The sequence below is a fragment of the Caretta caretta genome, chromosome 1 (assembly GCF_965140235.1).
Source record: "Caretta caretta isolate rCarCar2 chromosome 1, rCarCar1.hap1, whole genome shotgun sequence".
Taxonomy (NCBI): domain Eukaryota; kingdom Metazoa; phylum Chordata; order Testudines; family Cheloniidae; genus Caretta; species Caretta caretta.
In genome coordinates this window covers 35,711,294-35,855,472 of record NC_134206.1, presented here as the reverse complement: position 1 = coordinate 35,855,472, position 144,179 = coordinate 35,711,294, and positions in this window count along the sequence as shown.

Below are 144,179 nucleotides of genomic sequence, written 5' to 3'. Positions count from 1 at the left end.
ATTTTGCAGCTGGTTTTTAATACGATGTTGTCCCCCTCCCATTTGCAATATAAAGCTCCACCCCTTGTTTCTCTAAACATAGTTTAAGTATACCCCTTTTTTAATATGGTGCAGTTTTTCTTGCTGTCTGGCTATTTTATCACAACATCATTTATCTTTCAAAACACATTTGTGCTTTCACACTGCCTGCATAACTACCAGTAATGGATGTAAAAGTCACAGTGATAGTTCTTAGAACAGAAGAGATAGGAATGACAATGGTGTCTTATTCTCATCTGTGTAGAGGGCTAGCATTAGTCCTATGTACCACTTGCTAAAAATCTCCCCAGATATAAAGAGGAAAAGCAATATAATTGCCTTTAACAACAATACATGAATATCTGAAATAAGACAGGAGTAACCAACAATCCCTCAAACGTAGCCTCAGAGGTATCAGCTCGTATGTATTCATGGAATTCAAAAAATAGACACATCAGGATTGTCCTTTTCATGCAGGGGAAGAGATGAGGCAGTCCCTAGAACATATGTTCAGCCAGAATCTTATGACCTGATCCTGCAGAAACTGTGGGGGCTTTAGCTTACCTTCGCACAGACCCTCATCATGGTTCCAGTTGGGCATAGGGGTCTGGCTATGCAATTCTTTTAGCAGGATCAAGACCTTGAAATTTTCTACTATGAAATGATGACAAGTTATGCACTCTGTTTCTATTTGTTTCTCTCTAACCCACTGTGTTGATGCAGATGTCATTTGGGCATTACAATTCTTGAGTCCAATTTCTTTCTTACCAACAAATATACATATAAGCAAAGTGAAAATAATTTTCAAAATGGCACTCAAATGTAAACCAATGCAGTGATTTTTGCCTGAATCTGCAGACAGCCTGAAACATTAGCTCTAGGAAAAATGGGAACTGTTCCCCTTCATTTCAATGGTATGTTAACTCAGAAACCTCTAAGGATCACAATTTAAATGTAAAAAACAACCCCTAAATATTTCAGTGCTGGTCATTTTAGTAGTAACATCCAGATAAAGAGATGACCATTGTGGTGGGTATAATGGCACATATTTGAGAGTGCAGCATGGCAGCTAGTTGCTGACAAATATTGCTGGGGTGCGAAACAAGGAATTCATATTTCACCATCCCCCAATTTCAAGTCAGCATCACCTCTGCTCCCTGTCCAAAATGGGGTGGGGGAGAAGATGTGGTGTATGACCTTCCCAATTGCCAGAAATGTCATCTGCCTCACAAGCCTTTGCAGATGCCAAAATACTTGGTTGTCTTCTACCCAGTCCTTTCAATTTCCAGTTTTTCCTCCCCAGCTTCTAAGTTTTCATTAACAAAATCTACAGAACACTGAAAATTGGGAGCAACATCAAATGAATCTAATATTAAAATATTGCAAGCAATTGTCCTAGACCTACATGGGGCGGGGGGTGGGGAGGAAGGGGTGCGTGGGTTTGTGTTTAGGGAACAGGATTCCCAGCTACATAATTCTGGCCATATAATTTAAAACTAGTGTATCACCTAGAGAGAACTCATAGTTTTCCTGCAGAGGATCTATCAAAGTGCTTCTGACTTTCATCTTCATAATGCCTCACAATCATTAATGGATTTTAGCCTCACATCACTCCGGTGAGGGGGAGAATGGGTATCCCCATTTTATGGTCATGAAACTGAGACACAAGGGTAGATAAAGCAACTTATGCAGGTATAGGAAGCATCTGGTGGAACCACAAAGCAAACCGAGGTCTTTTCAGTTCCAGTCAAATGCCACAGCCATTAGACCATCCTTCCTGCCCAATAGATGACAGATCACATATTTTGCTCTTTTCACTGAAAATCATGTTCATATACTACATGGTCCACTCTCTAAAATTTCATCATCCTAATTAGTTTAGGGAAAAAATGTTCCAATTTTTGTTCTGGGTCTATTGGATTCAGCTCAGCCTAACTCCAGATACGCCCCTTGATAGTCTGTTCTTTTCTAAATTATTTCACACAAAAAGTAGTTAACATGTATTTGTACAATCCATTAGGGACCCATTACCTTGACAAAATCCACCAGTTTTAAATGAACCTAAATATAGAATTCCATATGGGAAAATTAATATATACTTAATGTCACTGAATGCTGTAAAGCACTTAAAACTAAAATTCAGATGTAACATGGTCAGTGTAGGTACAAAGGGTTTGATTCTCCCCCTCCTCTATGATCCATTTTTGCTGCATACAGTTTAAGATCTGCCCAATGCTTGAAAACAATGCTATTTTCACATGGTATATCACAGTGTAGTGGTGGGGGATCTAAAGGGATGGTTTGATGCTAAGTTGGTTGAAAGTCTGTTTTGTTTAGAGAAGTGGGAGATCATGTTCTCTCTACTAGTGGACAACAAGGGGAAAACTGAACCTTGCTTTGTTTCTGTGTATACAGAAAACATACATAACAGTGTAGCTCTAGATGCATGGTTTTCAGCACACACAGAGAATGGACTAGAAATCCATAGGGCTTTGCCCACACTGGTTGGTATCCCATTGACTATGCATATCTTCTTTCTAATTAGATTGTAAACTCATCAGGTAATAGTATGTGTCTGTTTTGTAAGGTGCTGAGCAGTTTTCTTGCTGTTCTAAAAATAATAACCAGGTGCATAGAATTTTAGAGAACTAAGTGGATGCATAGACTGATTTAAAATTATCCAGCTCTGAGATCAGCTAGGATGTGGGTGTTCAAATTTTGCATGGTACCATATGACTGGGATTTCCAAAAGAGACTTTGTGTGATATTTCAGGTAGACAGCCCACTTAATGTCCTTAGTCCCTGAGGCCTCTGCACCTCAGAATAACATTTTTTTATATGTTACATTTTTTTACATATGTTAGAAAGAATTCTGAAACAATGTCCAGCCAGCACTGCTGGTGAAAGAAATCTGGGATTCCATGCTGGTTTGAATGTTACAAGTTTTAAAATCTGCATAACATAATCTGGGTGGCCAGGTCAATGTGCCTACACTGCATCTTGACATGAATTCATTCCATTTCCTTTGGAAATGACACTCATACCTGGCTTTCACCACATATGTCTGGCCAGGGAGCTGAGAAATAAAAATTAAATATATGTTTTTGAATCTTTTGTTAAGATTTGGCATGGGTATCTGTGGGCTGGGGAATGCACTTAGAACAGGGAAAAGGCTTCCATAGATTATTTTTGATTCCTGGCAAGCTATATGAACTCTTCACTGAATGGGAATACTGTGCCAGACCCTACTGGCATTGACCTTCCTAAAGTCGATGCAGAAGTGAAGGGTCCAGTCTGGCTTTGGGACTAGCACTATGGGGCTGCTACATTTGCTCTGGGACCTCTCGATGACCCCCAGGTCTGCCATCATCTGGATCTTCTTCTCTAGCACCTCCTGCATTTGTCGTGGGAGAGGTCATGTCACCTTGCAGATTATCTCCCCTGGATTCATCAGGATGGTGTGCTGGACCAGGGTGGTTTGTCCTGATAAGGCTGTGAAGGTCCTGGAAGAGGCCTTCAATGGGTTTCTGGTCTGCTCCCACCACTCCTCTGTGAGGGTGTCTCTGAGTAGGGGGCTTTTCAGAGGCAGCGGCCACGGGGACCCAGGGACCCAGGTCTGGCTCAGAAAGGTAGAAGGCCACCAGCAGCCCCTTCTGCTTGTGCCATGGCTTCAGGAGGTTCACATGGTACAGCTGCTGCTTCCTCCATCAATCGAGTTGTTGGATCTCCTAGGTGACAGGCCTTACCCAGAAGATCACCTCATATGGGCCCTGCCTTCGGGCTAGGAATTTAGACTCCTCTAAGGGGAGTGAGAGAGGGACCTGGTCACTGGGTTCGAAAGTCTGTGTCCAGGCTCCCTGGTTGTGTGTTCTCACCTGTGCCTCCTCGGTGGCCCACAAGTTCTCCCTTGCCAGGTCTCTGGAGCATGGCAAACACCCTTGCAGCCATTGCACATATTTCAGGAGACCTGCAATGCTGTTTGTTCCTAGGTTTCCCATATTAGGTCAAGCACCCCCGGGTCTGGCAACTGTACAGCAGTTCGAAATGCAAGCACTTTGCGGAGGATTGTCGCATGTCCCTGATAGCCAGCAGCAGCAGGATTATTTGGTCCCACTGACATAAGTGCTTGCGCTGAAACTTGTGGAGCACGTCCTTCAGCATTCAGTTGAATCGCTCAACCAGCTTGTTGGTTTGCGGGTGATAGACTGATGTCTGCAGCTTCTTAATTCCCAGGAGACCACAGACCTGGTGGAGTAACTGGGATGTAAGATTTGTTCCCTGGTCTGTAAGGATCTCTTGGGGCAGGCCCACCTGGGTGAAGATCTTCTAAAGTTCCACTGCAATGGTTTGAACAGTGGCATTCCTTAGTGGGATGGCCTCAGAGAAGTGGGTGGCACAATCCATAATCACCAGGATACAGCAGAACCTGGAGACACTCTTGATGAGAAGCCCCACCAGGTCCATTGCAACCCTCTTAAAGGGGGTCCTGATCAACAGTGGAGGACCAGTGGGGCCTTCTGCACCCTCTGCAGTACCAGAAGCTGACAAAATGTGCAGTAGTCCTTGACCTCTTGATGCATCCCCAGCCAGAAGAATCAGGCTAAGATCCGAACCGTGGTCTTTTCCTGCCCTAGATGACCGGCTACAGGGAAGTCCGTGGGCCAGTTTCAGAACAGCCCACCCGTGACACTGGGGCACGACCAGTTGGGATTGGGGGTCTTTGGTTCGAGGGTCTCGGTCGACTCAATGCAATCTCTGGTCAGTTCAAACCATGGCCACTGGATTGCTCAATGAAGTTCTCTCACCTCCCGCATTGACATAGGCCAGCTGTTCGTAGGCACAGTTGAGAGTGGGGTCCTCTCTCTGGTTCTGACTGAAATCAGCAGCTATGTCTGGGGGTGCTTCTTCCATGGGCAGTGTGTGCAGAGCATCTTTCCCTCGGGCATCTGGGCCACAGGATTGGGCTGGTTGGCCCTCTCAGATCCCTCATCCTTGTCTTCGAGGGGGGGTCTCCCTCGAGGGCTGTCTGGGTATGTGGGCCTCAGAGGCTTGCGGCCTGCAGGATTTTGGTGAACCCCGGCAAGATCTGTCCAGAAATGATTGGGTAGGGCAACTTTGGGGTTAGTCCCACTGTCATTACCCTGGTCACTCCATCCATGGTTATGGGGAGCTGGGCACTGGGGTAGGACTTCACGTCACTGTGGATACATAGGAGTTGGATCTTGTCTGGCCAAAAGTCAGTTGGAGGGGAGAGTTTCGGGTGCACAAGGGTCTGACTGCAGCCTGAGTCTACCAGGGCAGGGACCTGTTTCCCACTTAAGGCCATCAGGACAGTCACCTTAGTGACAGGCCATTGGTGGTCATGGGACTCCCCCGTGCAATACTGGCTAAAGGTGCAGCCATGGCCAGGCATTGTTTCTGGAGGTGGACGAAGCAGCTGCAGGTGAAAAAGGACCCAACCTCCAAGGGGCTGGGCTGGGTTTCAGGGTTCTGCAGCTGATCCAGTGGGCTCAGATTTATAGACAGCAGGGGCTCCCCAGGATGCTGGGGCAGTCTGTGGAATGTGTTTGCTGGTGCAGCCCTTGTGACCGCTTGGATCAGGTCATGCATCAGCTAGAGGTCTTCTCTGAGCCTAGGAGGTTCCTGGCTGGCAGACACTCTGTCGCCAGCCTCCATGGCCAGAAAGTCTTCCATCAAGCCCAGTGCCGCCTCACGGTAGTGGGTCGGTGTTGAGGAACCCAGGCCCTCCAGCAAGGTGGAAGTCTGTGGACAAACTGCTCGACAATGACCTGCTCAGCCATACTGGTCACGGAGTATAGCTTGGACTGGAGCTACCACCAGCAGCGTCCTTAAGTGGCAGACGAGGCAAGGCCTTAGAAACACGCTTGAAGTTTGGCTTCCCCAGGAAGATTCTAATAGACAGACAAATAAGGATTTTACTTATTGCAAGTAAACACCAACAAATCTCATTTATAAGTACAGGTAGAACAAAGATAAAAGGAACCAAAGCCAATATTTTAAAACCCAGCTGCCTAAAGTTAGTCATCTAAATCCATAAATAGACATCTAAATCGCTGGCCTGATTTTCAAAGGTGCCGAGCACCAAGAGGTCCCATTGACTTGAAAATTTTGACAGCAACTTCTTTGTGTCCCAGTTGCTCCATTTCTAAAATGGGGGTAATAACACAGGTCTTGGTAGGATTCATTAATATAAGTTGATACTGTACTTTGAAACTTTATAATAATATGTATACCTAGTAAAAATGGCAAGTATTTTTATAGAAGATTTTTAAAAAGTTAGATTTTGAAATTGTGGGCAAAATATTGTGGATTTTCAATAAACATGGGAAAATCAAAACCAATTTATTTTCATTTTGTTGCTGTTCTTTCTCTCCGCCCCCCTCATCCCCCCCCTCCCCTATCCTTTTTAGCTTTTGCCACTAAAAAGGCTGAAAAAAATGAAAGAAACTGGAAAGAACAGGGGGGACAAATAACCCACCCCCCCAAATCTATACATGTTTAGAATGAAAAACTTTTACCATCTGTACTAGTAAGTTATGTTACACCAAACTGCACACAGTATGGAGACACTGAGCACCTCACAGGATTAGGCCTTACTGGGTGCATTCATCAAGCCTTTTGTCATAATATAAATGGCAAAACTAAATGCTATACTAAATATGAAGTTTGCCATCACTAATGGATTTATCCACTTATAAAAGGTTGCTGTAGTACTCATCAGTTGGGGGGGGGGGGGAAGATGCTATGAAAAGCTAATGTAACATTAGGGAAAATGAGTGTAAAAACATTAATTTACTATAAGCAAATCACATACATTCTTTTTTAGAACTTTAAACATTTTTTAAAAATCCTGGTAGCAGTGTTTGAATTATATCTGACCTCGTTTAAATGATTAAAACTTCACTACTCTAGTGTCCCCAAGAGTTATAAGTTCCTTGCACATTATTATACAAGGAGGTACTTAAGGATGCATTTATCTTTCTATGTAATAAAGATTTAATTAATGCACTCTGTATTCTTACAGGTTATACTTGGACTGTGGGGGAGTAGAAGCTTCCTAAAAGAACTGAAGAAGAGTGAAGAATAGAATCATCTATTTACATCTGCCTTGATCAATGGGCAGACTTAATTTGCCTGTTCACCACTTACCAGTGGGGTGAATTTCACTCTCACCCAGAGGGAATTATAAAGTCCTTGCACCACTTAAATCCCTCTTATGTCCTCAAATTTTGATTAATGAAGTCCAAACAATCAGTGAAATTTCCTTATACCTAAAAAATGGATACAATTAAGTCTTCCCACATACAAAATGAATTTGATATTCAAATAGCTAAATCTTTCCTCCTCAAAGAATACAGTCCAGTTACAGTTTGGATATGAATTTTAAAGGGCTCTTCTACTTCATATATTCTGGTTGCTGTGCACAGTTTGGATTTGCTAATTCTTAATCACATCATTTTTCTGGTCAAAAATCATTGAGGCCTGGGCCCTGTCTAAAATGAAAACTTTTGGTTTCCTTTGTAATGAGAGAGTGAGTGAGGGATTGTTCGAAAGATCGATGGTCTGTCCACCATAAAGATGAGAACATTGCAGAAATATATCTGAACAATGCCTTTTCAGTGAAAAACTTTTTGTTTCTTTCTTGAGAGGGGAAATAATAGGTTCAACCTCCAAAGGGCAGAGCACATTGGCCCCAATCTAGCCAATCACTTAAGCACATACTTCATGTAAGCACTAGAAAGATTTGACTTTTTGGAGTTCCGCATTCTCATTTGTTTACCTGTCAGAGAGAGAACTGGTCTTAGATGGTAAATGTTGAATAGCCATTTTCTTCCTTTCATTTCTCTTCTCATGTGCTTTGCATGTCCTTTTGACAAATGGTTTTATATAAAAAACCAAGTTCCGTTACATTTATACTCGCTGGTTCTTATCTTATTACAGAGAGTAGATTCTTTAAGATTTGACTGAGGTGGTTTAATGGGAAAGGCTGAAGTCAGTGGTAGAATTTCCATTGATTTCAACAGATCCGAAATCTAGACCATACTGTGCAAGTTCTGAAACTGATTTTTCCCTTATGACACCAATTTTGCCTAAAGGTAAATCCATTTACTTTGATGGAGCTTTACACCTGTATAAGTGATGGGACAGAGAGCATGTCCTCTTTTAGGCCCTGATTGTGCAAACATTTACACATGTGAGTAACCATAGATACTTATGAATTTTTTAAAGAAACACAAAGGGGTTATGTAATTATAGGTGGCTAAGAGCCAAGCAAAGGCCCACTTCTGTGTTTATGTGTGTGAGTATCCTTATCCAACTGAGCAATCCCATTCGCTGAAATACATTCATAGATATTTTTTTAAGAGCTCCATTCATCTGATATATTATTTTCTATGAACAGTTCATTCCATTCCACCCAGGACAGCATGAAAAAACTCATTGGATGAAATCTTGGCCTTCCTGAAGTCAGTGAGAGTTTTGCCAATGACTTCAATGGGACTAGGACTTCATCCTTGGTCTTCCAAAAAGGGACAGTGGATCTTAATGGGTATGAGAGCAGGGAGATTTTAAAGATGTTATGCTTAACAAACAGGCAGATCTTCATCAGTCACTCTGTGTGCATTACGCCCTTAAAAAAATCCAACCTCAATTTGGTCACGCAAAGTTGCACAACTGAAATACATACCTGTCAGGCACAGTGACTTGTCTGCAGTGTCTAGACCATAGCGTTATAACTATCCATGAAAAGATCTTTACCTTAACCTCGTCACTAGCCTCCATTCTATTTCAAGCTGCATGCAATTTTCCTCAGATACTTTATTCTTGAGCTGAGCATGTTTTTTAAAAAATTGCTTTATTCCTTTTTGAGAAAGAGCATTGCTACCACTCTGATGTAGGAATGTATTTGTACAGAGATTGAGCACATATACAGTGTATGTGAGGGGAATCAAGAATACTTGCTCTGAGCCTCTCTTTTCTGCTGAACATTCTCCTATTTGTAGCAGGATCAATGTCATTATGCATTTCAAATGTAATGCATCACTGTCTTTGGGGAAAAGCAGATTTTACTTCAGAGTTATGGACAATGAAATAACTGCAATGTGAAATTCTGTTTGAAATATTTTCCAGGATCAGAACAGAAGTAATATGATGAAATATTACTAAACAAATTGACTATTAATATAGGGTTGTATTCAGATGATATGAAATGCATTCAGATAACATCCCTTCCCTCTACCCACAACACACAAATTATACCTAAGGACTTGTCTACATGGCAAGTTACTGCATGTCAAGCCAGTGTGCGGTGCTGCAACATCCCAAGTGGACACTGCTACGGTGCAGTGAATGTCCCAGAGGACTTTACACCAAGCTGCACTCCAGGTCTCTTGCTGCACTGTGGCAGTGTTCACATGGGCTGTTTCTCTGCCGCAAGCTGCTGCACTGTAGATTCACTCGCTGGCTTGCAACACAGTAAATCGCTGTGTAGACAGGCCCTCAGTGATGTAAAGTATAGAAAGTGAATCAGATTTAATAAATGACTATAAAGATATTAAAATACATACATAGTCAAGGACAGAGTCAATCCCATGAACGTGACTGTTATGTTCCCTGGGTTGGTCATACCAACAAGTGGGAATGTGCCTGAAGTTGCCCTCTAAGGCTTGGGGAAGCCATATTCTGCTGCTTCTGTCTGACTCAGCCATCAGAGGAAGACGGTAGCAGAATACTAGGAACAGAGAGGGACTGAGGGTGAATTGATTTGATTGGGGGAGTGAATGTATTAGTTGGGTGGAAGGGTTTGAATTGATTTGATGGTGTGAAATAGTTTATTTGGTCTGTATTGATTAATAACTAACAATTATTTCAAAATATTAAATTTAATACAACTTATTAAATTAAAATATCACTTTAAGGGTCTCTGATAATTTCAGATTCAATAGTGAAAGATAGTTCTATGGAGGTGAATTAATGTGATGATGGAAGATAGGGGAAACTTGATTGATTTATTGAGTTGATTGAAGTAGATAATTTATTGGGAGATAAGGTTAGAATGTGTGATGGATGGAGAGAGAATATGGCCTTGCCTACACTACACAGTTTTGTCAACTAAATAGTGGAGGTGTACACACTACAATGCTACTTATGCCAACAAAACTCTCCTTTTTTGCTGGGAAAATAAAACCATCTCAATGTGAGGTGTAGAACTTTTTGCAGCAAAGTCAGATCGACACAGTGTCAGTGTAGACATTGCCCTTGGTTATGTCACTGTAAATGGACTCCAGGAGGTGTCCCACAATCCCATCCTGACCGCTCTGGTCAGCAGTTCGAACTTCACTGGCTTGCACTCAGGTATACACGCTTCTGCCCCTCCCCCTTCAAAGGCCCAGGAATTTTTTAAATTATACTTCTTGTTTGCTTGTGGTGGAGAACTCACATCGTATCTTCCCAGCTGACCATGCCAGCTCCATGCAGCAAACACTCTCCTGCCTAGAGCACACCGGAGCTGTTGGATCTGCTGAATATAGGGGGTGAAAAAGCTGTGTAGTCCCAGCTCCATCTGTAGGAACTTCAGTACTTACAGGCAGATTTATCGTGGCTCCTGTGATAAGGGCTATGAATGGGACACACAACAATGCCATGTGAAGTTAAAGGAGCTGAGGCAGGTGTACTGGGAGGCAAGCTGGCGCTCTGGTGCTATGCCAAAGACCTGCCACTTCTATAAAGAGCTGGGTGCCATCCGTGGTGGCAACCCCCACCTCTACCACCAAGAGCCCCATGGATACTTCGTTGGGGCTGGAGGCGGTGGACAGTGGACCTAACTCTTGGGACGAAGTCGTGGATGAGGCGGTCGAGTTGGAGGATGATGTGGAGCACACAGCAGGGTCATCCGGCGGCGTGGTGAGTTAGGACCTCTTTTCCACTCCAGAGGGATCTAGCCAGTTCCAGCAGTCCACCTCTCGTGCGCATGATGCAGGAGAGGAGAGCTCTGGTAAGTGACCTTTTTGAGTTGATGCTGCTCAGCTAGATGCGGTAGTGCTGTCCTTGGCTCTGAATATTCTAGAAGTGGATGAAGGGATAGACATGTACCAGACTAGCTGTGTTTGAGTGTGCGCCACATTCCCCTGTGCAGCTAAGCGTAATAGTGTGTTAATGCTATTCCTCAGATTTCACAGGAATCCTCCAGAGAGATCTCTAGGAAACTTTCGTGGAGGTATTTGCCAATCCCCTTTTGTGAAGGTTCCTTGGCAAAGCTGCTTTGTTTCTTCTCCCATTGTAGGAAACTTTCCCCCACCACTTGGCAATCACTTATGCAGGGACCAAAGCGGCACACAGGTGAGCAGTATCGGGACCACAGTTGCCAACTTTCACACAGTAAATAAGCACCTCAACTTTCACAATAAGCCAAAAAATCAAGCTAACCCCACTTCAAAACAAGGCCAAAACAAGCCAGTCCCTAAGAACCTCTACACTCTATGTGACTAGATCCCCCGACATGCAGTCTGGGACTGTGGTTGGCCCACTGTGCACCCCTGACTCTCTACCTCCCTTGCTCCTGCTTGCCCCTTCCCCCTGCTTGCTCCCCCTTGCCCCTGCTTGCCGGGAGCCAATAAAAGAAGAAGCAACAAGATGCAAGCCAAAAACTAGCCAACAAGCAACTCACAAGCCAATGAAGCCAAAAACAAGCCCACTTTTTGTTTTTTTTCACAGGTTTGGCATGTCTTATAGGGACCGGGTCTGAAGTTGGATGCACACAGGAGATGCACCCTTGCATCCTTGCTTATCCTCAGGAGTGAAATATTGGCTTCAATGAGCCCCACCTGTGGAAAATGGTGGCAGAATTTACAATATTGTCCCTAGTTGCCTGCACTGATCCCCTTAAAAAACCCACCTAGACCCTTTCCCCATCTTGAATGCCCAACCCCCACTCGGGCCGATAACATGTGTGCTTACCAAGGAACAGTAATAAAGTGACTGGCATGTTAAAAGAGATGTATTTTACTATAATGATTCAGTGCTGCGCATGAACTAACAATCATGCTTTTTTGTATTGTTTCTTGTGTTTATGAAGATGTGGCCTTTAGGGGAACCCCCTACACACTGGCTCTGCCAGATAAATAAGGGACCAAGGTCCAGTGTTCCTGAAGATGCGTGCTTCATGCACCTTCCCATCCCACCCTGTGTTGATGTCAGTGAAACGCTCATGATGATCCACAAGCACCTGCAATACCATAGAGAAGTACACCTTTCTATTGATGTACTCCATCGCAAGATGGTCCAGGACAAAATTGGAATATGAATGCCATCTATTGTCTCTCCACAGTTAGGGAATCCCATTGCCACAAAGTCGTCCATTATTTCACACACATTGCTAAAAATCACAGTCCTTCGTAGCAGGATAAGATTAATGGCCCTGAACACTTGTGTTACAACACAAGTTGTACACAGCCCCAACGGTTGACTTCCCAACTCAAAACTGATTCACAACCAACTGGTAGCAGTCTGGAGTCACCAGCTTCCACACAGTGACCGCCATGTACCTCTCCATAAAGAGGGCAGCTCTCATTTTGGTTTCAGAGTGGTAGCCATGTTAGTCTGTATCAGCAAAAAGAACAAGGACTACTTGTGGTCTCTAAGGTGCCATAAGTACTCCTTGTTCTCATTTTGGTGTCACTGTGCTTGCAATGCTGGGACAAACTCCTCACACAGTTCCAGGAGAATGGCTTTTCACATCCAAAAGTTTTGCATCCACTTCTTGTCATCCTAGACCTGCATAATGATACAATCCCACCACCTAGTGCTTGTTTCCTGAGCCCAAAAGCGATGGTCCACCAAGGTTAGCTGCTCCATGAATGCCAAAAGTAATTTGGTGTTGTTTCTTTCCATGGAACACAACAGGTCAGGCAGCTCTGGTTCCTGTTCAGACTGGGAGCTCATGACATACTGCATGACTATCCACAATGTGTTCATAACAGTGACCACAACAGGAGAGATCAGTGCAGCATCCATCCTTTCAGACAGAGGTGGCGGGTGCACTGTAAATGGGGGCCAATGAAAAATGCTGTGAAATGCAGTTGGAAGCTGATGGAATGCTGGGACAGAAAGAACTGCATCATGGAACACTTGGATACATGGAACATGGAACAATGAGTCCGCACCCAGGATGCACTGCAATCCACTCCACCTTCCCACAACTCCTAGCTGCAAAAGGTAGCAAGTAACACTGTGGGATAGCTTACCCACAGTGCAGTACTCTCACAGTCGATGCTAGAGCACCAAGTGTGGACGCGCTCTGCCGACAGAAGAAGCATACCGTGAACATGCACAAGTGATGTAATTATTTGATTTTTGATTGTCAGCTTATCTTTTGTCCACAAAACTAAGACTTTAGGGAAGTGGGGGAGATGAAAGGAAAAAAAACTGAGGACAAGAAAAGGGAGAAGGCAAAATGGAACCAAACTGTGTGGTGGTGAAGCAGGTGATGTGTGTGTGGAGAGGAAAAGGAAGGAGGTAAGAAAGGAGGGATGAGAGTCTGAGTGAGGAGGGGGAGAGTTGGAATGAGAGAGAGGGAAGGAGTGAGAGACAAGAGTCTGACTGATTGAGGTTGGTGGGGAAGTGAATGCAGAGTAGGTGTCAGGGACAAGACCTACTAGGACCAGCTGCTGGCCTGCTCCCGGACTAACTTGGCTGCTAGGCAACCAGTGAGCCCAACTGCACTGCCTTGGAACTGACCGAAGCCACAACCCCTGAATGACTTTGGGGTTAGCTGCCCTGTTGAAGCCTTGCCCCCACAGCAGATCAGTGCCTGCTCAATGTGTGCCGTGCCTACAGCTGTGCTTGTCCTTGTTCCAGACCTTGCTCCTGCTTTGTTCCAATGTGTTCCCGTCTCTGTTCCCCCTCCCTGCTACCCTATCGATTCAGATTCCTGATTTTGATCGCTGCTCTGCCTCTGGGTTATGACTCTGGTTGACCCTCTGGTTCCAGCATTTGGCTTCTTTCTCTCTGGTACTGGTCATAAGAATTATCATACTGGGTCAGACCAGTCACCCATCTAGCCAGTATCCTGTCTTCTGACAGTGGCCAATGCAAGATGCTTCAGAGGGAATACACAGAACAGGGCAATTATCAAGTGATCCATCCCCTGGCATCCAGTCAGACCATCTGGCAGTCAGAGGCTTAAGGATACCCAGAGCATGGGATTGCATTCCTGACCATCTTGGCTGATACCCATTGATACCCTGACCTATCCACCATGAGTTTATCTAATTCTTTGTTGAACCCAGTTATACTTTTGGTGTTCACAACATCCCTTGGCAACTAGTTCCATGGGTTGACTGTGCGTTATGTGAAGAAGAACTTCCCTTTTGTTTGTTTTAACCTGCTGCCTGTTAATTTTATTGGGGGACCCCGTTTCCTGTGTTCTGTGAGAGGGGTAAATAACACTTCCTTATTAACTTTCTCCACACCATTCATGATTCTATAGACCTCTATCATATCCCCAAAAATCATCTCTTTTCAAGTTGAACAGTCCCAGCCTTCTTAATCTGTCCTAATAAGGAAGCTGTTCCATACCCCTAATCAGTTTTGTTGCCCTTCTCTGTACCTTTTCCATTTCTAATATACCTTTTTTGAGACATGGCAACTAGAACTGCATGCAGTATTCCAGGTGTGAGCCTATCATGGATTTATATAGTGGCATTGTGATATTTACTATTTTATTATCTATCCCTTTCCTAAGGGTTCCGAACATTGTTAGCTTTTTTGACTGCCCTGTACATTGAATGGATGTTTTCAGAGAAATATCCTTAATGACTCCAAGAGCTCTTTCTTGAGTCGTAACAGCTAATTTAAACCCCTCATTTTGTATGTATAGCTGGGATTATGTTTTCCAATATGCATTACTTTGCATTTATCCACATTGAATTTCCTCTATTTTGTGGCCCAGTCACCCAGTTTTGTTAAATTCCTTTGTAAGAATTTGGACTTAACTGTCTTGAGTAATTTTGTATCATTGGCAAACTTTGCTACCTTAATGTTTACCCCTTTTTCCAGATCATTTATGAATATGTTGAACAGCACTGGTTCCAGTACAGATCTTTGGAGCACAGTGCTATTTACCTCTTTCCATTCTGAAAACTGATAATTTATTCCTACACGTTGTTACTGACCCATGAGAGGACCTTCCCTCTTATCCCATGACTGCTTAGTTTCCTTTAAGATATATTGGAATTGGAAAAGGTACAGAAGAGACCAACACAAATGATTAGGAGTATGGAACAGCTTCCATGTGAGGGAAGGTTAATAAGATTGGGACTTTTCAGCTTGGAAAAGCAATGACTAAGGGGGATATGATAGAAGTCTATAAAATCATGACTGGTGTGAAGAAGGTAAATAAGGAAGTGTTATTTACTCCTTCTCATAACACAAGAACTAGGGGTCTCCAAATGAAATTAATAGGCAGCCGGTTTAAAACAAACAAAAAGAAGTATTTCATCACACAGTGCACAGTCAACCTGTGGAACTCTTTGCCAGAGGATGTTTTGAAGGCCAAGACTATAACAGGTTTAAAAAAAGAATTAGATAAGTTCATGGAGGATAGGTCCATTAATGGCTATTAGCCAGGATGGGCAGGGATGATGTCCCTAGAGCCTCTGTTTGCCAGAAGCTGGGAATGGGCGACAGGGGATGGATCACTTCATCATTACCTGTTCTCTTCATTCCCTCTGGGGTACCTGGCATTGGCCACAGTTGGAAGACAGGACATTGGGCTAGATGGACCGTTGGTCTGACCCAGTATGGCCGTTCTTATGTTCTTATGTTTAAGATCCTTTGGCGAGGGACCTTGTCAAGGGCTTTCTGAAAGTCCAAGTACACTATTTCCACTGGATCAGCTTTTTGTCCACCCCTTAGAGAATTGTAATAGATTTACAAAAGTCATGTTGACTCTTCCCCAACAAACAGTGTTCATCTATGTATCTGATACATCTGATCCCAGGCTCTGGCTCTATATTATGACTCCAGTTTACCCTCCAGCTCTGGCATTTGTCTTCTGTCCCTTTGGCATTGACCTTCGGCTTGCTCCTGGACTCTGCCCAACCTGGACCAGCTCTAACTGGTAGGCTGAACTCTTGTTTCCACCATCAGGTTTGACCATCCAGGGCCAGTTGGTGACAATGGGGCCCTGATTCAGGTCCTAATGACTTCAAAGTTAAACTTGAGCCTTTTAAATGCTTCACTGCAAATTAAATGCTTCTGAATCAGGACCCATATGAGGAAAGGCAAGTGGGAGTGAATGAATGGGGAATTGAGAGAAGGGGAAGTGAATGAGTGAAAGAAAGAGCAAGAGGGTGTTAGATAGGAGAAAGGTTGGAATTTATTGTCCTGAAACAGATTAGACAGCATATGAAATTGCAGCCATTCACCCAAGAAGAATGATGCTCTGGTTTCACTTACATACAGCTTTCTTCTAGCTCAGTGGTTCTCAACCATGGGTCCGGGGCACACTGGGGGGGCGTGAGCAGGTTTTAGGGAGTCCAAGCATGGCCAGCATTAGACTTGCTGGGGCCCAGGGGAGAAAGCTGAAACCCCACTGCCTAGGGCTGAAGCCGAAGCCTGAGCAACTTAACGTCACAGGGCCCCCTGTGGCATGGGGTCCTGGGCAATTGCCTTGCTTGTTACCCCCTAACACTGACCCTGGCTTTTATATGCAAAAAACAGTTTTTGTGGCACAGGTGGGCCATGGAATTTTTATAGCATGTTGTGTGGGCCTCAGAAAGATAAAGGTTGAGAACCCCTGCTCTAGCTGACACTTTGTATGCAAGAGGAAACATTTTAAAAATTGCTGTGATGTCACTCTTTGCTGCTTTAGTGGAAAGAAGGGAGAGGAAAAGGTTGCTGTGGTTACAACTTCTGTGAAATGTGAGAGACTAGTCTTAGCTCTGAATTGTCAAATGCATCCTGTGGATTAATGTGTGGTATTTGTGTTATTGAGAGTGTCATGACTTTAGAACGGTATATAAAGCTACAGTGGTAAATTGTCAAAGATTTGTCATAGCAAGGAAAGCCAGATGCAACAATGAAATGCTTTCCAAAATGTGTGCAAGTATTCCTTTATGTATATATTTAAAATATACGCATATATAGCTTCCCATTACTTTAGTGCTGTGTATGGTGTCTGTGGGCATGCCCAGTACCGGCCCCACCCTTTGGTGCCCACTTCAATTTAAAATTGGAAGGCTCAGCAGTGGTCACGAGCTATACCTTTTGAAAGTTCTAAATTACATATTCTACTCTGTGGTTAAATATGCAATGATACATAGTCACTAAGCTTCAGATGAATTGCAGTTGTGCATTAAGCACGGAAATAAAGATGAAATTTATACTTTTTCCCTAATTCATATTGACATGTAACCTAATTTACAAGGACTGCTGCTTAGTCCAGGTGGATACTAATTTGCAACTGTTCTTAAAACATTAATCTGGGTTATCCTCTGAAGTCATTTTTAATTCGTTTCACTTCTTTTACAGAGTCTGAGCTTCTTAGTTAAAAAAAAATCCTTTGCAATAGTTAACCAGGTAATTAATTTAAGACTGCTAGGAATATTGTCACATTAATGATATTATTCACTCAGTTTTGGTTACCTACTTACTACCTGATGCAATAGAGCAATAATTTTTGGTGCTGGAAAATACAATTCTACAGAGCTATTTCCTATCATCTCCCTCCCATGTTTTAGAAGATTGATAAATAATAGCATAATAATTTCTGCTCAGTTTTTCCATAATAACCTTTATAACTTCCCAACATATGCTATTTTTGCATGTTTAGTGAGATCTTCATGGGAGCACAGTATTTAAGAATTGTTTCCAACAGTGGTGTGCTGAACGTTGATATGAAAGGTCATTGTAAAACTGGCCAGCTCCCACCTGCTTTCAGAGTGCAATATTAAGGTACAATATTAAGGTACAATGATCCAAAGCCCATTAATGCATAGATGCTGGAACTAGGGGTCCTGGGTGAGCTGCTGCACCCCCTGGCTTGACATAGTTTCCATCATATACAGGCTTTTCAGCTTCATTCCGTGGCTCTCAGCACCTCCACTATAAAAATTGTTCCAGTACCCCTGCATTAATGTCAGTGGAAAGAGTCCCATTAATTTCATTAGGTTTTGGGTCAATTCCATACTGAGTGGTCATAGGGCTCAAAGAAGTACTCACCATTTCCTTTCCTTTAAATTTGTATTTTTATTTATTTTTCCTGCTAGTGCAACATTATTTGCCTCAGGAATTAGAATTTAATATTTTATAGTTAGAAAATGTTAAGAAAGGAAGACTGGAGCTGAAGGGAGACAATATACTGTACAATTTCACATTCCTATAGCACTTTTCCCTGAAGGTATTCTTTTCATCAGTATTTTAGTGCACTGACTATCAGAAGGAAGTGATGTCCTATTCAAACAGCTGGCTGTCACAAACTAAACTCTGTAAGAAATGTAGCCTTTACTTTGAAAGTACTATGCATATAAGCATATATAACATCAGATGGTATAAACTGTCAGTAGTTACAATTTACACTAGTTGAGAATTTGGCCAATTGTATATAAAATATTTACAAATACACACACACAGAGCATAACAAGAGTACAGAAGCTACTCATGGTGAGGGAGCTAGATCTCCCTTCCTTGATAGGACAGAATACTGCCAAATGTTAGGTAAACAATATAGAAAAGGTATGGAAAAGTCAGCTGTGCATTATATATTATTAATAATATTATTTGCATAGCTGGGAAAGGAATGGTGGATTCTGAAAAGGAGAGTTCTCCAGAAAAGAGGAGGTCTCAGGAACCAGCTCATGGGCCAAGTAGTTGAGTTGGGCATAAAACAAAAGCCCTCACCAGGTTTGAGCTGGTTCTACTACAGCAGCCACTGCAAAATTACATTGGATGCCAGTTTATACCAGCTGAGGATCTTAGGCTTCTGCAGATGGATGACTCCTTAGTTTGTCTGGTCTGATGGAAACTTTCCTGTAGCCAGGGGCTTGCAGAGGAATTTAAATTTCACTGCTTTTGGAGGGGCACATTAAACACACACAAATGAAAGGTTTGCATGACCCCCCCCTCCAGATTTCTCAGGATGCCTGTGGCGGGGATGCCCAGCAGTGAAGAGGCTTTGGCTCCCCCTGGCAAAGGCACTCCCCGTGTCCCTATAGATTGGGGAGGGAGGGAGCAGCAGGGTGACTGGCTGATGAATAAGCTCCTCCCCCCTCCCCGCCCCAACAGCTGCTGCTTCTCCTTCTCTGCTGCTGGAGCCCCAGTGCTGCTGCCTGCTTTGCAGACGGCCCACTGAAGTGAGTCACGGGGTGGAGACAGAGGCCATGCACTGGGACTCCAGCAGCAGGGAACGAGAAGCAGCAGTCTGCAGCTGTAGGAGTCAGGGGAGGAGGAGCTCAGCCAGCAGCCTTGCTGCTTCTTCACTCCCCCATCTGCAGGGACACACAGACTTTTGGGGTACCCCTGCTTCCCCCCCCCCTTGTGCACACCCCTGCCTGTAGCCAAAATGTTATAGGTTTTGAGGCCCAGTCGTGACAGCCCCAATGTACCTCTGGCAGTTTATCTTCTGTTGTTCAGTTAATGGGTTTGCCCATCATCTCCTCTGTAGGTAATGCCTCCTCCCCCTAATCCCTCTGACTGGCTCAACTAGTGGGGTTGAAATGTGTTGAGACATGTAAAACTGTCCTTGGTGACTTTCACATGGCGTTAAACAATTAGTGAGCCTGTCAGTCACTTTCATCACACCTCAGCCTTTCCTGGGATTTTGTTTGTTTGCTTGTTTTTTAGCCACTTGTAGCTGTGCTTCCTATGCATGTGCATAAACACAGATGATTCTAATAATGCCCCTCTACCTCCACTCCACTGGTGCTCTCCCTTTCTTTGGACTTTAAAAAAATAAAATGCTTTACTATAAAAGCATGTAGATTACACAAGCAGGAATTCTCGAAGAACATTCCCGTCCACTGAGTTCACTGACTGCCAAGACTGTCTTTCCATCCATTTAGTCTTTTAACTTTTTGGTTAAATTAATAACATGTCCAACATTTTCAAAATCAGCTTCTGATTTTGAGTGCCACAATTTCGGGCTGCCCAACTTGAAACACCCAACCTCAGAAGCCAGTGCTGAGCTAAATGTATAGTGATGAAATTCTGAGCGTTATTGGGAAGCAAGAACAAGACTAAGATTACATCCTTGTGTTTGCCTACAGGAAACTGCCTGGTGCTCAGTGCTTAGATCTGATGGAAGTACCGTTCTGGCTTCAACACCTCTTTTTAAAGTATGCATCATATAGACTGAACAAGGTTAACCACTTTATATGGTCTACCTTGTCAAACATTACATTGCTTCTGCATTTAACTCAGTATTGCCAGAGGATTGAATAACATTCTGTGTGTGGTGGAGATGGTGGAGATGATGGGGGGCTAAATTTAAAAAAAAAAGCTTTTTGGCACTATGTGGCTTGAAATCTCCTTCCTTAGAAGTTTTTAAGGTCAAGCTTGACAAAGCCCTGGCTGGGATGATTTAATTGGGCATGGGTCCTGCTTTTGAGCAGGGGGTTGGACTAGATGACCTCCTGAGGTCCCTTCCAACCCTGATATTCTATGATTCTATGATTCTATAAATAGCTAAAACTAGAAATACATTAATATGAGGTGGTCATTGCAGATGACTAGAGAAAGGCAAACAAATGTTATTTTGATGTAAAGAGAGGCTGTGTTCCAGTGACTTCCCCCTCCCCCCCAAGACTGAATAATAAGAGACTATTTTAAAAGGTTGTTAGATGAATGATTCAAGAACTTTCTGGGTTTGTACAGGGGAATACTGAAATTGTCAACTTGTTGTGTGGAAAAATGTTAATGACATATCCTCGGTACGTCAAAAAAAAAAAGCCCCACAAGATCTTGCATTTAATTTTAGAGGATAAAAAATAAAGAGAAATCGACTTGGGTGGGTCATCCAGTTGAGTACCAACATTCCTAATAATTATGTCAAGTATAGAAGTCATGACGTGAAGACAAGAAATACATAGAAATAAAGGTTAATGGATGGCTCTGCAGATATGCTCAACATCCTATTACTATTCACTTCTAGGTTAGTTGTTCTAATGTGATTCAGAATAGTAGTGCCCAGCACGACTATAATCAGATGGCTTTTTTTTTGTGTGTTTCCTTGAGGAACAAACCAGATCTTTTAGTCATTTTGTATTAAGGATATAAGCAATCCACAGTACAAGCAATCAACGGTACATCTTATCTCAGCTCCAGAGACATGCTTATAATAGGAGCCATTTCACTGACTACAGGCTCTCTGTAAGCCATAGTGAGGAGAGGGACCTCCTTCCTCCTGTTCATGGATCTGACTACAAGCACCTCGATGCAGTGTGGGGCTCTGTCCTTATTGCCCATTTGAAGGGAAATCTGGCTTAACTTCCAGGTATTGATGTTTTTCTTACCTGGAAAATGTTGTCTTTCTCTCCCAATACTTTGGTTTTCATTTGGATTTATGACTGACATTTTTTTAAAATGGGTGCCTAAAGTGAGGCGCCTAAAGTCAGATTTTGGTACCTAAATAAATGGGCTGATCTTCAAAATGCTGAGGCCCCAGTAGCTTTAAACTCCATTGCATCATCCACACATATATATCACCCTTCAAGTGAGCAACCATACTTGGAGTTCAGACTTGGGTCTCCCCTAGGAGAGCTCATAGCTACTCAAATGCAAGTTGGGAATAACTATTAGATGGCCATGCTGGGAATGGCAATTTACTAAAAAATGGCCACCAGTTGCTGAACTGCCCAGTGAATGTTAGGAGAAGAGACAGGAAAGTATAGAGTCACAGAAGCCAAGGGAGGACAAAATTTCAAGAATAGGAGCATGTCAGAGGTGACTGATGGGTCAAGGAGGATGAGGACAGAGTACAGCTTCAGAGTTTTGACTGGGAAGAGGCCATTAGAGAGCTGGAAAGACAGTAGAGTGAAAGGACAGCAGTCAGATTGGAGGTCTAGGATGGAATTGGAGTAGAAGAACTCCTCCAGCCGGCAACTGTGACAACATGTTCAATTAGCGTAAAGGTAAAACAGAGATGGGGCAGTAGCTAGAGAGGCCAGTGGGGTCACGGGTGTTTGTTGGTTGGTATTTTGGTGTGTTTTTTTTAATGGGACAGACTAAAGCATACTTATATTGTGAGAAGAAAGAGCCAGAGGACAGCAAGAGTTTAAGGAGAAGAGTAAGGGAGTTGATGAGATTGGGTGCAAGGGAGATCAGGAGATGGAATGACCAGCAGATAGCATGCATTGCTCCAGGAAGCAGATTTAATTTTCTGGCAAAATAAGTTTTCACTCCTTTGTCTTTCTATGAGCAGCACAAAACCACTTCCATTTTGGTAAACTGAGCTGGATTCTCTTCTGGCTCATTCAGCATCAAAAGAACCATCAACTATTCCACCTTGGGTTGTCTGGTGATGCTGCGCAAGCCAGAAACAGCACACATAATTTCAAGATTGAGTTTGTAGTTTGACTTTTCAGGGCTGGCAATTAGGAAAACCATTTTAGTACTTGAAGAAGGACCTGATTCTGATTGATCCCTAAATGCATGGCTGAGGTCACACCATGGCTTGCATATGAGCTGAATAGAATTCAGTCTCTGGAGTGCAAGGACTGCTTTGCTCTTACTCCACTAAGGCACCAAAGGGAGAAGGGCAAGGAGGAAGAGGAATATAGCCCTGATCCTTCTTACACATTGGCCCCTGGAGCACAAATGACTCACAGGGAGGAGCAGGCTGTAACCCTTGAAGTGTAGTAGTGTGCATCCCTCCCTGAGATAGAATGCCTCCTTGTTCTCTCCCTGTAAGTACCCCTTACAATGGGCAGAGCTTAACAGTGCTTAGCCCAAAGTGAGCAAATTAGATATGGAGCTCACTGTGACATGGAATAATTCCAAAAAGGGTGAAATGGGGCCATTTTCATATAGTCACTTTTCAGGCTACAAATGCACTTTCAATTATATGTCTGGCTTTTGAGACTCAAGTAGTTTACCTTATGATGAGTGTATCAAAAATGTACTGTCTGAAATTGGCCTAATCCTGAAAATAATACAAAGTATTTATATAACACCAAGAATGTGCTAGGCACTTCATACATAAATATTCAGACAAGTACGCACTCAAGAGCTCTTATCATCTGAATAGATAATTAAGAAATTGGGTATTGGGAAAGGGACTAAACAAAAATGCAAATTGATATAGCAGGTATAGTCAGCATGTGTCCTGTAGTGCTACTTGTTTGTTTGAAGACATGATGCCATCTATTGTTCTTGTGGTTGTGTGATATGCAGTGGGATTTATAGGCCTTTTGGAAGGGAATTATAAAGAGATATTCAGAAGGTGCGCACATGGAGGCTTCATATGGGTCAGCAGCAAGCAGGTTATAGGTAGGGCTGGTTGAAAATTTTCCATCAAAACTTATTTTTTCTAAATTTAAAACTGAGTTTTTGACTCAACAAAAATCTTGATGGAATGTGTCTGCTTTCCTCAGATGGAGTTTTAATTGGAAAACCAAAAACCCAGTTTGAGGGTCCAATGAAAAGTTGAAATTTTTGGCAGTAAATGTCGATTAAAAGTATTTTTCCTGTTTTCCTCAGTTTACGATGGTGGTGGTGGGGAAGCCCCATATTTCAACTAGCTCTAGTTACAGGCACAGAGGGCTGCATGGAAGAAGATACAAAGATAAAAGTGGGATAAGGGTGTCACGCTGTCTGGAGTGATTCACAACTGTGAGTGCCTGTCACGGGGTCACCAGGTGATGCTCTGGAACTACTCCATATGAAGCCAGTCAGGACTCTGGGGGAGCCTCCTCTCTGTGACCATACTGTCTCCAGGGCAAGACGCTGACACAGCTTTGACCTTCCTGGGTCTGACCTCGGAGCATAAACAGAAGGTTTATTAGACGACAGGAACACAGTCCAAAACAGAGCTTGTAGGTACAGAGAACAGGACGCCTCAGTCAGGTCCATTTTGAGGCCAGGGTGGCCAGACCCCGGGTCTGGGCCTCCCTCGCTTTCCCCAGCCAGCTCCAAACTGAAACCCCCTCCAGCTGTCTCACACCCCCTCCCCCTGGTTCCTCATCCAACCTTTGTCCAGTTTCCCAAGCAGAAGGTGTCACCTGGCCCCAACCCCACTCCTGGGCTTTCATGTTACATTCTCAGGTATCTTCCCTCAAGGAAAGTCTCCCATCCCCAATGCAGACAGTCCCAGTAAAACTCCCCTGCAACATTCCCAGGTCAATACTCCCCACTCCCTGCTGTGTCACATCTCTCCCCGCTTCTAGACTGAACTGAGCGGGGTCATTCTGACCAGTGACCTGGGGAAGTTCAGGGCCCCCTCTCCGGGACAACGCATCTGCTATCATGTTGGCACTTTCCTTCACATGGACCACATCCGTATCATAATCCTGCAGGAGCAGGCTTCACCTCAGGAGCTTGGCATTGGCTCCTTTCATCTGGTGTAGCCAGGTCAGAGGAGAGTGGTCGGTGTACACGGTGAAGTGTCGACCAAATAGATATGGCTCTAGTTTCTTAAGGGCCCACACCGTGGCCAGGCATTCCTTCTCGATGGCCGCATAGTTTTGCTCCAGGGTAGTAGCTTCTTGCTCAAGTATATGATGGGGTGTCTCTCCCCCTTTTCATTCTCCTGCGTTGACACTGCCCCCAGTCCCGTGTCTGAGGCATCGGTGAACACCATAAAGGGCTTGTCAAAGTCTGGGTTTGCCAGAACTGGGCCACTGACCAGAGCCTCCTTCAGCGCCCACACAGTTCAGTCCAGACCACCTTGTCTGGTTTCCCTTTCTGATATACTCAGTGATGGGGGTGGCTATGGCGCTAAAGTGGGGCACAAATCGTCAATAATACCCCGCCATCCCAATAAAGGCTTGGACCTGCTTTTTCGTTTGGGGAGCGGGCCAGTCTCTGATCACCTCCACTTTGGCTGGTTCTGGCTTTAGGCAGCCGCTCCCCACCCGGTGGCCAGCACTTGTCTAACCTGGGACACATGGTTCTCCCAGATCTGGCTAAAGACACAGATGTCATCAATAAACGCCATGACAAAACTCTCCACCCCCCTCAGTAGCTGATCCACCAGGCACTGGAAGGTGGCTGGTGCTCCCTTGAGGCCGAAAGGCAGGGTCAGGAACTCATAGAGCCCCAGAAGGGTGATAAAGGCCGATTTCAGCCTGGCACCTGCATCCAGTGGCACTTGCCAGTAGCCCTTTGTAAGATCCACGGTTGTAAGGAAGCAAGCTCCTCCCAGCTTGTCTAGGAGCTTGTCAGCCCTGGGCATGGGGTAGGCATCAGATACAGTGATGGCATTGAGCTTCTGATAGTCCACACAGAACCGGATCAACCTGTCCTTTTTGAGGGCCAGCACCTCCAGAGAGGCCCAAGGGCTGGAAGATGGCTGGATCACCCCCAAAGCCAGCATGTCATTGACCTCTCTTTCCAGGTCCTGAGCAGTTTTCCCTGTGACTCTGAAGGGGGAGCATCTTATTGGTGGGTGCGATCCTGTTTGCACCCGGTGGACAGTCAGATTAGTGAGTCCAGGCTGGGTGGAAAACAGCTTTTGGTAGAGATGCAGCACTGCTCTGATCTCAGCTTGCTGGGCAGAGGTTAGCTGATCAGAGAAAGGAATTGTTTCCTGGGAGGAGCAGGCTCCTGTCTCAGGGAATAGATCTACTACAGGGTCATCTCCCTGCTCCTCCCAATGTCCACACACGGCCAACACCACATTCCCACTGTTGTAATATGGCTTCATCATATTCACATGGTACACTCGGCGGTGATGCGCCCAGTTAGACAGCTCCACCACATAGTTTACCTAATTTAATTGCTTGACCACCTTAAAAGGGCCTTCCCAAGTGGCCTGTAGTTTCTTTTTTCTCATGGGGGTGAGAACCATCATCTGATCCCCGGTGGTGTAGGCGCAAACCCATGCCGTGTGGTCATACCAGACTTTCTGCTTCCTCTGGGCTCTGACCAGATTCTCCTTGGCCAGGCCCATGAGCTCAACAAGTCTTTCTCGGAAGGCTAAGACATACTCTACCACTGCTTCTCCATTGGGAGTGGCCTTCCCCTTCCATTCATCTCTCATCAGGTCCAGGGGCCCCCTTACCCTCCTTCTGTATAACAGGTTCAAAAGGCAAAAACCCGGTAGACTCCTGGGGTACTTCCCTGTACGCGAACAGCAGGAGAGGTAAGTACTTGTCCCAATCCTGCAGGTGCTGGTTCATAAAGGTTTTCAGCATCATGGCTAATATCCTAACTGTAGAAGGCACTCAGCTATTATCTATCTCAGAGTATGTCCTAGCTCAACCAGAAGCTATGGGCTTGATCCAAGCCCACCCACTCCACCAGGGCCCTAGGTCAGCCGTGTTTGACCTCCAGGGTAGGACCCTCTGAGCTACCCTCCCCAACTCACTTCCCACCACTGCTTCCCTGACTTTTAGTCGCAGATAAGGAAAAAGAAAAAGGAAAAGAAAACCAAACCGTCAGCCACAACCAGGCTCAGCATACACTCCAAGTACTTCAGAGCGGTGTCTCTAGCCCCTTTTGGCAGGAGCCTACAGTGTAGGGTGTGTCTGAGCGGGGTTGCTCCCTTTTCAACTTTCTCTGCAGTTGGAGCATGCTCTGCAGGATTGCAGGAGTGTGGCTAGCTGGTCCCAGTACTGTCTTTTAACCCCTTCTGTCCCAGTGTGGGGTTTGTATACTCCATGACAGACCCTTCCCCTTAGAACCTGAGTTGTGGTGTCCTGGGGTCAGTTTGGGTCCTCCCTTCCCATGAAAAGAAACATCCATTTTTGTTTTCTGTGCCTGCATGATGCACCACTTGGAAGTTATATGGCTGTAGGGTGAAATACCACTGCAGAATGCATGAGTTAAGCTCCTTCATTGAGTTCAGCCAGCAGAGTGGTGCGTGATCAGTTACCAGGAGGAAGGGCTACCCCCACAATTGGTATCATAGGCCACTACACAGCCAGGGATTCCTTCTTGGTGAATTGGAAAACATAATCCTAACTATACATATACAATGATGGGGTCCAAATTAGCTGTTATCACTCAAGAAAGAGATCTTGGAGTCATTGTGGATAGTTTTCTGAAATCATCCACTCAATGTGCAGCGGCAGTCAAAAAAGCAAACAGAATGTTGGGAATCATCAAGGAAGAGATAATAAGACAGAAAATATCATATTGCCTCAATATAAATCCATGGTACACCCACACCTTGAATACTGCGTGAAAATGTGGTTGTCCCATCTCAAAAAAGATAATTGGAAAAGGTTCAGAAAAGGGCAACAAAAATTATGAGGGGTATAGAACGGCTTCTGTATGAGGAGAGATTAATAAGATGGGAATATTCAGCTTGGAAAAGATGTGAGTAAGGGGAGATATGAGAGAGGTCTATAAAATCATGAGTGGTATAGAGAAAGTAAATAAGGAAGTGCTATTTACTCCTTCTCATAATACAAGAACTAGGGGCCACCAAATGAAATTAAGAGGTAGCAGGTTTAAAACAAACACAAGGAAGTATTTTTTCATGCAACGCACTGTCAACCCCTACAACTCCTTGCCAGAGGGTGTTGTGAAGGCTAACACTATAACTAATACTAAGAGAGCTAGATAGATTCATGGAAGTTAGGTCCATCAATGGCTATTAGCCAGGATGGGTAGGAATGTTGTCCCTAGCCTCTGTTTGCCAGAAGCTGGGATTGGGTGACAGGACATGGATCACTTGATGATAACCTGTCTGTTCATTCCCTTTGGGGCACCTGCCTTGGGGCACCTGCCATTGGCCACTGTCAGAGGACAGGATACTGGGCTTGATGGACCTTTGGTCTGCCCCAGTATGGCCATTCTTATGTTCTTATGACTGAGTAGGCTACTTCCTGCAGAAACAACTTCCTGCTAAGATAGAGAACAGGGTGTTTTACTCTTCCAAATTCTTTAGACAACAGTGCTCCAAGTCCAACATTGGAGGCATATGTTTAAAGAAAAAAGGCTTTTAGAAGTCTGGGTGGAATAGTACTGATTCCTGGGATAGCTGATCTTGTAGTGCCCTGAACACCTCATCACATCTTTTGGTCCGCCGGATCTTTTTTGCTGAAGTGTCTTTTACCAGGTCCATCAAAGGGACATCAAGGGTGGAGAAGTTTGGGATAAACCCACTAATCCCCAAAACCACTGAACTTGCCTCTTTGTGGAAGAGAGAGGGCAGCTAGCTAGGGCTTGGACCTTGTCCCAGAGGTGATAGCCAGCCTCCCCCTGCATACCCCATGTAGAAGACTTCTTGGGCAGCCAGTCACCACTTGGCCAGGTTGGCCATCAAACCTTCCTCCCTGAGAGACCATATTACTTCCACCACAGGCTTCATGTGTTCTGTCCAGCTCTCACCATAGATTAGTATATGATCAATGTAGGCAGCTGCGTATGCTCCATGTGGCCATAACACTCAGTCCATCAGCCACTGGAATGTGGAGGCAGCCCCATGAAGTCCAAAGGGCATTGTTCTAAACTGGTACAGCTCCCACAGTGTGAAGAAGGTGTTTTTTTCTTTAGATTTGGTTGTCCAGGGGATTTGACAGTATCCCTTCATCATGTTGAGGGGAGATATGTACTTAGCAGCCCACCCCAGTCTTTCCAGCAGTTCATGACCTGATGCATGGGGTACGTGTCTAATTTTGAAATGGTGTGTATTCTCTGGAAGTCAATACAGGACTGTGTCATGGTATCCAGTTTGGGCACAAGCATGATGGGGCTCCTCCACTTGCTATGTGACTCTTCGGTGACTCCTAATTCTGGCCTGGAGTTCCTGGTGAACCATCTCCCACAACTTCCTCAGGAGTGGCCGTATGCTCTTGAATATCTTGCTCCCTTGTGTGGTGTCTATGTGGTGGATCATCAGATGGGTCCACTGGGGTATTGCTGAAAACACCTTTGGGAACGATTTGACCAGCTGGAGCATTTGTCACTCTTGTGTGGGCTGCACACCCTTTCCTACAGGTACTGTCATGTAGCCTTGTGATGTTGAGGTCTGAGGTCCAAGCTCTGGGTCAGGGGGAATGAGGTGACAAGGAGGTCCTTTTGCCCTTTTCAGGCCTTCAATAGGTTGACATGATACACCTGGATAGACTTCCTTTTCCTGGGTTGCCAGATCTCATAATCAACCTCCCCTACTTGTTTCACCACTTCGAAGGGGCCTTGCCGGTGATCCAACAACTTGGGCTCTGAGGTTCTTAGCGGGAGTAACACTTGGCTTGAAGTTAGGCATGTCCTTAAGTGCCTTACTGAATTGGAGTGAAGTCAATGGCAAAATTCCTATAGGGACAAGGAATGGAACCAATATACTTTATATGGCACATTTTATACTAAAAGAAGGAAAGATTTCTAAGGCAAAAGGAAAGAATATTTACATTTTATCAAGAGATGGGATGATGGATTTTTACTTACTTGTAGTAATTTATGAATATGGTATTTTGACTGTGTTATTGTGATGTTTATTATATGAATGCATTGACTTAACTGATAGCAGGGTTGTGATGAAATACATCCCAGGAGGGGTGTTTATGGATCTAGACATTCATTTCTCAGCAAAGATTAAAGACAAGTGTCTCCAACCAGCTGAGTTTGGCAAGTTGGAGGAGGAGTCAGAGGCAAGCTTATAAACAGAGAACAAAGATCTTGCCAATTATAAGACACACACTGACTTGAGGCGGGAAAGAGGTTCTGAGTTAAGGAAACCCCAGAGGCTGTTGGGCAGGCTTTGGGGGACGCTTAGACCTACCAGGGTCCTCTTGTAGAGGGATAGATATACTCTAGGTAAGATATACATATATGAGGGCCTTTCATTGTTGTAATTCTTTTCTCAAAAATGCCTTGTTCCTCTGGACAAATAAACATTTTTTGTTTGTTTTAAGAAGCCTGTGCTGGTGACTGATATACACTGATCACAAGCTCATGGAGGGAGAGAGTAGTTGTACACACAGTACTGCAACCTAGGACCAGGTCTGAGTGTGGAAGAAAAGTGTGATTTCACCCTGAGAGGTGAAGCCCAAGACCTAATGGGAGAGTGTAGGGGTTCTCTTAGAGAAACAGGGAACAATAGTGCAGTTAGGCACCTGCACTGTGACAGAGGTCCTCATGGGGCACATTCTGAGCTTTCCTACACCTGTGCAACCCCACTGACCCCTGAGGTCTTATCATAGCTACATAAGTTATAGGTGTAACGTGTCAGTGAAGAATTTTCCAACAAGGGTGCCTAAATCCATATTTAAACATAAATAAAAGTGTTCTGATTTTCTACAAAGCTGAACGCATACCGCTACCATTGACTTCAATGCAATGGGTTCAGGTTCTGGGAATACGGGGTCACTTATATTTGGATTTAGGATCCTAATTTTCAGTACCTAGGTTTGACATTTTTTGGCCAGCATCTATAGCAACAAGGCAAAAAGGTATCAACCATGCAGCACAACACACTGAGTAAATCCAAGAGGCAGCCATGCTAGGACAAACCTAATCTATACTGAATGCAGACTTCAGGTTCAATTTAAGGTCACAAAAAGATAAGATGTGAAAACATGTAGCACAGGCACAGACTGCTGCCCTTACCCTTTCAGTTAATATTCTGATGTTTTGGGGATAATGCCTTGCCGGTATGTCTTGATGCATGATTCTTGGATTTTGATTTGAAGGAAGTGCCCTTGAGGGCTCTGCAGAATAGGAGGCTAAAAAGGGGAAGATAGCTGGAGAGATTAAATCATTCCATGTAGTGCTTTTTGGAAGTTACAGTTTAAAGGGGTGAATCTTTACTTTCAAAAGTCAGAAACTCAATTTTTGTATACCGTTCCCATTTTTATCCCATTGGGAGAACATGTACTTTGCTGCAAAGCCATTTATCATCTAATAAGAATCTGTCGAGCATAATTTTTAAACTATTTAAAACCCTTTGATTTCCTTTTTCTTAGACTAGTCAATGTACCGTACTGCAAATAGCTGGTGAAGCCACAAGGATAATTTCTCCTGGTAAGTCTGGACATGGTGTATTTTAACATATCACAACAAATATATCTGTGTGCTAGAGCTCAGCTAATTTTGCAGCAAAATATTTGCCAGCACTCTTTCAAGTGAATTTGTGCATTCTACATGAATCATACTTGCAAATCTTTTAACCGAAATTTCTGCCAACATTCATACCAGTGATTTTGTTTGTGAGAATGTTAGTATCACAAGTGCTTGTGCAAATGGTTTTGTGAAAATTTTGGTGCCAAAGAGTTCATGTGTCCGTCTTCATATCTCCTTGATTTCCCCATCCCTGCTTTGTAATAGTTCATTGTCAAATCAGGGCATAGAAATAGCTACCCTGTGGCTTTGCTAAGCAGTCACATGACAAATAACAAATAGTCACAGGTATATTTGAAACAACCCCCTCTGAAATGTATTCAGGCGGTGGGATGGATCTCAAACCTGCTAAGGCCACTCAGTACCACATAAAACCTTATACCAATGGGATAAGTTCTTCCTGCCTAACTTGTGATAGGACTGAGTGGTTCTTCTGAGTCAAGGAACTGCAACCAGTTCCCTCCTGCAGCTGCCACTCTCCTAAATCCTAGTGTACGTACAGTTTTTCTATCGGTTTAACTATTTCGGTGAGGGGTATCATGGTTGTACCAAAACAGCTAAAGTGGCACAAGCCACCTTGTGTGAACACAGTTATATCAGTAGAAAGGTGCCTGGTACCAATATAACTTGTTCACCTTCCCCAGTATGAGCACCTTTATATCAGTATAGCTCCATCCATACTCGGGAACAACAACGGGTTTTACTATAACCCTAATGCTATACTTGTAGAGTTAAAACAGTACTTTTTCTTAATGTTGGCAAGGCCTGAGTACAGCTTGGATTTAGTGGAAAATAAGGGCTTTAAAGAGTTTTTTCACAATTGTTCAACAACATAGGTATAAAAAAAATGACAGAAAAAGGGAAAATGCATCAAATAAATTGGCCCTGCTTTAGTGTGCACAGAATTCCTCGTTCTTAGAGCTGTTGACTGTAAATTCTTCTTGCTTTAAGATGAAGTCATGCGAACCTTGCAGAAGCTGAGGGGTGCATTTTCAGCCAGTGTGTAGAGAATTAATGCATAGCTCTCTATTATTAACAGTTGTATACCTAATTTTGTGCACAATCCACCAAAATTGTATACCAAAGTGGCTGTGACACTATAACAAAAGCTGTAATTTATGAAATTTCACAACTGTTCATGTATCTGAAATTTTTTTGGTCATTTTTCTCTTCAGTAATAGAATACAATCGATGAGTAAAAATAAATATTTCCTTCAAACGCAGGAACTCAGCTGTGTCCTGAAACTCACATTCTCATTATTTTGCAGCATAATCAGTGTTTTATAGTATTAATCCCCATCAAATTAGTTATTAACAATGAATATGAGGCTTGTGAAAGCATCCACTGCCTTGTGCTTCGTCGCAAGCCTAAGCAGCAACCTAACTCCTAACTGCTGATAGTGACCAATTCTGCAGGTATTTAGAAGCATGATATAAATAAAGCTCAGTGTTTGAGCTACTAATTGTGGAAACAAATGGGCTTCCTGCTGTAAATTATTTTTATTGTTCAGTTGACATATCTTGTTGGCCCATGTGATGCCTGGTTGAGACAATCATAATTAGTAACTTTTTTATATAGCAACCTATCATAACTTTAGTACAAATGCTCATTTCTTCTCTTTATTTATATTGTGTAATGTCATGGACTTCTGCTAGGCACTATACAAACATAGAACAAATAGAAGGTCCTTGCCCCAAAGAGCTAACAATCTTACTGAAGTTGCTAGTATACACAGATAAAATCCACAGCTACAATTTTCAAATATACATGCATATTAACCTTGGGCTCTAAAATAGGGTTCACCTATCTTGAAGTAGAAGGGAATGGTCAGGAAGAAAAGAGCTGTTTAATCTAAATGGATAATGTTGGCACAAGAACAAATGGGTATAAACAGGCCATGAATAAATTTAAGCTACAAATTAAAGGTTTCTAACCATCAGAGGAGTGAGATTCTGGAATTGCCTCACAGTAGGAGTTGTTGAGGGAAGCAACTTAATTAGTTTTAAGACACAGCTTCTCAAATTTACGGTGGAATTGTGTCCGAGTTTTTGGTTGTGGTGGGAGTCCCTTCCAGTTCATGTCTCACATTCCTAAAATCTCATGGTTCCTGGCTTCAGCGAGTCATCTGTAGGAATCAGGAAGCGAATTTTTATTCTCCAATGTGTTCCTGGTGTTGTGGGGTTGGTTGTTTTTTTCTCCTCCCTCTGGAACATCAGAGATGGCCTCAGTTCAAGTTGGCACATTATATGGGATGGGATGGTGCTCTCAGATTGTACCGAAGGTTCTCTTTATCAAGTGCTTGGCTGGCTGGTTCTTGTTCAGATGCTCAAGGTCTGACTGATGGCCATATGTGGAAGGAAGGAATTTTTCACCAGGTCAGTTTGGCAGTGACTTTGGGTTTTTTGCATTCCCTTACAGTGTGGGATACAGGCCACTTGCTAGGATTTTCTGGGTATATCTCATTTGATTAATTCCCTGCCATTGCAGGGGCCTTGGGCATTGGACCTCAGTCCCTCCTGCTCTCTGTCTGTGGCATACAATTGTTTAGTCTCTTGAGGGCTGCAATACTTTGGTCTAATTCTGGTAGTTGGGTGTAGTGTGCAGGTCCCTGGTTTTGTTTGTACCTTGTGCTATACAGGGGGTCAGGCTAGATCATCTAATGGTCCTTTCTGGCCTTAAACTCTCTGGCACCCTAAGAAAAAATTAAGAACCAAATCCCAAAGTGTGGGAGGGAAGCATAGATGGGTTCATAAATCCTTTCAGCCCCCACCCCATCCACTCTAACTAGCAGAAGGTAGATAATGGTTTCCAAAGAACTGCTCCAATTGCTTAGCTCAACCTCTGGGCTTCTCAGACCTTCTCCCTGCCACTGGCTGAGACTAGAACACCCTGTTTTCCAGGGGACCAGGAACAGGTATGCCAAACTAGGATTCCCTTACACTAGAGGAAACTCTTCATTATTATCTTAAGGCTACTTCAAGTCCCCCTTGTGCTGCTTGAGTGTCAAAGAGGAGACTATAATCTTGAGGGTCTGGCTATGTGTGTATCAAAGAACAGTAGACTCAAAGATCCTAGTGCTTTCATTGGGAGTTTTGAGTTGGGCTAGAGGAAGTGTTAGTCCTGTTATCTTCAAATCATAATGACACTTTTTCTGGTACGCACTAGTACAGAATAATTGACGTTGCATTATGTTATGCTGCTTATAAAATTTTATACATAGAAATGTCTGATTGTTATTGCCTTGGTCTTTAAAATAAGGCAAGAGACCTGATCTTTTATGTATGTGAATTAAGAACAAATAAAACACACCCTCAGCTGATGGAGGATCAGAAATATATAGCGTTTTTCCATTGTTGCATCCTCCATTCTGTCATTCCAGCTATATACAAGCCTAGTCACATGACAAGAGTGACTATGTTAGGCACCCTCAAACTAATCATGATGAATGTGACCCACATGGAAAGCTGCTGAAATATTTCTTGTAGTATGTATTTTGCAAAGCAGTACACTTCAAAGACTTTAAAACTCTACTCCCTGCAGTTGTACGGAACTTGACATAAAATGTTTTCAGTGTTTTATTTCATTTGCCAGTCTAATCCATTTAACCAGTGATTCATATGCAACTGTCCCTAGCTATGCTAATGCAATGCTGATGCGTATTTCTCAGGATGCTGTCTTCTCTCCCCTGCCCTCCTTCTGCTTACCACTATCTTTCTCTAAGTGGTTCTTGTCATTCCTTATTGTAGCCCTGTAGTTAATAATATAGGGCTTGATCTTGCAATCTGCTGGACACTCCTGCATGGTGCAAAGGACATCAAGAGAGATGCAGTGCATCTTCAATACAATGAGAGTAGAAGATTCTTAGCATCTCTCATGTACCTTTAGGGCTGCACCCTTTCAATGTCTAAAGGGTCCGTAAAGCCCCATCAAGATCTATAATGCATGACAGACTTTACAGAGCTCTCTGTGAAGCCAGTGGACTTTCGCAGACATGACAGAAATGTAATTAATTCATCCCATATGCAATAATTGAGCATTTACTGTTGTAGGGACAAATCTGGTCCCATCCTCCACACCTGCAGTTATGCAGCTAAAATATTAGGGATGGATGTGGTGGGATCCTCATAAGTGCTCAATATAGGCTACTTCAGCCATTGGGCCACCATAGTCTCCAGGGAGCAGCTCAGCAGCAGTTCCATGGACCAAAGGTAAGATGTGGACCGTAAACATCTCCTCAGCACCTTAACCAACTATTATGGGACATTGGGATGTGGATTTTAAACTTAATGCACATAGTGGGAAAGATGCATACATGAATCCAGCACTGCACAGTCTCTTTGCTAGACCCTGAATTTCAGTATGATCTCTGAAGGGCACTGACAGGCCTGGCATCACAGATCAGTTCTTTCCCAGGTAAAAGAGTTGGTTAAGCTGGACATAGTGATGTAAATTCTCAGGATGTCTAGTTAAAAATCAACTAGCAAATAACAGTTGTTAGGAACCCCCAGGGCCTCTGCCAATCTTCCCTGGAGGAAAATTCTTTCCCAACCCCAAATATGGCAATCAGCTAAACCCTGAGCATGTGGGCAAGACTCACCAGCCAGACACCCAGGAAAGAATTCTCTGTAGTAACTCAGATCCCACTGCATCTAACATCGCATCACAGGCCATTGGGCATATCTACCACCAATAGTTGAAGATCAATTAATTGCCAAAATTAGGCTATTCCATCATATCATCCCTTCCATAAACTTATCAAGCTTAGTCTTAAAGTCAGATATGTCCTTTGCCGCCACTGCTTCCCTTGGAAGGCTGTTCCAGAACTTCACTTCTCTGATGGTTAAAAATCTTCATCTAATTTCAAATCTAAACTTCCTGATGGCCAGTTTATATCCATTTGTTCTTGTGTCCACATTGATACTGAGCTTACATAATTGTTCTCCCTCCATGGTATTTATCCCTCTGGTTTATTTATAGAGAGCAAACATACCTCCCCTCAGCCTTCTTCTGGTTAGGCTAAACAAGCCAAGCTCCTTGACTCTCCTTTCATAAGACAGGTTTTCCATTCCTCAGATCATCCCAGTAGCCCTTCTCTGTACCTGTTCCAGTTTGAATTCATCTTTCTTAAACATGGGAGACCAGAACTGCACACAATATTCCAGATGAGGTCTCACCAGTGCCTTGTATAATGGTACTAACACTGCCTTATCTCTACTGGAAATACCTCACCTGATGCATCTCAAGACCTCATAGCTTTTTTCACGGCCATATCACATTTGCTGCTCATAGTCATCCTGTGATCAATCAATACTCCAAGGTCCTTCTCCTCCTCTGTTACTTCCAATTGATGCGTCCCCAGTTTATAACAAAAATTCTTGTTATTAATCCCTAAATGAATGACCTTGCACTTTTCACAATTAAATTTCATCCTATTACTATTACTCCAGTTTACAAGGTCATCCAGATCTTCCTGTAGGATATCTCGGTCCTTCTCAATGTTGGCAATACCTCCAGCTTTGGGTCATCTTCAAACTTTATTAGCACATTCACGCTTTTTGTGCCTAGGTCAATAATAAAAAGATTAAATAAGATTGGTCCAAAAACTGATCCCTGAGGAACTCCACTAGTAACCTCCTTCCAGCCTGACAGTTCCCCTTTCAGTTTGACCTATTGTAGTCTCCCCTTTAACCAGTTCCTTATTCACCTTTCAATTTTCATATTGATCCGCATCTTTTCCAATTTAGCTAATAATTCCCCATGTGGAACTGTATCAAATGCCTTACTGAAATCGAGGTAAATTAGATCCACTGCGTTTCCTTTGTCTACAAAATCTGTTACTTTCTCAAAGAAGGAGATCAAGTTGGTTTGACACGATCTACCTTTTGTAAAACCATGTTGTATTTTGTCCCAGTTACCACTGACCTCAATGTTAACTACTTTCTCCTTCAAAATTTTTTCCAAGAACTTGCATACTACAGATGTCAAACTAACAGGCCTGTAGTTACCCGGATCACTTTTTTTCCCCTTTCTTAAAATTAGGAACTATGTTAGCAATTCTCCAGTCATACGGTACAACTTCTGAGTTTACAGATTCATTAAAATTTTTTGCTAACAGACTTGTAATTTCATGTGCCAGCTCCTTTAATATTCTTGGATGAAGATTATCTGGGCCCCCTGATTTAGTCCCATTAAGCTGTTCAAGTTTGGCTTCTACCTTGGATGTGGTAATATTTACCTCCATATCCTCCTTCCCATTTGTCATCCTACCATTATTCCTAAGCTCCTCATTAAAGACTGAGGCAAAGTATTTGTTTAGATATTGGGCCATGCCTAGATTATCCTTAACCTCCATTCCATCCTCAGTGTTTAGCAGTCCCACTTCTTCTTTCTTTGTTTTCTTCTTATTTATATGGCTATAGAATCTTTTACTATTGGTTTTAATTCCCTTTGCAAGGTCCAACTCTACATGGCTTTTGGCCTTTCTCACTTTATCCCTACATATTCTGACCTCAATAAGGTAGCTTTCCTTGCTAATCCCTCCCATCTTTCACTCCTTGTAGGCTTTATGCTTTTTCTTAATCACCTCTCTAAGGTGCTTGCTCATCCAGCTTGGTCTACAACTCCTGCCTATGATTTTTTTCCCCTTTCTTAGGATGCAGGCTTCTGATAGTTTCTGCAACTTTGATTTGAAGTAATTCCAGGCCTCCTCCACCTTTAGATCCACAAGTTTTTCAGTCCAATCCACTTCCCTAACTAATTTCCTTAGTTTTTTAAAGTTAGCCCTTTTGAAATAAAAAACCCTAGTCACAGATCTATTTTTGTTTATCCTTCCATTTAGTTTGAATTGAATTAGCTCACGATCACTTGAACCAAGGTTTTCCCCTACAACTATTTCTTCTATGATGTCCTCACTACTCACTAAAACCAAATCTAAAATGGCATCCCTTCTTATTGGTTCAGCAACTACTTGGTGAAGGAATCCATCAGCTATTACACCCAGGAAAATCTGAGCCCTATTATTATTACTAGCACTTGTCCTCCAGTCTATATCTGGGAAGTTAAAAGTCTCCCATGATCACACAATTCCCATTCGTATTTATTTCATTAAAAACATTAAAGAGGTCTCTATCCATATCCAAATTGGATCCCGGAGGTCTATAGCACACCCCAAGCACTATCCCAGGGGAGGCTCTATTAGCTTTCTTCCCCAATGTGATTTTTGCCCAGACCATTCCATCACTTCTTATTTCTTTACAGTCTACATCATCATTGATATACAATGCTACTCCACCACCTTTGCCTTTATTTCTGTCTTTCCTAAACAGCACATACCCTTCAATGCCCGTACTCCAGTCATGACTTCTATTCCACCATGTTTCTGTTATCCCTATAATATCTGGTTCCACTTCCTGCACCAGTAGCTCTAGTTCCTCCATTTTTTTACCTAGGCTCCTTGCATTGGTGTACAAACATCTTAATGTTTTGCTGTTTGGCCGTGCTCACATTTTTTACCCAATTAGGCACAAACATTCTACCACCAGTATCACCTATTAGACTGAAATGTACACTACCCTTCTTCCTTATGTCCCCTCTCCTACCCACGGCTGTATCCTTTCTTACTTCGTTTTCTTCCTTCTCAATGTTAAAATCCTGCATGGAGATTACCTGGACATCTCCCAACCATCTCCCCCAGATTCCTAATTTAAAGCTCTCTTGATCAGTTGTGACAGCTTCCATCCTAGAAGTCTATTTCTCTCCTTACTCAGGTGAAGTCCATCCCGAGAGAACAGTCCTCTCTCTATGAATGCTTCCCAGTGGCCATACATCCCAAAGCCCTCCTTATAGCACCAGTGCCTGAGCCATCTAAGCATCGTAATCTTATCACACCTTTGTTGCCCTTCTCTAGGAACAAGCAGAATCCCACTGAAGATCACCTGAGCCTCAATTTCCTTAAGCATCTTCCCCAGCCTGGCATAGTCTCCCTTGATATGTTCCAGTGAGAATCTAGCCATATCATTTATTCCCACATGAAGGACAATCAGTGGATTCTTTGCCGCTCCCATTAGGATCCTCTTCAGCCACAGGTACACATACCGTATCTTAGCACCTGGCAGACAGCACACCCTTCTGTTCTCTGGATCAGCTCTTGTTACAGGCCTGTCTATTCTTCTCAGTAAGGAGTCCCCAATCATGTAGACCTGTCTTTTCCTGGTGATGGTGCGATTCTCCAGTCTATCCCCTGTTCCTTCTGGCTGCAAGTTCTCTCAATTTCCATTGTCCCTTGCAATCCTCTGCAACCCATCCCGCATCCTCCTGGGGCTCATATTTGGTGTTATTTCCATTGACTCTTGCCCTCTTCCTATGGGACTAGCTCTTCTCTTCTTCCTTGCCCTCTAACCTTCAGTGACCACCTGCTGTGCCCCTTTTTCATTTTCCAACTCCGCAAACCTGTTCCTGAGCTTTGTTTCTCCTTCATTAGCCCATCTTTTCCTCTGTCTGGTTCTCTTTGTCACTGTCTCTTTGCCACTGTCCACTTTCCTCAGTGAGCAGTATCCCCTCAGAGTTCTTTGGCCCTGCTTCCATTTGCAAGTCTGAGCTTTTCTCTTCAGCCTCCTCATGTCTTTGCTCCATCATCCACTCGAACCCCCTTCTAAACTTGACCAGAGTTTCCACCTGCATCTCCAATCCTTGGATCTTTTCTTCCATAAACTCTATCTGGAGGCACTTCATGCAGACAAAACTCTTTTCAGGTACCCCCTCCAGGATCATGTACATGCTGCAGCTTCTACATCCAGTCATCTTCATTGTGTCTTCCACTGCTTGGGTCACTACCAGTGCTGCCTCTGTATCTGTCATCACCTTCTCACCTAAGTCCTGTTAGTCTTCTCCTCCAACAGAATACCTTCTCCTCCAACAGAACTCCTACTCAAACTCCCCTGTTTACAGCTCTGTTTGCTGGCTCCTGTGGATTAGTTGAAAAATTTCTGTCAAAACTGTTTTTCAGCAGAAATGTGGGTTTTCAACAAAACATTTTAGTGTGAAAAGTGTGTAAATTTGCCTCAGAAAGCAAAATTTTTATATTAAAAAAACAAAAACAAACAAAATCCCCAAATCAAAAATAGTTTTTGACATTAAGCCAATTTTTTTGGACAAAACCGGTCTCATGTGAGTTGTAGTTCGGGTGTCTCATGCCTCTATTCTCTTCTATGGACTGGGTTCTCCAGGTGGACTTCATCAACCATGATGCACCACAGCTAGGAACTCCCATGATGCACTGATGTGGCTCAGCAAAAGGGAAGACCATAGTGCATTATGGGAAATGTAGTGCAGCCAGGACAATGGGGGCATGAGGCATGTTAATTACAACTCCCATGAAACACTGCAAGATATTTTGAAATATAAATTTTTAATTTTCAGACAAGTTCTTGGTTTTTGATGTTGTCTCTGAAAAGTCAACATTTTCCATTGGGCATGGAGGACATGGTGAGACACTTTCCAAACAGTTTTGCTCACTGCTGTTGGATTTACTCATTACATGTCTACCAGAAATTTTATATTACTCTACCGTTGTATAAGTTATGCATTCATTTCTATTTTGAGAGAATTTCTTCCACTTCGTTTTTCTGAATTCATTTCCACATGCAATAGAACAGAATCTTGCCATAGCTTCAAAACCCATGAAAAAAAATATGCTAAATACTGTGGAAACCAAAGAAGTGTTTTCCCTAGAAATGATAATCATAGAATCATAGAATCATAGAATATCAGGGTTGGAAGGGACCTCAGGAGGTCATCTAGTCTAACACCCTGCTCAAAGCAGGACCAATCCCCAATTAAATCATCCCAGCCAGGGCTTTGTCAAGCCTGACCTTAAAAACTTCTAAGGAAGGAGATTCCACCACCTCCCTGGGTAATGCATTCCAGTGTTTCACCACCCTCTGAGTGAAAAAGTTTTTCCTAATATCCAACCTAAATCTCCCCCACTGCAACTTGAGACCATTACTCCTTGTTCTGTCATCTGCTACCACTGAGAATAGTCTAGATCCATCCTCTTTGGAACCCCCTTTCAGGTAGTTGAAAGCAGCTATCAAATCCCCCCTCATTCTTCTCTTCTGTAGAATAAACAATCCCAGTTCCCTCAGCCTCTCCTCGTAAGTCATGTGTTCCAGTCCCCTAATCATTTTTGTTGCCCTCCGCTGGACTCTCTCCAATTTTTCCACATGCTTCTTGTAGTGTGGGGCCCAAAACTGGACACAGTACTCCAGATGAGGCCTCACCAATGTCGAATAGAGGGGAACGATCACGTCTCTCGATCTGCTGGCAATGCCCCTACTTATACATCCCAAAATGCCATTGGCCTTCTTGGCAACAAGGGCACACTGCTGACTCATATCCAGCTTCTCGTCCACTGTAACCCCTAGATCTTTTTCTGTAGAACTGCTGCCTAGCCATTCGGTCCCTAGTCTGCAGCGGTGCATTGGATTCTTCCATCCTAAGTGCAGGACTCTGCACTTGTCCTTGTTGAACCTCATCAGATTTCTTTTGGCCCAATCCTCCAATTTGTCTAGGTCCCTCTGTATCCTATCCCTCCCCTCCAGCGTATCTACCACTCCTCCCAGTTTAGTGTCATCTGCAAACTTGCTGAGGGTGCAATCCACACCATCCTCCAGATCATTTATGAAGATATTGAACAAAACCGGCCCCAGGACCGACCCTTGGGGCACTCCGCTTGATACTGGCTGCCAACTAGACATGGAGCCATTGATCACCACCCGTTGAGCCCGACAATCTAGCCAACTTTCTACCCACCTTATAGTGCATTCATCCAGCCCATACTTCTTTAACTTGCTGACAAGAATACTGTGGGAGACAGTGTCAAAAGCTTTGCTAAAGTCAAGGAACAACATGTCCACTGCTTTCCCTTCATCCACAGAACCAGTTTTCTCATCATAGGAGGCAATTAGATTAGTTGAGCATGACTTTCCCTTGGTGAATCCATGCTGACTGTTCCTGATCACTTTCCTCTCCTCTAAGTGCTTCAGAATTGATTCCTTGAGGACCTCCTCCATGATTTTTCTGGGGACTGAGGTGAGGCTGACTGGCCTGTAGTTCCCAGGATCCTCCTTCTTCCCTTTTTTAAAGATGGGCACTACATTAGCCTTTTTCCAGTCGTCCGGGATTTCCCCGGATCGCCATGAGTCCATGATAATCATGGAAAACATCCTGAAGAACTCCAGTCAAGTGACATTCATAGGATGATACAGGGAGATATTAATTACTAGGGCTGATGATATTGCCTTAGACAGATACTGCGGGAATAAATTCATTAGACTCTTTGTAAGGCAATAACAGCTGCAGTTTAGGGCAAGGGCTGAAATAAGAGATTAGTATAATTCCAAATTAGCTGGACAAAATTATACATCTAGGTCTTGATTCTCATGTACACTAAGACCCCTTTAACACTGCCAAAACTCTGTAAAGGAATCCTAATGTAACAGAATCAGGATCAGGATCTTTTCTGCATGTGTGTTAAAATGTAGCAATGAACAATGTATTTCTTGAGGAATTTGTTCAGATGTTTATTGTGCAACCATTACACACTCCCATTAACTTCACAATTTTTTACACAAACTTTTAATGTAGATATAAGGGCCTGATTCTCAGAGATGCTGAGTGTAGCCACTACTAGTCAGAATTGTGGTTGTTTGGTAACACTGAACAATCAGTCCCTTATGATGCAATAAGGAAAAAGGGGGGGAACAGGAATAAAATAAAGAAGCTTCAAGAGAATGGTCAAGTTTTTTCAAATTTAGGCTTTTGTCCTATGAAAAAACCTGCATGGGCCCATGCAAACCCCCATAATCATTGGGACTCTGCGTAGAGGGAGGAGGTCAATAGCAGAAGTAGGCCCCTTTAGACATATTAATTGCAAGTATTATGATACAGTGAAATGAAATGTCAGCTGTGGCTGAATTATACGTATTAGTAAGAGACTAGCTGATACTATTATACTATAACATTAACAGAAAATCTTTCCAATTTCCTTTTTGTAGTGCTGCTCTTGGTGTTTTATGACTGTGTGCAGAAGTGATCAAGTTAAGATAGGATTCTCTACCTTCTCCATAAACCCAACTTTATCATACTTTTCAAAGGCCTTTTAAACCTCTGTGCCAATGCTTCAGAGCAACAGTACATAAGAATCTTTTGTATGTTCTTCTGCATAGTCCTATTTGAAAAGGTTTAATGAATTCATATTATCTAACCCTGAATTTCTATCACACAGTTTTTCAGAACTATAGATACACTGAACCACATATTTCACGAGCATACTGAGGCCTAAAATAAGCCTTTTTTTTAAACATAGGAATCATAAAATTATAACATTTACTGGTTGCTCAATCTGATCTCTAACAGCAATCATATTCATTTTCATTTTCATGGTCTTTAAGGTCAGATCTCACCGAATAATTACTTAGGTAACTTGATGTGTTGCTTTTCTCTTAATAAAAAATCGAGCAAAATATTCTCCAAAACACAATACAGCAACATTGGACAGCTTCAAATGGTTACTATATACATTGAAAATGACAGTCAGGGTTTAAAAAGCGACTAGGTTTACTTTTATAAAAAAATCCGTATTTCTTCCCTTTAAAGTTTATTCGACATATGAAACAAAATAATCAGATTCTCAAGTTTATCTAGAAATAAAATTGCTCTTGTGCCAAGTAGTGAATAGTTAGAGGGTAGGATTGCTTTAAATAATTTGTGAGCCCCCTAGTAGTGCTCACTGTGTTTTATGTTTTAGAAACAGGCAGAAACCACCCAGAGCAGCAGTACATATGTAGCTAGGTTTTGCATGTTTGTGTATATTCAGTTAGTCCCAAATAACCATGTTATGCCTGTGTGGTTTCTTAATATTAATTTGGTGGATCAAAAGCAAAAGACACAACATACCACAAGACCAAGAAGGAGGGACTAGACAGTATCCCTGTTTTCTATGAACTAATGCCCATGTCCTTGCACGATAGAGTTTGGGGAAGAAGAGCATGCTCATATCTTGTCCACTGCACTTGGACCAAACTCCTGTCCCAGAACACTAGATCAGACCACCCCAGATTCCAGTACCTTCATAATCACTTTACACATGCCTACACAAAATGGTCCACATCTGTATGATTTTAGGTTTGGATTTAGGACAGAGCCAGCACAAGGTGGTGCAAATGAAATGTTCATGCTGTTAGTCAATGATCTTCTGGTGATGGATGGATATAAAACCTCCATATTAAGTCTCAGCACTGATCATGTGGCGTTGTTGACACATCTGTCTCTTCAAGGGGTGATGGCCAGGGGCACAGCCGGGGTGCAGAAGCAGGCTTCCCACCTGTCCTGGCACCGCGGACTGTGCTGTGTGCCTGAAGTGGCCAGCAGCAGGTCCAGCTCCTAAGTGGAGGTACACAAGCGGCTCCACGTGGCTCTCACCTGCAAACACCACCCCTCCCAGCTCCCATTCATGAGGAACAGGCAAATGGGAGTGCAGAGCCAGTGCTTGGGGCAGGGGCAGAACACGGAGCCCCGTGGCTCCCCTGCCTAGGAGCCGGACCCTCTGCTGGCTGCTTCCGGAGCATAGCGTGGTGTCGAAACAGATAGGCACTAGTCTGTCTTAGCTGGGCAGCACCACCAATGGGATTTTTAATGTTCCAGTCAGCAGTGCTGACCAAAGCGACCCAGTGCCTTACATGCTGTGACCAAGTACTGGGTCGTGACCCAAACTTTGAAAAACACTGCCCTAGTCTGAAATGGGATGTAGATGAAGAGAGAGAGTGGTCACTTTGAGCACTGTGTGTGAAAAGGGTTCCAGGCTCAGGGTCCATACTTTGTTCCTAAACAAATACATAGAGCAAAATCTCTTTTCTGCACCTATAAGATTCAGACCATTACTCAAGACTCGCTTCTTCACTGAGGTGCAGGACAGAAGAGGCAAAGAAAAATAATAAAAAACACATATTTTTTTAAATAGCAGAACCATCAAGAACTGTGTAATCACAAGTCAACATGTAATCTTATTGCTGCAACCTTCATCCTCCCTGTTCTATATTCCTACTCATCAGTCCCACTGTTGAATGCTCTGACACATTACATCATGTCTTAAATTAGATTGTAAGGTTCTTGGGCCAGGGGCTTTATCCTTTATATTTCATGCATGTATAATAAGCCTGATGGGCAGAATAAGAACACTAAAGAGAGTCAGAGGCAACCTAGAGGCCAAATTATGTTTTATCTCAATCAGTGGGGGTAAAGTAGAAATCAATTAAGTGGGGAATAATCACAAGTCAATCAGTTTTAGTAGGAACTACTGTTAGGCTTACACCATAAACTACTGTCATCTATTACTGCTATCTACTGTATTTTAACTATTATCTTAATTAAACTCACTTTATAGGTAACAACTTACACTTATGAAATAACAGAATTTTGAATTAGAAACCACATTACACTAGAATGTGAATCCCACAGTTACGCTTTCCCTTTTCAGTTATTCAGCTTTTAGCTTCTGAGAGCCCCGAGTTTGGAGGGCTTATAGCAATCGAGTCGTGAGCAATCATTTTGTTCAATCTCTGTTCACTGTTTTGAGTTCCGGCTTAAATAAAGCCATGATGCTATGTGTTGGCTTCTTGATTAAACAATTATCCCTCTGCTCCTTTCTGGCTTACAGGCCGTTTGCTCTCTGACAGTTTTCCTGTTCTTGTCACTTCACCTTGTATAGCTTAAGATGCTGTCTAGATGTTTTGTTTTACAAGCCTTACTATTTTCTTTCTTTTGCTACAGCTCACTTCTCCTTATTTCTTAAGTCTGTTTCTCTTGAATTACAATTTTTCACTTATTACAGCTTATTTCATTCTTGTTTTACTTTTCTCAGTTTTCTAACAATGTTTTTCTAATAATTTTCTTAGATTACAGGCTCTTTAGTTATTTTGCCTCTTGTTTAACTGTACTGTTCTTCCTTTACCTTTTCCTCTTTCCAGATATGGATCCTTTTGTTGCTGTCTCTGTGTTCCTACTATCTCTTCCCTGTCCCTCATGAACTGACTATCTTGAGCAGTTTAGTATCATCTGCAAATTTTGCCACCTCACTGTTTACCCCTTTCTCCAAATCATTTATGAATAAGTTGAATAGGATTGGTCCTAGGACTGACCCTTGGGGAACACCACTAGTTACCCCTCTCCATTTTGAAAATTTACCATTTATTCTTACCCTTTGTTCCCTGTCTTTTAACCAGTTCTCAATCCGTGAAAGGATCTTTTCTCGTATCCCATGACAACTTAATTTATGTAAGAGCCTTTGGTGAGGGATCTTGTCAAAGGCTTTCTGGAAATCTAAGTACACTCTGTCCACTGGATCCCCCTTGTCCACATGTTTGTTGACCCCCTCAAAGAACTCTAATAGATTAGTAAGACATGATCTCCCTTTACAGAAACCATGTTGACTTTTGTGCAACAATTTATGTTCTTCTATTTGTCTGACTATTTTATTCCTCTCTATTTTTTCAACTAATTTGCCCGGTACTGACTTTGGACTTACCAGTCTGTAATTGCCAGGATCACCTCTAGAGCCCTTCTTAAATATTGGCATTATATTAGTTATCTTCCAGTCATTGGGTACAGTAGCTGATTTGAAGGACAGGTTACAAACCCTAGTTCATAGTTCCGCAATTTTACATTTGAGTTTTCAGAACTCTTGGGTGAACGCCATCTGGTCCCGGTGACTTGTTACTGTTAAGTTTCTCAATTAATTCCAAAACCTCCTCTAGTGACACTTCAATCTGTGACAATTCGTCAGATTTGTCACCTACAAAAGACGGCTCAGGGTTTGGGAATCTTCCTAACATCCTCAGCCGGGAAGACTGAAGCAAAGAATTCATTTAGTTTCTCTGCAATGACTTTATCATCTTTAAATGCTCCTTTTGTATCTCAATCATCCAGGGGAATCACTGGTTGTTTATCAGGCTTCCTGCTTCTGATGTACTTAAAAAACATTTTGTTATTACCTTTTGAGTTTTTGGCTAGCTGTTCTTCAGACTCCTTTTTGGCTTTTCTTATTACATTTTTACATTTAATTTGGCAGTGTTTGTGCTCCTTTCTATTTACCTCACTAGGATTTGACTTCCACCTTTTAAAAGATGCCTTTTTATCTCTCACTGCTCCTTTTACATGGTTGTTAAGCCACAATGGCTCTTTAGTTCTTTTACTGTGTTTTTCATTTGGGGTATACATTTCAGTTGAGCGTCTATTATGGTGTCTTTGAAAAGTGTCCATGCAGCTTGCAGGGATTTCACTCTCGTCACTGTACCTTTTAATTTCTGTTGAACTAAACTCCTCCTTTTTTTCATTGTTCCCCTTTCTGAAATTAAATGCCACAGTGTTGGGCTGTTGAGGTGTTCTTCCCACCGCAGGAATGTTAACTGTTATTATATTATGGTCACTATTTCCAAGTGGCCCTGTTATAGTTACCTCTTGGACCAGATCCTGCGCTCTACTCAGGACTAGATCAAGAGTTGCCTCGGAACCCTGTACCAGCTGCTCCAAGAAGCAGTCATTTAAAATATCGAGAAATTTTGTCTCTACATTTCGTCCTGAGGTAACATGTACCAGTCAATATGGGGATAATTGAAATCCCCCACTATTATTGAGGTTTTTTTTTGATAGCCTCTCTAATCTCCCTTAGCATTTCATCGTCACTATCACTGTCCTGGTCAGGTGGTCAGTAATAGATCCCTACTATTATATTCTTATTAGAACATGGAATTACTATCCATAGAGATTCTATGGAGCATGTGGATTCATTTAAGATTTTATTTCATTTGATTCTACATTTTCTTTCACATATAGTGCCACTCCCCCACCCCCCAGCCAGCACAACCTGTTCTGTCCTTCCGATATATTTTGTACCCCAGAATGATTGTGTCCCATTGATTGTCCTTACTCCACCAGGTTTCTGTGATGCCTATTATATCAATATCCTCCTTTAACATGAGGCACTCTAGTTCACCTATCTTATTATTTAGACTTCAAGCATTTGTGTACAAGCACTTTAAAAACTTGTCACTGTTTATTTGTCTATCCTTTTCTGATGTGTCAGATTCTTTATGTGAATGTTTCTCATCTGATCTGGCCCATACTTTATCCTCTTCCATCCCCTCCTCCTGACTAGAACCTAGAGAATCTCTATCAATAAACTCTCCTCTAACAGAAGAGTCTATTGATCCACGTGCGCCTCTGCAGCAATCGGCTTCCCCCATCTCTTAGTTTAAAAACTGCTCCGCAACCTTTTTAATGACAGGTTTCAGAGTAACAGCCGTGTTAGTCTGTATTCGCAAAAAGAAAAGGAGTACTTGTGGCACCTTAGAGACTAACCAATTTATTTGAGCATAAGCTTTCGTGAGCTGTAACGAAAGCTTATGCTCAAATAAATTGGTTAGTCTCTAAGGTGCCACAAGTACTCCCAAACTTTTTAATGTTAAGTGCCAGCAGTCTGGATCCACTTTGGTTTACGTGGAGCCCATCCTTCCTGTATAGGCTCCCCCATCCCAAAAGTTTCCCCAGTTCCTAATAAAACTAAACCCCTCCTCTCTACACCATCATCTCATCCACGTATTGTGACTCTGAAGCTCTGCCTGCCTACCTGGCCCTGCGCGTGGAACTGGAAGCATTTCTGGGAATGCCACCACAGAGGTCCTGGATTTCTGTCTCTTTCATTTTTGCTTGGAAGACATGGAGGAACTACAGTGATAAGGGGGTGACAGATAAATATCTAGACAGATAGAAATTACAGCTCAGCTGAAAAGTCAGGCTGAATTAAAGTAGAAATACCAATCAGAATGAAATCATTAATCGTTATCCTTTGACTCAGGAAAGCCTCATACCCTCACTGTCAGCATTTATTTCTATTTCCAAAGCTTTGCAAATGGATTAACCATAGTAAGTTTGTTCTTCAGCAGCTTGACCAAGGGCATCCTTGACTGCATCAGAGTCATGGCTTATTTAGCACAGTTTATCGTCTATGTTCTCACGGATTTTTCTGTTCACACTATAAATGCTGCCCCTACCCAGTATCACACAGTTATTGCAATCTCTTGTCACAGGACCAGGGTGAGTAAGATTATTTATAAAAATGAATACCGAATCTATTTGGCACAGCTCCAGCTGATTGTCCTGGCTCTAATAAACATCTGAACTTGTGCTATTAAATAGACAGCTATACTGAACAAGTTTTTACATTGTGACAGCACCATGGAGACAGTAATGACAACATCTAGCTGTTTTATCATTCTTTTATCATTCTTTTTCAATGCATAACAGCCCTCAGGGATGTAAAAAAGGACACTGCTATCCATTGTTTTTCTTTAAAGGTCATGCTGACCACCGAATTGGCAAAATCCACTTGTGCCATTTAAGTAAGAATATGGCCAGATAATGCTAGATACTTGCAATGCCTCATTACTTGCTAATAAAATACTGAGTTATTCTTGATGGAAATCATGACCATATGTACAAACTGTACTCCTGACTGCGTTTCTTTTTATGATAGTTTCTTGGTCCTGCACTATGCTAAGCACTCTGGCCCAGATTTAGCAAAGCATTTAAGCATGTGCTAAACTTTAAGCATGCGAATAGTCCTAGAGCACTCAGTACCTTTCAGGATTGAACCTCAAGAGCACAATTCTCTTTCTGGGCCCAATTCTGGAGCAAATAGGTGGAACACCACTGAAGTCTTACTTTGTGCCAATTGTGAATTTGTCCCTCTCTTTCCATATGGGAGGTAATGGTGTATTCCAAGGTATAAAGACATCTGTGTGTTTTGCTTGGTGCTTAAATAGTGTGCAGTGATTGGGGTAATGGAAATATATATACAGATATAACAACAAAGCAAATATATTACCTTTATTTACGTGCACACTTTTTAAAAATGTACTTAGAAAGTTAAAGGGTTTATAAATCATTGCCATGAAGATATCAGAGACAAAATGATAAACATTAGGGAAAAGTTATACAGTAATATAGCCATCAGACCTCTCTGTTTAAGAGGATATTACTGTACTGCAGAGTGAGCCTCTTCACACTACCCAGGATGATGGTTTCTGGTTATCTTATTACATTGATGAAACTTCTGATATCTCCATACCTAAATACACAGACACACACACACACACACACACACAAACTATATTCAAATAAATACATTTAGTAATCTAAACAATACCATTAATATGTAAACTGCGATATGTATCCAAATACTGCAATAATTAGCTGATGTTCATAAATACCTTCACTTCATTGCAAGACAAAAGTGCGACCATTGAACTACCAAAGGAATTTACAATAGGGTATCATAGCCATGTACAATCTGTAAATATCTGAAGTTTATTTCTCCATTGTTCTTGATCACAGCCCTTGATGCACTCAGCTATTCATTCTGCCACCAGAGCACATCTTTTGTCTTTCCTGCCTGCAACACCACTTGTTCACAGCTTTCATGATGTCTTTCACCTCCTTTTGCTCTCTTATCTGTTTGTTTTGCCTCTCCCTGCTTTATTGTGCAGCTTTTAGCTTGTGTTCTGTCTTCTTGGTGAGTGTCAATTTTTCTGTTCTGTAACAGAAATTACAGCTGTCCATAAAGCACTATCTAAAACACCTTGGCTGAAACCCTGGCCCCATCAAAGCCATTGGCAAAACTCCCGTTTGCTTCAGTGGAACCAGGATTTCACCCTTTATGGGTAAACGGTTCCTGCTCCTCATGGCACTATTCAGTCTTCTACAAGTTGCTCATTCATCCTACGTTCCAATCTTCAAACCCTTCTTCCTGATACGCAATAAGAGAGCCAAGACTTTTAACAAGAGTACCATGTAAGGGTTGTGACTATTTTGGTGTTAGGATGAAGTGAAGGGATGTAACACTATGTCCTTTGAGGAAGGAATGTAAATATTTCCTAATGCGTAATAATAAACAACACAATATGCTCTCCTGAGCCATTTCCCAAACGCCACTTTCACAAAGTAACCAAACTTGTAACAACCTATACAGCTATCAGGCCCAGATACTCAAAGGTATTTAAACTCCTAACTCACATTAATTTCAATTAACTTCCCATTGAGCTGGGCCTCAAACTCCACAATGGGGTTGATGGTCTTTATTGGTGGGCCAGGAGCAGTCCTAATGCAGGGGAGAACGGAACACAGTGTGTCTTAGAGCATTCAGAACATCACACTCAGTTGTCGAATGTACCCTGGGTAGTTTTTGCTCTTCCATCATCTCACTTCAAGCATGCCAAAGTAAAGCATTTTACAATCCTGTCTGCTGTCTTTTTTTAACAAAGTCCATTATCAACAAAATCTATTACAGATTCTAGTAAGAGTGCATATGGTTTGTTTCCTAACTTATCGGTGAGTTTTATAATATTAGACATTGGGTCAAATATAGAGAAGAATCTCAATAATAAAAATTCCCCATATTTCATGATTTGGAAGTTTGTCTTCATTCATCATTTCCTTTTTCCTGTGCCATTCTTAAGGTTGGATAGGTTCTGAGCAGATTCCATCCACATCTATTTTGAGCCACCACTGGAAATTCTTAGGCATTGCCTGTATGGTTTTATGTACCTATGATACCATTATCTCCATGGAAGTCCCTGGCCTTTCACCAGCTATTCTTCCATAAAGAACAATTTTAGGCAGTCAGTATGGGGTCATTCTAGCAACATGGCCAAACCACTGTAATTGGCTCCTTTTGATGATCATAGTCATGCACTGCACTTTCAATCTTCCATGGATGTCATCATTTCTTAATCTATCTAGACTTGTCATGCTTAAGATATGACACAGGCAACTCATTTAAAATGTTAGCAGCTTTTGCTCTAGATATGTTGTCGTTACACTGGTTTCACAACCCCAAAGGAATATGAGTACAAGGAGCAATGTATATCATCTGGATTTAATTTTTGGGGACACCGATTTAAGGTTCTAAAAGTTTTTGTTCAGGCATACAAATGTTCTGCTGGCAGCAGCTACCTGCTTGTCAACGTCACGTTCATAGCAGTTATAATGAAACCCAAGTAGCAGAAGCTGTCTACTTGCTCAGTGTCTACACTGTTAATGACTTCTTTAGCCTGTTTCCTGATTTTTGATGTTACCTTTAGTTTGGTCTTTTGATCATTCAATTTTAATCTCCATTTTCTGACTGTTGTACACAGGCTAATTGCTGTTTCTTGGTTGTATTCCTCCATAGGCATTATCATTATGATTATTGTCTGTGAAGTCAAGGTGATTGATCATTTATCCTAATATCATGCAGCCTACTTCACTGGTACTAAAGGAGTTGGACAAGATGTTTTCTAAATACAAAGCAAAATGTATTAGACTGAGTATGAACACCTATTTGACTGTTTTCACTTAAACCACACTGTCAGCTCTCCATTGACTCCTACTGCATGTAAAGCTGTGCTATACAGACTCTGCAGTATTTGGATTAGCTTGCTGCTAAAACCATACCACCTGAGTACTTTCCACACCGACTATCTGTTAATGTATTCAGGTGCTTTCTTAAAGTCAATGAATGTGCAAAATGGGTTTGTTGAACTTTTGTCTCTCTGAGATTTAACAAAAAGCAAATATCTGATTGGCAGTGGAACATCCAGATCTGATGCCAGCTTATGACTGAAAGGATTTCCTCTGCTCTTCCTTTCAAGCAGCCAGGAACGAGAATACCTTGCTAGGAATGCTCATAGGATTTATTCCTCTGTAGTTGTTGCAATTTGTCAGGTCACCTTGCTTAAAAGTGGTACAATGATTGAGCATTGCCAGTCTTCAGGGACTTCACCCTTCATCCAAATAAGGTTAAATAGTTTGCAAAGGAGCATGACCAAGCCTCTTCCACCATGTTTTAACACTTCTAGTGATATACCATGTGGACCACGTACCTTGCTGTTTTTCAGGGACCTGATTGTGGCTTCAATTTTCAATTCCAGTATGTGTTCTTCTTCATGGCTGCTTTTGCAGTTGGTGGCCTCAAGGACTATTGACATTCAATAACTGAGGAAAATATTCTTTTCCTCTTTTGATCTTTATCTACTAGCAGACATGTTACAGGTGTTAGCTTCTTTGATAGTAGTCTAATTTTCTGAAAAAGCCCCCTTGCATTGATTTTTGAAGTGTTTTTTCAATGTCTTCACCTGTTCTCTCTAGCCATTCCTTTTAGTTTCTTGTTGAGATGTCTGTATTTGTTTTTCTCCTCAGGGGGCAATCTTCAGCTTCCCGGTGTTTTTTATGTGCTGCTTTTATTTTTCTTTTCAATACATTTCCGATCTCTGGTGTCACCCAGGCTTTCCTTTTTGGATACAACCTCATCCCTACAACCTTCTCACTCATGGCATGAATGATTTTGCCTCTGCCCAGAGCTGTTTCACTGTTGTGTCCTCTAAGTCTAAGAAAGGGGCAAAGCAGCCACCGATTGCATTCTGAAAGGTAAATATAAGGTCTATTTTTCAAAGCTTCAACACTGTAAATTCTCTTGTCATTTGCAAATTTTGAAGTATTCTGTGTGATTCTGACTGTAGTGATCACTACACAGTGATCTGAGACTGTGTCTAGGCTTCTATAGACCTTTAGCATAGAATGCTTGGAACCTGGATACTGTCCTCCCTGAAAACCAGAAAATTTGTTCAGTAATTAATAGGGCTGTCGATTAATCGCAGTTAACTCATGTGATTAACTGAAAAAAATTAATGGTGATTAAAATAATGTATCACGATTAATTGCACTGTTAAACAACAGAATACCAATTGAAATTTATTAAATATATTTGGATGTTTTTCTACATTTTCAAATGTATTGATTTCTCTTACAACACAGAATACAAAGTGTACTGTGCTCAATTTATATTATTATTTTTTATTACAAATATTTGCACTGTAAAATAATAAACAAAAGAAATAGTATTTTTCAATTCACCTCATACAAGTACTGTAGTGCAATCTCTTTATCCTGAAAGTGGTACTTACAAATGTAGATTTTTTTGTTACATAACTGCACTCAAAAACAAAACAATGTAAAAGTTTAGAGCCTACAAGTCCACTCAATCCTACTTCTTGTTCAGCCAAGTTTCTTTACATTTACAGGAGATAATGCTGCCTGCTTCTTATTTACAAAGTGACCTGACAGTGAGAACAGGCACTTTTGTAGCCAGTGTTGCAAGGAATTTATGAGCCAGATATGCTAAACATTCGTATGCCCCTTCACGCTGTGGCCACCATTCCAGAGGACATGCTTCCATGCTGATGATGTTCATTAAAAAAATAATGCATTAATTACATTTGTGACTGAACTCCTTGGGGGAGAATTGTATGTATCCTGTTCTGTTTTACCTGCATTCTGCCATATATTTCATGTTATAGCAGTCTCGGATGTTCATTTTAAGAACAATTTCACAGCAGTTTTGACAAAATGCAAAGAAGGTACCAATGTGAGATTTCCAAAAATAGCTACAGCACTTGACCCAAGGTTTAAGAATCTGAAGTTCTGTCCAAAATTTGAGAGGGATGAGGTGTGGAGCGTATTTTCAGAAGCTTTAAAAGAGCAACACTCAGATGCGAAACCATCAAAAAAGAAAATCAACCTTCTGCTGGTGGCATCTTACTCAGATGACAAAAATGAACATGTGTCAGTCTGCTCTGCTTTGGATCGTTATTGAGAAGAACCCGTCATCAGCATGGACACATGTCCTCTGGAATGGTGGTTGAAGCATGAAGGGACATATGAATCTTTAGTACATCTGGCACATAAAAATCTTGCAATGCTGACTACACCCATGCCATGCAAATGCCTTTTCTGACTTTCAGGTGACACTGTAAACAAGAAGTGGGCAGCATTATCTCCTGCAAATTGTCACCAAACTTGTATGTCTGAGTGATTGGCTGAAATAGGACTGAGTGAACTTGTAGGCTCTAAAGTTTTACATTGTTTTATTTTTGAATGCAGGTTTTTTTTGTAAATAATGCTACATTTTTAAGTTCATCATGATAAAGATATTGCACTACAGTACTTCCAATAGGGGAATCAAAAAATACAATTTCTTTTGTTTTTTACAGTACAAATATTTGTAATAAAAATGAATATAAAGTGAGCATTGTATTTTGTGTTGTAAATGAAATCAATATATTTGAAAATGTAGAAAACATCCAAAAACATTTAAATGAATGGTATTCTATTATTGTTTAACAGCGCGATTAACTGCACAATTAATTGTTCAATCACTTGACAGCCCTAGTAATTAAGATTATAACTAACTGCTATTGTAGGCCAATTTAGTAACTTCTCACAGTCACATGGTAATTTGGCCAAACTTTAGGTTCCTCAATGGTTTCCTTTATGATCCTCTGTGGTAGATCCCCACACTTTCTTTGTGCTATAGCACAGGTCAGCATTAGTTGTCCTACAGTCAGAGATGGTGTCATAATAGCCAGTATAGCATTGTATGGCTTGATATGTACATGGAACTCATAGGCCATGTCTCTATTTTTTAAGCAATGGGATTTCTAATCAGATTATATGACACAAGAGACTGATATCCTGAATTGGGGAATTGTGTACTTGGGATTTCCAACTTTTCACATCTGGACAATTTAACAGATAGGAGACCATGTTTCCTCTACTCATGCTTTGAATTCTCAGGCCAGACCTGTCCCAGAGATATGAGTACATATAATAAGAGGGCATAAGGGCTTCCTATTGCCAAAATGAACCCTTTGCTATTCACGTCACACATTCAAAAGTGGTGAGAAGAGATGGTGACTTATGAAAGGAGAGTGGATTATAAAAAGATCTACACATGACGGAGGCTAGTCACGTTGCATCATGCATCGCTTATAGGTCCTCAGATACCAACATGATGGCTGTGACATAGGAATTTGAATTGGCTACATAGAATAGAATAGAAAAACTTTACCAGTCCAGTTGCCTCAAAAAATGTATAACCAAAATGTATAACCAAGAGGGTTTTGAAACAAGAATTTGAATTTGCAACAAGACCTTTCTTCACAAAACAAACCTGATTCAAAGCCTAAACATTTCAAGGTTAAGGTAACCCTCAACAACTGTTTACTGATCCATGAGGCATAAGTTACTAAAACACTAAATCACATTTGGGACAACTCATTTACTTTTTTTAAACCATGAAATCAAGTGAGTTAATCACATTAGTGATGCCTGACCATTCCATTTCATTTCCAGCACTGTCTGTCAAGCTGATGAACTGTCTTGTATTTCTGTGATGCCAAGCCAGGCTTTTGCAGTCCATTTGTGACTTATGAACGTATTTCCCCTCATTTCCCATAAATCTTTTCAAGTTTTATTATCCTGCTCGCTCTAAGCACCTAAATCTACATGCAGGGCTGAATAGTGCAATGAATTTTGGTGATTCAAAAGATCAACTGTGTGGGCCATTTCTGTGCAAAAATAATATGAATTAGCAGTACAAGTCCTACCTTAATTTTAGAGGACCAGGCCTTTAGTGATGTCAGGTTTAATAAGTGTCAGAGACTTTTTTCCAAGCTGTGTTACAAGCACTGCACAAATTGTGTTATATCTGTGCAAAATATATTGTTAAGCTTGCTCAATATAGACATTGTGGTAACATTGTGAAACAGGGTCAGCTGTCTCCTACACACTCTGTCATGATCAGAATTGATTCTGCAGCTTCCTGCCTCAGTTTCCCTTTTGGGTTTCTCAATAAACTCCCAGAAAGGCTTACACAATTCCAATAACATCCCTTCTTAGGGTCCAGTTTAGTAACATACATTTCAAAACATAAACACAAAAAGCCTTCCACCCCAGCCTCAAGATCAGCACAGCTCCTTCTCCCTGAGGTACTTCTTCTTACTGCTCTCTGAACCTCTGGAGAAGAGAGTGTGGCCTGGTTTGGCCTGGCCTGTCTCATTTGCCTTCTCCCCAAAAGGGAAACAAAACCTCCAGCTAGAGCTTTCCATCAAGCCATGATGTTCTTCAGCAGAAACCACTGCAGGAGATTCATAGAATATTAGGGTTGGAAGAGACCTCAGGAGGTCATCTAGTCCAACCCTCTGCTCAAATCAGGACCAACCCCAACTAAATCATCCCAGCCAAGGCTTTGTCAAGCCAGGCCTTAAAAACCTCTAAGGATGGAGATTCCACCACCTCCCTAGGTAACCCATTCCAGTGCTTCACCACCCTTCTAGTGAAATAGTGTTTCCTAATAGCAAACCTCAACCTCCCCCACTGCAACTTGAGACCATTGCTTCTTGTTCTGTCATTCTCTCATCCTGCAACTTCATTCTGCAGTCCTAACTTTGAACATCCATAGGCCTCTGTTTTTATGCACCCAGAGGCCTGGTTTAGTCACATGCACCCAGAGGCCTGGTCCAGTCACACTCTTTGACTGGGGAAGCAAATCAGCTGAGTCACAGGTGAGTTGAGGCTGATCTCCCTTTAGAATGGCCAGCCACCTTTTGATGCATTGTTTTTGAGATGCTTAAGTGTCTCTGCATATTCTTTTCAGATTCCTCTTTAGTTCAGATTCACACTCCATTTGGTTCTGAGCTGAATTAGGGCTAGCTGACCTGACCAGGTGCTGGTAAGCAATCCCAAAATGCTTTTTAGCAGTTGGAGCTCACACTTTGCTAGGATGTTCCTACATGAGTAGCCTTCAAAAGATGATGTAGGACATGGAGGAGGACAGTGTATTTGACTTATTATGGTAGTGACAAGGGGCCAACCAAGAACAGGGACCCATTGTGTTGGCACTGTATGAAGACTGAATAGGAGACAATTCCTGCCCCAAAAAGCATATAGTCTGAACAGACAAGGCAGACACACACTCAGGGAAAGAGATAGTGAGATGGGTTGCAAACATACTATTGCTGCAATTTTTCTTTAATATTGGGGTTTTGTTAGAAGGGGGTTATCTCAACAAATGAAGGGAGAGGAAACAAGAAAGGAAAGGAATAAAGAGGTCGGGGCAAGGGGAAGAAGGAGTGAAAGGAGGCAGAAGAGGTAGATCATGGAAGGAAGGTGGAGTGAGGCTGAAGTGAAGAGACTCTGAGGGGTGGGAAGAGGTTTGGAGCGAATGCCCAATCTGCACAGGGAAACATCCAGAGTGAAAATTGTGCACAGGTATTTGATGACATCATTGCTTTCCAAGAGTCCCTGCTAGGACAGTTCTTGTGCCCCCTTCTGTTCCTGAAGAGTTTCTCTGGGTCCTGGTGCTGTCTCCACCATGGAATTTCTTCCCCAAGCCCACATGGCTTTGAGGTAGAGGGTGTATGCATGGGTCCTACTGCCTCCAAAGGGCTGGGGGGTCTCCCATGGAGAGTTCTGGGTCCACAAGGAACTTGGGGGGATGGGTGGTCGTGGCTGGGCCACATCTTCCTATCCTTTCCTAGAATGTTGCAAACTTGTTTGAGCTGCTTCTGTTGGCTCCAGTTTCTTTGGGCCCTAGGCTTGGCTTTTCTCTGGATGATGTAATCTCTTCATTTTATCTATCAGTAATGACAATATTCTTGGAAGAGCTGGGAATAATAACAATGCCTCCATTGTGCAATGGGAAGCTGCAATGAAGACCTACCCTAGGTGGGGGAAGCATTTTCAGTCACAGAGGGAATAAGGTGACTACACCTAACTGACTACAGTATGAGTGAGTAAATGACTTGACAACACTTCAGGGTGTATAGGCTAGGCAAGGAAAGAAGAGAAAGCTGTTGGGATTGTTGAATTATTAAGAATGAATGTGGTGAACATGAGTTTGGTATGGCTTGATACGTCTGAATTTCCTACAAGAGTCTGGGAGCAAGATTTTCTTGCCATCAGACGGTAGGTATGGAAATTTACTGAGAGTGATTAGAAAAGGAGTACTTGTGGCACCTTAGAGACGAACAAATTTATTTGAGCATAAGCTTTCGTGAGCTACAGCTCACTTCATTGCATGCATGCAGTGGAAAATACAGTGGGGAAATTTATATACACAGAGAACATGAAACAGTGGGTGTTACCATACACACTGTAACGAGAGTGATCAGGTAAGGTAAGCTAGTACCAGCAGGAGAGTGGGGTGGGGTGGGGTGCGGTGGGGAAACCTTTTGTGATAATCAGCGGTTGACAAGAACGTGTGCGGAACAGGGTGTGTGTGTTGGGGGGGGGGAATAAACATGGGGAAATAGTTTTACTTTGTGTAATGACACATCCACTCCCAGTCTTTATTCAAGCCTAAATTAATTGTATCCAGTTTGCCAATTAATTCCAATTCAGCAGTCTCTCCTTGGAGTCTGTTTTTGAAGTTTTTTTGTTGAAGAATTGCAACTTTTAGGTCTGTAATCGAGTGACCAAAGAGATTGAAGTGCTCTCCGACTGGTTTTTGAAAGTTATAATTCCTGACATCTGATTTGTGTCCATTTATTCTTTTACGTAGAGACTGTCCAAGTTTGGCCAGTGTACACGACAGAGGGGCATTGCTGGCACATGATGGCATATATCACTTTGGTAGATGTGCAGGTAAATGAGTCTCTGATAGTGTGGCTGATGTGATTAGGCTCTATGATGGTGTCCCCTGAATAGATATGTGGACACAGTTGGCAACGGGCTTTGTTGCAAGGATAGGTTCCTGGGTTAGTGTTTTTGTTGTGTGGTGTGTGGTTGCTGGTGAGTATTTGCTTCAGGTTGGGGGGCTGTCTGTAAGCAAGGACTGGCCTGTCTCCCAAGATCTGTGAGAGTGATGGGTTGTCCTTCAGGATAGGTTGTAGATCCTTGATGATGTGTTGGAGAGGTTTTAGTTGGGGGCTGAAGGTGATGGCTAGTGGCGTTCTGTTATTTTCTTTGTTAGGCCTGTCCTGTAGTAGGTAACTTCTGGGTACTCTTCTGGCTCTGTCAATCTGTTTCATGTGACTCCTTTGAGAACAAGAGGTATAAATGCTAAGCAGAGTTAGTCAGTTAGTTCCCAATTAAGATCTGAAGAGGTCCATGACACTGTAAGACAAAATGTCTCAGGGTAACCAAAACCCTGCTACGAGGGACTTTTGTAGGACTTTTGAACCAGAGGGTCTCGGGATAACCAAGACCCTGCTTCTGGGAACATTTGACAGACCAAGTACTTGAGAAGAGAAGAAAAAAAGTCTCCATCTAGGACTGGTAGCTATACCTGCTTTGTTTGCCAATCAGAATACAGTGTATAGCCAGCATAGTTACTGAGGGTTTATGCTTGGGGAATTGAGGCTTATTAGGGAGACATATTATATAAGCTCTTACTGCTTATGTGATTCTTTCTCAAATAAACTGCTGTGCATTGAGCAAATTGAATCCAAATCTTCAGTGGTACTGATAACATTATGCCCAGCTGTGGGCCAGTATAGATCCGTTTCAACAAAAGCGATATATTGGTTACATTTCAGGAGCACATTTGCGAGAAGGATCTAGTTTAATCATATTTACTGCTTGCTTACTGCAGTGGAAATGCAGTATGGAGTTAGCACTCATTTAGGACCTGATCCAGTGCCCACTGAACTCATTTGAAAGACTCCTATTAATTTTAATGGACTTTGGATCAGGACCTCAACCAGTAGCAATTTGAGTGCATTTGTTCCTAGGTATAGACATTAAGTTCTAATGTGGGAAGAACGGACACAAAAACACAACACAAACCTCCAGAAACATCCAGCTGAGCCTTTACATTTCATCCCTTCTTCCATGAGGAGTCGATCATCTGGTGAAATTCTGCCTTTCTTAATGAATAAAAAAAATCATTAATATGGAAACATTGTGTGACATAAGGAGCTCTCACTTGATCCCAGTTGATTCAAGCAGGCACATTTAAACCAGCTTTGCTCTTGCAAAACACACCATCTACAGAAAACATGCTTCACAAATTTCAGAGTGGTAGCAGTGTTAGTCTGTATCAGCAAAAAAACTGAGGAGTACTTGTGGTACCTTAGAGACTAACAAATTTATTTGGGCATAAGCTTTCGTGAGCTAAAACCCCCTTCATCGGATGCATGCAGTGGAAAATACAGTAGGAAGATATATATACACAGAGAACATGAAAAAATGAGTGTTGCCATACTAACTGTAACGAGACCAATTAATTAAGGTGGGCTATTATAAGCAGGAGAAAAAAAAAACCTTTTGTATTGATAATCAGGATGGCCCATTTCCAACAGTTGACAAGAAGGTGTGAGTAACAGTGTGTGTGTGTGTGTGTGAGGGGGGGGGGGATTAGCATGGGGAAATAGTTTTTACTTTGTGTAATGACTCTTCCACTCCCAGTCTTTATTCAAGACTAATTGAATGGTGTCCAGTTTGCAAATTAATTCCAATTCTGCAGTTTCTCACTGGTGTCTGTTTTTGAAGTTTTTTTGTTGGAGAATTGTGACTTTTAGGCCTGAAATTGAGTGACCAGGGAGGTTGAAGCGTTCTCCGACTGGTTTTTGAATGTTATAGTTCTTGATGTCTGATTTGTGTCCATTTATTCTTTTGCATAGAGATTGTCCGGTTTAGACAAAAATACCCCCCAAAACAACAAAAAAACCTTCAAAAACAGACTCCAAAGAGAAACTGCAGAATTGGAATTAATTTGCAAACTGGACACCATTCAATTAGGCTTGAATAAAGACTGGGAGTGGATGGGTCATTACACAAAGTAAAATTATTTCCCCATGCTAATTTTTCCCCCTACTGTTACTCACACCTTCTTGTCAACTGTTTGAAATGGGCCATCCTGATTATCAATACAAAAGGTTTTTTTTCTCCTGCTTAATAGTAGCCCACAATAATTAATTGGTCTCCTTACAATTGGCATGGCAACACCCATTTTTTCATGTTCTCTGTGTATATATATCTTCCTACTGTATGTTCCACTGCATGCATCTGATGAAGTGGGTTTTAGCCCACGAAAGCTTATGCTCAAATAAATTTGTTAGTCTCTAAGGTGCCACAAGTACTCCTCGTTCTTTTTGTACTTCTGTGACAGGTTTCAGTCGGTCCTCCAAGCCCCTAGGGGGTGATGGAGAGCTACTGTCCCACTGGCAGGCCTTATTCACACCTTTCAGGCGCTGGGGAATTAGCGGGAAAGGTATGCTGGCCAGAGTCTGCAGCGCGCCCCTCAGGCCGGGGAGCGCTGGCACGAGTCTGCAGCGCGCCCCTCAGGCAGGGGAGCGCCGGGTCGAGTCGGCAGCGCACCCCTCAGGCAGGGGAGCGCCGGGTCGAGTCGGCAGCGCACCCCTCAGGCAGGGGAGCGCCAGGTCGAGTCGGCAGCGCACCCCTCAGGCAGGGGAGCGCCGGGTCGAGTCTGCAGCGCACCCCTCAGGCAGGGGAGCGCCGGGTCGAGTCTGCAGCGCACCCCTCAGGCAGGGGAGAGCCGGGTCGAGTTGGCAGCGCACCCCTCAGGCAGGGGAGTGCCGGCACGAGTCTGCAGCGCACCCCTCAGGCAGGGGAGTGCCGGGTCGAGTCTGCAGCGCACCCCTCAGGCAGGGGAGAGCCAGGTCGAGTTGGCAGCGCACCCCTCAGGCAGGGGAGCGCCAGGTCGAGTCTGCAGCGTGCCCCTCAGGCAGGGGAGCTCCGGCACGAGTCTGCAGCGCACCCCTCAGGCAGGGGAGCACCGGGTCGAGTCTGCAGTGCACCCCTCAGGCAGGGGAGCACCGGGTCGAGTCTGCAGCGCACCCCTCAGGCAGGGGAGCGCCGGGTCGAGTCGGCAGCGCACCCCTCAGGCAGGGGAGCGCCGGGTCGAGTCGGCAGCGCACCCCTCAGGCAGGGGAGCGCCGGGTCGAGTCGGCAGCGCACCCCTCAGGCAGGGGAGCGCCGGGTCGAGTCGGCAGCGCACCCCTCAGGCAGGGGAGCGCCGGGTCGAGTCGGCAGCGCACCCCTCAGGCAGGGGAGAGCCGGGTCGAGTCTGCAGCGCACCCCTCAGGCAGGGGAGAGCCGGGTCGAGTCGGCAGCGCACCCCTCAGGCAGGGGAGCTCCAGGTCGAGTCGGCAGCGCGTCCCTCAGGCAGGGGAGCACCGGGTCGAGTCTGCAGCGCGCCCCTCAGGCAGGGGAGCTCCGGCACGAGTCTGCAGCGCACCCCTCAGGCAGGGGAGCGTTGGCACGAGTCTGCAGCGCGTCCCTCAGGCCGGGGAGTGCCGGGTCGAGTTCGCAGCGCACCCCTCAGGCAGGGGAGCGCCGGGTCGAGTCTGCAGCGCACCCCTCAGGCAGGGGAGCGCCGGGTCGAGTCGGCAGCGCATCCCTCAGGCAGGGGAGCGTCGGGTCAAGTCGGCAGCGCACCCCTCAGGCAGGGGAGCGCCGGGTCGAGTCGGCAGCGCACCCCTCAGGCAGGGGAGAGCCGGGTCGAGTCTGCAGCGCACCCCTCAGGCAGGGGAGAGCCGGGTCGAGTCGGCAGCGCACCCCTCAGGCAGGGGAGCTCCAGGTCGAGTCGGCAGCGCGTCCCTCAGGCAGGGGAGCAGCGGGTCGAGTCTGCAGCGCGCCCCTCAGGCAGGGGAGCTCCGGCACGAGTCTGCAGCGCACCCCTCAGGCAGGGGAGCGTTGGCACGAGTCTGCAGCGCGCTCCTCAGGCCGGGGAGTGCCGGGTCGAGTTCGCAGCGCACCCCTCAGGCAGGGGAGCGCCGGGTCGAGTCTGCAGCGCACCCCTCAGGCAGGGGAGCGCCGGGTCGAGTCTGCAGCGCACCCCTCAGGCAGGGGAGCGCCGGGTCGAGTCGGCAGCGCACCCCTCAGGCAGGGGAGCGCCGGGTCGAGTCTGCAGCGCACCCCTCAGGCAGGGGAGCGCCGGGTCGAGTCTGCAGCGCACCCCTCAGGCAGGGGAGCGCCGGGTCGAGTCGGCAGCGCACCCCTCAGGCAGGGGAGCGCCGGGTCGAGTCGGCAGCGCACCCCTCAGGCAGGGGAGCGCCGGGTCGAGTCTGCAGCGCGCCCCTCAGGCAGGGGAGCTCCGGGTCGAGTCTGCAGCGCACCCTTCAGGCAGGGGAGCGCCGGGTCGAGTCTGCAGCGTGCCCCTCAGGCAGGGGAGCGTTGGCACGAGTCTGCAGCGCATCCCTCAGGCAGGGGAGAGCCGGCACAAGTCAGCAGCGTGCCCCTCAGGCAGGGGAGCACCAGCACGAGTCTGCAGTGCGCTCCTCAGGCAGGGGGTCCGTAGGAGTGTGGAGACTTGATTGTAGTTGCTGCCTTTATTTTGCTAGTGCTATTTTTGTTCTGTTTGAACTCTTTATATGTTCCCATAAAGACATTCCTGGAGAAAAGGGACCGCAACTGACTGACGTCTGTCTGACTGTTTTATTTTTGGCCTGGGAAATCAGTGCAGCAACCTATGCATGGTGCAGAAATTGGGCAAGCTGATCTGGCCTGAGCCTGAGAACCAGCTCTGACAGGATGCAAAAGGAATCCCTTTTGAAATGATCTGGAGAGCAGCAGCAGAAGTTTATGGAGCAACAAAAGCAGATCCTCCTCTTGCCTAGTGAACAGGAGTCTGAGAAACAGACTTGTGACCCTGGGTGGGGAAGGAGTTCTAACCAAGATGGGACCAGAAAATGATTAAAAGACATATGGAAAAAGCTGAAATACGCAACATTTTTTTAGTCTCGGTCTTCACAGACAAGTTCAGCTCCCAGACTGCTGCACTGGGCAGCATATTATGGGGAGAAAATGAGCAGCCCTCAGTTGTGAAAGATCAGGTTAAGGACTATTTAGAAAAGCTGGACATGCACAAGTCCATATGGCCAGATCTACTGCATCCCAGGGTGCTGAGGGAGTTGGCTGATGTGATTGCAGAGCATTATCTTTGAAAACTCGTGGCAATCAGGGGAGGCCCCGGATGACTAGAAAAAGGCAAATATAGTGCCCATCTTTAAAAAAGGGAAGAAGGAGAATCCAGGGAACTCCATACCGGTCAGCCTCACTTCAGTCCCTGGAAAAATCATGGAGCAGGTCCTCAAGGAATCCATTTTGAAGCACTTGGGGGAGAGGAAGGTGATCAGGAACACTCAACATGGATCCACCCAGGGCAAGTCATGCCTGACCAACCTGATTGCCTTCTTTGATGAGATAACTGGCTCTGTGAATATGGGGAAAGCAGTGGACGTGATATATCTTGACTTTAGCAAAGCTTTTGATACGATCTCCCACAGTATTCTTGCCAGCCAGTTAAAAAAGTATGAATTGAATGAATGGACTATAAGGTGGATTGCCTGGCTAGATCGTCTGGATCAACGGGTAGTGATCAACAGTTCTATGTCTAGTTGGCAGCCGGTATCAAGCAGAGTGCCCCAGAGGTCAGTCCTGGGGCTGGTTTTGTTCAACATCTTCATTAATGATCTGAATGATGGGATGGATTGCACCCTCAGCAAGTTCCTGGATGACACTAAGCTGCGGGGAGAGGTAGATACGCTGGAGGGTAGGGATAGGGTCTAGAGTGACCTAGACAAATTGGAGGATTGGGTCAAAAGAAATCTGATGGGGTTCAACAAGGACAAGTGCAGAGTCCTGCATTTAGGATGGAAGAATCCCATGTACTGCTACAGGCTGGGGACTGACTGGCTTAGCAGCAGTGCTGCAGAAAAGGACCTGGAGATTACAGGGGACGAGAAGCTGGATATAAGTCAACAGTGTGCCCTTGTTGCCAAGAAGGCCTATGGCATATTGGGCTGCATTAGTAGGAGCATTGCCAGCAGATTGAGGGAAGTGATTATTCTCCACTCTTCGGCACTGGTGAGGCCAAATCTGGAGTATTGCATCCAGTTTTGGGCCCCACACTACAGAAAGGATGTGGACAAATTGAAGAGGGTCCAGCGGAAGGAAACAAAAATGATTAGGGGGCTGGGGCACATGACTTACGAGGAGAGGCTGATGGAACAGGGATTATTTAGTCTGCAGAAGAACATAAGAACATAAAAATGGCCATACTTGGTCAGACCAAAGGTCCATCCAGCCCAGTATCCTGTCTACCGACAGTGGCCAATGCCAGGTGTCCCAGAGGGAGTGAACCTAACAGGTAATGATCTAGTGATCTCTCTCGTGCCATCCATCTCCACCCTCTGACAAACAGAGGCTCGGGACACCATTCCTTACCCATCCTGGTTAATAGCCATTAATGGACTCAACCTCCATGAATTTATCCAGTTCTCTTTTAAACCCTGTTATAGTCCTAGCCTTCACAACTTCCTCAGGCAAGGAGTTCCACAGGTTGACTGTGCGCTGTGTGAAGAAGAACTTCCTTTTATTTGTTTTAAACCCGCTGCCTGTTAATTTCATTTGGTGGCCCCTAGTTCTTATATTATGGGAACAAGTAAATAACTTTTCCTTATTCACTTTCTCCACACCACTCATGATTTTACAGACCTCTATCATATCCCCCCTTAGTCCCCTCTTTTCCAAGCCAAAAAGTCCTAGCCTTTTTAATCTCGCCTCATATGGGACCCGTTCCAACCCCCTAATCATTTTATTTGCCCTTTCCTGAACCTTTTCTAATGTCAGTATATCTTTTTTGAGATGAGGAGACCACATCTGTAGGCACTATTCAAGATGTGGGCGTACCATGGATTTATATAAGGGCAATAAGATATTCTCCATCTTATTCTCTATCCCTTTTTTAATGATTCCTAACATCCCATTTGCTTTTTTGACTACTGCTGCACACTGCGTGGATGTCTTCAGAGAACTATCCACGATGACTCCAAGATCTTTCTCCTGATTAGTTATAGCTAAATTAGTCCCCATCATATTGTATGTATAGTTGGGGTTATTTTTTCCAATGTGCATGACTTTACATTTATCCACATTAAATTTCATTTGCCATTTTGATGCCCAATCACTTAGTTTTGTGAGATCTTTTTGAAGTTCTTCACAGTCTGCTTTGGTCTTAACTATCTTGAGCAGTTTAGTGTCATCTGAAAACTTTGCCATCTCACAGTTTACCCCTTTCTCCAGATCATTTATGAATAAGTTGAATAGGATTGGTCCTAGGACTGACCCTTGGGGAACACCACTAGTTACCTCTCTCCATTGTGAAAATTTACCATTTATTCCTACCCTTTGTTCCCTGTCTTTTAACCAGTTCTCAATCCGTGAAAGGATCTTCCCTCTTATCCCATGACAACTTAATTTACATAAGAGCCTTTGGTGAGGGACCTTGTCAAAGGCTTTCTGGAAATCTAAGTACACTCTGTCCACTGGATCCCCCTTGTCCACATGTTTGTTGACCCCCATAAAGAACTCTAATAGATTAGTAAGACATGATCTCCCTTTACAGAAACCATGTTGACTTTTGTGCAACAATTTTTGTTCTTCTATGTGTCTGACAATTTTATTCTTTACTATTGTTTCAACTAATTTGCCCGGTACTGACTTTGGACTTACCAGTCTGTAATTGCCAGGATTACCTCTAGAGCCCTTCTTAATATTGGCATTATATTAGCTATCTTCCAGTCATTGGGTACAGTAGCTGATTTGAAGGACAGGTTACAAACCCTAGTTAATAGTTCCGCAATTTCACATTTGAGCTCTTTCAGATCTCTTGGGTGAATGCCATCTGGTCCCGGTGACTTGTTACTCTTAAGTTTCTCAACTAATTCTAAAACCTCCTCTAGTGACACTTCAATCTGTGACAATTCGTCAGATTTGTCACCTACAAAAGATGCTCAATTTGGGAATCTCCCTAACATCCTCAGCCGGGAAGACTGAAGCAAAGAATTCATTTAGTTTCTCTGCAATGGCTTTATCATCTTTAAGTGCTCCTTTTGTATCTCGATCGTCCAGAGGAATCACTGATTGTTAAGCAGGCTTCCTGCTTCTGATGTACTTAAAAACATTTTGTTATTACCTTTTGAGTTTTTGGCTAGCTGTTCTTCAAACTCCTTTTTGGCTTTTCTTATTTCATTTTTACATTTAATTTGGCAGTGTTTATGCTCCTTTCTATTTACCTCACTAGGATTTGACTTCCACTTTTTAAAAGATGCCTTTTTATCTCTCACTGCTTCTTTTACATGGTTTTTAAGCCATGGTGGCTCTTTTTTAGTTCTTTTACTGTGTTTTTTAATTTGGGGTATAAATTTAAGTTGAGCCTCTATTACGCTGTCTTTGAAAAGTGTCCATGCAGCTTGCAGGGATTTCACTCTAGTCTCGGTACCTTTTAATTTCTGTTTAACTAACTTCCTCATTTTTGCAAGAGAAGAGTGAGGGGGGATTTGACAGCAGCCTTCAACTACCTTAAGGGGGGTTCCAAAGTGGATGGAGGTAGGCTGTTCTCAGCGGTGGCAGATGACAGAACAAGAAGCAATGGTCTCAAGTTGCAGTGGGGGAGGTCTAGGTTGGATATTAGGAAACACTGTTTCACTAGGAGGATGTTAAAGCACTGGAATACGTTACCTAGGGCAGTGGTGGAATCTCCATGGAATTCTGGACCTCATGCAGGAAGCTTGATGGGACCACAGCTAAAAATGGTGTGCAGTATGTCCTAAGATTGCAGGATCTTGATCAGGGCCTTTGCCAGACAGATTTTACAGGCTGTGCAACACTCACAGGAACTATATTATAATAGGAATGCATAGCTGATGGTTTACCAACCAGTTGGCTGTATCCTGTTATTATTACCTTGCTTTGAGAGCAAACTGCTAGCTAAATGTCAGAGACCCTATGAGATAGTGTGCTGGATAGGGGAGATAGATTATAAGATGCAGTTAACTGGGAAGAGACAGGGCATCCAGCTCTACCTGTGAATTTACTAAAGGCCTGGAACAGTCGAGAGTTCATCTTTCTCTAGCCATGTTAGTTGGAGTTTCGCTGAACCCAAAACTCTTGGTAACTTTACTCTTTAGTCTCCAGCACTTACACATGTTTGCAACAGGTTAGTAGAGCACCCCAGACTCATTTCATAGAACACCACATACAAATCATCCCAGGTGCCAGTGTAAAGGCAGGAAGCTTCCAGATCCTTGAATGAATGTGGGAGATGGTCAAGAGGGAGCTAGAAAGTATGTTGGAACTAGAGGCAGTCAAGGAGTAGCAAAGTAAATGGTGCAGTCCAATTATTCTACTAACCAAACCAACAGAAGTGTTCACTTTTATGCTGATTTTAGAAACGCTAATGCTGTATTGAAGTTTGACTCATATACCATGCCCCAAATAGATGAGATACTGGAGAGGTCAGGTAGGGCTTGGTTCACTACCACGCAAGACCTTACAAAGACTAATGGCAAATTCCTTTCATGCCAAAGTCCAAAGATAAGATGGCCTTTACCACCCCTTTTGTCCTACTTCTGTTTCAAACCCTCTCGTTTAGACTCTGGATAGGATATTACAGCCATATCAGCAGTACACTGCAATCTATCTTTGAGATGTTGTTGTCTATTCTAGCACCTAGGAACAGCATCTCAAGAGGGTTGCCACCATCCTGCAGTCTCTAAGGGAAGCCTAATGGCCAATCCTGGAAAGTGCAGGGTGGGTTGTACCAAGACGAAATTCTTAGGATTTACCATGGAAATGGGCAAATCTGACCCTTAGCCAGCAAGGTAAAAGCCCTGGTAGAGTGCCCAATCCCTACCACCCAGGCAGGCAAAGTCATTCCTGAGGTTAGTAAGAACTACTGGCACTTTGTCCCTGGATAGTCCATTGTAACTCAGCCCAATATCTAGGCTTGCAGCCATTCTCTTCTGCAGAGCACCACAGGCCTGAACCAGGACATGGAAATGCAAATGCAGATCCCACCCCGCCCCCCCACCACCCTAGGAAGGGGTCAGCATAGATTCCAGAGTGTTTCCCCTGCCCAACTCTCAGAAGCGGTGGGGGAGAGGGGTGTGACAGTACCAGTGCACTCCCTAGCCTCGATCCTAAAGACCTAATGCAGAAGTCAGTTAACCCTGAGAAATATAAAGGGCTGCCTGAGAGGCAGCAGCGGGGGAAACAGCTAAGGATGAGTGGAGCCAAAAAGAGACAAAGCAGGCTGCTTGCTAAAACAGAGAGCAACAGCTCACCCCACCTAGCTCTAGGCTGGCTTTCTGTAGACTAACTCAGATTGCATGTTGCCCTACAGAGCTTCCTAGCCTGCAAACATGGCCAGGAAACCCATTACAGTGATAGCTCGTAAAAACATGAATAAGAACCAAACAAAAATAATTTTCCGATGATTTGAAGGCATGAAATAGTGCACTGGCTCACGGTGTATGTGAGAGTGTATGATCATATCCTTGTCTTCCCCGCTCCTGTGCCTCCTAGGGTTTGTCATGCTCACTCATTGTGCCTTGTTTAAAAATTAGATTACGAAGTCTTCGGGGAGGGAACATGTCTTCCTGTGTATTGGTACAGTGGCTTACCAAATGGAGCCCTGATATTGATTTGGGCCTCTAGGTGCTATGCTACCATAATATAAATAACACCTTATGTTCTCATTTGCAGTTAGATGCACTGGGAAAAAAATAAAGTCATAGATTCAAAGGCTAGAAGGGACCGTTGGAATCATCTAGTCTGACCTTCTGTATAACATAGGTCATAGAACTTCTCCAAAATTATTCCTAGAGCATACCTTTTAGGGGAAAAAAAATTGAATCTTGATTTTAAAACTATCAGTGTGGTGGAGAATCCACCACTAAATGTATTCACAAATAATTATTCAAGGAAAAATTGCCAAAATTCTCAGCTAATATTATTCACAGTGAATTATTGGCCTCCTCTAGTATGCAGCTTTATGACAACTTTGAAGTTCTTAGCTGTTCATAGATTTCTTGCACTTCCTATGGTAAATAGTCATTTTTTTCTAACGATAATTCAATTTCCTTAGTGCTCATATATGTCATCTGTTAAACTGATGTATCACTCCATATAAAAAAAAGAGTATAAGATTGGGTTGCAATAATCCTAAACCTGACTTTGAAAGGATTCATTGTGTGTGGCTTTTCAGTCATGTAACCTCTCAGCGAAAAGGGGATAATGATACTCACCTATGTCACAGGGGCTTTTGTGAGTATTAGTTAATGTTTGCAAAGTACTTTGAAGATAAGCAAGTGGTAAGTATTATTACTAAGAATAAATCAGCCAGGGATTTCTTGAGTGAGGAGATGGTCCTTTTATTTCATCCATCTGTTCAGAAATGCTGAGATTGCCTTTTAAAATTTATTTTAGGATCCTGCACATTGTTCGAGAAGTTCTCATTGTCTGAGCTCATTCACACAGCAGGTGGTTGAGCATATTGAGTGTTGTCCAAGCAAATAGCTGGTCTGACAGTGTTTCAGCCCACTCTTATGGATGTACAGGTGGGTTGTTTTCTCTTCTGCTGCTTGATATTTTTAGGTGAGTTTCTGAGTCAAAAAGTGTCTTTTCAGAGAATGTAAAAATGCTGGAACAGTGAAGTATTTAGGAGATCCTAACAGCCTTGGGAAGGAAATGAAAAAAAGCCAGTGCTGTATGGCACTGCATTTGCTTAATTGCATCATGTGACAGCTTCACCAGCATTATTATATAACTATGGTTCAACCTGGAATTTGCAGACTTGTTAAGGAAGGGGAATGTGATGGGATTCCCAGGGTACAACCTAGAACTGGGGTACCACTCTGTCCCCTGAATTCTCCAGCCTGGGCTGTATCTCACAAGTCTTTGCTAGTGACAAGCAGCAAATCCCTCTGGGCACTGTTATCACTCAGTACAACAGCATGTGGAGCCCCACGCCCAGCTAAATTACATGAATGCACCCTGAGCCACTCACAAATCACACAAAGACAGGCACCAGCAAATCTCTCAAACCCCCAACCTTGGAATATACCATCTTGCCCTGACAGAAGCATGATCAGTATAAATTTATTATCCAGTCCACCCCTCCCGTGATGTGGAGAGGACACACACTAGCCTTTGTAAACTGAGCTGAGATTTCCCAACCAAAACACTGTTTTAGGTAAAATATAAAATAGGTTTATTAACTATAGAAAGGTAGATTTTAAGTGATTATAAATGATAGGCACAAAAGGTCAGAGATAGTTACCAAAGAAAATAAAAGGTAAGCACACAGTCTAAATCTTAAACCTTATTAGACTAGACAGTATTTGGATCAAGCAGTTTTTTTCACCCCACTGGATGTTGCAGGTAGGTTACAGTTCTTAATGCACAGGCTTCCCCTTTAACCCTGGTACCAGTCTCCTCAGTTCAAGTCTTTGTCTTTCCAGTGTTCTTGTTGCTTCTAGCACGGATGGGAGAGGAGAAAGTCAAAGGCATAATGCCACTGTCCCCTCTTTTATATCCTCTGTCCATGTGCCTGGTGGACACTAGCCCAGATGTGTCCTGGTTGGCTTTGCTGAGTCACAGGTTTGAACAATCCCCATTGTGTGGTGCCTCTCTTACAGCCCTGTAAATCCCTTGTTTACAATTCCCCTGCTGATTAATGGTCATGTAGCACCCTCCTGGGAGTGGATCACCTCCTTTGTTGTGACTGGAGAACTAGCAGTGGACAACTCTCAAACTTACAACATATTGCAATTACAACCATACAGCAAAATCTCATAACTTCATAATGATATAGATATTTTGACAGAACAATTGGTTTCAGCAGATTATGACCTTTCATATGATATCTACATGGCATGCTTTGTATGACATATATCATAATTATATGACAGTGGTGAATGTGGGGGTTCCAGTGTGCTGCTTTGAGGTACAGAATGCCACAAGGAATAATCCAAAATACTGACACTGTATTCAAACAGGAAGGACATACATGGAAAAATACTATTGCAAAATGAGGAAGTGACTCGGCTACAAGTTTGCACTGTAATATGATAGGTTTCAGAGGAACAGCCGTGTTAGTCTGTATTCGCAAAAAGAAAAGGAGTACTTGTGGCACCTTAGAGACTAACCAATTTATTTGAGCATGAGCTTTCGTGAGCTACAGCTCACTTCATCAGATGTATACCGTGGAAACTGTCTCTAAGGTGCCACAAGTACTCCTTTTCTTTTTGTAATATGATAGTGTATTTAATAAAAATGCAGCACATCTCAGATCATGAAAGTGAAGGTCCCTCAGAAATGAAGAATCTAGTAAGTCATGTCAGCTTCTTTAGCTCTATATATTTCCCAGGAAGACATTTCTTCCTGGGTCAGATCTTCAGCTGATGTAAATCAGCATAGCTCCTTGGGGTAAGGAGGACTAAGTGTACAGCAGTAGGATTTTGTAGTTATTCAGCAAAGGCCAGCACAGTGTATAGTGAAGCAATTTCTTTTCCAGTATAAATAAAACTGTCATTAAATAACAATGTATTTGATTACTCATTTCTTGGAAATGAGTTTCATTTAGATTTGAGCATGCTCAGTACCTCACAGTTGTTGGGCAGCTCCTTGTGGAATCAGATCCCATATTTTAAATGAAGATACTTCACCTTATGACAAGAATGGATCTTCAGGATACTTGGAAGTGTTTACTGTTCTGCAGTCCTCCAATGGACCATAGGCTAAAGTTTAAGAATCACTGATTTACAAAATTATAAATGCTAAACAGAGGGCCGGATATTCTGCTGGTATAAATAAGCCAAATTCCTTCAGTGTTAGGCTGCAGAACACTCCTGTAGTCTTTGCTAAATAAATACAATAATATTTCTTGTCTTGTCTTTCTTCCCTCAGTCCTTTCCTACTGTGTTAGTGACTCCCTTTTATCACATCATGTCTGAAATTAACTTGTACACGCTTCGGAGTCTCATATTTACTATTATGGGTATTGCCCACTCCTGAGAGCTATAAAACAGTACAGCCATAATAAGAGCACTACACCTCTAAGGAATCAAGGGCATTTTGCAGGATCAAGCCATATATACATATTACATGCTCAGGAAATAACAGCGAGGTGGGATTTAATTTTTATTCACATGTGGCAGAGTTTACTACTACACACAAGAAGGAAGAAATGACCCCTACATCACAACTAATTTTGTACACACATACTGCAATACATATGGATTATATATGAGCCACATCCTGTTTACCTTATGCATGATAAATTTCATTACCTTCACTAGGAACTACTCCCCTCAGCAAGGTGAATGCAATATGACTATTTGTACAATCATATTTTAATCCTTTGGAGAAATGAGGGTCAGATGATAGAAAGGGATTGGTGATCAGATTTCTCCAACCAATCTCACAGCAGGTTGCTCACAATTGTAGCTAAAATCAATGTACACTAAAATGTGAATAGAGGAGTGCTGAGAAATTACTGAACTTAAAGGTAAAAGTGCACGTGAAAAGAGCTGTATTTTTGTCTGAAGCCTAGTCTACATTACCGCAGTAAATCGATCTAAGCTACGCTACTTCAGTTATGTGAATAACGTAACTGAAGTCGACGTAGCTAGATCCACTTCGTGCAGTGTCTACCCTGTGCTGTGTCAAAGGGAGATGCTCTCCTGCCAACTTATCTTCTCAGGGAGGTGGAGTACAGAAATCGATGGGAGAGTGCTTTCCCATTGACTTAGCATGCCTTCACCAGACCCGCTAAATTGATGCTTCAATTGCAGCTGCGCTGATTTTACTCCGTAGTGAAGATGTGACCTGAGAATCACACTGTATTTAATCCAAAGTAAAATGGTGAATTCCCACCTGCTGACACAGCTTTGTATGTTTTTATGTGAAAATTCTAGCCACGGGGAAAAATCTAGAATTTTCCTTAGTAGCCCAGGGTGGAAATTAACCTTGGAAACAGCTTGACAAAAATGGCAGTTTTCTGCATGCAAAAACCACCATGTACAACCATTAACCTCAAGGTTTTGCTTTTTTGTCATTCTCACTTCTTTTTGGTTTTTAGAAGAGATGGGTTTTATTATTTTTTTGGCTCTGTACTAGATTATAAAAGTTTTGTGGCAGGGACTGTCTCTTACTATGTGTTTGTACAGTGCCTAGCACCAAGGTTAAATTAAGGCAAGCTGGGGCACTAGGCATAACACATATAGGGCATCCTGGTGTCATGACCCTGCCCCTGTGATGTGACTCTACACCTCAGGGAGGCAGCTGATTTTAGAGGTAAGACTGAATAGAGCATTTTGCAGCTCTTGGTGCTATTGCTTAAGGCTGGCTGCAGAGCCAGGCAGGCATCAATTATGCTAGAGTCACATTTTGAAACTTTTCTTTGCATCCAGGAGGTCTAGAAGCTGTAGCTCACGAAAGCTTATGCTCAAATAAATTGGTCAGCCTCTAAGGTGCCACAAGTCCTCCTTTTCTTTTTTAGAAATATATTGTTGTTGTTTTTAAAGGGAAGCTTAGATTCTGATCTCATCATGCAACTCTAGGAGCTGGGACCCCAGGCATGGGCCTTTACTGCCAATGCTGTAGTCCATCTCTGCCTTGCATAAAGGGTCCCTGATCTGGGTTGAGGCTTTTAGGTGCTACTGCAATATAAATAACGAATAAGATTAGCTCATGGTGAGAAAGAGCTGATAAATGCTTGGCAACATTTGTGCCATTTATCTCCAAACCCCCGTCAGGATATAACAATGTGGTTACTCCTCTGCAAGAGTTTAAAAGAGAAGAGGTTGTACATCCTCACATCAGCCTCAGGAACGTGCACAGCCGCAGGAGGGTCACAATAATTGTATTGTCTGGACGAGTTATGTCAATAAATATCTAATCTCTCTTTTTATCCCTATGTTCCTAGAATAGGATAAACACATTCCCCTAGATCCGTTTGGCAGTAATACACTCCAGCCCTGCTGAAGAAAGATATGATTTCAATTATTAGAAAGATTCAATTATTTTTCCTAATCTATTAGTTTTTGTCTTTGCAAAAAGGGTATTGTGTTTGCATATTTCAGAAATGCAATACAAATGCAATGTGAATGCAATGACCCATTAAAGTAGAAGACTAGTAAAGCAAGTATGTGTTCGTCTGCATGAGGAAATTATACTGAGTCAGATCTCCAGAGCTGAAGGAAACATGCAGCAGCGGCGAGCATGGCATTGAAACATTGTAAGGTACATATGGCTCTAGAGTCAAAACTCCAATGCAGCATTAATTAGATGACATTTTTTGTTGGTGCATAAAATTTACTAGGGGATCTCCTTAGCAAAATTCACAGCACTCAGGATAAGCAAGTTCCAGACACCTACACCTGCTGATATTTGAATAAATTAAATGCTGTTTAACTGTGGATCTCTCATATCTGCCTGCCTCAAATGAATAAAAAGTATTAACTAATATGAACACATACCATACCAGTATGTTGGCAAGGCTTTAGAATGCAAGGAGTTGCAGGACATCTTTGGGAGTAATGGCTAGATTCACCATGGCATTTATGCCCCTACTTACTGGAGTCTGTTTTCCCTATGTATGGCTTGAGAACACATGCTACCAAATGCTATGTTACTACATCTAACTTTGACTTTCTGGGACAACTTACAGAATGTCACTAAACTGGGTGACTGGGCAACAAAATGGCAGAGGAAATTCAGTATTGATAAGTACAAAGCAATACACATTGGGAAAACATAATCCCAGCTATACATACAAAATGATGTACATAAAAATGATGTAAATTAGCTGTTGCCACTCAAGAAAGAGATCTTGGAGTCTTCTTGGATAGTTCTCTGAAAACATCTGCTCAATGTGGAGTGGCAGTCAAAAAATCCCTAACAGAATGTTACGAATCATTAGGAAAGGGATAGGTAATAAAACAGAAAATATCACATGCCACTATATAAATCCTTGGTACGCACACAACTGACTACTGAATGTAATTCTTGTCACCCCATGTTAAAAATCATATATTAGAATTGGAAAAGGTACAGAGAAGGACAGCAAAAGTGATTAGGGGTATGGAACAGTTTCCATATGAAGAGAGGTTAAGAAGACTGGGACTGTTCAGCTTGGAAAAGAGAAAACTGAGGGGGGATATGATAAGGACTGGCTCTAGGCACCAGCAATGCAAGCAAATGCTTGGGGCAGCATTCTAGGGGCGGCATTCTGACCACCCTTTTTTTTTTGTTTTTGTTTTGCTTGGGCAGTTGCACTCTCAGAGCTTGGGGCTGCACATTTTTTGCTTGGGTGGCAAAAAGCCTAGAGCCGGCCCTGGATATGATAGAGGTCTATCAAATCATGAATGGTCTGGAGAAAGTGAATAGGGAAGTGTTACCTACCCCTTCACAAAACACAAGAATCAGGGGTTGTCTGATTAAATTAATAGGCAGCAGGTTTAAAAGAGACAAAAGGAAGTACTTTTTCACACAGTGCAGTCAACTTGTGGAACTCATTGCCAAGGAATGTTGTTGTGATAAATGAAGGGGTGGGGGGAGCTCCCTTTTATGGACACCCAGCCAGCCAGTAGCTATAAAATCCCTCTTAGTAGCTGATCTCTAATTGCTCTACCTGTAAAGGGTTAAAAAGTCTCACTGCAATGCATAGGTAAACGGAAGTGAGTGGGCACCTGACCAAAAGAGCCAATGGGAAGGCTAGAACTTTTTAAAATTAAGAAAAGACTTCCCTTTTGTCTGTCTGTTGTTGTTCTCCCAGGCAGAGGATGACAGGGCAGTGATGGTGTAAGAAGCTTGGGCCAGGTATGGAAAAATCATCAGTATCATACCTAGAAACTACTCATTTAAAACCCCAGATACGTAAGTAGATTAGGAAATGTCAAGGAAGACGTGATTAGGTTTATCTCTTTTATTTCTTTATGGCTTGTGGATTCCTCTGTGCTAACCCATGTGCTTTTGTTTTGCTTGTAACCTTTAAGCTGGACCTCAAGAAAAGTATTCTTGGTGCTTAGTCCTTGTAGTTGCTCATTTAAAATCTAGCAGTAGCCTGAGTTCCCAGATGTATTTTCTTCCTTTTTTAAAAACAAAATTTACCTTTTTTAAGAATAGAATTGGATTTTTGTGTCTTAAGAGGTTTGTGCACGTTGGTTAATTAGCTGGTGGCAACAGCTGATTTCCCTTTTTTTCTTTCTCAGCTCTTCCCCGGATGGGGGTGAAGGAATTCCGAAGCGTGCCTTCCTTGGCTCTAAAAGGGGGTCTGCACTTGGGTGGTGGCAGCATCTACCAATCGAAGGTCAGAAAAAAAGCTGTAACCTTGGGAATTTAATACAAGCCTGGAGTGGCCAGTATTAATTTTTAGAATCCTTGCGGGCCCCCACCTTCTGCACTTGAAGTGTCAGAGTGGGGAATTAGCCTTGACAGTTGTGAAGGCCAAAAGTTAAAAAAAACAATTTGATAAGTTCATGGCAGATTGGTTCATCCATAGCTATTTGCCAACATGGTCAAGGATGCATTTCCATGCTCTGAGAGTCCCTAAACCTCCAACTGCCAGAAGTTGGGTCTGGATGACAGTGGATGGATCACTTGAAATTGTTCTATCCATTCCCTCTGAAGCATCCCGCACTGGCCACTGTCAGAAGATAGGACTCTCGGCTAGATGGACCTTTGGTCTGAACCAGTATGGCCGTTCTTATGCTCTTAAATTCTAACTAAAGTGACCACGGCTAAATTGTGACTTAAAGCTTCATCCTATTGTAAGCGACACTATGGAGATACACTTGGAGGTAGTGCGGTGGCCCGGATGGCCCTCAGAGCATGTTGTCTTCTTACAGGATTGGTCCAGATTCTCTTAGGTAGGTTAGAAACTGCAGATTTTTGTCTGTTTCACAGTCTCCAGGAAGGAAGCAATTCAAGTTTGAAGAAAATTGGCATAGTAGCCAAGAATTTTCTCGTGCCAAGATTCATTCAGTGCAGAACAGGGCTCCAACAGGGAGTCAGTTTTAGCTCCCTGATTCTTGGAGTCGATGTGATTTTCTTCTTTCTTCTCCACTGGGTCCCATTGTCACTGCTGAGCTGACAGACAGGAATCAAAGAAGTCTTTCCAGCACTTTCCGTCTTGTACCAGCTTCCCAGCTTTGTTCATCTTTAAACCTTTCTGTTCTATGTCTTTCTTAACAGTGTCATAGAATATAGAATATCAGGATTGGAAGGGACCTCAGGAGGTCATCTAGTCCAACCTCCTGCTCAAAGCAGGACCAATCCCCAACTAAATCATCTCAGCCAGGGCTTTGTCAAGCCTGACCTTAGAAACCTCGAAGGAAGGAGATTCCACCACCTCCTTAGGAAACCCATTCTAGTGCTTCACCACCCTCCTAGTGAAAAAGTTTTTCCTAATATCCAACCTAAACCTCCCCCACTTCAACTTGAGACCATTCTGTCATCCGGTACCACTGAGAACAGTCTAGATCCATCCTCTTTGGAACCCCCTTTTAGGTAGTTGACAGCAGCTATCAAATCCCCCCTCATTCTTCTCTTCTGAAAACTAAATAATCCCATCTCTTCAGCCTCTCCTCATAAATCATATGCTCCAGCCCCGCAAGTGTCCTTAGTCTTCCTCTATTTCTAGTTCTTTGTGCTTGGGTTTGTATCTCCATGTATGGTATCCTTTCCTGATCCATTCTTGGCATACATCCAAACCATCACAATTGTCTTTCTTGATTTTTTCTATAACAGTGTCATCTCTTGCCCTAGCCATTTTCATATCACTTCATTTTTCATGATCTGCAGTATTAAAACTCTTAGTGTTCCCCTCAGCCAGTTAATTTCTGCAGTAATATATTGTGTGCACAGCTTTCCTTGTACTACAACATGTCGAGGTGAGTTTAGGATGCTCTGACTTACAACAGCTGATAATGGTTCTCAATCATGCTTCTCTCTTCCTCCGATATCAGAGCCAGATAGTGTAGGGACTGCAAGGGTCAGCTACATTGGGTCTGCTTCAGCTGAGGACTGTCCCAGCTGAGCAGATCCAGCTGTTTAATGGCCCAGAGCAGTGCAGTGGGGCCGGAATGCAGGAATGAATCTGTCTTTGTATTTCTAAAGTTATGAACTTTTAAAGACAACATTTTCACTTATGCCTATTAGATTGCCTTAAATAAACATCAAAACTGCCATTTAGTCTAGAGTGATTTAAAGTGGCCTGAAAAGGGCTTTCCTGAACACCTGTTATTGCCTCCTGAATTCAGTACTCTCTCTTAACGTTTCCTCACTTAAGGATGCCTCATTAAAGGGTACACTGCTGTGTTGGCAGCTCATGACCATATTTATTTAATGCATATAGTAACATATAGAGGCTATGCTATGGTGCTGAGTAAAAGTAGTAGTAGAAAACTCAAGCTTGATTCTCCATTACTATATAACCAATGAGGAATTTCACTGACTCCAGTCATTTCTGATTAGAGTGGAGTAAATGAGAGGAGAATCAGGCCCCTGGATATTTGGAGTGTCTTGACTGTTGAGTGCTTTGTTTCTCAACTAGAGCATTTCACAAATGAGAGTGCATTTAATATCTGTGTGGATGCTTGTGTCTCATGTTCCTGCTTAATTTCTTCATATTTTCTACCGAGTAGGGAAATGATCCTCAAGTGATTTCAAAAAGGTTTTAAAAGCCAATCCTTGCCCTGGCTGTACTTGTGACAGAGACACTTCTGAGAAATCTGGCTGGCTGTCATGTAGACACAGGGGAGGAGGGAAGCGAGTACAGAGAAGTGATTATTTCCTTTTAATGCTTTGAAGCTCCCAGTGGCAGCATTGTACAGGCTTCCTATTTCTGTATGCATGTCTGCCTTTTTGTGAGCAGTTTGTTTTACAGGAATAGATGGCTGCTCACACCACACTTAATTGTCTCTCATTTTCAATGCATTTAAAATCCAGCTAGACCTTGTGTTCTCACCTTTAATACTGTAAGTTATTAATGCAGAAATTATGATTCAGGAAAATGAGATTGGAGCTTGTTATTTGTCTTAAGGTAACTAATGCCATACAGCATTAAGCTTCCTGCATTCATATATTTCTTATGTATCTCATTTTGAGGTATTGTTCCTCATCTTATAGACTAACAACTTTATTTGAGCATAAGCTTTCGTGAGCTACAGCTCACTTCGCTTATGCTCAGATAAATTTGTTAGTCTCTAAGGTGCCACAAGTACTCCTTTTCTTTTTGCAAATACAGACTAACACGGCTGCTACTCTGAAAACTGTTCCTCATCTGACAGCTAAAAAGTTACAGTTAAGAAGGGCCAAACTGGGTCAGACCAAAGGTCCATCTAGCCCAGTATCCTGTCTTCTGACAGTGGCCAATGCCAGGTTCCCCAGGGGAATGAACAGAGCAGGCAATCATCAAGTGATCCATCCCATATCACTCATTCCCAGCTTCTGGCAAACAGAGGCTAGGGACACCATCCCTGCCCATCCTGGCTAATAAGCCATTGATGGACCTATCCGCCATGAACTTATCTAGTTCTTTTTTGAACCCTGTTATAGTCTTGGTCTTCACAACATCCTCTGGGCAAGGAGTTCAACAGTTTGACTGTATGTTGTGTGAAGAAATACTTCCTTTTGTTTGTTTTAAACCTGATATCTATTAATTTCATTTGGTGACCCCTAATTCTTGTGTTATAAGAAAAAGTAAATAACACTTCCATATTTACTTTCTCCACAGTTCACAGTGAACAGTTCATCACTCTGACAGACAGTTATCAGACTAAGATCTTCCTCTGTCTATACAGAGGTAGATAGAATGAAATAATAAGGATGAGAAATACTCATTGGAGGGATCCACAGTGAGGTGGTGATTCAGTGTATTTGTACATGCAATTTGGTGCATTTTCCTGCATGGCTGAGTTAGCATCTGAACCCTCTGTTCAACTTTATTATAGGATGAAACTAAACAAAGGAATATTTAGGCTAAATACCAGATAAAATTGAAGTGTAGCAAATGCTGAAGCAGTTGTGGGAAGTGGAGGAAAATTCAGTTATTTAAAAGTAGACTGCATGAAACATTGGGGAATATAAAGTAGGAATAATTTGTGCATTGGCACTAGCTTACCTACTTGGAATTCTCCACCTCTAAGTTCAGTATTATATGCACAGGTCCAAAAACTTGCATTTATGTGTATTTGAGAAATGAACAATATAGAGAGTGATGTTGTCCATTTGTCTGAATGCTGGAGCTACAAACTCCAGATGTCTTATCTTGGCTTTGATTACTTTATGGCCTTCTGCAAGCCATTATCATTAATACCTCAATATCCCCATCTGTAAACTGGGGATTGAAATACTTATTTGCATCACAAGGATGTTGTTTGGATGAATTAATGTATGTGTGTAAAATATTTTAAGGAGAAGTGCTGCTTATTATCATAGTTTGTGGATGAATCTGATCCTTGACCGTGAGACAGCAAACTATTTTGAAAAAATCACTTTCACTTTACCATCTCAGTGTTGTTATATCCATGTTTTAGAGGGGGAAAGAGTGTTAATGTTTCCATTGATTATAAAAATTCTCCTTTGAACTTTGAAATGCTGACACAAACTGTGTTCAGTTCATAGTGATTTCACAGACTATATTTTACCATACTTTATATGTAACTGGGATGGGCATTTTAGCCTTGAGGTAAGCATTAAAAAACGTGCAAATTATTCATTATATAAAAAGAAAAGGAGTACTTGTGGCACCTTAGAGACTAACCAATTTATTTGAGCATAAGCTTTCCTTTTCTTTTTGCGAATACAGACTAACACGGCTGTTACTCTGAAACCATTCATTATATAGTCATTCAGAATCACTACACAAACTTTTCACCAGAGTAGTGTACTGCTAGTCACTGGGGTTCAATTTTTGGCAACCCTCTGACTGTTTTGTGCTGTTAAATCATTGCAAAGCAGGGGGAAGTTAAAAGTTTCCCTAAAGGGATAGCCAAAGGGAACTCCCTGGATAATGCAAAGCCAGTGGTAGCCAGCTCAATGCTACTTATCCCACCTTTTCTGGCATTGGGCAGATACTGGGGATGTACCACGAGTTTGAGATAGTGGAGCAGAACATATGGCCAGATTCTTGGCTGGCCCATCAGCCGCTGGTACCCCGAGTAACTCTAAGAAGCCTTGAGCATCCCAATTTGACAAGCCACCTTCATATCCACATGTAAGCATCTCCTAAAAACTCACATCTTTCATGAGAGCTACCAAGTGATCTAATATGATTTAAAAAATCCCAAACTCTGCCTCCACATCAGGTTCCTTCTGCCTCTACTTTTCCCAATGGGATCTGCCTTCCATAAGTCTGGCTTTTTTAGATTATAGATCCTTGGGGCAGGATGTGTCACATTTTGTGTCCTGTGCAGCACCAGGCACAGTGATGAGGATTAATATATAAATAATCATAATAACCTGCTCTTTACGTAACTCAATAAGTTACTATAATATAGTTTATACAAAGAGCCTAGATTGTTGCTCCGAACCACTTGCCACTCATACTTCTGTCACAGCAATACACACACAAAATGTGCCCTTTTCTGGCAGATGATCCCCGCCTAAACTCTGCTCACATGCTAGAAGGAGCCAGAGTGAACAGTCACATCTGCTACAGCAGAGAAACATTTATTAACTCTGTCAACTTCAGCCTGACTTCAAAGAAGGGGAGAAATAATTTAACGTTGTAAACCAAGACTTTCTTCCAGAAAAAGCCTGGGATGCCTTGTAGCATAAGAGCTCTCTGAACATTGATCTATTCTAGGTAGAACGAAGGGAATGGGAAAGAATGGGGAAGTTTAGTCATTCCAACCCAAGAGTGCATTTTCATGGTCCTTCTTAGAAGGAATAGTCCATAGTTCTTAATGAAAAATATTGAGGCAAGGAGTGCTGACTACAAGTATGTGTGAACTGTTTGTCCTGGAGATGACTATTAAGTTCCCGGACAAGGTTCATGAATTTCATGGGTGGATGGCCCTCTCTTATTTCGTATGCAAAAGTAGTTTCTCTGCATGCCTTAATTATTAAGTGTGGGGCCTTAACATTTTAGCTGCCATAATTAAAGCTAATAAACGATCTGGAAGGGATATAAAACCTCAGGCTTCAAACCAGTATCTATTAGGGATTAAGGTGAGACCTTCATGGGGGCAGATTATTCAACACTGTCCTACTGTGGGGTATTTTGCAGTTTCCTTGGAAGTACCTGCTACTAGCCACTGTCAGAGACAGGATACTGGACTGTATGGCTCTGTGTGATGCATGCTGCCTGTGCCCACAGGTGCCGGCCCCACAGCTCGCATTGGCCCCTGTTTCCAGGCAATAGGAGCTGTGGAGCCAGCGCTGGGGGCGGGGCAGCACTTGGATCTTTGCTGATTGCCTCTGCACCTAGGAGCTGCAGGGACATGCGAGCCGCTTCTGGAAGCTGCACGGAACCAACTGGACTTTTAATCCAGGGGCAAGCTGGCGTTCATGACTCCAGCCCCTTGGGGAAGGGTGGGGAGAGGCTTGGGGCTTCTGGCCCACGGCACAGAGACTTGCTGCGGGCAGGATGAAATTAAGCAGTGGGCTGGATCAGATCCTCAGGCCGTAGGTTCTCCACCCCTCATTTACAGGGACACTGCGTTGCCCTAATTAAATTGACATAAGCCCTATGCTGCTCATGGAGGGGAGTTTTACGTCGGTGTAGTAGGACACTTACATCGGTGGGAGCAAGGCTGTAGTGTGTACACTGACATAATTAGGTTGACTTCAGCTGCTTTATGTTGAACTAACACTGTAGTGTAGACCAGGCCTTAGTTTGCGACAACGTATGTGAGATCAGAATCAGGCCCAGTTGTTTTTATCCCTCTGATGCTTTGACACATCTCATAGTAAAGGACCACCTATTAATTTCTTATTTTCATGCTGCACATTTATTTTTGATGCTGAGCCAAGTGCTTGCTGAACAAATGTTGATGAAGATTAAAATTAGTATATCATATAACGAGAGTTATTAGAGGAAGAAACAGAAGAGAAAGGACTATGAAAAAAATCCTAAACTATTAATCATTCTTTTTCTTGAAGTATAACTGAAGCACTTATATCTCATAACAGATATAATTAAAGTCTGCAAACCACAATAGTCCGGATTGGTAGGTGTCTACAATTGCTAAAAACCAAATTCAAAAATGGTTTAATTTCTCATATATATTCAGCTTTCACTAAGTAAAAAGAATATGGGTGAAAAAGAGTAGTGCTGAAAAGAAATGTACAGGATTTGAAACACCCATTATTTGCTTCTACTGATTGGTTGTTTGACCTTCAAATTACGTAGATAGTTTGATATCAACAGGTGTTTGATATCCAGATCTATTGCCAGGTAAAGGTTCTGTGTGTTCTGGAAAAAGGCACTGGGAAAACATATTGTAAAAATACAAAAAGAAAAGGAGTACTTGTGGCACCTTAGAGACTAACCAATTTATCTGAGCATAAGCTTTCGTGAGCTACAGCTCACTTCATTGGATGCATACTGTGGAAAGTGTAGAAGATCTTTTTATACACACAAAACATGAAAAAATACCTCCCCCCACCCCACTCTCCTGCTGGTAATATCTTATCTAAAGTGACCACTCTCCTTACAATGTGTATGATAATCAAGTTGGGCCATTTCCAGCACAAATCCAGGTTTCTCACCCCCCCCCCCCACACACACACAAACCCACTCTCCTGCTGGTAATAGCTTGTCTAAAGTGACCACTCTCCTTACAATGTGTATGATAATCAAGGTGGGCCATTTCCAGCACAAATCCAGGGTTTAACAAGAATGTCGGGGGGGGGGGGGGGGGCGGGTTAGGAAAAACAAGGGGAAATAGGTTACCTTGCATAATGACTTAGCCACTCCAGTCTCTATTCAAGCCTAAGTTAATTGTATCCAATTTGCAAATGAATTCCAATTCAACAGTTTCTCGCTGGAGTCTGGATTTGAAGTTTTTTGTTGTAATATTGCAACTTTCATGTCTGTAATCGCATGACCAGAGAGATTGAAGTGTTCTCCGACTGGTTTATGAATGTTATAATTCTTGACATCTGATTTGTGTCCATTTATTCTTTTACGTAGAGACTGTCCAGTTTGACCAATGTACATGGCAGAGGGGCATTGCTGGCACATGATGGCATATATCACATTGGTGGATGTGCAGGGGAACGAACCTCTGATAGTGTGGCTGATGTTATTAGGCCCTGTGATGGTGTCCCCTGAATAGATATGTGGGCACAGTTGGCAACGGGTTTTGTTGCAAGGATAGGTTCCTGGGTTAGTGGTTCTGTTGTGTGGTATGTGGTTGCTGGTGAGTATTTGCTTCAGGTTGGGGGGGTGTCTGTAGGCAAGGACTGGCCTTTCTCCCAAGATTTGTGAGAGTGTTGGGTCATCCTTCAGGATAGGGGTTGTAGATCCTTAATAATGCGTTGGAGGGGTTTTAGCTGGGGGCTGAAGGTGACGGCTAGTGGTGTGGATTGTGTGGTGTGGTCAGGGTGAAAGCTGGAGGCATGTAGGTAGGAATAGCGGTCAGTAGGTTTCCGGTATAGGGTGGTGTTTATGTGACCATCATTTATTAGCACTGTAGTGTTGAATAGAGACTGGGAGTGGCTAAGTCATTATGCAAGGTAACCTATTTCCCCTTGTTTTTTCCAACCCCTTCCCCCCCGACGTTCTTGTTAAACCCTGGATTTGTGTTGGAAATGGCCCACCTTGATTATCATACACATTGTAAGGAGAGTGGTCACTTTAGATAAGATATTACCAGCAGGAGAGTGGGGTGGGGGGAGGTATTTTTTCATGCTTTGTGTGTATAAAAAGATCTTCTACACTTTCCACAGTATGCATCTGATGAAGTGAGCTGTAGCTCACGAAAGCTTATGCTCAAATAAATTGGTTAGTCTCTAAGGTGCCACAAGTACTCCTTTTCTTTTTGCGAATACAGACTAACATGGCTGTTACTCTGAAACCTGTCATTATGCAAGGCACTGTATTTAGCCGTATGGAGTGGAAATCTATCAACTGCAAGAAAAAACTTGTACAGATACAGACAGAAATCATCTTCCTTTCCAAATTCAAACAGATGGACATCGTACCAAAAGGACTGAAGGTAAAAAAATCCATTACAATCCATCCACACAAAGATGGACTACAAGCCGTCAAGAACACTATCCCCGATAATGTCATGGCTAACCTGGTGGCTGAACTTTGTGACTTTGTCCTTACCCATAACTATTTTACATTTGGGGACAATGTATACCTTCAGATCAGCGGCACTGCTATGGGTACGCGCGTGGCCCCACAGTTATGCCAACATTTTTATGGCTGACTTAGAACAATGCTTCCTCAGCTCTCATCCCCTAACGCCCCTACTCTGCTTGTGCTATATTGATGACATCTTCATCATCTGGACCCATGGAAAAGAAGCCCTTGAGGAACTCCACCATGATTTCAACAATTTCCATCCCACCATCAACCTCAGCCTGGTCCAGTCCACACAAGAGATCCACTTCCTGGACACTACAGTGCTAATAAACGATGGTCACATAAACACCACCCTATACCGGAAACCTACTGACCGCTATTCCTACCTACATGCCTCCAGCTTTCACCCTGACCACACCACACAATCCATCGTCTACAGCCAAGCTCTGCGATACAACCGCATTTGCTCCAACCCCTCAGACAGAGACAAACACCTACAAGATCTCTATCAAGCATTCTTATAACTACAATACCCACCTGCGGAAGTGAAGAAACAGATTGATAGAGCCAGAAGAGTTCCCGGAAGTCACCTACTACAGGACAAGCCTAACAAAGAAAATAACAGAACACCACTAGCCGTCACCTTCAGCCCCCAGCTAAAACCCCTCCAACGCATTGTTAAGGATCTACAACCTATCCTGAAGGATGACCCAACACTCTCACAAATCTTGGGAGAAAGGCCAGTCCTTGCCTACAGACACCCCCCCAACCTGAAGCAAATACTCACCAGCAACCACATACCACACAACAGAACCACTAACCCAGGAACCTATCCTTGCAACAAAACCCGTTGCCAACTGTGCCCACATATCTATTCAGGGGACACCATCACAGGGCCTAATAACATCAGCCACACTATCAGAGGCTCGTTCCCCTGCACATCCACCAATGTGATATATGCCATCATGTGCCAGCAATGCCCCTCTGCCATGTACATTGGTCAAACTGGACAGTCTCTACGTAAAAGAATAAATGGAACAAATCAGATGTCAAGAATTATAACATTCATAAACCAGTTGGAGAACACTTAATCTCTCTGGTCATGCGATTACAGACATGAAAGTTGCAATATTACAACAAAAAACTTCAAATCCAGACTCCAGCGAGAAACTGTTGAATTGGAATTCATTTGCAAATTGGATACAATTAACTTAGGCTTGAATAGAGACTGGAGTGGCTAAGTCATTATGCAAGGTAACCTATTTCCCCTTGTTTTTCCTACCCCCCCGCCCCCGACGTTCTTGTTAAACCCTGGATTTGTGCTGGAAATGGCCCACCTTGATTATCATACACATTGTAAGGAGAGTGATCACTTTAGATAAGCTATTATCAGCAGGAGAGTGGGGTGGGGGGAGGTATTTTTTCATGTTTTGTGTGTATAAAAAGATCTTCTACACTTTCCACAGTATGCATCCAATGAAGTGAGCTGTAGCTCACGAAAGCTTATGCTCAGATAAATTGGTTAGTCTCTAAGGTGCCACAAGTACTCCTTTTCTTTTTGCGAATACAGACTAACATGGCTGTTACTCTGAAACCTGTAAAAATACAGTTTTTAGATATTTGATCAAATTTTGACAGTTAAAAATAGGAGGAAACAAATGTGAAAAGGACAAAAGACAAAAAACAAATATTTGAATATACAGTATGTGCTTGATTTTACAGCTTAGCCTTATTTGGACCTCTTTTTCCTCCACCCATTTTGTAAGCACAAATAATTGTGCAGATAATTTGTGTCATTTAGAGTTATAGGGACGGATTCACCGCTGAGTTATTCCAGTTGTGTGGCATTACACCAGCAAAAGACAGAAATGCAGTGAGGATGTTGGGTATAATCAGGTACCTTAAATATAAATGGCATAAATTGCATCAGCAATAATTATGGTGTACAACTGTGTCCACAATCTGTGCCTATAAATTGCTATGGACAGGAAGGCCAGTGTTTAAATATCCGGCCATATATTGCATATGCATTTATACACATCCACAGACCTGTGTGATCATCTGAATGTTCAAATGCAAGAAGTAAAATGACAGGCACTGGAATTTTGGTAAAGTGGCTGCAATTTTAATATAACCTTTAATCAAACAAGATAACTCCTAAAGGCAATGTTTTCCAGTCCCATTATCAGAGTGGAAGACAACAACCACCCCATTTTATCACTGCTCTTTCCCCAATTCAGTGCTACTATCCCAATCATCCTGACATATCCAGACCATTTAAACACATGGCTGTAACTGGGGCACAATATTTCAAGGACTGTAGTAGCAGGCAGAATATTGTATGAAAAAATTCCTGATCTCAACTCAATTCCAGCGGGGTCATGAGACATAACTTCCTTCTCCAATAATTCTAGCCCTGCCAAGTGGAATCTATTTGCTGCTGCCGGGATTAGCTATCCAAAGGTGTGATCCTGTGAAATAAACCATAAATTATATGAACTTGTGCTGATTCAGCAACTAAATTGTATACTAATAATGTGAACTTCTAAAATCATTTTTACCCATACAACCCAATGACTACAAAACACAACAACCTGCCACATGATGCATAACCCCACACCACGGAAATTAACAAACCCATGCATCCAATAAACAGAGGGGAAAGAGACTGTGGCAGGGTGTGCCTGTGCTGTAGCACCCCCTGCTGACCTGGTGTGGTGCTCCAGGCACTCACTGCCTCAACTTCTCTTTTCTCAAGGCAGAACTCTGCACAGTACAAAAGGGTATCATATAAAATTCCCCTGCTGCAGGGGTCTACCTTATTAAATCAAAATAACCTTGAAATAAACTCTCTCTCCCATTGGGCTTGGGGTTATAAAGTCGGCTTCCTTGGGGCCTGTAGTCTCCAGGAGCCCCCGTCCCTTAGGAGAGCTTCTCTCTGTGACCATCTTCCTTCAATAGATCCCTGATGGCCTTTTATCAGTACCAGGTGATCATCATTCAACTAACAGAATATGTTGCTTTAGTCCCCTTAAATTAGCTCCTCCTGGGCCCGGACTCCTCTTATAGGGACAGCAATGCCATGATAGGGGGGATGAGATGTTTGCAATGACAGGGGTGCATCAGGAAGAAGCCTGCCCACTTACCAATGAGGACATTCTTAGAATTGCTGGAATTGATCATCAGCAACCCTCCCACCCCACAAAGGAGATCTGTCACTGGCTAGAACCATGATGCCACCTCTGGTATGTTGTCCACCCTTCTAGTTTCTACCCTATAATCAGATACCAGCTCAAACGGTCAGGTCAGTGGACCCTTATGCGTCTCTGGTCACTTCAGCTGCTTCCTATTCACCATCTTCAGTGGGGCCATTTCTAATATTTCAAATCTCGGAGCAGCTTCAAACAGTGACTACCTGAGGATATAGGTGTCCAGAAACTGTGCTGTCCAGTAGCAATAATGCAACATATTGGGGACACAGACCACAGTTACTACATAAACAAGACTGTACTGACCGCTTAATTCTAAATACATTTCTCCATAATAGTTCACTAAGTATCAGGACCTAGGGGTGACAGTGGACGAGAAGCTGGATATGAGTCAGCAGTGTGCCCTTGTTGCCAAGAAGGCCAATGGCATTTTGGGATGTATAAGTAGGGGCATAGCCAGCAGATCGAGGGACGTGATCGTCCCCCTCTATTCGACATTGGTGAGGCCTCATCTGGAGTACTGTGTCCAGTTTTGGGCCCCACACTATAAGAAGGATGTGGATAAATTGGAGAGAGTCCAGCGAAGGGCAACAAAAATGATTAGGGGTCTGGAACACATGACTTATGAGGAGAGGCTGAGGGAACTGGGATTGTTTAGTCTGCAGAAGAGAAGAATGAGGGGGGATTTGATAGCTGCTTTCAACTACCTGAGAGGATGGTTCTAGACTATTCTCAGTGGTAGAAGAGGACAGGACAAGGAGTAATGGTCTCAAGTTGCAGTGGGGGAGGTTTAGGTTGGATATTAGGAAAAACTTTTTCACTAGGAGGGTGGTGAAACACTGGAATGCGTTACCTAGGGAGGTGGTAGAATCTCCTTCCTTAGAAGTTTTCAAGGTCAGGCTTGACAAAGCCCTGGCTGGGATGATTTAATTGGGGATTGGTCCTGCTTTGAGCAGGGGGTTGGACTAGATGACCTCCTGAGGTCCCTTCCAACCCTGATATTCTATGATTCTATGATAAGTAATGGATTCAGCTACCTAAAGAATGTGAAAGAAATATTGATATATTTGAATGAGGTAAAATAGTTTAATTGAAATGGTCATTTTTACACATTACAGTTTCCTCAGTACTGTTGTTAGAAAGGAAGCCAAGTGTTTTATTTTTCTTTCCATTGTTTTCAAGGCCATTTTAGGAATGTATATTTGGATGGTTATTTCTGTCTGATACATACCTAGCCAACACATAAAATCAGAAAAGAAGGAGGAAGACGATGCTTGTCTCTTGCATTGTGTTTACAAGAAAATCCTTCCATTGATTTATATCTGCACCTGGCAAAAGTATAGTTTTAAATCTGTCTTTGAAAACATAGATCAACCATGTTGCCAATGCATTTTCTAGAGAGCTTAAGAGTTATGCCTTCTGCCAATGTTATCAAATCAATGTATCCTTTGCTGTCAAAAATCAGTTTGCATTTGTTGAATCAAGAGGCACAGATGTTCAATATTAGGGCAGCACCTGGCTTAAAGATACAGAATCAGAACTGATTTCTTGTGTAATCATCTCAAAAGGGGAGAGGATGGTAACCAAGTAAGCTATCAAATTCCAATAAAAGAACATCTGCTTTGTCTGTATTGTGTTAATATCATAATAGCCTTTGGGCCAGAAAAGTTAGGATCATGTGACCCTACCTAATTGAAGGTACAAATAGGGTAGTTAGATGTACGATGGGATCACTCATGAAGTAAGACACAAATCAGTATGTGTAAGATTGGTAGAATCAGGTCCCAAGTGAATGGCAGCAGGTTCAGATGAGAGTAATTGCATCTTTAACTACCTGGTCTGTACCTGCAATTATGTAAAGAAAAGTGCAACTACTTGATTACAAGGGATACTTGCATTCGCCAAAGGGTGCCCACCATTGTGAACATTTGTGGTTGCACTGGATAGTTGCATGCAGTGATGTCTCCTAAGGTAGTCTACACTGCACATTCTCTTTGGAGGCATGAAGAGTACGTATGCTACATGCTCCCCAGCACAGGTATAAATACCATTGTAGATGGTGAGGCACAGCTTAGTAGAGTAGAGAAGAGACATATCTGCTCTCCCAAGCAATGCCTCCCCCATCCACATCTCTCTTTTTACCAGTATAGTGTTCTGTGCCTCCCTGCTGTCGGAATCTTTCCTCACCATTGGGAGCTGCGGGAGCCTTTACCCCACACCAGAGTCTTTTGCTGACATGTGCAGCTACACACCACAGTGTAGATGCAACTGGCTTGTTACCATGGCACATAATATCAAAGTCAAACTCAAGACTCACAAATTTGTCAGACCACTCTGTTTATTAGCAAAACACTTTGCCAATGCACCCAGATATGTGTGAGCCTCCTGCAAAAGCTCAAGCTAACTTATTTAAATAGATAAAGGAAAGCCAATTTAACATAAGAGACAAAAGGAAGCAGAAACTGACAAACATATATAAATATCTTATTTGCATACTAACGTTTACCAATCTCCTAGCTCAGTAGGAACTCTAAGTTAATTAGTTTGAGGACCCATTTTCTCACACTCCTTAATGTTTCCCTTCCTGACACCTATATTTCAACAAACCCTTCAAGCAGCATTTCTTTGGGTATGTCTACACTACGGAATAAGGTCGAATTTATAGAAGTCGGTTTTTTAGAAATCGGTTTTATATATTCGAGTGTGTGTGTCCCCACAGAAAATGCTCTAAGTGCATTAAGTGCATTAACTCGGCAGAGCGCTTCCACAGTACCGAGGCTACAGTCGACTTCCGGAGCGTTGCACTGTGGGTAGCTATCCCACAGTTCCCGCAGTCTCCGCTGCCCATTGGAATTCTGGGTTGAGATCCCAATGCCTGATGGGGCTAAAACATTGTCGCGGGTGGTTCTGGGCACATATCGTCAGGCCCCCGTTCCCTCCCTCCCTCCGTGAAAGCAAGGGCAGACAATCGTTTTGCGCCTTTTTTCCTGAGTTACCTGTGCAGACGCCATACCACGGCAAGCATGGAGCCCGCTCAGGTAACCGTCACCCTATGTCTCCTGGGTGCTGGCAGACGCGGTACGGCATTGCTACACAGTAGCAGCAACCCCTTGCCTTGTGGCAGCAGACGGTGCAGTACGACTGGTAGCCGTCATCGTCATGTCCGAGGTGCTCCTGGCTACGTCGGCTGGGAGCGCCTGGACAGACATGGGCGCAGGGACTAAATTTGGAGTGACTTGACCAGGTCATTCTCTTTAGTCCTGCAGTCAGTCCTATTGAACCGTCTTATGGTGAGTGGGCAGGCGATACGGACTGCTAGCAGTCGTACTGTATCATCTTCTGCCAGGCAGGCAGGAGATGAGGATTGCTAGCAGTCGTATTGTACCATCTTCTGCCAGCAGGCAAGAGATGTGGATGGCATGTAGTCCTTCTGCACTGTCTGCTGCCAGCCAAAGATGTAAAAGATAGATGGAGTGGATCAAAACAAGAAATAGACCAGATTTGTTCTGTATTCATTTGCTTCCCCCCCTCCCCCGTCTAGGGGACTCATTCTTCTAGGTCACACTGCAGTCACTCACAGAGAAGATGCAGCGAGATAAATCTAGCCATGTATCAATCAGAGGCCAGGCTAACCTTCCTGTTCCAATAAGAACGATAACTTAGGTGCACCATTTCTTATTGAACCCTCCGTGAAGTCCTGCCTGAAATACTCCTTGATGTAAAGACACCCCCTTTGTTGATTTTAGCTCCCTGAAGCCAACCCTGTAAGCCGTGTCCTCAGTCGCCCCTCCCGGCGTCAGAGCAACGGCAAACAATCGGGCATCTGAGAGTGCTGTCCAGAGCAGTCATAATGGAGCACTCTGATGGGGCTAAAACATTGTCGCGGGTGGTTCTGGGTACGTATCGTCAGGCCCCCGTTCCCTCCCTCCCTCCGTGAGAGCAAGGGCAGACAATCGTTTTGCGCCTTTTTTCCTGAGTTACCTGTGCAGACGCCATACCACGGCAAGCATGGAGTCCGCTCAGGTAACCGTCACCCTATGTCTCCTGGGTGCTGGCAGACGCGGTACGGCATTGCTACACAGTAGCAGCAACCCATTGCCTTCTGGCAGCAGACGGTGCAATACAACTGGTAGTCGTCCTCGTCGTGTCCGAGGTGCTCCTGGCCACGTCGGCTGGGAGCGCCTGGACAGACATGGGCGCAGGGACTAAATTTGGAGTGACTTGACCAGGTCATTCTCTTTAGTCCTGCAGTCAGTCCTATTGAACCGTCTTATGGTGAGCGGGCAGGCGATATGGACTGCTAGCAGTCATACTGTACCATCTTCTGCCAGGCAGGCAAGAGATGAGGATGGCTAGCAGTCGTACTGTACCATCTTCTGCCGAGCAGCCATGAGATGTGGATGGCATGCAGTCCTTCTGCACCGTCTGCTGCCAGCCAAAGATGTAAAAGATAGATGGAGTGGGTCAAAACAAGAAATAGACCAGATTTGTTTTGTACTCATTTGCCTCCTCCCCTGTCTAGGGGACTCTAGGGTACAGATGTGGGGACCTGCCTGAAAAACCTCCTAAGCTTATCTTTACCAGCTTAGGTCAAAACTTCCCCAAGGTACAAAATATTCCACCCGTTGTCCTTGGATTGGCCGCTACCACCACCAAACTAATACTGGTTACTGGGGAAGAGCTGTTTGGACGTGTCTTTCCCCCCAAAATACTTCCCAAAACCTTGCACCCCACTTCCTGGACAAGGTTTGGTAAAAAGCCTCACCAATTTGCCTAGGTGACTACAGACCCAGACCCTTGGATCTTAAGAACAATGAACAATCCTCCCAACACTTGCACCCCCCCTTTCCTGGGAAATGTTGGATAAAAAGCCTCACCAATTTGCATAGGTGACCACAGACCCAAACCCTTGGATCTGAGAACAATGAAAAAGCATTCAGTTTCTTACAAGAAGACTTTTAATAAAAATAGAAGTAAATAGAAATAAAGAAATCCCCCCTGTAAAATCAGGATGGTAGATATCTTACAGGGTAATTAGATTCAAAAACATAGAGAACCCCTCTAGGCAAAACCTTAAGTTACAAAAAAGATACACAGACAGAAATAGTTATTCTATTCAGCACAATTCTTTTCTCAGCCATTTAAAGAAATCATAATCTAACACATACCTAGCTAGATTACTTACTAAAAGTTCTAAGACTCCATTCCTGGTCTATCCCCGGCCAAGACAGCATATAGACAGACCCTTTGTTTCTCTCCCTCCTCCCAGCTTTTGAAAGTATCTTGTCTCCTCATTGGTAATTTTGGTCAGGTGCCAGCAAGGTTACCTTTAGCTTCTTAACCCTTTACAGGTGAGAGGAGCTTTCCCCTGGCTAGGAGGGATTTCAAAGGGGTTTACCCTTCCCATTATATTTATGACAAGAACGATAACTTAGGTGCACCATTTCTTATTGGAACCCTCCGTGAAGTCCTGCCTGAAATACTCCTTGATGTAAAGACACCCCCTTTGTTGATTTTAGCTCCCTGAAGCCAACCCTGTAAGCCGTGTCGTCAGTCGCCCCTCCCTCCGTCAGACCAATGGCAGACAATCGTTCCGCGCCTTTTTTCTGTGCGGACGCCATACCAAGGCAAGCATGGAGGCCGCTCAGCTCACTTTGGCAATTAGGATCACGTTAAACACCACACGCATTATCCAGCAGTATATGCAGCATTGGAACCTGGCAAAGCGATACTGGGCGAGGAGGCGACGTCAGCGCGGTCACGTGAGTGATCAGGACATGGACACAGATTTCTCTGAAAGCATGGGCCCTGCCAATGCATGCATCATGATGCTAATGGGGCAGGTTCATGCTGTGGAACGCCGATTCTGGGCTCGGGAAACAAGCACAGACTGGTGGGACTGCATAGTGTTGCAGGTCTGGGACGATTCCCAGTGGCTGCGAAACTTTCACATGCGTAAGGGCACTTTCATGGAACTTTGTGACTTGCTTTCCTCTGCCCTGAGGCGCATGAATACCAAGATGAGAGCAGCCCTCACAGTTGAGAAGCGAGTGGCGATAGCCCTGTGGAAGCTTGCAACGCCAGACAGCTACCGGTCAGTTGGGAATCAATTTGGAGTGGGCAAATCTACTGTGGGGGCTGCTGTGATGCAAGTAGCCCACGCAATCAAAGATCTGCTGATATCAAGGGTAGTGACCCTGGGAAATGTGCAGGTCATAGTGGATGGCTTTGCTGCAATGAGATTCCCTAACTGTGGTGGGGCCATAGACGGAACCCATATTCCTATCTTGGCACCGGAGCACCAAGCCGCCGAGTACATAAACCGCAAGGGGTACTTTTTGATAGTGCTGCAAGCTCTGGTGGATCACAAGGGACGTTTCACCAACATCAACGTGGGATGGCCGGGAAAGGTGCATGATGCTCGCATCTTCAGGAACTCTGGTCTGTTTCAAAAGCTGCAGGAAGGGACTTTATTCCCAGACCAGAAAATAACTGTTGGGGATGTTGAAATGCCTATAGTTATACTTGAGGACCCAGCCTACCCCTTAATGCCATGGCTCATGAAGCCGTACACAGGCAGCCTGGACAGTAGTCAGGAGCTGTTCAACTACAGGCTGAGCAAGTGCAGAATGGTGGTAGAATGTGCATTTGGACGTTTAAAGGCGCGCTGGCGCAGTTTACTGACTCGCTTAGACCTCAGCGAAACCAATATTCCCACTGTTATTACTGCTTGCTGTGTGCTCCACAATATCTGTGAGAGTAAGGGGGAGACGTTTATGGCGGGGTGGGAGGTTGAGGCAAATCGCCTGGCTGCTGGTTATGCGCAGCCAGACACCAGGGCGGTTAGATCATCATCTTCTTCGTCCCCAAAACCTGCTTCCGTATTGCCTCCATCTCCATTGAAGGAGTCAAACAACACGGCTGGGGTAGTGGTGGATGAACCCCCTAAAATGGCATGCAGCTCATCATAGAAGCAGTATGTTTGGGGCTCTGACCCGGAGCGGCCGTTCGCCTCTTTGGTTTTCTGGTAGGCTTGCCTCAGCTCCTTCACTTTCACGCGGCACTGCTTCGGGTCCCTGTTATGGCCTCTGTCCTTCATGTCCTGGGAGATTTTGACAAAGGTTTTGGCATTTCGAAAACTGGAACGGAGTTCTGATAGCACGGATTCCTCTCCCCAAACAGCGATCAGATCCTGTACCTCCCGTTCGGTCCATGCTGGAGCTCTTTTGCGATTCTGAGACTCCATCATGGTCACCTCTGCTGATGAGCTCTGCATGGTCACCTGCAGCTTGCCACGCTGGCCAAACAGGAAATGAGATTCAAAAGTCCGCGGTTCTTTTCCTGTCTACCTGGCCAGTGCATCTGAGTTGAGAGTGCTGTCCAGAGCGGTCACAATGGAGCACTCTGGGATAGCTCCCGGAGGCCAATACCATCGAATTGTGTCCACAGTACCCCAAATTCGAGCCGGCAATGTCGATTTAAGCGCTAATCCACTTGTCAGGGGTGGAGTAAGGAAATCGATTTTAAGAGCCCTTTAAGTCGAAATAAAGGGCTTCATTGTGTGGACGGGTGCAGGTTTACATCGATTTAACGCTGCTAAATTCGACCTAAAGTCCTAGTGTAGACCAGGGCTTTAATGAATTATAATTTCAATATAATTCATTCTACTTTCACAATAGCTACATGCATAACATGCCACCACAAGTGGTTTGCAGTGTAGACAAACCTTTAGTTGAGTTACATATTTTGAATTTCATAATTTTAATTGTCAAGGGCTAGACTGTGACTCTTCAGCTCCACTCCAGGAAAAGATTGTAAAGCTGCACTGCCCCAGGAAGTATTTTGACTCAGAGATACCCCTCATAGGTAGAGTTCGTCACCTACTCCTTGGTTGTGCTGTGGGGAAGTAATTTACTATAGACATTTTCAGGTGACAGCTCATTTCCCCCCATATGGTCAGCTAGCTTTTTGTGCAGCAAGTAGAAGAGGTGGAGCCATAGCTCTGTGTTCTCCCCCTCTCCACTCAGTAGCTCTCAGCAACACCTGGAGTGAAAAAACAGGTAGCCCTAATGCTGCAAAACCTTGACTCTCCTTCTGTGGCCCTGTAGAGTCATGTCAATCACAATCTAACCCTTAGACAGGCAAAGGTTACTTTGTTGTTGCATTGCATTTCGCAGTTCAAGTTGCATTAAAAATGAATCCACAAAATTAATCACCAAACTGCATATTTTTTCACATTTTCACGTGTTACTGACTTAAACAGAGTTTGAGAGTACAGAAAAAAGAAAAGGAGTACTTGTGGCACCTTAGAGACTAACCAATTTATTTGAGCATGAGCTTTCGTGAGCTACAGCTCACTTCATCAGATGTATCAGATGTATCAGATGTATCAGAGTACAGAGTTAATCACTAAGCACACAGATCAGTAGTGAACAGCTTGTCTTCTTCACTGTAAATCCCATGGCTAGTATTTGCTTTTGAAAATATGTTTTATATAACCTATCAATTCACCACTGGTGCTGTAAGGCCCTTTGAAATGAATCTCTTACAAATAGCATGCACTTGCTTGTTGAATAGTTTACACAAAGTATTATGCCATTTTAAAGTCAGTGTACAAATTTAAGATATGAGGCAACCTATTGCTTCATATCTGAATGCTATACAAAATCAAAGTAAGTAACTACAGTAAATATTTAGACTAGGGCTGTCAAGCGATTAAAAAATTAATTGTGATTAATCGTGTGATTAAAAAAATTAGTCACGATTAATTGTGCGATTAATCGCACTGTTAAATAATAATAGAATACCATTTATTTAAATATTTTTGGGTGTTTTCCACATTTTCAAATATGTTGTTTTCAATTTTAACACAAAGTACAAAGTGTACAGTGCTCACCTTATATTTATTTTTATTATAAATATTTGCACTGTAAAAATAAAAGAAATAGTATTTTTGAATTCACTTAACACAGGTACTGTAGTACAAACTCTTTATCATGAAATTTAACTTAGAAATGTAGAATTATGCACAAAATATAACTGCATTCAAAAATAAAACAACAAAACTATATTTTGCAATGCCGACTACAAAAGTGCCATGTGAATGTCTATTCTCACTTTTAGGTGACATTGTAAATAAGAAGTGGGCAGCATTATCTCCCGTAAATATAAACAAACTTGTTTGACTTAGCAATTGGCTAAACAAGAAGTAGGACTGAGTGGACTTGTAGGCTCTAAAGTTTTACATTGTTTTATTTTTGAGCACAGTTATGTAACAAAAAGAAATCTCCATTTGTAAGTTGCACTTTCACGATAAAGAGATTGCACTACAGTGCTTGTATGAGGTGAATTGAAAAATACTCTTTTATCATTTTTACAGTGCAAATATTTGTAATAAAAATAATATAAGGTGAGCACTGTACACTTTGTATTCTGTGTTGTAATTGAAATCAATATATTTGAAAATGTAGAAACACATCAAAAATATTTAATAAATTTCAATTGATATTCTATTTTTTAACAGTGTGATTAAAACTGCAATTAAGCACGATTAATTTTTTTAATCAGGATTAATATTTTTGGGTTAATCGCTTGAGTTAACTGTGATTAATCAACAGCCCTAATTTAGACACATTAAGAAAGGGTACTAGTAAAAAAAAATCCAAACACTGAAAACTGCAAAAGCTACCTTGACAAGGCAACAAAATTTATTTGAACATAATTTGCTATCATTTGTTTATAAAACACTTTTAAATGGCTAATGTTCTAAATTCCTTTTCATAAACCGGAAGATGGAAAACCACCATGGAGTTCTCAAAATAGATTTTTATGTGAGTTATGATCAGATAGGGAAATATTGCTGTTGCATTACTGGAAGAATCCAAGACAGAGTTTTGTATGATTAAAAACCTGATCATACGCAGTCTCTAAAGTATTATACCTGTAGTTATAAGACTTATTTTCCCATAAATCTTCTACATTTTTAGTTGCCTCCTGACAGTCTAAACCTCCTGGGTTTAGTCTCAGTAACAGCTTAATTTATCTCATTTCAACTTGTGTGATGAAAAAGTAACAAGGAACTCTGCAATCCCCCCAAAACATTTGTCTTCTCCCTGTAGTTGTGTTTAAACTTGACATTTATGTGTTTTTAAAGTTTTTTAGTTTGTTGATTGCATTTAAGTAACAGAAATTAACCACAATCTGGAGGGCAAAGATTACACAGCATTGTTAGAACCCAAATCTACTCATAAGGAAGACAATGGCAAAATTCCTATTGACTTCACTGAAGCTGGATTGAATCATAGAATCATAGAATCATAGAATATCAAGGTTGGAAGGGACCTCAGGAGATCATCTAGTCCAACCCCCTGCTCAAAGCAGGACCAATCCCCAATTTTTGCCCCAGATCCTTATTGGGCTCTATCCTACCAATCCTGTGTGGTAGGTATTGCCATGAATAACTCCACTGAGTTCAGAAGGACTATTTATAATAGCACTGTGCTCTGAAGTAACTGTTTGAAGGTTTAGGCTTTTCAGCCCCAGTCCTACATATGGATCTGGGCAGATGGACCTTACCAGCCATGCAAAGTCCCTTTGAAGTCACTGGAGCTTCTGGCACGTATAAGGTTCTGTCAGCCCATCTAATGTCAATTTTTTTTAAAGGCTCCAGAGGCAATCCTGTCAATTACAGGCCAGTAAGTCTAACTTCAGTACCAGACAAAGTGGTTGAAACTATAGAAAAGAACAGAATTATCAGACACAGATTAATAAGATTTATTGGGGAAGAGTCAACATGGCTTTTGAAAAGTGAAATCATGCCTCACCAATTTATTAGATTTTTTGGGGGGGGGGAGGGGGGCGTTTAACAAACATGGGCAAGGGTGATCCAGTGGATATGGTGTACTTGGACTTTCAGAAAGCCTTTGACATGGTTCCTCACCAAAGATTCTTAAGCAAAGTAAGCAGTCATAGATAAGAGAGAAGGTCCTCTGATGGATCAGTATCTTGTTAAAAGACAGGAAACAGAGGGTAAGAATAATGTGTCAGTTTTCACAGTGGAGAGAGGAAAATAGCAGGGTTCCCCAGGAACCAGAGCTGTTCAACATATTGATAAATGATTGGGGGAAAATGAGTAAACAATGAAGTAGCAAAGTTTGCAGATGATATAAAACTACTCAGAATAGTGAATACCAAAGTAGACTGTTAAGAGTTACAGAGGAATCTCACAAAACTAGGTGACCATGCAAGAAAATGGCAGATTAAATTCAATTTATTTCAATACAATGTTGATAATGCAAAGTAATGCACACTGAAAAATGCAATCCCAATTATACATTCAAAATGATGGTGTCTGTGATGGTCATCACTCGGGAGTTGGTTGGTAAGGTAGCATTCCTAAGTGGTCAGGGCTTAAGCCCATGACTTGCAGGGCACTGTTAGGAGAGAAACTGGGCCTTCACACTCCATCAGGCTCTGATCCAGCGCCCTTTGAGTGCTATCAGTTGTCTGTCCACAAGGGAATGCTTAAGGCTGCACTCCCTGGGCCACTTCCTATCACCCTCCCCCACCACCGCAATTGTCCCAAGGTCACTGTCTGGGTAAAGGAGACATGAAGGGTGTCTGCTCACCACAAGACACTTTCTGGCAGCTGCATGTAGTGAGGTCTCTCTTTTCCTCTTTTGGGAGGCAAGGTACTGCGTGTGACAGGTTTCAATCAATCAGAGAGCTACTGTTCACTGGCAGGCCTTAGTCACACCTTTTGGGCACTGGGGAATTAGCGGAGAAGGTGTGCCAGCCGGAGTCTGTAGCGCACCCCTCAGGCAGGGGAGCGCCAGCTGGAGTCCGTAGTGCGCCCCTCAAGCAGGGGAGCGCCGGCTCAAGTCGGCAGCATGCCCCTCAGGCAGGGGAGCGCCGGCCCAAGTCTGCGGCGTGCCCCTCAGGCAGGGGAGCACCAGTATGGGTTTGTAGCGCATGATTCTGCTACCCAGGGCAGGTTGGCCGGGGTAGGGGAACGCAGCCCCACCTGACTCCACTGCGTTCCAACCCAGGGCCCTGACAGTGGCGGGAGGCGAAGATCTCGCCTCTGGGTCAGCGGGGAACCCTCCACGCCACGCTGACCAAATACACCCACCACACTGTGCAGTTCTGCCCCTGGGCTACTTCCTACCCGGTCTTCCTCTCCGGTCCCTCCAGCTCATCCGGATATTCAGTGGCAGCTCCAGCTCCCGCTCTGTGTCGGGCTCACGCTGGCCTGGGTTACAGCCTGGCCCCTCCAGGTCCTCTGGGTACTCGGCGGCTGGCAGCTGGTCCCACTGGCGGAGGTCCTGGGTGGGAAAACGCCACAACATTCCCTTCAGTGTCCGGTTAAACCATTCGACCAATCCGTCAGTCTGGGGATGGTAGACTGAGATCTGCAATTTCTTAATCCCCAATAGGGCACATACCTGATGGAACAGCTTAGAAGTGAAGTTGGTCCCTTGATCAGTGAGTATCTCCTGTGGGAGGCCCACCCTTGTGAAGATCTTCACGAGCTCCGCAGCAATAGTGAGGGCGGTGATACTTCTTAAGGGGACGGCCTTGGGGAAATGGGTGGCGTAGTCCATCAGGACGAGGATGTACTGATGGCCCGCCTTACTTTTTGGAAAAGCCCCCACCAGATCCATCGCTACCTGCTCAAATGGTATACCTACGACTGGTAAAGGGACCAGGGGGGCCTTCTGTACCCCTGCCGGGGCTGGATGTTGGCAGTCTGGGCACGACACACAGTCATCCTTCACCTCTTGGTGGATGCTGGGCCAGAAGAACCTGGTCAGGACCCTAGCCACAGTTTTTTCCTGCCCTGAATGGCCTGCAGCCGGGATGTCATGTGCAAGCTTCAGGACAGCCCGACAATGAATGCGTGGGACCACGAGTTGGGTCCGGACCTCTTGGGTCTGGGGGTCTCAATCAAGGCAGTAGAGCCGCTCATAGTTGAGTTCAAACCTAGGCCGCTGGGTGGTGTGCCACGCCTCCACGACCTCACCGTCCACCCGGGCCAGCTGCTCATAGGCAAACCAGAGTGTAGGGTCCTCCCTTTGATCTCGGCTAAAGTCCACCAGGTCAGGAGGGGGACCAGCCGTTTCCAGGCCACCCTGCCCGGGGGTGGGACCTGGGTCAGCTCCAGGGTCGGACCTCAGTCGGGGCCTGTCTTCCTCTCAGGCGGAGCTCCCTCGAACGCCTCTTTGGTGGGTAGGGATTGGAGCACCATGACAAAGTCTGGCTAGTCATGGCCCAGGATCACTGGATAGGCGAGGGATGACGCCACTGCCACGTTCATTAACTGAGTTGCTCCGTTCACCGTGATGGGGACCTGAACCGTGGGGTACGATTTTATGTCTCCGTGGATGCACTGAATCCGTACTTTCCCAATGGTCTGCTCGGTGTCCGAGAAGAGCACCTGGCGGACAAGGGTCTGCCCACAGCCTGAATCAACTAGACCAACCACGTGGATCCCGGTGACTTCCCTGGGAGCTGTCAGTTTGGCCACGGAGGGCAGACGGGCCCGTCGCTCCCCAGGTGCACACCAGGCCAAAGAAGCAGTCCATCGCAGGACAGCCCCGTTGCAGATGACCATACTCGCCACACTGAAAGCAAAGTCCTACCTCTGGGCACCCCGGCCACGTGGGTGCACCGGTGGGGCTGCAGGGTTGGCTGGGACCCAGTGGTCGAGTTAAGCGTCCAGGGACGGAGCGCAGTGCGGACTCGGGGCGTCGGGGAAAATTGGTCCTGCCGCCATCTGGTCATCGGGTACGGTGTGGTGCGTTGGTTTGGGAGGTGGGCCCCCCCCTTTCAAGTTTCTGTGCATTGGGTCCAGGGTTTGGGGGGCGGGCGGCCGGTCCTATCGGGGCCTCTGCCTCAAGAAAGTCCTCCATAAGTGCGACAGCTGTGCTGAGACTTTGTGGCCGGTGATGCAACACCCAAGCCCTCCCCTGGGTCAGGAGGATGTGCACGAATTGTTCGAGGATGACCTGTTCAGTCACCTCAGCTGCTGTTCGACGCTCGGGTTGTAGCCATCGGCTACCTGTGTCCTTCAATTCCTGGGCCACGGCCCGGGGTCTGGCGCCCGGTGGGTAGACCTTTTCCCGAAACCATTGCCGAAACGTCTCCGGGGTAATGTCGAAGGCATCCAAGATAGCCATTTTCACTCGAGCATAAATGTGGGTCTCACCATCTGGGAGCCCACGGTAAGCCTTCTGGGCAAGCCCCATCAGATATGGGGTGACGAGGGTCGCCCGTTGGTCAGGTGCCCAACCGGCCACTGAGGCAACCCGCTCAAAGGTCACCAGATAGGCCTCCGGGTCATCCTCAGGCCCCATCTTGGCCAGATGGATCGGTGGGGTGGGAGGGGTCGGGGTGGCCGCCCTCTCCAGTTGAGCCCCACTGGGGCCTGGCCACAGGGTTGCAAGCTGGTGGAAGCATTGGGTTTGTTGTTCGTGGTGCTCGGCCCGCAGGGGTTGAAGCAACTGCTGCTGGTGGGCACCCAGCTGCTGTACGAGTTGGTGCTGCTGCTGTTGCTGGCTCTCAGCCAGGAACTTGATAAGCCTTTCCAACTCCATCTTTCAAGTAGGGGAGCTTCAGAGGCCCCCTCACGCTAACCCCTTCCTGCAGGGATAGGGATCGCTGCCCACATTCTCCACCACTTGTGACACGTTTCAATAGGTCCATCGAGCCTCTAGGGGGCAATGGAGAGCTACTGTCCCACTGGCAGGCCTTAGTCACACCTTTCGGGCACTGGGGAATTAGCGGAGAAGGTGTGCCGGCCAGAGTCTGCGGCGCGCCCCTCAGGCCGGGGAGCGCCGGCACGAGTCTGCAGCACACCCCTCAGGCCGGGGAGCGCTGGCCCGAGTCTGCAGCGCGCCCCTCAGGCAGGGGGGAGCGCCGGCCCAAGTCTGCAGCATGCCCCTCAGGCAGGGGAGTGCCGGCACGAGTCAGTGGCGTTCAGGATTCTGCTACCCAAGGCAGGTTGGCCGGGGTAGGAGAACACAGGCCCACCCGACTCCACTGCGTTCCAGCCCATGGCCCTGACAGTGGCGGGAGGAGAGGGTCCTGCCGCTGGGTCAGCGGGGAACCATCCGCGCCACGCTGACCAAATATACCCACCACACTGTGCAGTTCTGCCCCTGGGCTACTTCCTACCCGGTCTCTCAAGCGGGTCTCTCCGGTCCCTCTAGCTCGTCCAGGTATTGAGTGGCTGGCAGCTCCAGCTTCCTCTCTGTGTCAGGCTCACGCTGGCCCGGGTTACAGCCTGGCCCCTCCAGGTCCTCCGGGTACTCGGCGGCTGGCAGTCCTGGTCGCCACAATCCTTCCTCCCAGTCAGGTTCCTCCTGGCCCAGGGCCTCCCCTGGGTTGGCAGCAGGGTCTGGAGGGAGCAGCCAGCAGCCTGTGTCTGTCTCTCTCCCTGGTGCTGCCCTCACTGGGCGAAGGGCCCCGCCCTTTGTACTTCCTGACCCACCCCTCCCCTTCAGGGGATTGACGTAAACTTGGTCTGGCCCCACCCACTCAGGCTGAGAGGGTGGCTCTTTACCTTCTGGTTCAGAGGGAAGCCACCCTGGCTCCCTACACTGGGCTAGAAGAACCATTAGTCAAGCCTAGTATGTCCATTCTTGTGTACTTATCCAGCTGCAGGTTTAGGGCCTAAGACACATATTCAATAAAAGAATCACAGATGTGTTTAACTTTAAACTTCTGCTCTAAGCTCTAGTGAAGACGTTTTTGTTCTGAAACATAAAAATTGAAAAATACCTGTAAATTTGACATTTTTCCATGGGAAAAAAAATCTCATTTTTGACAAAATGAGATTTTCCAAAGTGAAAAATGTTGATCAACTACCATTATTATTCTTTAATATTTGTATTACTATAGCACCTAATATTGTTTCCATATGATAAGCCATGTAATTTTAAGCATGAAATCGTGCCTACTTACTTTTTTTTGTCTCTAGTAGAGCTGGAAGAATACTGCACCCAAGTTTCCACAAATACTCATATATTTTTAAACAAAAACACTTTGACCACTATTTGCACCCCTTTGGCTTTCCACAAATATTTGACTAAGCAAGTTTGGAAGGAATATTCACTGAAACAATTAACCATGGTGGCTATTGCAGAATATTTGTGGAAATCAAATTTCCAATTCATATTTCATATATTCTAGTATATTCTCACTAGAAACCCTGAGTATAAAAACACCAATCAACAAGTCAGGGAACAGATTAGACAATGTGATGTAAGTGTCCAATTTTACATCCAGACATTTGCAATAAACTTCTCATGGATGAACTACAGAACAAGATTTATTTGAAAAACGTATTCAGGGTCAGATTGTTAGGGTCAGACCTGCATTTCTTTTCAGGGATGTAAGCCACCCATGGACTCCCCTGCAATCTGTAACCATGCTATGGCTGGCAGCCTCTGCAGGTGGATAGGAGGTTGGCAGGCAAACTGAGCTGACAACAGTCCGCTCTGAGCATAGGGTTGGTATAAATACTTTCTCTCACCCCCTGGAACAAGGGCCTCTGAGTCATGATCTTGTTCCTCATCAGCTCTTGGTTCAGGACAGTTAGATGCCACCTCTTGCTTAGGGCTCATAGCAAAGCTACAGTAAACACTGAAGGAATAACTTCAAACAACAAATATATCTGAGAAAACCTCAATCTGTTCACATGCTACCAAGGTGCTAACGAAAAAAGGGCAAAAAGTCTATCAGATTGTTTGTTATAAATTATTGGTCTAGTTCCAGTTCTTTGCAGGGGGACAATAGATCGGTATTCACAACGCGTCCCCCAAAAGTACCCAGCTACAGCTGGTCTGCAGTCTGGAGAAATGAATGATCCAACTAGCTGCGGGAAGAGGTGGCCTGGCCCATGCCCCCATTGGCCTGGAACGGTGAACTGCGGCCAATGGGAGCTGCAATCGGCCAAACCTGCGGTCGCTGCAGGTAAACAAACCAGCCCGGCCCGCCAACGGCTTTCCCTGATGGGCCGCATGCCAAAGGTTGCCGATCCCTGGTCTACAACACTGAATGAAGCACATCAGGTTAAGATAACTGGTTTTGATCTATTAAGTCACAATCTTCATGTGAAACATTGCTGAGCCACGTGCATCTGTAGTGATATATCAGATGTTGTCCATATCAAATCTTCACCCTTTTGTGACATGATTGAAATCAGTGGGTTTCAAATTGCAAATTTATATAAGCCACTGGGTGAAACATGGAGTTGACAAGTTCTCCCAAGGCTTAAGCATCTGGCAGTGTATGTTGGCGACTTTAATAGTGATCATAGCAAGGGGGTTATGTGACTGCAGACCCAAATGGTGAACAACTGTTGGAGTGGGCAACAAATAATGATCTCACACTGGATCATGACCCTACACAGCATGGCACCTTCCATTCAACACATTGGAATAGGGACTATTGTCTTGACCTGCGCTCGTTCACATCGTTTGTCAAAAATCCACAGCCAGTCATGTGTATGGTACTTAATTATTTTCCACGTAGCCAACATCGTCCATCATTGATTCAGCTGGGAATGAGTCTTCTGCTTATAAGGAGTGTACCAAAGCTTAGATGGAACTTCTGGAAGGCAGATTGGGGCTCCTTTATGGAATACTTAGAACAGAGCATCATAACCATCCCATTAAATATAATCTCTGTGGAAGATGCAAACTATCATTTCTACTGTGCTAATTTTAAAGCTGCAAGTGCAACAATTTCACACAGCTTCCAACCAGTGTATATTCCTTGTTTGAATGAGGATTGTGCTGACTTGCTGAGGCAGTATGAGCAGTGAGGTAATCCGGAGATTGCAGACCATTTTATAGAATCACTGGATGCAGCTCGCCAGGCTTGACGGGAGGAAGCAACAGTGGCATTTGACTTTACACAGTCAAGCCAGAAAATCTGGAGCTTAATTCATTGACTAGTTACATCTCAACATCCATGTGCACAAAGCAGGCCAGCAGTTACGCCAAATCAGATTACCAGTCATCTGTTAAAGGTTGCCAGAACTCCTGTTAACAGAGTTGTCAAATGACAGGTACATGATGTTAAGATATAGATATTCAGGCCTGTCTGTAAAGGCCTATACTCAAAGAATTTAGGTGTATTCTTATCACTTGGCTAGTTAGAGGTGTCAAGGTTCCTCCCCCACTCTGAACTCTAGGGTACAGATGTGGGGACCTGCATGAAAACCTCCTAAGCTTACTTGCCCCAGCTTAGGTTAAAACTTCCCCAAGGTACAAATTAATTTTATCCTTTGACCCTGGATCTCCACTGCCACCACCAAACTCTAACTGGGTTTACTGGGAAATATAGTTTGGACACGTCTTTCCCCCCAAAATCCTCCCAACCCTTGCACCCCACTTCCTGTGGAAGGTTCGGTAAAAATCCTCACCAATTTGCATAGGTGACCACAGACCCAAGCCCTTGGATCTGAGAACAATGAAAAAACATTCAGTTTTCTTACAAGAAGACTTTTAATAGAAGTAAAGGAATCACCTCTGCAAAATCAGGATGGTAGATACCTTACATGGTAATTAGATTCAAAACATAGAGAATCCCTCTAGGCAAAACCTTAAGTTACAAAAAAGACACACAGACAGAAATAGTCATTCTATTCAGCACAATTCTTTTCTCAGCCATTTAAAGAAATCATAATCTAACACATACCTAGCTAGATTACTTACTAAAAGTTCTAAGACTCCATTCCTGTTCTATCCCCAGCAAAGCAGCATACAAACAGACACAGACCCTTTGTTTCTCTCCCTCCTCCCAGCTTTTGAAAGTATCTTGTCTCCTCATTGGTCATTTTGGTCAGGTGCCAGCGAGGTTACCTTTAGCTTCTTAACCCTTTACAGGTGAGAGGATTTTTCCTCTGGCCAGGAGGGATTTTAAAGGGGTTTACCCTTCCCTTTATATTTATGACACTCCCCCCAAATCTCAGCTAGGGTGAAACGCTGGCTGGGATTTCTTCCTGGAGCTCTAGGAAAAACAGAGTTAATAAGACACATGCACCTCTAAATATACTATCAAGTACATAAAGACTAACAATATTTTCCAAATCTCAAGGACGATTTTAACCAGTTGATTCTGGGAAACTTTCATGGGAAAGTGCATCAGCCACTTTGTTAGAAGCTCCTGAGATGTGTTGGATGTCGAAATCAAAATCTTGGCGAGCTAAACTCCACCGAAGAAGTTTTTTGTTATTTACTTTGACAGTGTGAAGCCACGACAGTGCAGTATGGTCGGTTTGCAGGTGGAAATGCCGTCCCCAAACATATGGGCGTAGCTTTTCCAGAGCGTAGACAATGGCGTAACATTCTTTTTCACTGACTGACCAGTTGCTTTCCCTCTCAGACAGTTTTTTGCTGAGAAACACTATAGGGTGGAATTCTTGATCAGGTCCTTTCTGCATTAAAACTGCTCCCACACCACGCTCGGACGCATCTGTGGTTACTAGGAATGGTTTGTCAAAGTTTAGGGCCCTTAGTACAGGGTCAGACATGAGTGTCGCTTTAAGCTTGTTAAAGGCCTTCTGACACTTTTCGGTCCACTGAACGGCATTTGGCTGTTTCTTTTTGGTTAGGTCTGTCAGTGGGGCGGCGATTTGGCTGTATTGCGGTACAAATAGTCTGTAATAACCGGCCAAGCCTAAGAAGGATTGAACCTGTTTCTTTGACTTTGGGACAGGCCACTTTTGGATAGCATCCACTTTGGCCTGTAGGGGGCTGATAGTTCCTTGACCCACCTGGTGTCCAAGGTAAGTCACTCTGTTTAGGCCTATTTGACACTTCTTAGCCTTAACAGTTAGTCCTGCCTCCCTTATGCGCTCAAGGACTTTTTTTAGATGTTCCAGGTGTTCTGCTCAGGAATCCGAAAATATGGCCACATCATCAAGGTAGGCAACTGCATATTCTCCTAATCCCACTAGGAGACCATCTACAAGTCTTTGGAAGGTGGCGGGTGCATTTCGCAGCCCGAAAGGGAGTACATTAAATTCATACAGCCCGAGATGTGTAACGAAGGCTGACCTTTCCTTGGCAGATTCATCTAGAGGTACCTGCCAGTACCCCTTGGTTAAGTCCAAGGTAGAGCTGAACTGGGCCCATCCCAGTTTCTCTAATAGTTCATCTGTGCATGGCATTGGCTAGTTGTCTGGGCAAGTTACAGCATTTAGCTTACGGTAGTCCACGCAAAAACGTATTTCCCCATCTGGTTTGGGAACTAGAACCACTGGAGATGCCCATGCACTTCCAGAGGGGCGGATTACACCCATCTGTAACATATCCTGGATCTCCCGTTCTATAGCAGTTTTAGCTTGAGGAGACACCCGGTAAGGTTGGACTTTAATTGGGTGAGCATTACCTGTGTCAATGGAGTGGTACGCCCGTTCAGTCAGTCCTGGGGTGGCTGAGAACGTTGGCGCGTACCTAGTGCACAGCTCCTGGATCTGCTGTCGCTGCATACGCCCAAGGGTCATGGAGAGGTTCACCTCTTCCACACCACCACCACATTTCCCTTCGTAGTAGACACCTTCAGGCCACTCAGCGTCGTCTCCTCCCTGGGCTGTAAACTGACAAACCTTTAATTCTCTGGAATAAAAGGGCTTTAGAGAATTAATATGGTACACCTTAGGCTTTCGGTTGGAGGTGGGGAATGCTATGAGATAATTAACAGCTCCCAGGCGTTCCTGGACCGTGAATGGCTCTTCCCATGATGCTTCCATTTTATGGGCCTGGAGCACCTTTAAGACCATGACCTGGTCCCCTACTTTGAGGGAACGCTCTCTGGCATGTTTATCATACCAGGTTTTTTGCTCTTTTTGAGCATCCTGTAAGTTTTCTCTAGCAAGGGCTAAAGAGGTTCGGAGGGTGTTTTGTAGGTTGGTTACAAAGTCCAGAATGTTAGTTCCTGGAGAAGGTGTAAATCCCTCCCATTGCTGCTTCACCAACTGTAATGGCCCCTTAACCTCACGGCCATATACAAGTTCAAATGGGGAAAACCCTAAACTGGTGTGGTACAGCTCTGTAGGCAAAGAGCAACTGCTGCAACACCAGGTCCCAATCATTGGAGTGCTCATTTACGAATTTACGTATCATGGCCCCCAAAGTTCCATTAAACTTCTCCACCATGCCATTTGTTTGATGGTGGTAAGGAGTGGCAACCAAGTGATTTACCCCATGAGCTTCCCAAAGGTTTTCCATAGTTCCTGCTAGAAAATTAGTTCCTGCATCTGTGAGGATGTCGGAGGGCCAACCTACCCCTGGCAAAAATGTCTGCTAGTGCCTGGCACACACTTTTAGCCCTGGTGTTGCTTAGAGCTACTGCTTCCGGCCATCGGGTGGCAAAATCCATGAAAGTCAGTATGTACTGCTTTCCTCTGTGTGTCTTTTTCGGAAAAGGACCCAGAATATCCACAGCTACTCGCTGAAATGGAACTTCAATGATGGGGAGTGGCTGGAGAGGGGCTTTGACCTGGTCTTGGGGTTTTCCCACTCTTTGGCATACTTCACAAGACCAGACATAGGTAGAAACATCCATTCCCTCCCAGTGGAATGACCCCCCCAAACGGTCTTTGGTCCTGTTCACCCCAGCATGGCCACTAGGGTGATCGTGGGCTAAGCTCAAGAGCTTGGCCCGGTATTTAGTTGGAACTATCAACTGTCTTTGAGGATGCCCGTCTTCCTGGTGTCCACCAGAAAGAGTTTCCTTGTATAAAAGTCCTCTTTCTACAACAAACCTGGATCGATTAGAAGAGCTGAGAGGTGGTGGGTTGCTCCGTGCCGCCGTCCAAGCTCTCTGGAGGCTTTCATCTGCTTCCTGTTCGGTCTGGAACTGTTCCCTTGATGCTGGAGACATCAGTTCCTCATTGGATTGTGGACCTATGCTTGGTCCCTCTGGAAGCGATGTAGGGGATGGGGCTGTTTCCGTTGACTGTGAACCGCTTTCCGCTGGGACACTCTGTTGGGGTTCAAGCTCTGGCTGAGCCTCTTGTGTAGGGTTATGGGCTGCTGCCAGTTCAGGTTTGGTGGGGCCCTCTGGTGGTGAGGTTGCAAGTACTGGATTCAGTGCTGGCAATGGGTCTGGTGTTGGTTGTTCAGCTGGTTCCGGTTCTGGGATTGGTTCCGTCTGGGTCTCTGGGACTGGATCCACTACTGCTGTTGCAGACATTGGCCTGGGGTCCAGGTCCATCACCTCTGACCGGGTCCTGATAGAAGTTTCCGAAACAGAGCTAGGCCTCATGGCTTGTTTAGCCTGGCTGCGGGTGACCATTCCTACCCTCTTGGCCTGCTTCACATGATTGGCCAAGTCTTCCCGCAACAGCACGGGGATGGGATAATCATCATAGACTGCAAAAGTCCACGTTCCTGACCAGCCCTGGTACTGGACAGGCAACTTGGCTGTAGGCAAATTGAAAGAGTTGGACTTGAAGGGTTGAATCGTCACTTGGATCTCTGGGTTGATTAAATTGGGGTCCACTAAGGAAGCATGGATAGCTGACACTTGTGCTCCGGTGTCCCTCCACGCGGTAACCTTCTTCCCGCCCACACTCACAGTTTCCCTCCGCTCCAAGGGTATCTGGGAGGTTTCTGGGCCTGCGGACCTCTGGTGTGATTCCGGTGCAATGAACTGTAATCTGTTGGGGTTCTTGGGGCAGTTGGCCTTTACATGCCCCAGCTCGTTACATTTAAAACATCGTCCAGCTGACGGGTCACTGGGGCGAGGTGGGTTGCTGGAGAACGGGGTGGTGGGACGATAAGGGGTCTGGAGGGTTCTTTGGGAGGTAGGTGGGGCCTTGGGTGGCCCCCGGTAATAGGGTGTGGTCTGGGGTTCTCCCTTCTGGTCTCCGCTCCAACTGCGACCAGTTTTCTTCTTCTCTGCCACCTCCACCCATCTGGCTCCAATCTCTCCTGCCTCGATTACATTTTTGGGATTCCCATCTAGGATGTATCTTTCTATTTCCTCAGGAACACCCTCTAAGAATTGTTCCATTTGCATTAGGAAGGGTAAATTTTGACAAGAGGTATAAAAGAAAGAATCAAAATCACTGTCTGCCAGTGTAAGGTCCTTCTCTTACTGTGACAGTCTGAGGCCTGTCCATTTATTCTTTTACGTATGGACACAAATCAGATGTCAAGAATTATAACATTCATAAACCAGTCGAAGAACACTTCAATCTCTCTGGTCACTCGATTACAGACCTAAAAGTCGCAATATTACAACAAAAAGACTTCAAAAACAGACTCCAATGAGAGACTGCTGAATTGGAATTAATTTGCAAACTGGATACAATTAACTTAGGCTTGAATAGAGACTGGGAGTGGATGGGTCATTACACAAAGTAAAACTATTTCCCCATGTTTTACCCCTCCCCCCCCCGAACTGTTCCTCAGACGTTCTTGTCAACTGCTGGAAATGGCCCACCTTGATTATCACTACAAAAGGTTTTCTCCCCCCTCCCCCCCTGCTCTCCTGCTGGTATTAGCTCATCTTAAGTGATCACTATCCTTACAGTGTGTATGATAACACCCATTGTTTCATGTTCTCTGTGTATATAAATCTCCCCACTGTATTTTCCACTGAATGCATCCGATGAAGTGAGCTGTAGCTCACGAAAGCTTATGCTCAAATAAATTTGTTAGTCTCTAAGATGCCACAAGTACTCCTTTTCACTTTGCTATTGTTTGTCTGTATAATCTCTGTCTGGTTCTGTGATAGTTTGTGTCTGCTGTATAATTAATTTTGCTGGGTGTAAACTAATTAAGGTGGTGGGATATAATTGGTTATATAATCATGTTACAATATGTTAGGATTGGTTAGTTAAATTTCAGGAAAATGATTGGTTAAGGTATAGCTAAGCAGAACTCAAGTTTTACTATATAGTCTGCAGTCAATCAGGGAGTGGGTATGTGGGGGTGTGTGTGGGGGGGGGAATGGGAAAAAGGAATGGGGGTGGGGAAATTGGAATCATATTTTGCTAAAGGGGGAAATGGGAACAGGGAATGGGGGTGGGGAAATTGGAATCATGTTTTGCTAAAGGGGGAAATGGGAACAGGGAATGGGGGTGGGGAAATTGGAATCATGTTTAGCTAAAGGGGGAAATGGGAACAGGGACACAGGTAAGCCTCTGTGGTGTCAGAGCTGGGAAGGGGGACACTATGGAAGGAAACTGGAATCATGCTTGCTGGAAGTTCACCCCAATAAACATCGAATTGTTTGCACCTTTGGACTTTGGGTATTGTTGCTCTCTGTTCGTGTGAGAAGGACCAGGGAAGTAAGTGGGTGAAGGAATAAGCCCCCTAATGCATGACGAGTGAAGGTGTTTCCTAAGGAGTAATTCAGCCGATAGTAAGATGAAGCTGTTGACTAGTCTGGAATTGGATAAAGTACTGAATGACTTAAAAATGGGTACAGCTTGCACATGTGATAGAATTGCACCTAATTCATGAAACAAGTGGGGTCCTCATGCTTGGGAATGGCTTGTTCAGTTTTTCAATAGAGTTCTGTGGGAATCCAGACTGCCAAGAATCTGGCACCAAGAGAAGGCGCCTTGCTGAAACCTGGGAAAGATCCACACTTATCTTTGAGCTACAGACCAATTTCACTTCTAAGCATATATCTTAAGGTGCCTGAGCATCTGAATTTGCCAAGAATTTCACCATCTGTGGAAGGAATGATGGCACCAGAGCAAGCTGGTTTTTGCCACCGTCGTGGTACATGTGATCAAATGCTGGCACTTACAACTTTCATTGAAAATGGATTCCAACATTAGCTGAAGACTGGTTCAGTTTTTCTTGACCTGACCGCAGCATACGATACAGTTTGGCACACAGGCCTTTTGGTGAAATTGTCTAGAACTATGCCAAGTAGGTCTGTATGTGCAACAGCTCTGTTTCTGAAAAATCACCATTTTCGTGTGCATATTGGTGATACAACAAGTGCTTGGAGGCACTAGAAGAATGGCCTCCCTCAAGGGATCAGTATTATCTCCAAAGTTATTCAACTTATATTAGAATGACCTACCATATGCTGGATCTCACAAGTTTGTTTATGCCTATGACATATGCCTTGGCACTCAACCACACTCCCTTGACATACTTGAGAGCGTTTTGAATGGTGGCTCTGGCCAATTATTGTTGTTGGTGGCACCTGATACCAACTGGAAGTAAGACTGTGTCAAGTGTCTTCCATTACATTATGCACAAGTGAGCAGAGAGCTGAATATAGTTCTCAGTGTTCAGTGAATAAAGCATGATTCACACCTGGTCTATTTAGGTGGCACATTGGATAGAACTCTCACATATCATAATCTTACAAAGACTGCGACTAAGGTCAAAACATGTAACAACTTGCTCGGAAAACTAGCCGGAACAACACGGGACGCCAATGCCCAAATGTTATGCAGTTCAGCCTTTGCACTCTGTTATTCAGTGGCAGAGTACTACACACCAGTATGGGCTCACTTGTCTCACACAAGGATGATCAATGTACAACTTAATTCCACCATGTATATTATTTCAGGCACACTTAAATCTACTCCCCCTACCATAGTTACCAGTTCTCTGCAATATTGCTCCACCCAGTGTTCGCAGAGAGGAAAGTGTAGCAAAGCTCATGACAAAATTGTGTGATATGCCACATCTACTGTTAATTAAAGACTTGCTTAATCCACCACATGCCATCTGCTCCCACGGCACCCATTGTGGATAAGTTTACCAGGATTTATGGTCGAGGATGCTTGGTGAGCTTCATGGTCCGCAGAAAAAGTGATGAATAATTATCTTGTCTCGGACCCCACTCAATGTCAACTCAGGTTTGATTTACCAGGAAGGGAATGGAGCTTTCTCAACTGATTTCATACTGGACATGGAATTTGTGCTGCAACAGAATTTTGGTGGTGTTATAGAGACAGTCCACTATGTCAACGTGGGCAGCCGTAAACCATGACACACATTGTTGAGGACTGCAAAATAACTCAACTTCCTGGAGGTCTTCATGCCCTGAACCTTGTTGATAAGAACACTGTGGCTTGACTGGATTGCATATGCCAAATAAATAGTTCTTAGCATGTATACTTACTAAACAAATCCTTTGTGCATTGAAACATGATATTAACTCAATTCAAATCCTTATTTGGAAGAAGAAAGGTTATGAGCAACATGAAGACTTGATCCTGCATTCCTTACTCAGGCAAAACTCTCATTACCATCTTGGAAATTTTGCCTAAGTAAGGGCTGAAAAATTAGGACCAAATTATGGTAGAACTGATTTTTAATTAAGATTAATTTTCTGTATAGTTTCCCAGATTTGGGGGACATTCCTAAATGTTAACAAAGTAGTGCATGCATCTTTAAATTAGAATTTGCTCAAAGTCTCTAACTGTCTACTCCAATTCTCTAGCACCTAGGCCTGTAAAGCACTTAAGCAAATATCTCCAGTGGCTGGAGATGGGGCACTAGACAAAGAAGGCAATAGAGCTGTTGCACAAAGAATTCAATCTCAGGCGTCTGGCTGGTGGGTCTCATCCACATATTTAGGATCTAACTAATCACCATATTTGGGGTCGAGAAGGAATAGTACCCCACGTCAGATTGGCAGAGACCTTGTGGGTGTTTGACCTCCCTCTGCAGCATGAGGTGCAGCATGGGGCGTAGAGTAAATGGTAGACTCTGTGTAAATTGAAGTCTAAGTCTTTAAAACAATATTTGAGGACTTCAGAAATTCCACCAGAGGTTATAGGTCAATTACAGAAATGGGAGGATGAGTTTCTGTTGCCTGCGATGTGCAGCAGGTTAGACTAGATGATTAGGGTGGCCCCTTCTGACCTTAAAGTCTGCATGTGTGATTTTAAGCATGCGTAGTCTCATTGAAGCCAATGGGACTACTGACATACTTAAAACTATGAATCTGCATAAGTGTTCTTCAGGGTAGGGAGCCGAATTGTATTGATTTTTGTGTGTGTGTTTAATGTGATTATACTTCCTGACTTCATAATATTCTTTAGCCAACCTTTTAAACAGCACATTAACATATGTTCAAGACATGTGTGATCAGACTGTTGCCAAATGAGAACTGATTAAAAATATTTCTTCTTTCCAACTGGAAAAGGGAGATCACAATTTGTTAAGAATTTCATTTTGTTTACAAACAGTTTTTTTCTTAAATTCACATGTGCTTAACAAGGTATTTATTGGCAAAATTGGAGTGGCTTTTTAAAATCAAATATCTAGTAGGAATTGATGGAAGGCTCAAAAAGAATGGCCAGACCCCCATCTCTGCTGCACACTGAACTAGCACATAGCCCATTATGAGAACTGAATTTGAATCAAAACTCTTTGTGGTTATAAAATGGTCATAGAAGTATCTGAGTTTGGGGCTACTTCTTTCCCTGCCATCACTTCCACATTCTGTTCAGGACCTGAACCAGAAGCACCAAAATGCTGTGAAAACTGCTGTTCTCACAGGACACCTGGATAAACCAGAATCAGAAATGCCAGAAATATTGCAAGAAAGTCTCTTCTACAAGATGCTCAGGTGAATGTTGCACATTTGGAAGATCAAGGTCTGCAACTAAGGTTCAGATACCCAGTCAGTTCCAGATTTTTAAGTGCTCTGCGTGCAGAATTTCCATTGACTTCAGTGGGAGATGGAATGTTTGCAGTATTTGGGCCACTGAACATTTGGATCCCTTATCTCAACTGTCCCCTAATGCCAAACCTTAGGAGCTCTGTCCTTCTCTATTGGTGAGAACACATCATTTTTACTGTATGGTTCCACCTCAGTTGAGACCAGCCGAGGGGTCTGAGCTAAAACCAATATTTGTCTATATAAGAAAGAGCTACTAGTAGAGTGTTCAATATGAGGGGTCTCCCAGCTTTGGAATTTGTCTCCTTACCATTTGGTCCAGAATAACTAAAATCTGGGGACCATAAAGGCATATAGCAAAGCTTAATTTTTTTCCAAGGCTTTTGAAAATGGGAGATGGAAAAAGATGGGTAAATTTTTGAGTTTCTGGTTTGCTGGTGGTGGGCAATATTGTATAGTGCTGCTGTATTAGTTAGGTCTGCTTAAAAATACAACACAATGGATTCTCAATGTTAAGGGCATTGATGGCCTTTAGTGTTTTATACAAATCCAAAGAAATAAAGCAAATGAAAAGCCCATTATTTTCCATTTACTATGTACTCTCATTTCTACTCTGTTGCGGTTCAAATACAAGACAGGACAAGGCTTTAAGCAAGCAAGCAGGCTGGTCTGCCGACTGGCTGCTCCCTGTCAGCTTTCCACCCTCTCTTTTATTTCTCTCCCCCCTGCGCATTACATACTCCAACCGCAAAAGGAAACAACAAAGGAAATAATATGACTTTGATTAATATTCTTATTTACCAGCCTCTATCTACTACAGTCCTTGCTCTCAGGCCTTGAGCCCAGTCCAAGGAAGTTTCCCACGGTTCATGTCCTCTGGGCGACTTCCCATGGTCCATGTCCTTGGAAGGAGCAGTGTGTGCACTGCTCCTACACAGCACTCAGGGTGTGCCCTGAATGTTTTCAGGTGCATGAACCCTACATGAACCCTTCACTACTCTATTCAAAGTCTATTGTCATCCCCTTCTTCAAAATTAACATGCTAATATAACTCACAGAATTCTTATCTCAAAAATAACATTGCAGATAGAGGAAGCTATATGTACTAGAGGAACTACAAATGTAGAGATTCCAAATCCCTGAAAGGTTCATATTATGTATTTTCTTTTTGCTAAGTAGAGATACAATAACCATTTTCTAGCACACTATGAATGAGAAACGCTCTTGAAAATATGGCTATTATTTTAGCTTTCATATCTCTATAATAGATTGCTGCTAAAGGTAATAGAGGTCAGAACTGAACTGAGGCTATTTTGTTTCTTGTCTCATGATACCAAATCCCTAGAAATGTCACTTAATAGGCCATTTTTAAGATATCAATAACAAATCATCGGAACAGTCTTAGTAGTGAGAATCAGCAGGTAGGAGAAGAGGGAGGTCTTGGAAATCTATGCTAATTGTGGTTTCTGAAACCTTGGTTGCTAAGCACTAACTTGAAGCAAGAGAAAAATATTTTGTAATGTTCAGTACAGGGAAGAGAGGAATAAGAATGTGTCTATTATGGAGGAGACAGCTGTCCTTTACACAGCAGGAATTATTGGAGATGGTCCAAAGATATTAAGGTAATTAGAGCCCTAGAAAAATAGCAGATTATTGGAATATTACCTACTCCTTTATAGGTGTATTTTAGCCCTAACAATTCTATAAATGTATGGATGGTAAAAGAATTGAAATTGTGTGTCTAGTGAATTTCTGGTTAAACAATTTCTATGCTGAACATCTCAGCACTCATTTACTACCTGTGTAAGCTTCAATGTAAGTTAATGAAAAATAAAAAGAAAAGGAGTACTTGTGGCACCTTAGAGACTAACCAGTTGATTTGAGCATAAGCTTTCGTGAGCTATAGCTCATACAATAGCACTTGTACTGTCCTGGGGACATCCCCTTCAGGTGCTTCCCCAAGACTTTTGAACAATCAAAGAAAAGATTGCCATCCAAGGTGTTAAATTAAACCCACTGTGTGATGGGACAGGACTTTGGGAGTTTAGTTAGTTCTGCATGGATATTGGTGTATTGCAGATGTGATCAATAAAGCTCATAATTAGAAACTTCACTTTCAAGGCTCAGTGCTTCATTTAAGGAGCTCTCAGTAACCTGAGTCACAGCACGCAACACATTAAACCTGTATTTCAGTGCCCAGTATGTTTGCATGGAGTACACAGTAAATGTTGCAGAAGTTCTTCTACAGAAAATATAGAAGGCGGGCTAGGAAAAAGCAATGCATACTACCTCTGCTCTCACACCATGTTAGTGTAACCCACACACCTTCTGGGTGTGGTGTTGTGTCCCGTCTAGTGGCACTCAGACCACTTAGATACAGAGAGTTAAACAAGTCTGCCCTACAGCCTTAGCTAAGAGCCAGTTGGCTTTTAGCTCATGCAGTAGAGGCTCATGCACTAAGCTCCAGAGGCCCCGGGTTTGATCCCACCAATGACCGGGGTCTGGAAGCATTATATTAGCACTCTCAAACAGGGTGAAATTTTGCCACCCTTACATTGAGGATTACATTATTACTTGAACAGTCACTGGGAAACTACTGGAAACAGCAGGATTACTCCCCATGTGAGGTACTATTCAATGTGAGTAAAGCCTTCAGAATATGACCCCAGTAAGCACACAGGATCAGATCCTCTGGACCAACAGACCTATATCCACAGAAGTAAAAGGGCACACACTATCTTTATAGCTCCCCAGTCCTGCATGCAGCAGGTGCCAGCCCAGTCCCTGGTGCAGGGGAGGAACACAGGAATTGTCATACAATGTCAGACCATTGGTTCACCTAATCCAGAGCCCATCCTCAGTAGTGGCTAGTACCAGATGCTCTAGAAGAATGTGAAAGACACTCTGTCATAGGTAGCTGCGAGGAAACATGCCCCCAGGGAAAGCTTCCCCCTAATCTCCAATAATCAGAGGTTGGTTTATGCCCTGAAGTCTGAGCCCTGGTCTACACTAGGAGTTGAGGTCGAATTTAGCAGCGTTAAATCAATTTAACCCTGCACCCGTCCACACGACAAAGCCCTTTTTTTCGACTTAAAGGGCTATTAAAATCGATTTCCTTACTCCACTCCCGACAAGGGGACACAATTAGACAGTATTGGCCTCCGTGACCTATCCCAGAGTGCTCCATTGAGACCGCTCTGGGCAGCACTCTCAACTCAGATGCACTGGCCAGGTAGACAGGAAAAGGCCGGCGAACTTTTGAATTTCAATTTCCTGTTTGGCTAGCGTGGCAAGCTGCAGCTGACCATGCAGAGCTCATCAGCAGAGGTGACCATGATGGAGTCCCAGAATCGCAAAAGAGCTCCAGCATGGACCAAACCGGAGGTACGGGATCTGATCACTGTATGGGGAGAGGAATCCGTGCTATCAGAACTACATTCCAGTTTTCCAAATGCCAAAACATTTGTCAAAATCTCCCAGGGCATGAAGGACAGAGGCCATAACAGGGACCCGAAGCAGTGCCGCGTGAAACTTAAGGAGCTGAGGTAAGCCTACCAGAAAACCAGGGAGGTGAACGGCCGCTCCGGGTCAGAGCCCCAAACATGCTGCTTCTATGATGAGCTATGTTCAGCTTCTATATGTTCAGTTGTTTGACTCCTTCAATGGAGATGGAGGCAACACGGAAGTAGGTTTTGGGGACGAGGAAGATGATGATGATGAGGTTGTATATAGCTCACAGCAAGCAAGCGGAGAAACCGGTTTTCCCGACAGCCAGGAACTGTTTCTCACCTTGGACCTGGAGCCAGTACCCCCCAAACCCACCCAAGGCTGCCTCCCGGACCCGCCAGGCAGAGAAGGGACCTCTGGTAAGTGTACCTTTTAAAATACTATACATGGTTTAAAAGCAAGCATGTTTAATGATTAATTTGCCCTGGCATTCGCGGCTCTCCTGGATGCACTCCCAAAGCCTTTGCAAAAGTTTTCTGGGGAGGGCAGCCTTATTCCATCCACCATGGTAGGACACTTTACCACTCCAGGCCAGTAGCACATACTTGGGAATCATTGTAGAACAAAGCATTGCAGTGTATGTTTGCTGGCGTTCAAACAATATCCGTTCTTTATTTCTCTGTGTTATCCTCAGGAGAGTGATATCATTCATGGTCAACTGGTTGAAATAGGGTCCTTTTCTTAAGGGGACATTCAGAGATGCCCGTTCCTGCTGGGCTGTTTGCCTGTGGCTGAACAGAAATGTTCCCCGCTGTTAGCCACGGGGAGGGGGAGGCAAAATGCAACCTTGGAACAAAAGCACATGTGCTATGTATGTAATGTTAACAGCAAGGTTTACCGTGAAAGAGTGTACCCATTGTTCTAAAAAATGTGTCTTTTTAATACCACTGGCCCTTTTCTTTCTCCACCAGCTGCATGTGTTTCAATGATCACAGGATCTTCTCCTTCTCAGATGCTAGCAAAAATCAGAAGGTGAAAAACACGCACTTGCGATGAAATGTTCTCTGAGCTCATGCTGTCCTCCCACACTGACAGAGCACAGACGAATGTGTGGAGGCAGACAATGTCAGAGTGCAGGAAAGCAGAAAATGACCAGGTGGAGAGGTGGCGGGCTGAAGAGAGTAAGTGGCTGGCTGAAGAGAGGGCTGAAGCTGAAAGGTGCCGGCAGTGTGATGAGAGGAGGCAGGACTCAATGCTGAGGCTGCTGGAGGATCAAACTAATATGCTCCAGCGTATGGTTGAGCTGCAGGAAAGGCAGCGGGAGCACAGACCATCGCTACAGCCCCTGTGTAACCAACCACCCTCCTCCGCAAGTTCCATAGTCTCCTCACCCAGATGCCCAAGAACCCGGTGGAGGGGCCTCCTGTCACCCAGCCACTCTACCCCAGAGGACTGCCCAAGCAACAGAAGGCTGGCATTCAATAAGTTTTAAAGTTTTAAACTTTTAAAGTGCTGTGTGGCCTTGTCCTTCCCTCCTCCACCACCCTTCCTGGTGCTTCTCTCCTCCACCACCCCTCCCGGGCTACCTTAGTAGTTATCCCCCTATTTATGTGATGAATTAATAAAGAATGCATGAATGTGAAGCAACAATGACTTTATTGCCTCTGCAAGTGGTGATTGAAGGGAGGAGGGGAGGGTGGTTAGCTTACAGGGAAGTAGAGTGAACCAAGGGGCGGGGGGGTTTCATCAAGAAGAAACAAACAGAACTTTTACACCATAGCCTGGCCAGTCATGAAACTGGTTTTCAAAGCTTCTCTGATGCATACCGCGCACTCCTGTGCTCTTCTAACTGCCCTGGTGTCTTGCTGTGCATAACCAGGAGTCAGGCGATTTGCCTCAACCTCCCACCCCGCCATAAACGTCTCCCCCTTACTCTCACAGATATCGTGGAGTGCACAGCAAGCAGTAATAACAGTGGGAATATTGGTATCGCTGAGGTCTAACCGAGTCAGTAAACTGCGCCAGTGCGCTTTTAAACGTCCAAATGCACATTCTACCACCATTCTGCACTTGCTCAGCCTGTAGTCGAACAGCTCCTGACTACTGTCCAGGCTGCCTGTGTATGGCTTCATGAGCCATGGCATTAAGGGGTAGGCTGGGTCCCCAAGGAATCCCCAACGGTTATTTTCTGGTCTGGGAATAAAGTCCCTTCTTGCAGCTTTTGAAACAAACCAAAGTTCCTGAAGATGCGAGTCATGTACCTTTCCAGGCCATCCCACACTGATGTTGGGGAAATGTCCCTTGTGATCCACCAGTGCTTGCAGCACTATTGAAAAGTACCCCTTGCGGTTTATGTACTCGGCGGCTTGGTGCTCCGGTGGCAAGATAGGGATATGGCTTCCGTCTATTGCCCCACCACAGTTAGGGAACCCCATTTCAGCAAAGCCATCCACTATGACGTGCACATTTCCCAGGGTCACTACCCTTGATATCAGCAGATCTTTGATTGCGTTGGCTACTTGCATCACAGCAGCCCCCACAGTAGATTTGCCCACTCCAAATTGATTCCCGACTACTGGTAGCTGTCTGGCATTGCAAGCTTCCACAGGGCTATTGCACTTGCTTCTCAACTGTAAGGGCTGCTCTCATCTTGGTATTCTTGCGCCTCAGGGCAGGGGAAAGCAAGTCACAAAGTTCCATGAAAGTGCCCTTATGCATGCAAAAGTTTCGCAGCCACTGGGAATCATCCCAGACCTGCAACATTATGTGGTCCCACCAGTCTGCACTTGTTTCCCGAGCCCAGAATCGGCATTTCACCACATGAACCTGCCCCATTAGCACCATGATGCCCACAGTGCCAGGGCCCGTCCTTTGAGAGAAGTCTGTGTCCATATCCTCATCACTCTCATCACCGCGCTGACGTCGCCTACTTGCCCAGTTTCGCTTTCATAGAATATCAGGGTTGGAAGGGACCTCAGGAGGTCATCTAGTCCAACCCCCTGCTCAAAGCAGGACCAGAAGCTTTGCCAGGTTCTGGTGCTGCATATACTGCTGGATAGTGCGTGTGGTGTTTAATGTGCTCCTAATTGCCAAAGTGATCTGAGCGGGCTCCATGCTTGCCATGGTATGGCGTCTGCACAGAAAAAAGGCACAGAACGATTGTCTGCCATTGCTCTGATGTAGGGAGGGGCAACTGATGACATGGCTTACAGGGCTGGCTTACAGGGAATTAAAATCAACAAAGGGGGTGGCTTTGCGAGAAACTGAATGGCCCCCTCAAGGATAGAACTCAAAACCTCAAGGATAGAACTCAAAACTGGGTTTAGCAGGCCATTGATTTCAAGAAGGGAGGGAGGAGAAAATGAATACAAAACAAACCTGGTCTATTTCTTGTTTTGAGCAACTTCATCTATCTCTATATATCTTGCTGGCAGCAGACTGTGCAGTACGACCGCTAGCCATCGTCATCTCCTGGGTGCTTGGCAGAAGACGGTGCAGCATGACTACTGGCCATTGTCTTCTGCTGACTGCTGATTAAAAGAGAGTGCATTGCCAGTTGGACTCAATCGCCATGAGATGAAACTTAAAAGGGAAATGACCATGTTTTGCCAGGTGCCCTAACCTCATTGAGGTCAGTTAAAAGAGCACCCAGAACTACATTGATGATGGCTACCAGTCATACTGCACTATCTGCTGCCAAAAGGCAATAAACTGCTGCTGTATAGCAATGCAGTACCACGTCTGCCAGCAGCACCCAGGAGACATACGGTGACGGTTAGCTGAGCGGGCTCCATGCTTGCCATGGTATGGCATCTGCATAAGTAACTCAAGAAAAAAGGCGCAAAACGATTGTCTGCTATTGCTTTCACGGAGAGAGGGAGGGAAGGGGGGGCCTGACGATATGTACCCAGAACCACCAGCGACAATGTTTTAGCCCCATCTGACACTGGGATTTCTATCCAGAATTCAATTGGGTGGCGGAGATTGCGGGAACTGTGGGATAGCTACCCACAGTGCACCGCTCCAGAAGTCGACGGTTGCCTCGGTACTGTGGGCACACTCCACCGACTACATGCACTTAAAGTATTTGTGTGGACACACACACAATCAACTGTATAAAAATGCTTTCTACAAAACCAACTTCTATAAATGTGACCTAATTTCGTAGTGTAGACATAACCTGGCGGTTTATATCCCTTCCTAGAATACTGTATCAAGTTCTGGTAATCCCATTTGAAAAAAGATATATTAAAGTTGGAAAAGGTACAGAAAAGGGCAACAAAAATGATTAAAGTCTGGAACAGCTTCCATATGAGGAGAGATTAAAAAGACTGGGACTGGTCAGCTTGGAAAAGAGACAGCGGAGAGGGGACATAACAGAGTTCTATAAAATCAGAAATGGTGTGGAGAAAGTGAATACGGAAGTATTATTTACTTCACATAACACAAGAACGCGGAGTCACCTAATGACATTAATAAGCAGCAGGCATAAAACAAACAAAAGGAAGTACCTCTTCACACAATGCAGTCGAGTTGTTGGACTCTTTGCCAGGGGATGTTGAGAAGGCCAAAAGTATATCTGGGAGCACAAAAGAGTTCGGCTATGTGTACACTGTGCACCTGACAGGGCACAGCTGTGCTGCTACAACAGTGCTGCTGTAAGGTATGCAGCGTAGCCGCTCTTTATCAACAGGAGAGAGCTCTCCTGCTGGCAAAATAAAACCACCCCAAATGAGGAACAGTAGCTTCGCCGTCGGGAGAGCATCTCCCACTGACAAAGTGCTGTCCACACTGGCGCTTTTCGTCAGTAAAACTTTTGTTGGTCAGGGAGTGTGTTTTTTCACACCCCTGACCAACAGAAGTCTTACTGAAGAAAGTGCAATGTAGACATAGCCTTAGATAAGCCCCAGGAGGATAGGTACACCAATGGCTATTTGCCAAGATGGTCAGGGACACAACCACATGCTCTGGGTGTCCCTAAACCTCTGACTGCTAGAAGCGGGGACTGAATAACAGGGAATGGATCACTAGATAAATTGCCTGTTCTGTTCATTCCCTCTGAAGCATTTGGTATTGGCCACTGTCAGAAGACAGGATATTGGGCTAGATGGACCATTAGTCTGACCCAGTATGGCCGTTCTTATGTTCTTAATGCTTGTTTATTTTTAATATGCACTATTATAACGGTCGGTATTCTTGTTAGCACAATAAATCTTCAATCCTTTAATGGATTTCTCCAGCCTTTTGGCTTCAGTGTCCTCTTGGGCAATGAGTTCCATAGGTTAATTATGAATTGTATGAAAAAGTACTCCTGTTTATCAGATTTGAATTTGCTGCTGTTCAGATTTGTGGAAAGTCCTTTTGTTCATGTAGCATGAGAAAGACATGATACATCAAGAATTGCTGTTCATTATTTTGTATTCATCTATCACCTGTTATTAATATTACTGCAACTACTACTAATAAATTAAACTTAGCACCTTGGAGCCCCAGTTATTCATCAAGACCTTACTGTGTTAAGCGCTACACAAACACATACAAAAGGACAGTCCTGTGCCAAGGAGCTTACAGTCTAAGTATAAGACAAGAGACAACAAATTGATACAGACGGATGGCAGAGTACAAGGAAACAGCTAGAAAATACTGCTCAGCAGTCCCAATCTTTCCACTCTCTCTTTATTCCATGATCCTAATAATTTCTATCACCCTTCAAGCTGCTTTGTCGCATGCTTACTACTAACAGCTCACAGGCAGCCATGTGACAGCCAGAAGAAGGGGTCCTGGCTATCTCCTGCACTCCCCTGTTATGTCTACTACACTGAGGGCTGGGAGTGGCACTAAGTGGAATTAACAGGCAAAGTTTCTAGATATAGCATTATATTGATCTCTCTCTCTCTCTCTCACACACACACATCCATACCCACACCCCCCTGCATTTTAAGGTTGCTCTGGATATATTAGCCAAACAAATGTGGGTAAGCAACAACTGTGTTGTAATTGTGTTCTCATTGTCAAAGGAAAAACGTTTGCATAAATAAAAGGAGGGCATTAACTACTTATAACAAAGCCCATTGTCATAAACATTCAAAATATAATGTCGGGGTATAAAGGGGGTGTCATAAATATAAAGGGAAGGGTAAACCCCTTTGAAATCCCTCCTGGCCAGGGGAAAGCTCCTCTCACCTGTAAAGGGTTAAGAAGCTAAAGGTAACCTCGCTGGCACCTGACCAAAATGACCAATGAGGAGACAAGATACTTTCAAAAGCTGGGAGGAGGGAGAGGAACAAAGGGTCTGTGTGCTGCTCTTGCCAGAGACAGAACAGGAATGGAGTCTTAGAACTTTTACAAAAAGAAAAGGAGTACTTGTGGCACCTTAGAGACTAACCAATTTATTTGAGCATGAGCTTTCGTGAGCTACAGCTCACTTCATCAGATGTTTACCGGTAAACATCTGATGAAGTGAGCTGTAGCTCACGAAAGCTCATGCTCAAATAAATTGGTTAGTCTCTAAGGTGCCACAAGTACTCCTTTTCTTTTTGCGAATACAGACTAACACGGCTGTTCCTCTGAAACCTGTCCTTAGAACTTTTAGTAAGTAATCTAGCTAGGTATGTGTTAGATTATGATTTCTTTAAATGGCTGAGAAAAGAATTGTGCTGAATAGAATAACTATTTCTGTCTGTGTATCTTTTTTGTAACTTAAGCTTTTGCCTAGAGGGGTTCTCTATGTTTTTGAATCTAATTACCCTGTAAGATATCTACCATCCTGATTTTACAGGGGGGATTTCTTTATTTCTATTTACTTCTATTTTTTATTAAAAGTCTTCTTGTAAAAAACTGACTGCTTTTTCATTGTTCTCAGATCCAAGGGTTTGGGTCTGTGGTCACCTATGCAAATTGGTGAGGCTTTTTATCCAACATTTCCCAGGAAAGGGGGGGTGCAAGTGTTGGGAGGATTGTTCATTGTTCTTAAGATCCAAGGGTCTGGGTCTGTAGTCACCTAGGCAAATTGGTGAGGCTTTTTACCAAACCTTGTCCAGGAAGTGGGGTGCAAGGTTTTGGGAAGTATTTTGGGGGGAAAGACGTGTCCAAACAGCTCTTCCCCAGTAACCAGTATTAGTTTGGTGGTGGTAGCGGCCATTCCAAGGATAACGGGTGTAATATTTTGTACCTTGGGGAAGTTTTGACCTAAGCTGGTAAAGATAAGCTTAGGGGGTTTTTTCATGCAGGTCCCCACATCTGTACCCTAGAGTTCAGAGTGGGGGAGGAACCTTGACATGGTGGCACAGTGGTGGGATTAACCTGAAATCATTTGAGATCCAGTTGAGATTTTTTGAACTAGAAATACAGATTTTAAAAAGGAAATTTTTTTTTTCTTTGGAAAGAAAGTCCAGAAAGCAGCTTTGAAACTGAAAGCAGCTTGGTTTCTCTCTGCTTTGTGGCCAAGCAGAGACAAAAGGGGATTATCTTGTGAATTGCAGGGGTTTTTTTGCCTGGAGGCAGGGTACTTAACTCCTGCAGGGAAATCTTCCAATCCAGTGGGTTTTTTTTCTTTTCTTCCTAAAAGTAAATAGGGGGTGTGTGTTCTACCCATTTGCTTTTTCTTTGGGCTGGGTAAGCAGGTTTCCAAGTAGTTGGAGGTTTTTTGCTTTAATTTGGGCCCAGAGCAGAGACAAGGGAATTGTCTTTTTCTGTAGGCTGACAATCACTATCAGAGAATAGGTATTCTATTGCAGCACAGCAAAATTTTACAGCCAAGTTTTGTTTGTTTATTTCTAAACCTCAGGTGTAAAGTTAGTTAAAAACAGAGAGGTTAGAATGACCAAATCCTCAGCTCAACTACAGCTGGAATTAGCCAAATTTCAGGCTGAGGAAAGACAAAGGGAACATGAAAGACAGATAGAACTCATGCGGCTGGAGAAGGAGGTACAGGAGGCTGCCCACAAGAGGGAAATGGAGGCAAGGAAGCATGTGGAGGAGGAGAAGGAAAAAGAGAGGAAGCATGTGGAGGAGGAGAAGGAAAAAGAGAGGAAGCATGTGGAGGAGGTGGAGAGGATAAAGGCCCAGCAGAATATACCAACAAACCCTAGCAATCCTTCTCCAGGTACCACTTCCCATCCCAGAAAGTTCCCCACCTACAAGGCAGGTGATGATACTGAGGCCTTCTTAGAAAACTTTGAAAGGGCCTGCCTTGGGTACAACATCTCTACTGACCAATACATGGTAGAGCTGAGGCCGCAGCTCAGTGGACCCTTAGCTGAGGTGGCAGCTGAAATGCCTAAAGAACACATGAACAAGTATGAACTGTTTAAATCCAAGGCGAGAGTCAGAATGGGGATAACACCCGAGCAGTCTCGTCGGAGGTTCAGAGCCCTAAGGTGGAAACCAGACATGTCATTTACCCGACATGCCTACCACATTGTGAAACATTGGGATGCCTGGATATCAGGGGCAAGTGTTGAATCTCCAGTAAATTTGCCCTTCCTAATGCAAATGGAACAATTCTTAGAGGGTGTTCCTGAGGAAATAGAAAGATACATCCTAGACGGGAAGCCCAAAACTGTAATCGAGGCAGGAGAGATTGGAGCCAGATGGGTGGAGGTGGCAGAGAAGAAGAAAACTGGTCGCAGTTGGAGTGGAGACCAGAAGGGACCACCCCAGACCACACCCTATTACCGGGGGCCGCCCAAAGCCCCACCTACCTCCCAAAGAACCCTCCAGACCCCTTATCGTCCCACCACCCCGTTCTCCAGCAACCCTCCTCGCCCCAGTGACCCGACAGCTGGACGATGTTTTAAGTGTAACGAGCTGGGGCATGTAAAGGCCAACTGCCCCAAGAACCCCAACAGATTACAGTTCATTGCACCGGAATCACACCAGAGGTCCACAGGCCCAGATACCTCCCAGATACCCTTGGAGCGGAGGGAAACTGTGAGTGTGGGCGGGAAGAAGGTCACCGCGTGGAGGGACACCGGAGCACAAGTGTCAGCTATCCATGCTTCCTTAGTGGACCCCAATTTAATCAACCCAGAGATCCAAGTGACGATTCAACCCTTCAAGTCCAACTCTTTCAATTTGCCTACAGCCAAGTTGCCTGTCCAGTACAAGGGCTGGTCAGGAATGTGGACTTTTGCAGTCTATGATGATTATCCCATCCCCATGCTGTTGGGGGAAGACTTGGCCAATCATGTGAAGCAGGCCAAGAGGGTGGGAATGGTCACCCGCAGCCAGGCTAAACAAGCCGTGAGGCCTAGCTCTGTTCCGGAAACTTCTATCAGGACCCAGTCAGAGGTGATGGACCTGGACCCCAGGCCAATGTCTGCAACAGCAGTAGTGGATCCAGTCCCAGAGACCCAGACGGAACCAGTCCTAGAACCGGAACCAGCCGAACAACCAACACCAGACCCCGTGTCAGCACTGAATCCAGTACTTGCAACCTCAACACCAGAGGGCCCCACCGAACCTGAACTGGCAGCAGCCGATAACCCTACACAAGAGGCTCAGCCGGAGCCTGAATCCCAATATAGTGCACCAGCGGAAAGCGGTTCACAGTCAACAGAAACAGCTCCATCCCCTATATCGCTTCCAGAGGGACCAAGCCTAGGTCCACAATCCCATGAGGAACTGATGTCTCCAGCATCAAGGGAACAGTTCCAGACCGAACAGGAAGCAGATGAAAGCCTCCAGAGAGCTTGGACGGCGGCACGGAGCAACCCACCGCCTCTCAGCTCTTCTAATCGATCCAGGTTTGTTGTAGAAAGAGGACTTTTATACAAGGAAACTCTTTCTGGTGGACACCAGGAAGACTGGCATCCTCAGAGACAGTTGGTAGTTCCAACTAAATACCGGGCCAAGCTCTTGAGCTTAGCCCACGATCACCCTAGTGGCCATGCTGGGGTGAACAGGACCAAAGACCGTTTGGGGGGGTCATTCCACTGGGAGGGAATGGGCAAGGATGTTTCTACCTATGTCCAGTCTTGTGAGGTGTGCCAAAGAGTGGGAAAACCCCAAGACCAGGTCAAAGCCCCTCTACAACCCCTCCCCATCATTGAAGTTCCATTTCAGCGAGTAGCTGTGGATATTCTGGGTCCTTTTCCGAAAAAGACACCCAGAGGAAAGCAGTACATACTGACTTTCATGGATTTTGCCACCCGATGGCCGGAAGCAGTAGCTCTAAGCAACACCAGGGCTAAAAGTGTGTGTCAAGCACTAGCAGACATTTTTGCCAGGGTAGGTTGGCCCTCCGACATCCTCACAGATGCAGGGACTAATTTCCTGGCAGGAACTATGAAAAACCTTTGGGAAGCTCATGGGGTAAATCACTTGGTTGCCACTCCTTACCACCATCAAACAAATGGCATGGTGGAGAAGTTTAATGGAACTTTGGGGGCCATGATACGTAAATTTGTAAATGAGCACTCCAATGATTGGGACCTAGTGTTGCAGCAGTTGCTCTTTGCCTACAGAGCTGTACCACATCCCAGTTTAGGGTTTTCCCCATTTGAACTTGTATATGGCCGTGAGGTTAAGGGGCCATTGCAGTTGGTGAAGCAGCAATGGGAGGGATTTACACCTTCTCCAGGAACTAACATTCTGGACTTTGTAACCAACCTACAAAACACCCTCCGAACCTCTTTAGCCCTTGCTAGAGAAAACTTACAGGATGCTCAAAAAGAGCAAAAAGCCTGGTATGATAAACATGCCAGAGAGCGTTCCTTCAAAGTAGGAGACCAGGTCATGGTCTTAAGGGCGCTCCAGGCCCATAAAATGGAAGCATCGTGGGAAGGGCCATTCACGGTCCAGGAGCGCCTGGGAGCTGTTAATTATCTCATAGCATTCCCCACCTCCAACCGAAAGCCTAAGGTGTACCATATTAATTCTCTAAAGCCCTTTTATTCCAGAGAATTAAAGGTTTGTCAGTTTACAGCCCAGGGAGGAGACGACACTGAGTGGCCTGAAGGTGTTTACTACGAAGGGAAATGTGCTGGTGGTGTGGAAGAGGTGAACCTCTCCATGACCCTTGGGCGTATGCAGCGACAGCAGATCCAGGAGCTGTGCACTAGCTACGCGCCAACGTTCTCAGCCACCCCAGGACTGACTGAACGGGCATATCACTCCATTGACACAGGTAATGCTCACCCAATTAGGGTCCAACCTTACCGGGTGTCTCCTCAAGCTAAAACTGCTATAGAACAGGAGATCCAGGATATGTTACAGATGGGTGTAATCCGCCCCTCTGAAAGTGCATGGGCATCTCCAGTGGTTCTAGTTCCCAAACCAGATGGGGAAATACGTTTTTGCGTGGACTACCGTAAGCTAAATGCTGTAACTCGCCCAGACAACTATCCAATGCCACGCACAGATGAACTATTAGAGAAACTGGGACGGGCCCAGTTCATCTCTACCTTGGACTTAACCAAGGGGTACTGGCAGGTACCGCTAGATGAATCTGCCAAGGAAAGGTCAGCCTTCATCACACATCTCGGGCTGTATGAATTTAATGTACTCCCTTTCGGGCTGCGAAATGCACCCGCCACTTTCCAAAGACTTGTAGATGGTCTCCTAGCGGGATTAGGAGAATATGCAGTCGCCTACCTTGACGATGTGGCCATATTTTCGGATTCCTGGGCAGACCACCTGGAACATCTACAAAAAGTCCTTGAGCGCATAAGGGAGGCAGGACTAACTGTTAAGGCTAAGAAGTGTCAAATAGGCCTAAACAGAGTGACTTACCTTGGACACCAGGTGGGTCAAGGAACTATCAGCCCCCTACAGGCCAAAGTGGATGCTATCCAAAAGTGGCCTGTCCCAAAGTCAAAGAAACAGGTTCAATCCTTCTTAGGCTTGGCCGGTTATTACAGACGATTTGTACCGCACTACAGCCAAATCGCTGCCCCACTGACAGACCTAACCAAAAAGAAACAGCCAAATGCCGTTCAGTGGACCGAAAAGTGTCAGAAGGCCTTTAACAAGCTTAAAGCGACACTCATGTCTGACCCTGTACTAAGGGCCCTAAACTTTGACAAACCATTCCTAGTAACCACAGATGCGTCCGAGCGTGGTGTGGGAGCAGTTTTAATGCAGAAAGGACCTGATCAAGAATTCCACCCTATAGTGTTTCTCAGCAAAAAACTGTCTGAGAGGGAAAGCAACTGGTCAGTCAGTGAAAAAGAATGTTATGCCATTGTCTACGCTCTGGAAAAGCTACGCCCCTATGTTTGGGGACGGCGTTTCCACCTGCAAACCGACCATGCTGCACTAAAGTGGCTTCACACCGTCAAAGAAACTAACAAAAAACTTCTTCGGTGGAGTTTAGCTCTCCAAGATTTTGATTTCGACATCCAACACATCTCAGGAGCTTCTAACAAAGTGGCTGATGCACTCTCCCGTGAAAGTTTCCCAGAATCAACTGGTTAAAATCGTCCTTGAGATGTGGAAAATATTGTTAGTCTTTATGTACTTGGTAGTATATTTAGAGATGCATGTGTCTTATTAACTCTGTTTTCCTAGAGCTCCAGGAAGAAATCCCAGCCAGTGTTTCACCCTAGCTGAGATTTGGGGGGCGTGTCATAAATATAAAGGGAAGGGTAAACCCCTTTGAAATCCCTCCTGGCCAGGGGAAAGCTCCTCTCACCTGTAAAGGGTTAAGAAGCTAAAGGTAACCTCGCTGGCACCTGACCAAAATGACCAATGAGGAGACAAGATACTTTCAAAAGCTGGGAGGAGGGAGAGGAACAAAGGGTCTGTGTGCTGCTCTTGCCAGAGACAGAACAGGAATGGAGTCTTAGAACTTTTAGTAAGTAATCTAGCTAGGTATGTGTTAGATTATGATTTCTTTAAATGGCTGAGAAAAGAATTGTGCTGAATAGAATAACTATTTCTGTCTGTGTATCTTTTTTGTAACTTAAGCTTTTGCCTAGAGGGGTTCTCTATGTTTTTGAATCTAATTACCCTGTAAGATATCTACCATCCTGATTTTACAGGGGGAATTTCTTTATTTCTATTTACTTCTATTTTTTATTAAAAGTCTTCTTGTAAAAAACTGACTGCTTTTTCATTGTTCTTAGATCCAAGGGTTTGGGTCTGTAGTCACCTAGGCAAATTGGTGAGGCTTTTTACCAAACCTTGTCCAGGAAGTGGGGTGCAAGGTTTTGGGAAGTATTTTGGGGGGAAAGACGCGTCCAAACAGCTCTTCCCCAGTAACCAGTAATTGTTTGGTGGTGGTAGCGGCCATTCCAAGGATAACGGGTGTAATATTTTGTACCTTGGGGAAGTTTTGACCTAAGCTGGTAAAGATAAGCTTAGGGGGTTTTTTCATGCAGGTCCCCACATCTGTACCCTAGAGTTCAGAGTGGGGGAGGAACCTTGACAGGGGGTATTTATTCTTCTGCACAATATTATCTGATATGTAACTGACCGAAAAAAGGAGTTTCTATGTTCCACTAATCATTTTCCCTGATAAAATGTAAAGAGTAAAAATGACAAATCACAAAAAGAGTCTATTCATAAAACCACAAACACCTGGGAACCCTCTCTGCTAATTATCTTTCAGCAAATCAATAAATATACTCATAATGCCACTACCTAAAAAGGCTTCTAATCACATATTAAAAACTCAGCAAAGAGCACAGAAACATAGCAATTACAGAGCAGAACAATCATCCATCTATTTCTATCTCCCGTCACCAACTGTGGCAAGTACCACATACTTCAGAGGAAGTGCAAGAACCCCTATTGTTGGCAATTAAGGAATGTATACAGCTTCATCTGAACTCCACACAGTTGATAGCCAATGACTTCAAGAATGAGAGCTTATTTCTTTTAAACATATTTCATCCTAGCTTATGTAACTTAGGCTGTTGTTCAGTGCTAAGCTCTTGAACTTGACTGTGCTAGCGAAAGAGGAAGGCTGCTCCAGTAACGAGGGCCTTCGTGTAGGACCTGGGTTAAAGTCCCTGTTCTCCCACACACTTTCTTCACTGCCTGGAAAATGGGGTTAATATTACTTCCTTATCCCACAGTGGCACTGTGAACATTAAGGATTGTGAGGCACTGAGATACCATGGTAATGGGCACCACACAGTCCCACAGGTGAATTCTTCTAATGGGACAGAAAAATGACCATATTTGACCTCCTACTTGCATTAATCTGTCTTTCTACTCGAGCAAACAGGGTTGGATGTTGTTTCTGATTCAGAGAGGTCTGCTTAAGACTGACATAAAATTCCTCCTCTTGATGGTGCTGGACACACTGCCTCTTACAGAATGCCCAGCCTGGGAAGCCAGACTCCGAGCTGAAGTTCTAATAATCTGTAATTTCTGGATGATGATACAGTTAGAACATAGAGTGGATTAATAAGGCAATATCTAGGGGGAATAGCTCAGGCATTAACAGCTGATGTCTGCTACTGCAGCAGCACGTTGATTCGAACCTTAGAAAACCCTCTGGGGGCCTGGTTACACAACAGCTGTTTAGACCCTAACACACATGTTCAGAGCAGCCAGGATTCCTCTTCATTAAAGTGACTCTTTGAGGTGACTGACCTATTTTGCCAGGGCTGGACTTCCAGAGCTAAGCAGCAGCCCATCCAAACCATACAATCAAAAATAGCATTGCCCTCTAAAAGCCTCAAGGGAAATACACTTTCAGACCCAAACCCCACAGAGTTCTTGCCTACAAACCCTGATTTTTATGACAAGTTAGGTAGTTGAAATAGCTCTGGTCATAGTGCCCTTTTCTCTTGAGAAGTATGTGTTGGTATCCTCATTACATGTACTTAAAAGGGTCTTTTCTACAAAGCTCCTCTCCATTTGCTACATCCTGTCCCTGGTGTCCTATCAAGGTTTGGAAAGAAGAAGTTACTGTGATTCTGGGAGTACCTTTCTCAGATCTGCAGAAGAGCTCTGTGTGGCTGGAAAGTTGTCTCTTTCACCAACAGAAGTTGGTCCAATAAAAGATATTACCTCACCCAGGTTGTCTGTCTAGCATATAAAAAAGGCCTTTGAAGTCTATATCATGCTTTGAAGATGTAAAGTATGAAAGAAGTGCTAAGTATTATTTCTAAACCATTAGACTATTAGTTTTTTTATTGTTGCATACTGTTCACACACACTCTCTCTCACACATAAACACACAGCAGTTCACTGCATATCCATGTTTTCCCCTTCTAAATACACATGACTCCAGCATTATTTTTAACATTTAAGCGCCAGACTGAACTTTTGCTCACTGGCCATCCTAGGAACAGCCTAGGGAAAGAATTGTAACTCAGTCTCAGTTTCATCTCTGTTCCTCTTTTCCTAAGGGGTGGAGTTGGGAGTGGGGAGGAAGCAATCTGGACCAACACTCTACCAAGCACAATTATTTCCTCTTCATCCAGGTCAGCCCTACTGTCTGATGCATTGTGGGGATTTAATAAACTCTCCATCTACTTCCTAAACTTCTCTGCCTCCCACCTGTCCACTTGATGGGGCGAGGAGGTGGTTGCAAACACTCAGTTTTCTTTCCCATGTCTGGAGATTCAAGATCTGGGGAAGATGCACAAGAGTGTATGTGGTCCTAATCTTTCTCCTATGTCCTGTATGGCCACATAAGGCTGGGATATAATCTGGCCCTAAGAAAACAACATTAACAATTACAAAACATGTCAAAGAACTAGTAAAACAGCATATTATAGGTACATTGAAACATTTCTTATGTGTGTTCACTGACTACTCACACAAAGATTCAGCTACACACTCTCACTGAACACACAGTCTCTCTGACTTCATTTGTATTGCTTTCTGATATGAGTATTTAAATAGTGTTGTATATTAGATCCTTATTTTAGTAGCTGTTTAATACTCAAAGTTACCTGTGGAATCTGGTACAGTTTTCTCCATGTATTTACTACCCATCTGTTCATTTATGGAGCATGTTCTTGTAAGGGCTGACAGATCCTGAACCTGGGCTCTGGAGTTCCCAAGCAGCTGTCACACCCTAGCTGCTACTGGGCAGCCCACATTCAACTACTGGAAATAAGGGGCTAGCAGAAATTTGACCCCTCCCAGAGGCATCCACCCAAGAGAATCCTGATTGGGGATGATGACCAGCCCCACCAATTGGCCCGACCGTACTCTTATCCCTACTTTGGGTCCTAGTTCCTGATTCCAGTTTTGTCCTCTGGCTCGAACCAGTAGGTATGATCATCCCTGCTTCAACCACTAGTCAGACCACTCTTGTCCCAGTCTTGACAGCTCTTACTATTTGCCTGTCTGTAATAGTTAATAAACGTTCTTGTCTAATCATAATAATGTAATGGGACCTGTGATGACAGACGGTTTGCATGGGAAGCAGATGTTGGTGTTTACCTAGATGTAATTTACAATGATGAGTGGTGGTAATTGGAGTTGTTATTTTCTTCTGTCGGTGCAATATGGCATATATTACAAAGCTGCAAAATGTCTCCCATGCAGTCATTATGGCCTGTCAGGTCAGTATCATGCATTTTAAAAAATTCCTTGAATACATGTTTACATAGCCTGTATTTATAATGTGTTTAAAATATTTCTCTACATGATGTACTGCTACAGGCTTCCTCCAACCCGTTTGTCTTTCCAAAATGATTTATTCTAAAAGCAAAGGCAATAATTCCATGCAATTTTTAGAAAATTATTTGTTTAAATATTAATTTGGCATTTATGAAAAGTGTCAGCCAATTTAAATCCTGGGGCAGTGGGTGGAGCTTATCTACACAAGGAAAGGCTCAGCTTCTGGGTCAGTCTGACAGTTCTGAAGACTAAATGTGGCAGGCTTTGTTAAGGTTCAGATATTATAGGCAGCAGAATATTTAGAACCAAACCTCAGAATCCTTCCATAGTCATACATCACAGACAAAGGCATAACAAGAGCCAGTGGCTGGAAACTGAAGACAGCAAAGGCCAGAAACCTTTTAATAAACACAGAGGGTAGTTAACTGTTGGAACAGGTTACTGAAAGATGTAGTAAATTCTACATCACTTGGAGTCTTTAAATCTAAACTGACAGTCCTTCTAAAACAGATGATATTATTCAACCTCAAATAGTTGGGCAGGGATCACTGGTGAAATATTATGACCTGTATTATCGAGGAGATCAGAACAGAGGACCATAATGCTTCCTTCTTGCCTTAAAATCTGTTACTTTGTTAAATTGAATCAGATAGCCTTATTTCTCATTTTTTTTATTTGAATCCATACTTTCTTTCATTTTCCATATCTCTCAGATCCCAAAGACAACTAAATATAACCTCTGAAACGTCAGATGTATCTTCACCGCTCATGTTTTGAATTTAAAGCTGTTGTTCATGTGCTCATCGTCTATAATAACTCCAATGGTTTCCAAATATTGATTTGTCCAAAATATGCCATCTCAGCTTCTGCTTGACAATAGGAACGTATCATCCCCTTTTTCAAATTTTCACTTGCTTTTTATTCGTTGCAGAATCCAGGTCAAAATATCCTTCTTTGTTTTTAAGATCCTGCACACATTTTATTCTTACTATGCCTCTAATTTGTTGAAACTCACTAGTAAGATATAAAACCATAAGCATTACTGGTCATCTCTGTGCGTATGTGTGATGGAGCAGGAGTGGGGCGGATTGGCCTGGGACTGTCGCAGGGGAGTTTTACTGGGACTGACTGCATTGGGGATGGGATAGCAGGGGGTGGCTTCACTGGAGGGACGATACCTGAGCATGTAACCTGAGCCAGGAGGGGGGTTGGGGTGAGGTGACACCTTTTGCCCGGGAAGCTGGACAAAGGCTGGAGGAGGAGCCGGGGGGGAGTGAGGGGGACTGTTTGGGACTGTGTTTCTGTCGTCCAATAAACCTCCCATTTTACTGGCTGGCTGAGAGTCACGGTGAATCGCAGGAAGAGGGGGGTGTAGGGCCCTGACTCCCCCACACTCCGTGACAGTATGTGTATGTGCTCCCTAAACTCACAACATTCTGTCCCCAGTTCAATGTATAATCTAGGTATGTTTTTCCAGGGGCAGCCTTTTCCTTGGTTGTTCCTAAATCCTGGTAAAGAATCTGGACGCAATATCTATAGGACATTATACATCCCTATTTCTTTTTATCTTGGCCCAACAAAGTAAAAACATTCTACTTCCAAGCCAATTTTTTTGTATTTTAATGAAACCAATAAAAATGTAATACTTGTTGGTTTCACTTGTAGGAACACTTTGTGGACTCATAGCAGCTAATGCTAGAACAGACTTCTTAAATGTTGTGACGAATTATACCTGACAGGACACGCACACAACTGCTGCGAATTACACCTGGTAGGACACGCACACAAATGCTACGAATTATACCTGACAGGTCATGCACAGTTCGAATCTAGGCTGAGGCACATAAACAAAGTCCACAACTGCAGAGTTCCCAAAAAACACCAAGTTTATTACGCTCGAGTGTGGTGCCTCCCTGCTAGCCAGGAGGGGACCCCGAATACAGATTATACAAAGGTTATATACTTTTTAGCAAAGCATGTTGCCCTCGTGCATCGGAAACCTTAGCCAATAAACAAACCCTTTTCTTATCTTCCACCTATCCCTGCTTGGTGCATTCCTCGTGCTATACCAGTATGTTAATTACACAGCATGGTCCTAAAGTCATGCATCAGTAACTTTTATTATCAGGATGGGAGGCCAGGAGATAGGGAGTTAGGGACTGACAAAAAACACATACCGGGAGTCAAGGCAGGCTGGAGACAAGGAGGAGGATTTTCACAGGAATGCAGTATCTAAGGAACACTCCTCCTGGTGCATGATGTGCTTGCTTTTAGACAATGATGGGCCCCAAACCAAAATGGAGTCACATGTACTAACTTTTCCTTAACAGTGTTAAGACCATATGGAACCAGTATGATAATGTAATTTCACTTAGCCCAATCTAGGATCCCACTGTATCTTTACAAACTTTTTGTCAAGTCTAGTTTTAAATGTTCCAAGTAGTGGAGCATCTACCACAGCTGTTGGGATACCCTTCCACATCTAAAATCTCACTTTAAGGACATATTTTTCTGATATTCAGTTAATAATTTTCCTTTCCTAACTTCAGCCCATTGCTCTCCCTGTATTATGCTAAAAAATTGTTTTTCCCTCCTTGGTGTTTAGACCCTTCAAATATTTATAGACTGTTACCGTGTCCCATTTTAAGTCATTTCATAGCCAAGCTGTGAATAGTTAGCACTTGTAATCAATTCTCAAACATCAGTCACTCCAGAAGCCTAATCTTTTTTGCAGCGTTTTTCTGATCTGCCTCCAATTTGTGATGATCTTTCTGATAATGAGATGCCCAGAGTCAAACGCAATGGGCCTTGTCTTCAGCACATGTAAATCAGTGTAGCTCTGCTGAAGCCAGTGAAGCTATGTTGATTAACATGAGCTGAGGTCATGGCCCAACATTTCTGGACTGACGACACCAGAACTGTCTAGAGAGGAAGTACTACCCCTTTGTCCTAGAGCGTAATTCTTCTGCACATGCAGCCCAAATTCATATGGGGCTGTGGTTGTTTTTTTTTAACTTTGCAAAGTCTGTTAAATGTAATGTCTGCTACCACTTCCTTCAGAATTACTACTTTCCAGGTATCTTCCTCCTACTGACTATCTGTGTTTTTACTTCTTTTTTCTGTGTGTGTGTGTGTATGTGTGTAAGGGCTTCCCTGAGTCCCTTCAAGTGACCACTTCAAGTCATTCAGTTCATAGCATATGAGGGGTTCTCTCAGTAAAACAAACAGACAAATAAAACGTCCTATCCTCCCTCATAACAAAGGGGAATCTGAGTGAAAGCAATTCAGTCTTTCTGAATTCAGCTTTTTGGGCTTGGCCTATGAGTGGGTCTATTGTTTTTTTATTAGGGTCTACCTTCAACCCCTCCTCTTGCTTTGCAGCTGGTCCATGCAGCTTTTGGAGGATTCTCCCTCTTGACTGATCTTTCTGTGGTTAGCAGTCTCTGAGGTGGAGCAGCCCTCCTCCTGTTCACTACCCCTTGCTGTAGCAGGTTTTCCCTTTTTAAGATCCTCCTCTCCAGGCAGCGCAAGCCTTGCAGGTGTGTCTAGTTAGTGCTGATCAGGCCCAGAAGAGTGCGTTAGTCTCCTCCACACCAGAGTGAGGGAGTGCCCCTTCATAATCCTCGAAGAAGTGAAACAGAAAAAAATAATATAATCTGTGACCTGGTGTTGCAGAGGGAACCATGGCTGGGGGAATTGCTGGTAGCATGGCTCCAGTGGAACTGCATTACCAAAGGAGATGGCTTGGGTCCAGGAAGGATTTGGGTGCTTAACTGGGAATTGGGAGATATGAGCTCAATTCCCTGCTCTGCCACAGACTACCTGTATGACCTTGGGCAATTCACTTAGGCCCAGATTCACAAAGGGACTTAGGTGTTGCAATACTCCGCATCGCCATGCCAACCTTTAGGGTGCCCAGAAAATCACAGGAACAACACTGTGACCCACAAACCCTGAGTTAAGGCACCTCAGCTCCCCATACAATGAATGGGGAGAGAGACGCTCCTTAGAAAGCAATCCACAAAAGCCAGCATACTAGGCAGGGGGCCACCACAGCTAGCCAATGGGAGATGCCAGTGAGGGGGGTGTCTAGGCAGGGCGGCCCTCACAGAGTTAAATGCCATCTGCAAAGAGGTGCATTTGTCTCTGCTAGTGATCGACAACAGGGAACCTCCCCCTTGTAGCCAGGCAGCTTAGGTTCCTAAGGCATTTCTTGAAGAAGGAGTTAGGCACCCGCAATGCTCCACACAAAAAAACTGATGATGCCACCCAACTTATAAATTTTAGGCCACTAGTTAAAACATTCACCGGGGATGGGGGAAACCCAGGTTCAAGTCCTCCCTCTGCAAGGGGAGAGAGGAGGTATGAACATGGATTTCTCACCTTTCAGGAGAGTGCTCTAACCACTGGGCTATGGAACATACTGATGCAGGGCTCCCTTAAGCTGTTCTACTTTGAATAAATAAAGTGTGATTGGAACGGGGCACTGGATTCTGGGTCTCCCATCTCCCATGTTAGTGCTTGTAGCAGGTCGATGACTCACTGGCATGACGCTTCCTGCTGGTCGTCCAGGAATTAGCTCATTTCCAGCCTCAGAGCGCCTCTTGCTGGCTGGTGTCTTGCCTGCCACAGGCCCGATGTCCGCCTTAGACCCCGGGGCCCCTTTACCTTGGGTTTCTGCCCCCAGCAGCACCCCAATGCTCTGGGTCTCCCCTCCCAGGGGAACCCCCAACCCTCTATACCCACCTTGCCTCAGTGGCTATCGCCTGTCATCATCTAGCCCCCTTTCCCTGGGGCAAACTGCAGTCTGTGATGGCCACTCATCACTGGCAAAACTGGGACTTAGCTGCCTAAGTCTGAGGTTTAGGCGCCTAAGTACCTTTGTAGATCTGGGACACAGTCTCTCTATGCCTCAGTTCCCAGTCTCTAAACATGAGAGTAATAACACTTCAGTACCTACCAGGGATGTTGTTAAGATAAATATATTAATGACTGTGAAGTTCTGAGATATTATGGTAACGAGGGACATCTAAGTATGATAGATAATTCATATGTAATTTTCTGCCATGTCATGCCCTTTTTGTGGCAAGTTAATGCTCACTTTTCTACTGTCAAAAATAGGGGAATAGTTCATTGTATTATTTTTACTGGACTTTACAGCATTGGCATAACAAGTAGGATATCAATAAAAGAATGACAACCAAACTTCTTTTATGTAGCACTAAAAAGCAAAGCTAGCTATCCCACCTACTCCAGACACCATGCCTTCTCTTCTCTGTAATCTTATGATCAGCTGAGGAATTCTAAAGCCATTTACCTATTTCTTGTAACCAGGGAGGTCTGTAAATCCTATCCAACACATTGCTCTCTATTATCAGTAGCATTATTAAATATATGGATCACAATAAACTTTGAGCTGGGCCCCAATGCAAATTCTAAATGACCCTTTTTTCCAGAGATCCGGATCCATTCCAATACTTAAAAAGACTAAAACATCTATACACTTGTATTTGTGTTCCCCTAAACTGTATAACTTTTAGCTTTAATACCAGTAAGAACAATTTCCCATAGAAGATTGCTGGGTGAAAGATGGGAACAAAGTAAGTTAGGGTGCAAGAATGAATTACATGAGAATGGCATGAGTAAAAGCTCAGCTGGTGTAAATCAGCATAAATCTTTCAATTTCAGTGGTGCAATGCCAGTTTACACTAGTAGGAAACAGACGGGAATGCCATTACTTCCTTGAAAAAGACATTAAAATGCAGTGCAATAATAAGAAAGTAGCCAGATGACAAAAAATAGTGATTATCGTCTTTATAGATCTATATTATATCAAAAATATAACATGAATTCATATTGAAAAGCAATTAAAATATCAAAAAAGAAAACACAGATGACTCAGAAAAGATGATAATATCAGTACTGGATGGAAAATACAAATTTTGCCCTGCAATAAAAGTATTTGAAGTGAAGACAGTACTGATCTGTCTATCATGAAGCTAATCCCCTAGAACGTATTAGAAAGAAGAGCATGCTAAATATGCTGAATTGGCAATATTTGAAAGAATAACTTACATGTTGCTGTAAAGCTCTCTTGGTTATATTGAATTCTTATGTATAT